The sequence below is a fragment of the Procambarus clarkii genome, chromosome 41 (assembly GCF_040958095.1).
Source record: "Procambarus clarkii isolate CNS0578487 chromosome 41, FALCON_Pclarkii_2.0, whole genome shotgun sequence".
Classification (NCBI taxonomy): Eukaryota; Metazoa; Arthropoda; class Malacostraca; order Decapoda; family Cambaridae; genus Procambarus; species Procambarus clarkii.
In genome coordinates, this window is record NC_091190.1 from 8,734,166 (window position 1) to 8,878,344 (window position 144,179).

General features: G+C 46.3%; 1 protein-coding gene across 4 annotated transcripts; it reads right to left on the reverse strand.

Moving 5' to 3' along the window:
• Positions 1–7,709: 7,709 nt before the first annotated feature.
• On the reverse strand, positions 7,710–97,506 carry LOC123761013 (uncharacterized). Of its 4 annotated transcripts, XR_011231097.1 has the most exons (9): positions 97,198–97,505; positions 79,964–80,166; positions 62,075–62,213; positions 54,933–55,057; positions 24,621–24,684; positions 20,636–20,783; positions 13,235–13,376; positions 9,843–9,981; positions 7,710–8,878 (listed from the first exon to the last, which is right to left on the reverse strand). XR_011231097.1 is itself a non-coding variant. In XM_069339326.1 (7 exons), exons 2-6 carry the CDS (start codon positions 80,141–80,143, stop codon positions 20,656–20,658), a joined length of 636 nt encoding a protein of 211 aa, XP_069195427.1. In that variant the 5' UTR covers positions 80,144–80,166; positions 97,175–97,506; the 3' UTR covers positions 7,710–8,878; positions 20,636–20,655. The 4 variants fall into 4 exon arrangements, 2 of the variants coding, with proteins under 2 accessions (XP_069195427.1, XP_069195425.1); XR_011231096.1 differs by lacking the exon at positions 13,235–13,376; XM_069339326.1 differs by lacking the exons at positions 9,843–9,981; positions 13,235–13,376 and having other exon boundaries at positions 97,175–97,506.
• Between the last annotated feature and the right edge of the window lie 46,673 nt (positions 97,507–144,179).

A 144,179-nucleotide genomic window follows, 5' to 3' on the forward strand; every position in this document is an offset into this window, starting at 1 on the left:
TGACTATTGTAATAATGGGACTAGGATGAACAATAATAGTTCAACTAGTCATATCCTACCCTGTTGTGGGTTGGCAATTAGTAAATATTATACTGTGATCACTAGTGCAATATATATTAAATAATTCTCTATTTTGGAGAAATAATATACACAATTATTGATAATAGCCTCTTAATTAGCCTCTATGAAACTTCTAATATTATCTAGAAGTATTAAATATTATTAGTGACCTCGCGAAATAAAGTCCACAAAATTCGTAGATAATCTCTCGCGAAATGTAACACCACGAAATCCGTGAACAATCTCGCGAAGACACAGTCACTAATTTGGCTGGATTCTATATTAGCGCTGTCATTTCACAGAATAACACGCCACCAAATCTCTGTGGGTGTGCATGAAACCGCTGACGAAGCTGAACTGGGCTGAGGGAGGCTCCTGAGCTCCCTCGAGGCTACGCTGCCGTCTTGACTGCTGGCCTTTGTTTAAATAACACTGCACTAGTATATTTAATGAATCCACTGGTTAACTGGTTCATCCGGTACTAAGATGACCAAATGTGGGTTCAAAGGACCGAATATTCCGGTTCCGAAGGTCCAAATAATGTGGGAACCGACCTGTGAGATTTATATTTATTTAATTTATATGAATTTATATTTACGTTAATTTATATACTTCGATAGCAATTTGTATAATGATAAGTGGACTGTATTTCTGCAATAATCTCTTAATCTCACAAATCGATCCTCTACACATTAGGGGGGGGGTTATTAAATTAATATATATATGCAGCCAATCAAACTACAGAAATAACTACATACATTAAAGAGGTTCCTTATCTTATAGTACAGCAGGTTAGTCCACCAGGTATAACTAGGGTGTAGACACCAAATTATCCTCTTTGAGGTAGCTTCCATATCACCCAGTAACTGGTGCACAAATCTTGCATCCTCGTCTTGACCTGTCAAAAGTGCGCTAGCTGTGAAGCCAGATACCTATATATGACAAGTATATCAGAGAAAACAGTACATGGAACATGAAGACCTGGCTTAATTACCTTTAGTTTGAGGCTTCCATGTGATCTAACCGGGTCACCCTATATAATGACATTAATGGCCACTAATGATAAATAATGGGTTTCGGAAAGAACACTTAACTTGATTTGTTGACAGCGTGTTGACAGATGGTACACCTTTGGTATCCATAACACTACGTCCAAGTAAAATTAACAGGAGCCGAATTTGCTCCCGTGTGAGCCTCTGGTCTCGTAAACAATGCCTGTTTCACACTCCATATTATTGACGTTACTGGCCGACATTGTCCAGAATGATAGGAGCCGAATTTGCTCCACACGTCTCGGAGGTGACACAACAATGGCTCCCTCCTTCTTCCCTGACGCCTGGCCTACTTTGTCCACATGTCAGAAAGTGATAGAAGGGTCACATTTACTCTACTTTAATATTGATAATTAAGTTAATTTATATAAGATGTTTTTATGATGGTAAAGTCCAAAGACTAATGTATTTAAGAACAATTCCCAGTAGAATAGCTGGTGAATTATAATGGTATGTGGTGATGATATCCCGTTTTCTTTAGATGGTAATTCCACTACAAGTTACGTTTTCTATGGGTAACTTGTTGGTAATACAGCTATTATCTGTATGATTATTAAATGGTGTCGGATTTTCCGACATACCAGCCTCTTATGCGGTAGTGTCAAAGGCTTTCCGACAATCCAAGAAAATGCAGTGCGCCCAGCCCTCTCTTTCTTGCTTAATCTTTGTCACCTGGTCGTACAATTCTATTAAGCCAGTCAGGCAAGATTTACCCTCCCTGAACCCATGTTGGCGATTTGTCACGAAGTCCCTTCTCTCCAGATGTGATACCAGGTTTTTTCTCACAATCTTCTCTATCACTTTGCATGGTATACAAGTCAAGGACACTGGCCTGTAGTTCAGTGCCTCTTGCCTGTCACCCTTTTTGTATATTGGGACCACATTCGCCGTCTTCCATATTTCTGGTAGGTCTCCCGTCTCCAGTGACCTACTACACACTATGGAGAGTGGCAAGCAAAGTGCCTCTGCACACTCTTTCAGTACCCATGGCGAGATCCCGTCTGGACCAACAGCCTTTCTAACATCCAGATCCAGCAGGTGTCTCTTGACCTCCTCTCTCATAATTTCGAACCCTTCCAAGGCCGCCTGGTTTACTTCCCTTTCTCCTAGCACAGTGACCTCACCGTGTTCTGTTGTGAAGACCTCCTGGAACCTCTTGTTGAGTTCTTCACACACCTCTTTGTCATTCTCTGTATACCTGTCCTCGAATGTTCTAAGTTTCACTACCTGTTCTTTCACTGTTGTTTTCCTTCAAATGTGACTGTGGAGTAGCTTTGGTTCGGTCTTGGCTTTGTTTGCTATATCATTTTCATAACTTTTCTCTGCTTCTCTTCTCACCCTGACATACTCATTCCCGGTTCTCTGGTATCTCTCTCTCTGCTTTCTGGTGTTCTGTTATTCCGGAAGTTCCTCCATGCCCTTTTGTTCAGTTTCTTTGCTTCCATACATGCCCTATTATACCATGGATTCTTCTTTTGCTTCTCGGATTTTACCTTTTGGGCCGGGATGTATCTGCCTACTGCCTCCTGACACTTTTGGGTGACATAGTCCATCATATCTTGTACAGACTTATCTCTGAGGTCTGTGTCCCAAGGTATTTCCCTTAGGAAGCTTCTCATCCCATAATTTCCCTTTCGGTATGCCAGTCTTTTGTTTTCTAGTTCTTTTTTTTGGGTGAGATAATTCCTAGCTCTACCAGGTACTCAAAGTTCAATATACTGTGATCACCCATTCCCAAGGGTGCTTCCATCTTGACTTCCCTTATATTCCATATCCAGCAGCTTAGCTCTCCATGTTTCTGGTCCTCCATGTGGGTCTCTGTTCTCCCAATCTATCTTCCCATGTGTTATGTAAATGGTGGGCTTGCTATGGGGAAACTGGTACTATTAAGGGGTAAGGGTAGTTAGAAAACAGAGTTATCAAATATGGGAGAGCTAAAAGGCCCGGCCCCCAAATAAAACTATAAGCAGTGCTGAATACTTGGCTACACACAAGGTCAGTCTAGAGGTTGATCAATGCACTCCCACACAGGAAGAAGGGATACTCTGTTCTAATTTACTTATTTATTAACCCCTTAACAACCCCCCATATACACTCACACCAATAACAATAATAATAATAACTTTACCACACTATCTTACATTAAAAGCCTTGGTCCACTTAGGCAGGATACAAGGTTTACACTGTGAACAAGCTAGGGTAAAGTACTACTGGATAAGCACTGAAGCTGGATGCAGCTTAGGGTAGTGAGACCACGTGGTACCCTAATACTAAACACAACACTTAGGGGTACCCAAAACACTGGCAAAAACTACCCCCAGGTCTCACCAATCGTTACTACCAGAGTAGGCACACTTAAAACACCGTACTTAACTTAATGGTACAGGAACTTAAGGTAAGGGAAAAAAGTAAGAGGAGAAGGGAGGAGAGTAGGGGTGCAGCCACAGAGTAGGTCTCGTCCCCACGAACGCCAGCCAGAAGAAGAACGCTTCCAGCGACCAGCTCAGGCCTCCCGCATGTGGTGGTGCCGGGAGGAGCCTAATTGATCGTGCAGCTAAGCACATTAAAAATCTTCCCCTATGCAACATGTTACTTTACAAATGATTAGAAAGTATTAGTAAACATAGTTGGTGCCTATGTTATTATTTAATAATCATCCCCCAGCTCAGTCTTTAAATGCTCTTTGAGAAACAAGACTAGTCTTACGTCTGGCAGGGAAGATACAAACAAATACACATTGACTTGCGTTTTGCTAATCTAACGTAGCTTATTTAGTTCAATTTTGACCTCTGGTTTCCACTGAGGAACCCCAGGGTCGTAACACCATGGTTGAAGTCTCCTATGAGTAGTAGTCCAGATCCATTCCTGCTAGCAACAGAAGCTGCTCAAAGGAGCCGGTCGGTCGAGCGGACAGCACGCTGGACACGTGATCCTATGGTCCCGGGTTTGATCCCGGGCACCGGCGAGAAACAATGGGCAGAGTTTCTTTCACCCTTTGTCCCTGTTACCTAGCAGTAAAATAGGTATGTAGGAGTTAGTCAGCTGTCACGGGCTGCTTCCTGGGGGTGGAGGCCTGGTCGAGGACCGGGCCGCGGGGACACTAAAGCCCGGAAATCATATCAAGATAACCTCAAGATGCTCTGTCTATTATGTTAATGGTTGCAATGTTGTTTCTATCATATTCCTGTCTGGGTCTTCTGTCATTTGGTGGTGGATTATATATGACTACGACTATAATTTTTTGCCCTCCAGTTGTTATTGTACCTGTTATGTAATCACTGAAACCTTCACATCCCTGAACAGCCATTTCCTCAAAATCCCAGCCTTTTCTTACCAGCAGGGCTACACCACCACCACCTCTTCCTTCTCTCTCTTTCCTCATAACATAATAGTCCTGTGGGAACACTGCATTTGTTATGGTTTTTGTTAGCTTTGTTTCTGTGAGAGCTATTATGTCTGGGTTTTCCTCTAGTACCCATTTTCCAAGTTCATTTGCTTTATTTGTAATTCCATCTATATTAGTGTACATTGCCTTAAGGCTCACTTTTTTAGGCCCCTTCTCAAATCTCCTCCTTGGTGAGTGTTCTGCTGTTGGGGGTTATCTGTTCCATGGGTGTGAGGATTTGTGAGGTGGATAACAGGGTTGCAGAGGATACTGGGATGAGGGGGTCAAGTGAAGAGGGAGGGTATGGGGTGAAAGGGAAGGGAGGACAGGAAGGAAAGGGGGGAAGGGAGGGGGGACTCGGTGGGAGGAGAGGAGGGGTAGAAGGGTAGGGATTGGGTGTGGGGGGAGGGAGATTTGGCTGGGTATTTGAGTGGGGGCAGAGAGGGTTTGGTGTAGGGGGGCTTTCTATGCAGAGGAGGGTGGTTTGGTTGCCCTCCCCACTGGTGTTACTGGGTAGCTGGTTGTGGGTTCCCCCCTCGCCTCTGGGGGTGATGTGTTGGGAGCTGTGATTTCCTGGTTTTCCCCTCTCGCCCTGCGCTTCTTCCTTGCTTCTGCCGCCATGGCCCTCTCCTCCCTCGTCATGTCCCTCTGGAGGAATACTTTTTTGAATTCTCCCACATGTTGCAGGTGGCTTTTCTTTGTTAGAATCATCTCCTTTGTGTTTTCGTTTGCAAACACTATCTTTAACATACAGTCTCGGTCTTTTTTGTACCAGCCTAGCCTGAAAACCTTCTCAATGCTATGCTCGGCCCCTTCCATGTCTAGAGCCTTCAGTATTTCATTCACTGCCACTTTGTCCTTATCATTCCACTCTTTCCTATTAGAGCCTTCCTGCTCTTTAATACCCACAGCTACCACTGATCTTTTCCTTTCCAGCAGCTGGCTAGTGGAGCGTGCCGCTTCCTGTGAGGTGGCTGCTTTTATGGCTACCTCCATCACTGCAGACATTACATCAGTTTTTTTTTTTTTTTTTTTTTTTTTGTTTTTTTTAGCATTTCTGCAAATGTTGCTTTTATTGCCATTCTCTTCCAAAATACTATTACCACCTACTCCCTGGGTGGTCATCCGAGTCTCAGCATCGATACTGTTCTCTTTGAGGGCTCTAATCTCCTCCTTTGTTGCTGTCAGCTCTCTCTTTTTAAGTTGCTTATTTAATTCTTCATTTCCTGCATCTCACTCTTGATGTCCTCCAGAAACTGGGCGAACATTTCCTTCATTTTATCACCTGGACTTTTCCCTGTTCCCCTGTTACCTCTGGCTGTCATGCTTGACCATGTTCCTAGTTGTGCCGTGATAGGATTTGTCAGCAGGGCAGAGCGGGGTGGGGGGGGATGGGGGGAGAGGGGGGGAGGGAGAGGGGGGAGAGGGGGGAGGGAGAGGGGGGAGGGAGAGGGGGGAGGGAGAGGGGGGAGGGAGAGGGGGGAGGGAGAGGGGGGAGGGAGAGGGGGGAGGGAGAGGGGGGGGAGGGAGAGGGGGGGAGGGGGGGGGGGGAGAGAGAGAGAGAGAGAGAGAGAGAGAGAGAGAGAGAGAGAGAGAGAGAGAGAGAGAGAGAGAGAGAGAGAGAGAGAGTGGGAGTGGGAGAGAGTGGGAGAGAGTGGGAGAGAGTGGGAGTGAGAGAGGGGGAGAGAGTGGGAGTGGGAGAGAGTGGGAGTGAGAGAGGGGGAGAGAGTGGGGAGGGGTAAGAGAGAGAGTAGGGAGTGTGTGTAAGGGGGAGGCGGGGGACTGGGGGGAGGCGGAGATGGCGACCAGGTCAGATCAGGTCAGATGGGGGGTAAGAGAGGGGGTGGAGTATAGTGAGGTCTTATCCCCTTTGGTAAAAGGTGTTAATCCTTTCTTCCCTGACTGAACGTTTGTGTGTGTGTGTTTTTGCGTGTGCCTGCGTGCATGCGTGTGTCACGAGTTCCCGTAAGTGTTAACCTCTACCTAACATGAGCCACTTTGAGATTTTAAATTTATATGATATCCTGAACAAGAATGATAATATTTTACCTCACTATGTACACCTGAGTGATTGACCAGAGAGGGGTACCTACCAGACAGCCTCCCACTCACAGAACTAGACGAGTAATGGCGATGTATGGATGACGATGGTGATCCGTCGTCGCTTCCCACTTGGTGATTCACTAAGTTCTAGTAGATTGATGATGGCGGTTCTTCTCTATCTACACAAAGCTCTGGAGTCAGTCACTGTATCGTTGTGTTACAGTTCCCTAATTTACTGTACCACCGATCACAGTCACCACCCAACAAACACAATCAGGCAGTTCCACGGCAGGTCGTCCCACGCTGGCCGTCAGGTCAGGTCACTCCACGCGGTTCTCCACACTATATATGCACCGGTGATGCCACTAGCTCCACTTTGGTTTCTTCGCACTATCGCTAATGATATGACTATGCTATGTTGCACTCTGCTAGCTACACACTGCGAAAGGCCAAATACTATGATCTAGCCTCTATACTCCTTCAATGCCCCAAGAAACTGACGAATTTCCGCGGACCTCACTAATCGTGTGTGTCTCCCACCGGAGGCGGCCTACTACTATGTGTACCATATGCGTTGAGTGCAAAGTCATGGTCTCATGGATTGCTTCTTTGAATATCACACACTTGCCAAGTACCGAGTGTGTAATACAGTATGTTGGTGTGTAGTGTGTGAAACTGTACATATTATAATTTTAGTGAATTTTCAACATGTAATATTGTGACAAACATTTATTGTGGACACATTACTGACACATGTATCACAGTTCCATGGAACATTATGAACGTTCTACTATATAGAGATTGTAAAGGACACAAATGTGCATCATATATGATCATAAAAACAAAAAAAAATGCATTGGAAATACTGTACATAGAATAAATAGTAGAAAATATAATTGTGGCAACCCGCGGTGCTTGAATGGACTGCGCGACTGCCTCTGGGAGCTTCACGCATGAGTGCACAGCAAATGATGACGTCACACGCCCCCTTCTCCACGTCCCTACATCCAAAGTAAGTGCTGTTTATTATTTTTTTTACATGTATGTGCACAGGGAAGGGAATTGATAATTTTACAAATATAAAAATTTTTGCGAACACTATTTTCGGCGCACAGGGGAAATGTCCCCATTAAAGCCGGTGCAGCACAGTGGTTAATTAGAGTATTGGGTTGAATATGATACTTCATATATTTAACAAATAACAAAACAGGTTATACCATACAAAAATCAATCTGCAAAAAATAAAGTTCTCCTTATGTTGTTTAAATAAAATCTAACAGTTTGAACTAAATGTTTGCCAGAGACTAATTCAACACAATCATCACTTGGCAACAGAGGAATCTTACACAGTAATGAATTTATGCACCATAAACATTCAGCATGTCGTATCTTGCACAGTAAAGATTTTATGCACCAACATCCAGCATGACAAGATATTTTAAATGGAAAAAATTCTATGTACCAACATCTTGCTTGACAAGATATCTTACACAGTAATTAGACTATTATTGATATTTATCAGTAGTCTTGCCTCTACACAATCCACTTCATTATTTTAATAAATGCAACTTTGCTATTATACAAGATCATTTTCAAGCAATTCCTGGGTTCAGGAGGTAACTCAATTCTCACAGGAAGGGAGAAACTACTGTAGCAGTAGTAGTGTAAGAAATACTATTGACTCACATTTTAGTATGGTTAAAAGATTTCAATTAAATTTATTTTTAACATTGAAAAAACTAATTTCAGAGTGGATTTGTAAATAAATAGTTATGTGACATTTCTTTTTTGTGACATTATGACATTTGACATAAATAAATAGTTATGTGACATTTAACCAGGAAATGTGGGGAAAACTTACACATGTCTTATACTATCATTCTACTTCTTTGCTTTTAATGACAGGAAAATGTGTGTTGTGAGATGACTAACATGTTACTAAACTTTACTATGAGACCCAGAGATGAAACATGTCCAGTTTGGTACATTTATCTATTCCTTTGATTATTTCAACATCCAAAGATTGATTCACCAAAATAATAATTTTTTTTGGGGGGTGAGGGAAGAAACAACCCACCACAAACTATTGATGGTAGCAGTTAGCATGACAGTATAAACATGAAGGTGCTGAGCATTGGTTCAATGATAACAGTGAACCAGTCACCATTGAACCAATGATAACTGGTTCACTGTTATCATTGCTTCCTTCTGCAGAACATTTCTGCTCACTTAGTAGATAAATCATCATCAAAGAGATAATCGCTTCCACCAGCACAACCTTCTAGTCAGGATACATTTATCAAGCATCAGCTCGAGACATCTGATGACTGGTGAGTCCCTAGATAAGAAAATAGCCAGTTAAAATATGAACTGTGATGGGCAAAACATTATACTAGGCAATTGTTATCATTTATATTTATACAATACAATACAGTATTCCACTACTGTATTTCCTTTAAAAAATAATTCTTTAGTTACTGTAATTTGACTACAGAAAGAACCTGAAAGATGTTTACAGCTTTTGCATAGAATGTGATGAGGAAACATTACAGAAGATAAAGGTGAAATGAGGTCAGGAACACGAGGGATTTTGAGTTTGAATATGTATTTTTTCAAGCATATATTTAGGAAGATGGGTAGCAACATTGAATTTTCCTTCATTCTCTCTGACGGTATTGTAGTCGTTGATGCCTGAAGATTCTATACATTCTTTCCTAGTGTTGTTTTCTTCTTGAAAAATGAGATAGTCATCCTAAGGATTGCGTAAGGATTGGAAATGTCATAAAAAAATGTGGACTGCAAAATCAATAAACAGCATGATAGAGGACAGCATGATGAGATGGATTAGGCATGTTGCATGACTGGATGAATGTAGACTGGTGAAGAGTATATTCAAATGCATTTCAGGGTTGCATAGGCGGGATGAGAAGATGGGTTGACATACCAACTGAGTCAGGAAGCAAGAATTTAGATGTTAGGTGAAAGCAGTTTGTAAGGAAATGAATGTACTGTACAGTATTTTTTTGTACGCTACCGTGTGCTTTCCTAAAATGAAAAACGATTCCTCATAATTGTAGTTGCAATGGTGGCTTTTACTTTTACAAAAACACATACTAGATAATACACCCTCACTGGGGCGAAGGAGTCTGGCCACTTGAAACACCACACAGACAGGCAAGCAGGTTGAGTGCAGGGAAAGCATCTTTGCGAAGCACACACTGAGTCCCATCCTCCAATTACCACTGAGGGCAGGGTGTAAGCAAATGCAGGACACAAAATTTTCATAAGTAACCCAAGCATACCTTCAGCTAAAGTGCAAGGACCCTAACATCCACAGGAGCAGGATCAAAATATAGGCAGGTCCTTCAGCATGCATAACTGCAATCTAAATTTTTCAATGGTTGTAAGTTGAGATGGCTGTTTCCTTCCCATCAACAGGCCCTGTAAGGGAAAATAAATCTCATGCACTATCCAGAAGCAAGGTGACTCAATAAGTCAGCTCATAGAAGAGGGAGTCTACAACCCTTCAGAGCAGGTATCTTTGGTCGGGTACAAGGAAAACAAGCGGACCCTCTGGACAAGACATACTAACCACATTTTAAGCAAATTGGAAAGCTAGTGCATACACTACGCCCGTGCGCGAGTGCACACACACACACACACACAATGTGTGAGTGTGTGTATGCACGCGAGTTCTCCCATATAACAGGGCTTGATGAAAAACGCGAGAAATCCCTCACACTCTTAAATTTTTATGAATTCAAAAGGTGACACCCCTAGGGTCAACACTTGCATCACAGGAGCTCCAGCATATTTCAACAATCCTAAGTATTGTAGTGCAGGTTGATGATAGTGAGTGGTGTCCCAGAGAACAAAGGTATAGTGCTTTTGAAAATAGGTGAGATAACAAGAATGTGCCAATTGAAGTGAAAAATTGGATGAGAAAAAGTTGCCCTAGTGTTTCCAGTGCAAAGAAGAACATTCAAGATGGCTGCCGGCAAGAGGAAATACAAAACAGAGCTTGATTTTGCTGAATTCAATGAAAAAAGCATTGATATAACCAGTCTACATAACAAGTTGGTAAAATTAGATAATACAGTGAACTCTCATGTAGAAATAATTAGTAAATTGAAAGAAAGTAATGACCATTTAAATAGCAAAGTTTTATGTCTTGAGGGTTTAGTGAAAGACATGTGCAAGGATAAGAATCAATTGGAAACAAATTGCAAAGCCATGGAAGAAGAAAATAAACTCTTAAAAATAGCTTTGGAAGACGTTAAAGTAAATTTAAACATAAATGACTACAATAGGTTAGGTAAGGAAATTAAACATAAGAAACAGCTTTTGTCAGCACAGATGAGGGAAGTTACACAGGGTATAGAACAGTGCAAGAAAGATATGCAACTCACCTATGCACAAGTGGCCAAGGAGAAGGAAAAATTGAAGAAGAAGTAAAGGAAGTCAAACACTGCAGCAACCAAGATAAAACAAAAATTAGGCTGGAAGTGAGAAAGGAATTGGCATCTAACCCGAAATTGGTGCAAAACACAGTTGATCGGAGTAAGTACCTGATAATTTTTGGGTGCAAAGCAAAAGAAGATAACATCTAGGTCAGAAAGAGCTGTAGAAGAAGCGAAAGTAGTAGATAAAATTGCTGGCTTCGTGGAAGGTCTTACTACCATAGAGAATGTGTGCGACTACAGGAAAATAGGCAGATATGTAAAAGGGAAAGATCGGCCTTTGAGGATCACCCTAAATGGTGCCAAACAGCTGGAAGAAGTACTTAGGAATGCTAGAAAATTACAAAGTGATGAGGATGGGAAAGTTTGGCCGTTAAGACGAGATCTTTCAAAAGAAGATAGGGAGAAGCTGAAACTGAACCTCGCCGAGGCATAACGTTTAAATGAGAGCAGGAATGAAGAAGAAATCAATTTTTTTTTCTACAAAGTGATAGGGGTAGGCAGACAAGTAAAGTGGTACATAAAGGCAAACCAACAAAATCATTAGAGAGAGGGGGAGTGAAAAATAAGAAGAGGGGGAACCAGTTCCTGAAGATTGCATACACCAACATAGATGGAGTGAAATCGAAGATACTGGAGTTAAGTGATGTAATACAGCTGCAGACACCATACATTGTTGCACTCACGGAGACAAAACTTGAAAAGGTTATTTTAAACGAGGTCATATTCCCAAGGGGGTACTCAATTTGGAGACGGGACAGAAAAATTAGGAAAGGCGGTGGCGTTGCTGTGCTGGTGAAAGAACACCTATCTTGAGGTTATCTCGAGATGATTTCGGGGCTTTTTTAGTGTCCCCGCGGCCCGGTCCTCGACCAGGCCTCCACCCCCAGGAAGCAGCCCGTGACAGCTGACTAATACCCAGGTACCTATTTTACTGCTAGGTAACAGGGGCATAGGGTCAAAGAAACTCTGCCCATTGTTTCTCGCCGGCACCTGGGATCGAACCCAGGACCACAGGATCACAAGTCCAGCGTGCTGTCTGCTCGGCCAACCGGCTCCCGGCTCCCAGTTCACCTAAAGGTGAACGAAATAATGACTGCCAATCCACAAGAAGTTGACATAATAGCACTAGAGATCTGCCATGAGGATGATAAACTAATGATCATAAATGCATACAGTCTACTGCCAAGCAGCACATGGTCAAGGGAGGAGCTAAATAGTAAACGAGAAGGTCTTATAACAATAATGAGAGAGATCATGGCGAGAGCGGATAATGACAGATCACGACTGTTGATAGTCGGTGACTTCAACTTGAAATCCAAAGACTGGGAAGCATATGAAGCTAAAACAAAAGACTTTTGGACCTGTAAATTTGTAGACCTCATCCTGGAAACATTCTTGTATCAATATGTTAAACAAGCTTGTATCAACATGTTAAACAATGAGGGAAGGGGACATTCCCTCCATGCTAGATTTTATATTTACCAGGATGGAGGAAGAAATATTTGACATTCCGTACCTTCCTCCTTTGGGTAAAAGTGACCATGTCTTTTTGGGAATAAAGTATGCAATGCATTATAATCTGGAAGAAAATAAGAAGGTTGATGCAATTGAAAAACCTGACTTTAGGGGAGGACATTATGGCAACCTTAGAGATTTTTTAGTGAGTATAATTGGACAGACTTGTTGCTAGGCAAGGAAGTAAATGAGATGTATGTCGGGTTTTGTGAAATATATGATAAAGGCACAAAAATTTTTATACCAAAACAGAGATGCAGAACTAGGAAACAGGATTGGTTCAACAGAAATTGCAAGAGGGCCAGAGACCAAAAGACACAAAAATGGAATCAATACAGGAAGAGGCCAAACCCCCAAACATACCAGCGATACAAAGATGCGAGAAACAACTACACGGCAGTGAGGAGAGAGGCAGAAAGAAATTTTGAAAAAGGGATTGCAGACAAATGTAAAACAGAACCAGGTCTATTCTATAAATTCATAAACAACAAATTGCAGGTAAAGGAAAATATTCAGAGGTTGAAAATGGGAAATAGATTCACAGAAAATGAAAAGAAAATGTGTGAAACATTAAACGAAAAGTTCCAAAGTGTGTTTGTACAAAATGAAATCTTCAGGGAACTAGACAATAAGAATTCCAGACAACAACATAGAGCACATAGAGGTGTCTAGAGACGAAGTGGAAAAAATGCTCAAGGAGCTAAATAAGAACAAACCAGTTGGTCCAGATGGAGTTTCACCATGGGTTCCGAGAGAATGTGCACCTGAGCTCAGCATTCCACTTCAACTGATTTTTCAGGCATCCCTGTTTACAGGAGTTGTAGCTGATGTGTGGAAAATGGCTAACATAGTTCCAATCTACAAAAGTGGAAGCAGGGAAGACCCCTTTAATTATAAACCTGTATCATTGACAAGTGTAATAGTCAAAATATTGGAAAAAATAATTAAAACTAAATGGGTAGAACACCTGGAGAGAAATTATATAATATCAGACAGACAGTATGGTTTTCGATCTGGATGATCCTGTGTATCGAATTTACTCAGTTTCTATGATCGAGCAACAGAGATACTACAGGAAAGAGATGGTTGGGTTGACTGCATCTATCTGGACCTAAAAAAGGCTTTCGACAGAGTTCCACATAAGAGGTTGTTCTGGAAACTGGAAAATATTGGAGGGGTGACAGGTAAGCTTCTAACATGGATGAAAAATTTTCTGACTGATAGAAAAATGAGGGCAGTGATCAGAGGCAATGTATCAGACTGGAGAAATGTCACAAGTGGAGTACCACAGGGTTCAGTTCTTGCACCAGTGATATTTATTGTCTACATAAATGATCTACCAGTTGGTATACAGAATTATATGAACATGTTTGCTGATGATGCTAAGATAATAGGAAGGATAAAAAACTTAGACGATTGTCATGCCCTTCAAGATGACCTGGACAAAGTAAGTATATGGAGCACATAAATTCCATAAGTATATGGAATTTAACACTTTGGCGTACCCCGCGCGCCACCCCTCAACTGTGCGATTTGGGTCCCAATGTTTCACGGGAGCGCGCGTTAATTCTGAAAAGTGTATACTCTCTTCAACTTTGTCACCTCAATTCTCGTCCTACAAGATTAAATTTGGAGGAGGCCTGGTCAATGACTGGGCCGCAGGGACGCTAAGCCCTGGAAGCACCTCAAGGTAAGGTGGTATCATTGTGTTCGCAATAGAATTCTCTACAGCACTAAATGCATATGAACTCCAAAAGCCGGCTAATTACCCGCAGAAAAACAGAGAAAGTGCGAACGAGTTACCCAGGAGCGTGCAAAAGCGATAAAATGTGTTCACTCTTTTCACTCTGGTCACCTCAATTTTCGTCCTAAGTCTTTCATTTTGGTATCAATGGGTTCGCAATAGAATTCTCTAGAGGAATATTAGCATATAAAATAAAAAACCTGGTCACGCTCCACCCGCCGACGAGTTGAAGACGGGCCACACGTTAACCGCGAGTGAGCGCCCAGACGCCTTCCAGCTACACTCCCAATTCCTGCCCACAAATGTTTAGTATTTAGTATTTTAGTATATTTAGTATTATAGTTTAGTATTTTTTGTGTAGTAGTTGTACATCACATAAGCATTGTAGATAGCCATTTGCACAAAATAGAAGGTCATTTTCTTCGTCCATTTGTGAGTTTTCCTTATGAAGTGATAATATTTGATCATTTGGTCAAAGTGATCAACACCTTTCATGTTTGTATTGTAGTCACAGATTGCATTCGGCTTGTTGACAGTTACCAAACAGTCCCCCAAAAATCGGATAAAAACCTGATTTTTGGCAATTATTTTAGTGGACGACGCAGCATTGCATCATCACCGAGATTACCGACAGTAAACGGATGACGCAATGCTGCGTCATGCCCGGACTAAAGTGTTAATGTTAATAAATGCCATGTTATGGAATGTGAAATAGGAGAACAGACCCCACACAACCTATATATTATGTGAGAAATCTTTAAAGAATTCTGATAAAGAAAGAGATCTAGGGGTGGTTCTAGATAGAAAACTATCACCTGAGGACCACATAAAGAACATTGTGCGAGGAGCCTATGCCACGCTTTCTAACTTCAGAATTGCTTTTAAATACATGGATGGCGATATACTCAAGAAATTGTTCACAACTTTTGTTAGGCCAAATCTAGAATATGCAGCAGTTGTGTGGTGCCCATATCTTAAGAAGCACATCAACAAACTGGAAAAGGTGCAAAGACACGCTACTAAGTGGCTCCCAGAACTGAAGACCAAGAGTTACGAGGAGAGGTTAGAGGTATTAAATATGACAAAACTAGAAGACAGAAGAAAAAAAAGAGGCGATATGATCACTACATACAAAATTGTAACAGAAATTGATAAAATCGATAGGGAAGACAAGAGGTCATAGATTTAAACTAGCTAAACACAGATGCCGAAGAAATATAAGAAAATTCACACTCGCAAACAGAGTGGTAGACGGTTGGAACAAGTTAGGAGAGAAGGTGGTGGAGGCCAAGACCGTCGGTAGTTTCAAAGCGTTATATGACAAAGAGTGCTGGGAAGACGGGACACCACAAGCATAGCTCTCATCCTGTAACTACACTTAGGTAATTAGACTTAGATAATTACAAGAACCCAACCAAGTTCGAACCTGGGAGGGAACCAGATGGGACTTCCTCCAGTTCACCAGAAATCTGAACCCGGCGAGCTGTAAAAGAACCAAATCCCTGGCGAAAAGATACGCGGACGGGCTCGGAGCCCATACCAGCCAGTCATTGAGGTAGGCCAGCACCGAACCCCTAACAGATGCAGGCGGGCCACCACGACCCGAGTAAGGCATGCAAATATGCGAGGGGCCAGATTCAAACCGAATAGAAGGCAACGAAAGCGGTAACCGAGATGCCCCACAACAAACCTGAGCCAGTCCCTGAACCCCAGATGAACCAGAACATGCCAATATGCGTCCTTGAGGTCCAGGGACACCGTCCAAGTGCCCGGCTCCAACAGAATCCGGACCTGGGACAGAATAGTCATCCGAAAGGAGGGGGGGGTAAGAGACCCAGGGATTCAGACAGGACAAGTCCAGAATGACCCTCAGATCCGCACAGACGGTAAACCCATCGAAGGGACGTCATCATTTCGACCACGCCTAAGCGCACCCACTCCGAGATGACCTGACAGAGCGCAGGAGAAGAGGCCTGCCCTGCCAGTCCTGAACCCCCCAAAGGAGGTCAGGCCCCCCAACACCATCTCCAGGTCTTCGGAAACGACCTGAAAAGGCCACAAATTGTGAGACCAGGCGTGAGTGAACAGAGCAAACCTCCCCTCCATCGCTCCATCAATGGGATGAACCGCAAAAGACCCGATGCCTCCTTAAGAGAACCTGCCCTCCGCGCAGAGCGAACACTACGCCGACCAGATGAAGATGGGTCTGAAGGCGGCACCGGCTCCGAAACTGGTACCAGCAACCTACCTGGTTGATGGGATTCTGGAAATTCTTCCACTCCCCAAGCCCGGTTCGAGGCCAGGCTTGACTTGTGAGAGCTTGGTCCACTAGCCCGGTTGGTCCGGAACGTCTTTTAGGAAAAAAGTCTAGTTTTCTTTTGAAGATGTCCACGGTTGTTCCGGCAATATTTCCGATGCTCGCTGGGAGGACGTTGAACAGCCGCGGACCTCTGATGTTTATACAGTGTTCTCTGATTGTGCCTATGGCACCTCTGCTCTTCACTGGTTCAATTCTGCATTTTCTTCCATATCGATCACTCCAGTAAGTTGTTATTTTACTGTGTAGATTTGGGGCCTGGCCCTCCAGTATTTTCCATGTGTATATTATTTGGTATCTCTCTCGTCTCCTTTCTAATGAGTACATTTGGAGAGCTGTGAGATGATCCCAATAATTTAGGTGCTTTATCGCATCTATGCGTGCTGTATATGTTCTCTGTATTCCCTCAATTTCAGCAATCTCTCCTGCTCTGAAGGGGGAAGTGAGTACTGAGCAGTGCTCGAGACGGGACAACACCAGTGACTTGAAGAGTACAATATCGTGAAGGGATCCCTGGATTTGAAAGTTCTCGTAATCCATCCTATCATTTTTCTGGCCGACGCAATATTTGCTTGGTTATGCTCCTGAAACGTTACATCGTCGGACATCATTATTCCCAAATCCTTTACATGCTGTTTACCTATTATGGGCAGATTTGATATGTGTTTTGTACCCTGTATTATGTTTCAGGTCCTCATTTTTGCTGTACCTGGAATTTATCGCTGTTAAACATCATCTTATTTTCTGCTGCCCAATCGAAAACTTTGTTGATATCTTCTTGTAATTTTTCCATGTCTTCAGCAGAGGTAATTTTCATGCTGATATTTTTGTGTCAACTGCAAAGGATGACACAAAGCTGTGACTTGTATTTTTATCTATATCTGATATGAGAATAAGGAACAGCAGTGGTGCAAGGACTGTACCTTGAGGTACAGAGCTTTTAACTGTGCTTGGACTTGATTTTATTTGATTGACTATTACTCTTTGTGTTCTGCTCGACAGGAAATTCAGTATCCAGCGTCCCACTTTACCAGTTATTCCCATTGACCTCATTTTGTGTGCAATCACTCCATGATCACATTTGTCGAGTGCCTTTGCAAAGTCTGTGTATACTACATCTGCATTTTGCTTTTCTTCTAGATCTTCTATGATTTTGTCATAGTGATTGAGTAACTGTGGCAGACAGGATCTTCCCGCTCTAAATCCATGTTGTCCTGGGTTGTGTAGCTCATTATTTTCCATAAAACTAGAAATTTGATTCCTAATCACTTTCAAAACCTTTTATTATGTGTGATGTTAGTGCAACTGGCCTATAATTTTTTGCCAAGGCTTTACTCCCCCCCCCCCCCCCCACCTTGTGCTGAACGGAACTGCAAGCCCTGGCATGACCACTTCGAGAAGGAATCCCCAGGAGCCCCAGGGGACCCCAGAGAACCAACAAGTCGGATATTGGACGGCAAGTAGATGAAGCTGCCTGCAAAAACTGCGCAACCGCAGACTCCACAAACAGCAAAGGACAAAAAGGCGATAAAATCCTAAGAGCCAGGGCCCAAGTGGATTCCATAGAGGAAGCCAGCAACACCTGCTGACACGCGAGACGCAAAGCGAAAAATAGGGAACTGCATCCCGCAGGATCGGCGCATACAGATTCAACAGCACACACAACGTACGTTCCGCTGAGACCAAGGCACCAGACTTGTGCCAAGAACCTCCACATCCTCCTGAAGCCAATCCGAAGACAGCACCAGGAGGGAAAAAAAGTGCAAGACCGAAGTCAACAGGCCACGAGTGTGCAAGTCCTTGGTGACCAGGGCAGCCAAAAGGGAAGGAACCTGCACGTGCAATTGCACAATAACACACTGAGGAGCTCAAATTCGCCCCCATGAAAACCTGGACCACCGTCAGCGCCTCGCGCCACTCGTGCGTGTGGATACGACAGAAGGTATGCCAAGCATCCAAAGAAAACAACGGGCAGTCCACAAGCCAGGACAACTCCGGAACTCCATATTGAACCCAGTAAGGAGACGAAGACCCAAACCTGAAAGTAGATGGATTCATAATAGAGGTGTAATGTGGGTCAGGCAGGAGGTAAGCTGTAATGGCCTCCCATACCTCAAAAAGTGGGATGCTGGAAGCCGAAAACGCCCCAGAAAGACGGAACCGACGGACCTGAAGGGACTTGAAACCGAACTCGGGGAGGGGCTGACACCATATATCCAACTCGTACCTGGAAGGGGGGGGTGAAAACCCCACTCCTTGTAACAATAAGCCCCGCTCGGAGGGTAGAAAAACCCAGGCGGGGTCCAACGAGGCCCCAAGGCCCCCCACACCATCCCCTCCCCGGCACCGGGAACCTCCACACCAAGACCCGGGGCCGAGTTGTCCTCAAAGGCCCCGGTTTCAAAAGAAAAAGCCGGGGCAGCTGAAAAGGCAAGAGAAGAAGCAGCCCACTGGTCAGACCCCGAAGCCATGGCCGGAGTAACCGACTCGAATACCTCCCTCGCCACCAAAGAAGAGGCATCCTCTGAGACTGCCCGAGTCTCAAAACTAACTAAACCCTGCTCCAATCCTGAAGCCATCAGATGCTTTGGACCCCCCACCCCACCAGGCACAAACAAAAACAAAAGAAAAACCCCCACAAGTGGACAACGTACCCAGGTGGAACAGAGTCGGCCGCTATGATAGGTGAAAACTAGCTGTGCAGTACCCTGTGCCCCTACCAGTGCAACCTACCTCTTACCCAAAGGTAAACAAGGGAGAAAAAAAAAAAGCACACTTAGTGCAACCAATCACCAAGCAGCAAAAGACCCAGCAGAGGTAGCCCCAAGGTACCTTGTGGAAGATAACCCCAAGCCCCAAGGTGGGGTACTTACAGGGCACTTAGGGAAGGGAACCCTAAGCACATGCAACCTGAGCACCTGTGAATTTACTCCCAGCTCACGCATCACCGTGGAGACAGCACCAAACCCAAGGCACAGCACTAAGACAACAATTCAGGAGCTGGAGTCACACGACTGACACCAAGCCACATCAGCCGAGAACTGGGGTGTGGATAGTCGGCCTGAAAAATCTGGGCCTCCCTCCCCGGCAAGGAGCATGTCACACGTGCCGTGTAACATCGTTTTCATTTGGGGAGTTCTGTCCACTCGTTTAGCTTTCAGTAGTTGTGTTAACGAGAATACGGGGGGGGGGGGGAAGGGTTGTTTTGGGCGCTTACCTGTCTGGGTCCCTGGCCTGGTCGATGGCAGACATAGAATGCTCCAAATCACATGTACATTTCTATAGGCCATTGCTCCTGGTGCAATGGAGTTAGGTTCCAAGGGGAACCTGGGCCCCCTCTCTGAGGAGAGCCTGGTTCTGGCTCGTGGTCCCCGGTAGGCCCATGAACTCCATTCACACTGACTGATGCCAAAGTCAAATAATATCCATATCAGCCTGGATAGCTCCGGGGAGCCGAAGGGGGCTCCTCCCAGAAAATATGGGAAAAATGAACCAAAAAGCAGCTCCTCCAGAAAACCTTCATATCAAAATTGGCATTATTTTACTGAAGAACATAGCATGGACAGAGCATGAAAATATTCAGGAGTGTGTAAAAATTATCAGAAAGTTTACCTAGTGGTGCCTATTTTCTTTTAATATTTTTTTTTTTTTTTTTTTGTATGAAACCCACTGCATCCCTCACCTCATTGAGTGAGCCAGATTCTGGTTCTGGCTCCTGGCAGGTAACAGATGGGCCTCAGAGGCCTGGTGTGTTGGGCTAAGTCTTGGTGGTACCAGAGATAAACTCCCGGAGCGACTGAGGATCTCCCAGAAAAGGGCATTTCGCTACATTGAATACATCATTTTTTCCAAGTCCATGGAACTGTTCACATATTTTATGACATGTTCTTCAAGGAAACTATTATACCACCCAAGAGACAGCCCTTACAAACCCAACAATAATTCCTTCAAGTACTGTAGTGCAGTACTACACTATTAATGATGTAATATATGCATGAAAAAGATGGAAGTTCAGACCAAAGTATATGAATACATTCAAACTTTATAACTTCTCACCTGGTTACAATTGTTATTGTTTACTGTGTCGTGCCTGCCGAGTTCTCATTAATGTGGAGCGAATCTTTGCTATCATCCCTGTCATCTCCAACACACATATCATAGTAGCCATCATCATTATCTCCCCAACATTCAACTTTTATTGCCTCTGTTGGAAGATAAAAGTGAAATGCATTACACCTTTGTGGTTGAAAACATTGCAAAATGAGAAATGCAAATTTTAATCAAATTTTTTTATTAAATAGGAAAAACATTTGTGATTAAAAATAGGTATCTTCAGTTAATAAAATTTTGCAAATACAGTGGAACCTCAACTTACGAATGCCCCTAATTATGAATTTTTCGGGTTACAACCCCAATTTCGTTGGAAAATTCAAACCGGGTTACGACCTTTGCCTCGACTTGTTACTTTTGTTGATACATACATGGGTCGACTGAGCGCATGGTTCTTGATGGCACAGGTGACCCAACTTCTGTTTACGAGACTACCCACTTAGCCACTGTGATGCGCCAGGTTTATTGTGACATTCCCCGTGTGCTCATAAAATCAAGTGTTCACAAATTTGTTTAATCTTTGTAAAGTAATAAATTCCCTTCCCTGAACATGTATATGTAAAAAAAACTAAAAAAATCCACTTACTTTGGCTGTGGGGACGTGGAGAAGGGGGTGTCACGGGCTGGTCGCCCGTGCGTGAAGCTCCCAGAGGCGGTCGCGTGCACCATTCAAGCACCGCGAGTTGCCACAGCTATATTTTAAATTATTTGTTCTATGTATTTCCAATGTGTGTTTTTTTTTTTTGTCGTATATGATGCGTATTTGTGTCCTTTACAATATGTATATAGTAGAACGTTCATAATGTTCCATAGAACTGTGATACATGTATCAGTAATGTGTCCACAATAAATGTATATTGTTGCAAAATTACTTGTTAAAAATTTACTAAAATTACAATATGTACAGGGTCACACACTATTTACACAGTAACACACTATATTACACACTCAGTACTTCGGAAGTGAGTAATAATCAACGAAGCAGTCCATGGTACACAATGAAACTTCGCTATTATTGCACCAGGTACAGATAGACTTTGGCTTCATCCCACATCCTCCGAAAGCCAATCCGAAGACAGCTCCAGAAGACTGAAGAAGCGCAAGACTGAGGTCAAATGACCGCAAGTCTGAAGGTCATCAGCCAAAGCAGCAGAAAGAGTGGGGACCTGAGCATACAACTGCACCAGACCTACATGATGAGGAAGCACAAGGGCGATGAGGCACTCACTGAGGAACTCGAGCGAGCCTCAAGAAGATGACCAGCGCCGAAGAGGCATCTTGCCACTCAAGCGTGCAGGTTTAACAATAGTCACACCAAGCTTCTAGAGAGAAGGGGCAGTCTGCCACCCAGGAAGACTCTGGAACCTCATAACACACCCAATACGAGGGAGAAGAACTGAACTCAAAACAAAGTCGGATCCATGACAGAGGTGTAAACTGGGTCTCGTGGGAGGTATTCCCACATCTTCACTTGTTGCCTGGCATCATATCTACACCTACACTTGCTGCCACACATTATGCCCACACCTACACTTGCTGCCTGTATGCACCAAGGGCCTCCCGAACCACCCCAGGCGAAATCCAAGAGGTAGGTAACCTCCGGAAGGACAAATCCGAGGATCCCAAGGGCACCTGAAAACAAACCTAGGGGGCAGCCGCACTTAACTCAAATTCATAAAGAGAACGAGGGTATGAAAACCTCCTCCCTTGCAGCAATATACCCTGCCCAGAAGACACAAGGGGCCCAAGCAGGGTCAAAAGGAGCCCAAGCGCTCCAAGAGGACTCCCCATTATTCCCAGCAACCCCTGACACAGGCCCTGGGGCATAGCCCTCATTGACACCCATCACCCCAGAAGAAAATGTAGAGTCCACGGGAAAAGCTTCGAAGAAGGGTGTCTGCTGGGTCGACCCAGAAGCCTCGGTGGGAAATTCGGGCTCATCCGCCTCCACACCCAAATTGGAAGGGGCAAAACCTGAAGCCACCCAAGCCTCATCCTAAGCTAAGCCCCGCCCTGACTCGGAAACCCTCAGATGGTGTAAAGCCGGAAGCAGGGGAGGGAAAGGAGCAGGGCAAACCATGCCCACCAGGGAAGGAAGCGGGGGCATGGACTGAACCAAGGTAGAAGCAACCAATGCCCCCAAATCCTGGTCCCTAAAACTCAAGTGGGGCGGCCTCGGGGCCTCCAACTGGACAACCAACCCGGGCCGTTGCAATAAGAAGAATCAAGCATGCAACACAGCTGCCACCTGATCCCTGAGATCATCAGATAAGGAATGGGCAAACCGAAGCACAAGCGGGGAACAAGTCGCACAAAATTCTTGGTTGTAGGTGTAACTAACCGACCCAACAGGCAGCATGACGGAGGCAGTATGGATGATCGTCTCCCTGAGGCAGGGGGGACGAACAATTTTCAATTTCGCACAAGATGAGATGACGACTTGGAACACACATCCATAGTAGCCCTGAGCCAACTGGGTTTTTTCAGGAGCCCATAGGGTGAGTAAGCCCTATGGGAAGCCAAGGCACTGGGACTAACTAAGCTGGTAGAACCCTGTCTGTCATCAGACAAATTGACCACCAGTAGCAGCCATGAAACTTCAGGGGCAACAGAGGAGGAGGACCAACACAACCTAGGCTTGCCTAGTAAGAAGCTAGGCAGACGTACTCCGTTAACAAAATGTGAAAATTCTGAAAAGAAAAACAAAACCCCCGAAGACACACAACAAATAAACTGGCAGCCAGAGAGAATCATTGGCCGCCATGTGTGCAAGCTGTACCGGTTGCAGTCTGCCCTCCCTAGTCAATAACACTCCCCACCTGGGGTAAGACGATGCAACAATTACAAACAGATTTTCGCTTCCTGTTTCTTCGTTCTGTGTGCTTGCAAATCACGCACTGATGTTCACCCTTGGCTTTAGTACCTGTAGGTGGTACAGTATGTAGCTTGAGAAGTGTAAGGTAGTCTTGAAAAGATTATAGGAAAAGATCAATTTGTAAGGTACGATTGAAAAGACTCGGTATTCTGAAGAGATTCAGATATTCTTGAAAAGATCGGTTTATAAGGTAGCATTGAAAAATTCCAGGTATTCTTGGAAAGATCTAGGAAAAGCTCAATGACAAAATTCTGTCCTGGAATCACTCATATCTTCACCTGTATATGGGAAAGTGGGTGCAACATCAACATCATAATCATCTAATTGTGGTTTGTGTATTACAAAATTATCACAGTCCTCCCTCGCGAATTCATCAGTGCTCCTTATATTGCCATCACCAACGCTGGCAATAAACACCACCATGGAAGCCACTAATACACTGTTCATCTATCCTACTTGTATCAGATGCATCATCAATGAACCCAGAACACAATTCATCTATTGTATCATCTATAAAAATTGGAGATGACATGAGTGGGCATGGGTGGCGCTCGGCTACTACTGGATTCGCTCGCTGTATCGTCCTCATTGGTGCTGCATCACTTTTATCAGACCCTTATGTTAGGTCCTTATTGTGCCTAGCTTCATCAATATCATGACCATTATGTTCCTCAAACAATATGGTTTGAATTTCACCAGTGATGAGTGATCTTTCAACACCGCGTCCGACAGGGGATTGGGAGTGTGCCACCCACATGGTTGCTCATTCAGAACTGATCCAGCCAGCAGCCTTAGGGAAATGTTTTTTTCAAGATGGCTGCCTCTCTTTGGTGGTCCGAGGAATCCATTTCGTACGCAACCTACCGCTCGTGCATTTTGAATAGTACGAAATCTAAATTGGTGTTTTCTCGGCCTGTGCTTTTTTGCAAAATGAATTTTCTCGGCCAGCACAATCCAGTAGGTAAACTTAGATTATGAACATAATGACTACAACAGAACATCACCTCCCCTGCAACTTAATTCCATGAAACAACACATTTAATTTATTGTATTTACCTTTTTTCACCTCTATCAATGAATCGTCTAAGCAGCTGTCTGAGTCATCGCATACGTCACCTCTCTGAAAGTTAAAAAACCAGTGTTGAATGTAATGAAATGCCATTTTCTGGGCGAGACCTGGAGGTTTCCTGGAGCTATCCGGCTGATACGGATGTATAAGCTTTGGGCATCAGTCAATGTACATGGAGTTCTAGGTCTACCGGGGGGACCATGAGCCAGAACCTGGCCCCCTCAGAGAGGTGCAAGGAGCAATGACCTATAGAGACACTTTATATATAGTTTAGAAGTATTCCATGTCTGCCATCAACTGAATCGGGCACCCAGAATGACAGGTTCCCCAAAATATCCTCCCATTCTAGTGAAGAAATGCTACTAAATACCGAACGAGAGGATAGAACTCTCCATGAAGAAAAACGATCAAACGAGCATGACGTCATCTTGTTACAAAAGTGCCGCCGTCTTCGCAACGCCCCCTCCCTGGGAGGGTGAAGGGAGAGTGCCAGACGCCCCGCCGGTCAGTCCTTAGCCTAGATGTCAAAACATGCGAAAAGAACTGCTGACCGGAGGGAGGGAGGGAGGGAGGGAGGGAGGGAGGGAGGGAGGGAGGGATGCCGGGGAGCCTCCAGGTCTCACCCAGAAAATGGGGTTTCATTACATTCAACGTTGGTTTTCTGGAGGGAGCTCCTTCGGCTTCCCGGAGCTAATTGCTCAAAAACAAGGACAAAAGAGGGACAACCCGGGAGGCGGAAACCACGGGCCCGAGACCCGAAAGCAAGACAACTGGCAACACCAAACGACCCCCGCAGACGACCTGGGAGACCCGAACCCTGGAACAAGGATGAAGGGAACCCAGGCAATGCAAAGAGCAACCAGGGCCACAGAGGCTGCGTCACGCAGGCAATGAATGAGAGCCACAACTAGACACAAGATACACCCCCGACCAAGCCAAACAGGCATCAACAATCCCAGGGATCCCTCCGGAAAATGGCTCAAGCTGCTCATGAGCTGGCCCGGAGCGAAACAACGCCCGAGACAGCCTGCAAAACAGTGCAGAAGAAACATCAAAACTGAAAGCAAGCCTGAGCGGCTCCGCCAGCGCCGCACAAGACACGGCGAAGCACGCAGGTGGGACACCAGTAACAAAGCCACCTGACCACCAAACAGATGGTGAGAGACCTGAGTCAAAAGCACCAAATGCGAAGACTTGAGAAGACCGAACTAGCCACATAACGGACTGGACCGAGCATCTGAAAGAGGTAAAGCTGTGGGAAAACCCTTGGAAAAACCCCTGGTCGCGGGCACCGAGCAAGCAGCACCTGAACTAAGGCTCAGGGAACCAGATGGAACCAGCGCTAGGTCACTTGGAATTCGAACCCGGCGAGCTGGAAAATAACCAAATCCCTGGCAAGCAGAACTGCCCCATCCGGGAGAAACCTCCCCCGGGACCGCCAAAGAATCAACAAGATCCGATACGGACAACTAGAAGAAGCTGCTTGTAGAAACTGCCCTACTGCAGACTCCGCAAACAGCTAGGACAAATGGCGAAAGAAAACAAAGAGTAAGGTCCCAGGCAAGAGCCAACGAGGAAATGAGCATCACTAGCCAACATGCAAAACGTGAAGCGAAAAATGGCGACACTGTATCCCGCAGGAACGGCGGGAACAGCTCCAGCAGAGCAGATGACACATTTGCCACTGATGTACGGAGAAGGAGAACATTAGAGGACATGTACTGCATGAAAATACAAAGATTTAGTACGTAAAATAAATAAAAAAAAAAGTCCGCAGCCATGACTGGAAACACTGGCACCTCTTGTCCTAATGACAACATACAGCAGGAGGGCAAGAGTAGGTGATACGAGAACTACCTCCACCTGCCGAGGGGTCAACAGAGCAGCCCATAAGATCATGCAAGAAGATGAAAGAACACAGATCTATAACCAAACACCGGCATTGGGCAGAATCAGGGATCCAAACACGTACAAAGAAAAGAAGCCGGAGCTGGAGGTACACAACCAAAGCCCACCGACATCAGCCAAGAACTGACAGACCCGGGTAGCCGGCAGGATGTCTGGGTCTCCCCCCTTCCCCCTCCCGGGAAGGGGGAGGGGGGTTGCGCAGACAGCAGGACTTTGATAACGAGATGACGTCATGCTCGTTTGATCATTTTTCTTCATGGCGAGTTTTATCCTCTTGTTCGGTGTTTGGTAGCATTTCTTCAAAAGAAAAGGAGGGTGTTTCAGGGTGCCTATTTTTCTGCGTGCCCGACCCGGTCGATGGCAGACAGTGTTCTTCTAAACTATATATAAAAGGTGTCTCTATAGACCATTGTTCCTCGCACCTTTCTGAGGGGGCCAGGTTCTTGCTCGTGGTTCCCGGTATGCCTAGAACTCCATGTACATTTACTGATGCCCAAACCTTATACGTATCAGCCGGATAGCTCCGGGGAGCCGAAGGGGGCTCCCCCCAGAAAAGCAGAGTTGAATGTAATAAAGGGACAATTTCTGACCAAGCCCCGGTGGCTCTCTGAAGCTACAATGCTGATAAAGTGCCAAACAACTAGTGCCATCAGTTGTGGAGTTGTTTTCGTCCTACCAGAGAACACAAGCCAGCCCCTGGTCCCCTCTGGAGAAGCAGAGTGTGCAGTGACACTATAATAAAATTGTTAGTGAATTTTAATCATGTCTGCCACCACCGGGAAAGCACCAATAAAGTCAGTGAAATAAAACAGACCACTGCTGGTTATAAGGAAAGATCAAGGCCTCAAAATTGCCAAAAAAACTCCCATCCATCAAAAAAAAAAAAAAATTAAAAAAAAAAAAACATTGAATGTAATAAAACGCCATTTTCTGAGCGAGACCCGGAGGCTCCCCGGAGCTATACCGGGCTGATGTGTATATATTAGACCGTGGCAACAGTCAATCGGAGTTCTAAGCCTACCGGGGACCAGAGCCGGAACCTGGCCCCCTCAAGAGAGGCACGAGGAGCAATGGCCTAAAGACAACCCATGTAATTGGAAGCAGTCTTTTTCCGCCTGACAGCTGGGTGGACAGCGCTTCGGATTCGTAGTCCTAAGGTTCCGGGTCCGATCCCCGATGGAGACGGAGACAAAAGGGCTAAATGTTTTTCACCCTGATGCCCCTGTTACCTAGCAGTAAATAAGTACCTGGGAGCTAGACAGCTGCTACGGGCTGCTTCCTGGGGGGTGGAGGCTTGGTCAATGACCGAGCCGCAGGGACACTAAGCCTCGAAATCATCTCAAGATAACCTCAAGATACCAGGTCAGGCACCCACAAAGGTAGGAATCTCAAAACAAACTACTGCTGGTCAAAAATTGCAAACCAAAAGCCGAACTAACAAACAGAACTCCCCAATTAAAAACAAGAAACTAACATGACGTTACCACAACCGCCGCGCATCCGTTTGCACAACCCCCCTCCCTTGGAGGGGGACGGGGGGTTCCCAGACCTCCACGCCAACAACTCTCCTCAGTTCAGAGGCTGAGTATCAAAAATGCAAAAAAAAACGCCGACCAGAGGGAGGGAGGGAGGGATGCCGGGGAGTCTCCAGGTCTCACCCAGAAAATGGCGTTTCATTACATTCAACGCTGTTTTTTGTGGAGAACCCCTTTGGCTCTCTGGAGCTACCTAACCAAAGATAAGAAGAAAAGGGACTCACCCGGGAGGCGCTCGTCACTCGCTCCTTAACTCAAAGTCGAGATAACAGGCCGCAACCTGCGACCCAAGGCTATACACGCCTGAGAAGGACTTGGAACATTAACAACAGAACGTGCAGCCAGGACCCTGTTTGACCTCCAATAGCCTCGTGCCCAAAAGATAGGCCAGGACATTACCAAAACAGCATCCCGAATGCCGAACTTATGAACGGCGTGGGCATGGGGAAAGACCGCAGGCTGGCTGAACCGAATTATCCTGCGGACAATCTGGGAGACCCGCGATCTGGAATAGGGAAGACGGGGAAACTGGGTCAACCCAAAGTGCATCCTCTGCCACAGAGGCCGTAACATGCAAATAACAGCGAAGAGCCACAGACACAAAACAGCGCTGAACCAACTAAGCATCAACAAACCAAGGACCTCTCCGGGAAGCAGCCGGCTCATTTTTCGCCAGAAAAGAAGGAGACAGCTACAAACGAAGAAAAGGCCACCAGGACTAAAAGAGCAGAAACCCCCTGTGCAGGAGGAGAGCATGAAACTCTCCGACCCGACCCCCGGAGGCCAACGCCACATAAAAAAAAAAGTCGTAGAAAACAGTCCTGAACCAAGGGGGGGGGGGCCACCCTAAACCGAGAAGGGAGCAGAGAGCACCCGGTGCAACAACCAGGACAACTCCGGCGGTGCATGAGCAGGCCGGAGATGAACAACGCCCGAGAAAGCTTGTGGAACAGATCAGATGTGACATCCACCCCAAATGCAAGCTGCAGCGGCTCCGCCAGCGCCACCCGAAACAAGGCGACAGTATCTGGCATAAGAAAACGGTCCTGAAACAACCAAGAGAGAAAGGACATAACCGACCAGAAATCGAAGACAACCTATGAAGAGACAGGTGCTGAAAACATCGCCAGGAAATTTCATATTGCCGTCGAGACGAAACTTGCAGGTGGGACACCAACTAAGCTACCTGATCACCATACAGGTGGTGATAAACACGCTTCAAAAAGACCAGACGTGAGAGGCAGAGAAGATCGAACCAGCCACGTACTGGAATGGTGCAATCTGCTAAAAGAGGTGGAGCCGCGGGAAGACCCTCGGGTTCAGACATTGAGCAAGAGGCGCCTGAAACCAGGGCTGGGCCAACCACCAAAGAGCCAACACGACCACTCATCCCTTGGAAGTCTCTCTAAGCTAATCAGGACCCAGAGCAACAACCGAACCGGTGGGAAGAGGTACAGGTAACCCCAACTCTACCAGTCCAGCCGAAAGGCATCGCCCTCGACGATCACACAGTCTGTGAAGGGCACCACATACACTGGAAGACACCTCAACCAAATCATTGTGAAAAGGTCCACCTCTAGGTGCCCATGCCCGTAAAGCAAACTGAACGAGTCTGGGTCGATTGTCTATTCCATGGATAGGGGGAATGAACAGAGACATGACATCCGCCAGTACGTCCGACACCTCCTGAAGTGACGAGCCCCAAAGAGCCAAGGTCCGCATCGAACTCCCGCGGTTCAGACAATGAACCACCGAGGAGCAGTTCAAATTGAGCTGGATCATTGCTCCACGAGCAACACGAACCCTCTGAAGCGAATGTCACCCCACCGCGAACTCCTACGCCGTGCTGTGAGCCCGACAGAAGGACAAACCCCACCGACTCTGGCCGACTGATGAGCACTGGTCACAGAACCCCAGCTGAGAGACGAGGCATCCGTGAACACATCGAGCAAGGGCTCGGGGAGGAATCAGGGCATAGAACCCCGAAAAAACCAGCGTTGAATGTAATTACACGCCATTTTCTGGGTGAGCCCCGGAGGCTCCCTGGAGCTTATCGGGCTAATGTATGTTATATTAGACCGGGACATTAGCTAAGGAGTTCAGACCTACCAGGGACCAGCGTCAGAACCTGGCCCCTTCAGAGAGGTTTTAGGGAGCAATGGCCCTGGAAAAACCCCTTGTGGTTGGGGTTTTACTTATCTGCCATCGACCGGGGTTTGCACCCAGAAAGGTAGGCATAACAAAACAAACCCCACATGATAAAAAATCTAAAATAAAAGAACAAACAGAGAGGAAGAAACTCCCTACAATCCCAAGGAAACAAGCAAACAAACAAACATCACACTTTACTGCCACGCCGATCGTCCGCGCAGCCCTTCCCGCCCCGAGAGGGGGAGGGGGGAGCCCTGGACCTACCGCGCCGGCTGCCTAGCATCAATTCGGAAGCTAAGCTTTAACCAACGCGAAAAAACCGCCGACCGGTGGGAGGGAGGGTTGCCAGGGAGCCTCCGGGGGTCACCCAGAAAATGGCGTTTCATTACATTCAACACTGGTTTTCTGTGGGGAGCCCCTGCGGCTCCCTGGAGCTTCATACCCAAAGATAAGGAAAAGAAAGGGCTGACCCGGGAGGCGACTGCCACAAACTCCGCAACGCGAAGCCGAGACAACAGGCTGCAACCTATAACCCAAGGCAACAAGAACGCACAGGAGCAGATGCGCATAAAGCATGGGCGACCAAGAACCTGTGCGACCCTCAAATCCCTGTGCCAAAAAAACCAGCGTTGAATGTAATGAAACGCCATTTTCTGGGTGAGCCCCGGAGGCTCCCTGGAGCTTATCGGGCTAATGTATGTTATGTTAGACCGGGACATTAGCTAAGGAGTTCAGACCTACCAGGGACCAGCGCCAGAACCTGGCCCCTTCAGAGAGGTTTCAGGGAGCAATGGCCCTGGAAAACCCCATATGGTTGGGGGACCCCCTCCTGAACAGCCAAAGGCGGGACCACAGCCACAGTAACACTTCTGGAGGGAAGACAATGAGGGGCCCAAGAGCCTGAAACAAGGCCCAGGTCCGAACCCGGGACGGAAACAGAAGGTAAAACCTCCAGATCACCAGGAAACCAAACCCAGCGATCTGGAAAGAACCATCCCCTGGCGAGCAGACAAGCGGACTGACTGGGAGCCCACTCCAGCCAGTCGTCGAGGTAGGCCAGACACCAAATCTCAGACGCAGACAGGGCACTAAGATCCGGTAAAGATGCAAAGAGTATACAAAGTGCCCTTCACAAAATAGGGAATGCAATAAAAACAGCAAACCTGAAGCCCCACCACCAAAGCATTGTATGACAAACATATGAAGACATTATGACATATGACAATCATTATATGACAATATGACAAATATAATCAACGCATTATATGACAAAGAGTGCTGGGAAGACGGGACACCACGAGAGTAGCTCTCATCCTGTAACTACACTTAGGTAAGTACACATAGGTAATTACCAACCGTGCTAGCCCCAGAAAAACTGGAGAGGAACGTGCCAAGAAGTGACCTGGAGGTCCAGGTCCACCATCCATGCACCCGGCCCTAACAGAATCCGAACAGGAGACAACAGTCCTCCGAGCAGGGCAGAGGATCCAGGGCGCAGACGGAAGTAGTCCAGAAGAACTGCAGACTGGAAAAGCTCATGACTGCAAAGAGCAGACGGGAAGCCCAGAAGGATGGGGCGGACCGACCACGCCCCACGCACCCACGAAGAAGAAATGACGAAGCGCAGGGAAGAAGCCCACCCCGCCAGCTCTGAACCCCCCCCCAAGGGGGAGAAGCCGTCCTCCGACGCCAGCAGAGGCCGGAAGACAACCCAAAGCGCCCACCAACAGCGGGACCAAGCGAGAGGCAACAGAGCGAGCTGCTCCCCCAGCGCCCAGTCAACAGAGAAGGGAACAGAACCCCTTCAGAAAGAAAAAGTACACTACCGAAGTCATGAGGAGAGACTACGGGAATGAAACCACACTTCGCTGGAAGAGGAAGTGAGGGGAGACCTGATCACCACATACAAGATACCCAAGGGTTGAGAAGGATAACTCAACCCAACAATCGACAGGGTTGAGAAGGACAGGCTATGTAACACAAGGGGCACACGCACTAGGGGACACAGGTGGAAACTGAGTACCCAAAAGAGCCACAGATAGAATTAAAGTTTTTTTTTTTTTTTTTTTTTTTTTTTTTTTCCCCCCCCCGAGTGTCAGAATGGGAACGGGAAGGCACTAAGAAGTAATGTGGCGACTCCTCACACAAGTAACGAGGCTGACCCCCATACAATGTCACATGTAGACATGACAGAGCCCAAGAGGCACAGGAACCGAAACACCTGTTGACGGACGGTTGAGAGGCAGGACCAAGGAGCCAGAGCTCAACCCCCACAAGCACAACTAGGTGAGGACATATATTGTAAAAGCACAAGCCGCCGACTAGTGGCAAAGAGCACTACGCCGGCCAGGCAAAGAAGGCACAAAACTGCATCAAAAGGCCCACCTCGACAGCAAAACCACAAAGTCCCAGCACAACCACAACATGTGCCAAGACCCAAAAAGCTCAGTCTGCAAGCCAGGAAGACCCCGGAACCCCAAAAGGCAGAACCGGGTCACACGAGGAAACAAAGTCCCCTGAACCCACAAAAGGGGGCCCAAGAGGAAGAAACCTCCAGAACGAAACCAAGGAACCCAAAGGAACCCAGAATCGAACCAGGGGGAGCCCAAACCACCACATTTGCAAAGAGCAGACGGGAAGCCCAGAAGGATGGGGCGGATCGACCACGCCCCACGCACCCACGAAGAGGAAATGACGAAGCGCAGGGAAGAAGCCCACCCCGCCAGCTCTGAACCCCCCCAAGGGGGAGAAGCCGTCCTCCGACGCCAGCAGAGGCCGGAAGACAACCCAAAGCGCCCACCAACAGCGGGACCAAGCGAGAGGCAACAGAGCAAGCTGCTCCCCCAGCGCCCAGTCAACAGAGAAGGGAACAGAACCCCTTCAGAAAGAAAAAGTACACTACCGAAGTCATGAGGAGAGACAACGGGAATGAAACCACACTTCGCTGGAAGATGAAGTGAGGGGAGACCTGATCACCACATTCAAGACACCCAAGGGAATCGACAGGGTTGATAAGGACAGGCTATGGAACACAAGGGGCACACGCACTAGGGGACACAGGTGGAAACTGAGTACCCAAAAGAGCCACAGATAGAATTTTTTTTTTTTTTTTTTTTTTTTTTTTTTTTTTTTTTTTTTTTTTTTTTAGTGTCAGAATGGGAACGGGAAAGCACTAGGAAGTAATGTGGCGACTCCTCACACAAGTAACGAGGCTGACCCCCATACAATGTCACATGTAGACATGACAGAGCCCAAGAGGCACAGGATCCGATACACCTGTTGATGGACGGTTGAGAGGCAGGACCAAGGAGCCAGAGCTCAACCCCCACAAGCACAACCAGGTGAGGACATATATTGTAAAAGCACAAGCCGCCGACTAGTGGCAAAGAGCACTACGCCGGCCAGGCAAAGAAGGCACAAAACTGCATCAAAAGGCCCACCTCGACAGCAAAACCACAAAGTCCCAGCACAACCACAACATGTGCCAAGACCCAAAAAGCTCAGTCTGCAAGCCAGGAAGACCCCGGAACCCCAAAAGGCAGAACCGGGTCACACAAGGAAACAAAGTCCCCTGAACCCACAAAAGAACCCCTGGCCACCCAAGAGGAAGAAACCTCCAGAACGAAACCAAGGAACCCAAAGGAACCCAGAATCGAACCAGGGGGAGCCCAAACCACCACATTTGCCGGCGGAGAACACCACTAAAAGGCAAAGCACAGACCCCAGCAGAACGCCCTGGGAAAACGGTCCCAACAGACCGAAAACCGAGGGGCAAGGTGTGGGAGCAAGCATACCAGCCAGGGGCACTGAGCCTAAACCCAGAGGCTCAGACCCAAAATCAACACCCAAACGTTCCCAGAGGAACAGGCAACGGCAAGAAAACACCAGAAAAACAAAGAAACGACAACAGGAGAACAAAAACCCTGCAAATTTTTTGAAAACTCACCAGAGACGCTCGCTCGCACACCCAGACGCATGTAAACAAACCGCAACGCCGCCCTGGTGGCCACGCCGGGAAACCGGCAGACGAAAATGGCCGCCAGCAGGGGCTGTGACTGACGCTTAATACACAAAAACACGCCAGCAAATGTGGGAAGCTAGCAGACTGGAAGGGCGAAAAACGACGCCCAACAGCAGAAAAACCCCTGAAGGGGCAAAACTGCCCCAGAACTGCTAGCAGGCAACCCCCACAGCCCCGGGAACCAACAACAGAGGCCCCGGGGCAGAGCCGTCCTCCAAGCCCTCCGCCCTTAAAGAAAAGCAAGAGCCCATGGGAAAGGCAACAAGAAAGGGCCGCTGGTAAGACCCAGAAGCCTTGGCAGGAGGCACAGGCTCAAACCTCCGTCCCCAACCCGAACGGGGCATCCCCCGAAAACCGCCCGAGTCTCTGCCGCAACTGAACCCCGCCCCGACCCCGAAACCCGCAGACGGTCCGGAGCCGGGAACATGGAGAGAAGGGGCGAGCAGCACCTAACCAAACGGGGCGGCCACGGGGCATTCGAGTGGGAAACCAACCTAGCATGTTGCAGCAACCTAACCTAGCTTGCAACACGGATGCCGCCTGTACTCTGAACAGTAATAACATCAGGAGAGTACTGGAGAACAAGCAGAGAATCACTCGCAAGACTCCGGGTCAAGGTGTCAGTGACCCAACAGGCAGCATGACGGAGGTAAAAATGGCGACTGTCACCCGGAGACAAGGGAACAGCAACCAACGATCCCGTTCAAGACGGGTTGGAACCCGGAAGACACATTCAATGGTCCCCCGAGCCCAGACAGGGGTTTCCAGGGCCCGTAGGGTAACAACTACGGGAAGCCCGGGCAAGGTGTTGCTAACCGGTTAAGAAACCCAAACATAACAAGAGGGTAGATTATAGCACTGAAAACCCCTGAGACGTGTACAAGCACGGGGGCCTAGCAGAGGGCCGCCAAACACTACCAGTGGAACTATAACCACCTTAGGCAGACTCCCACCAAGCAAGAAAATGAAAAACAAAAGAAAAACCCCGCAAAAGTACACCGTCTCCAGAGGCAACAGAAACCGGCCGCCGCTTAGGTGGCAGGCTGCGCAACACCTTGACGCCCTAACCAGCACAATACCAAACCCTACCCAGGGCCAAACAAGGGCCCCAAGCCCCAGCTGGCCCCAAGGGCGAGGCAAATGCCGAGCAGCAAGAACCTCTACGGGAATGGTTCCCGAACGCCCCAGGGAAGATAACCCTGTTACGCAAGGGCAGTACTCACAGGGCGCTTAGGGAAGTCAGCCACTAAGCACATGCAGCCCCGGCACTGATGAAGTACTCCTGGCCACCGCACACCACAACACACGGCAGTGAACGCCACACAAGGCAAACACCGCCTAGGAAACTGAGGCCAGAGAAGCGTCAATCCCGGTTGACATTAGCGAACGAACTGAAGCTTGGCAGCCGGCGCGGTAGGTCCGGGGCTCCCCCCTCCCCCTCCCGGGGTGGGGAGGGCTGCGCGGACGATCGGCGCGGCAGTAAAGTGTGATGTTTGCTTGTTTGCTTGTTTCCTTGGGATTGTAGGGAGTTTTCTACCTCTCTGTTCGGTTTTTGTTGTAGTTTCTTACCATGTGGGGTTTGTTTTGTTACGCCTACCTTTCTGGGTGCCTAACCCCGGTCGATGGCAGATAAGGAAAACCCCCAACCATATGGGGTTTTCCAGGGCCATTGCTCCCTGAAACCTCTCTGAAGGGGCCAGGTTCTGGCGCTGGTCCCTGGTAGGTCTGAACTCCTTAGCTAATGTCCCGGTCTAACATAACATACATTAGCCCGATAAGCTCCAGGGAGCCGTAGGGGCTCCCCACAGAAATAGCCCTAGACGTCACCAACACAGCAGCTAAAGCTGCAAACGTCCGAACAGCACGGGCGCACAGACAGACTGCAGGCTGGAAGACCTAAAAACTCTGCGGACGAGTCCTGAAACAGGGAACGAGGGGGAACCGGATCAACCCAAAGCGCATCCGCAGACACGGTACGCAGGTAACGGCAAAAAAGGGCAACCGGACAATACAGGACGCACCCCCGGCCGAACCAATCAAGCATCAATTACCCAAGAACCCCTCCAGAAAGCAGCCGTCTCGACCGTCGACAGAAGGACAGAGAAAGGCTGCAAATGTACAAACCCACCACCAGTACCAAAGAGCAGAAACCTGAACCGAAGAGGCTACCACAAACTGAGGAGAAGATAAGAAGGCACCCTGATCGAGGACCAGAACAATTCAGGCGACGCATGAGCAGGCCGGAGGTGAAACGAAACACGAGATAGCTTACGAAACAGGGCAGATGTGACGTTCACCCCGAACGCAAGCTGGAGCGGCTCCGCCAGCGCTGCACAAAATGAGGCGACAGTAAGAAACATCAAAAACTGTAGTCCTGAAAACCCAAGAAAGGACAAGACAACCCAATACAAAAGAGAAGACAACCTATGAAGAGCAAGAAAAAGTGTATAGAAACACCAGGAACGTCATACTGTCACCGAGACTAAGCTCGCAGGTGGGACACCATCAACAAAGCCACCTGATCGCCACAGAGATGGTGATACCCGTGTCAAAATACCGGACGCGAAGAGCTGAGGAGAAGGCCGAACCAGTCACGTACAGGACCGGTCCGACCTGCCGAAAGAGGCGGAGCCGCGGGAAAATGCCCCGAGTTCGGACACCTATCAAGTAGCGTCTGAAAATAAAGCTGGGCCGGCCACCAAGGGACCATAAGGACTACTCTCGTGGGAATGGGCTCCAACCGAGCCAGAACCCGAAACAACAATTTGGACCGGGAGAAGAGGAACAGGTACCCCTACCTCGACCAGTCCTGCCGAAAGGCATCCACCGTGAACGCCTCGCAGGCGGGTAAAGGCGCCACATAGAATGGGCGACGCCTAGACCATGACGACTCGAAGACGTCCGTGGCCAGGAGTCCATACGTCCGGCAGAGCCAACGAAATGAGTCGGCGATGACTGGCCAATCCATGAACAGAGGAATGAACCGAGACAGCTGTCCGCCAGGACGCAGGACACACGCCGGACATGAACCTCACGGTTAGCCAAACCCCGAGAATCCAGCAAACGAGCCACTCTAAGGGACCAACCCCAAAGGTCAAACACCTAAGAGAAACCCTGTGGTTCCAGCAAAGAACCACCAGAGAACAGTCAGAATGGAGCTGAATGGTAGAGCACCGAGTGACCCAAACCCTCCGAAGCACAAACCAGACAGCCACAAACTCTCGAACCGTGCTGTTAGCCCGATAGACTGACAGACCCTACCATCCCCAGCCAACCTGGCGAGCACTTGTCACAAAGCCCCAGCCGAGAGATGACCTGTCCGTGAACACGTCGAGCGAAGGCTCGGGGAGGTGTCAAGGCACGGAATCCCGAAAACCCAAAAGAGGAAGCTGGTGACGCAGCACCAACACAAGATCCCCAGAGGAACGAACCCAACGATTGCAAGAGAGGTGGAAGGGGAGTCTCCGAAGGAACCAAACAGATGCCGAAGCCAAACCCTGTGGGCAGACCAGCATGTCGAAGTTCAGACTCCCGCACAACTGCTCGAGCAACCGCCGAGCACCCCGGGACCCTGTCATGAACAGCCGAAGGCGGGATCACAGCTACAGCAACACTTCTGGAGGGAAAGACAAGGAGCGGCCCAAGAGGCCTAAACAAGACCCATGCAGGTCAGAACCCGGGACAGAAACAAATGGAATGGCCTCTGGATCACCAGGAAACCAAACCCGGCGATCAGGAAAGAACCACACCCCTGGCAAGCAGACAAGCGGACTGACTGGGAGCCCACACCAGCCAGTCGTCGAGGTAGGCCAAACACCCAATCCCAAGCAGACTCAGACAGGGCACCAAGATCCGGTAAAGATGCATAATTACACCAAGTGCCAATTACAAAATAGGGAAGGCAACAAAAGCAGTAAGCCTGAAGCCCCACCACCAACTATGCCAGTCCCAGAAAACTGGAGAGGAACATGCCAAGAATTGACCTGGAGGTCCAGGGGCCCCCATCCAGGCACCTGGCCCCAACAGAAGCCGGACAAGAGACAACAGTCCTCCGATGAGGGCATAGAATCCAGGGCGCAGACTAAAGAAGTCCAGAAAAAACGCAGATTCGACAGGCCCATGTCTGCATAGAGCAGACGGGAACCCCAGAAGGATGGGGCGGATCGACCACGTCCAATGCACCCACGAAGATGACATGACGAAGCGCAGGGGAAGAAGTCCACCCCGCCAGCCCTGAACCCCCTAAAGGGGAAAAAACTGTCCACCGCCGCCACCAGAGGCCAGAAGACAAGCAAAAGCGCCCACTAACTGCGGGACCATGCGAGAGTCAGCAGAGCAAGCTGCTTCCCCAGCGCCCCGTCAACAGAGAAGGGAACAGGGCCCCTTCCGAAAGAAAAAGTATACATACACATATACACATACATATATTATGTATATACATATACATAGACACATACACACAAGGTATGTTACACAAACGTGCGTATGCACATACACATGTGCACACACACACACACACACACACACACAATGTGTGTGTGTAATTACCTTTACTTTTGTAATTACACAGTGTACACATGTACATGCACATGTGAACACACACACATACACATGAAAAGAAAATTACAAGCCGCCGACCAGCGGGCAGAGAGCACCACGCCGGTCAGGTGAAGAAGGCACAAAACTGCATCAAAAGGCCCACCTCGACAACAAAACCCAAAACACCCAGCACGACCACAACATGTGCCAAGACCCAAAAAGATCAGTCTGCAAGCCAGGAAGACCCTGGAACCCCAGAAGGCAGAACCGGGTCATACACGAGGAAACAAAGCCCCCTGAACCAAGAAAAGGGGCCCAAGAGGAAGAAACCTCCAGAACGAAACCAAAGAACCCAAAGGAACCCGGAATCGAACCAGAGGGAGCCCAAACCACCACATTTGCCAGTGGAGATGCACCACAGAAAGGCAAAGCACAGCCCCAGACAGAACCCCCAGGGAAACGGTCAAAACAGACTGAAAACCCGAGGGACAAGGTGTGGGAGCAAGCATAACAGACAAGGACACTGAGCCCAAACCCTAGGGCCCAGACAAAAAACAGACAAAACCCGGTGTAAAATCACATTCAATCGTTCCCAGGGGAACAGGAAGCGGGCAGAAAACACCAGAAAAGCCAAGAAACGACAATAGGAGAATAAAATCCCTGAAAGGAGGTGAAAAACTCACTCAAGAAGCTCGCTCGCACACCCAGGCGCATGTAAACAAACCGCAACGCCGCCCTGGTAGCCATGCCGGGAAACCGGCAGAAGAAAATGGCCACCTGAACAGAGGGCTGTGATGGACGCAAAAGATACGAAAACACGCCAGCAAAAGTGGGAAGCAAGCAGACTGGATGGGCGAAAAACTCAGCCCAGAAGCAGAAAACCCAGACAGGGGCACACTGCCCCAGAACTGCTAGCAGGCATCCCCCACAGCCCCGGGAACCCACAACAGAGGCCCCGGGGCAGAGCCGTCCTCCAAGCCCTTCGCCCTTAAAGAAAAGCAAGAGTCCATGGGAAAGGCAGCAAGAAAGGGCAGCTGGTAAGCCCCAGAAGCCTTGGCAGGAGGAACAGGCTAGAAAACCTCCGTCCCAAACCCGAACGGGGCAGCCCCCGAAAACCACCAGAGTCTCTGCCCCAATTAAACCCCGCCCCAACCCTGAAACCCGCAGACGGTCCGGAGCCGGGAACAGGGAGGGAAAGGGGCAAACAGCACCTAACCAAAATGGAGCGGCCTCAGGGCATCCGAGTGGGAAACCAACCTAGCGTGTTGCAGCAACCTAACCTAGCTTGCAACACTGATGCCGCCTGCACTCTGAACAGTAATAACATGAGGAGAGTGCTGGAGAACAAGCAGAGTATCTCTCGCAAGACTCCGGGTCAAGGTGTCAGTGACCCAACAGGCAACATGACGGAGGTAAAAATGGCGACTGTCACCCAGAGACAAGGGCACAGCAACCAACGATCCCGTACAAGACGGGTTGGGACCCAGAAGACACATTCAATGGCCCACTGAGCCCCGACAGGGGTTTCCAGGGCCCGTAGGGGTAACAACTACGGGAAGCCCAGGCAAGGTGTTGCTAACCGGTTAAACACCCAAAAATAACAAGGGGTAGAGGACAACACTGATAACCCCTGCAACGTGTACAATCACATGGGCCTAGCAGAGGGCCACCAAACACTACCAGTGGAACTATAGCCACACTAGGCAGACCCCCACCAGGCAAATAAAAATAAAAACAAAAGAAAACCCCCACAAAAGTACACCGTCTCCAGAGGCAACAGGAACCGGTCGCCGTTTAGGTGGCAGGTCGCGCAACACCTTGATGTCTTAACCAGCACAATACCAGTCCCTTCCCAGAGCCAAACAAGGGCCACAAGCCCCAGCTGGCCCCAAGAGCGAGGCAAATGCCGAGCAGCAAGAACCTCTACGGGAATGATTCCCGAACGCCCCAGGGAAGATAACCCTGTCATGCAGGGGCAGTACTCATCACAGGGTGCTTAGGGAAGGAAGCCCCTAAGCGCATGCAGCCCCGGCACTGAGGAGGTACTCCTGGCCACCGCACAACACAACACACGGCAGTGAACGCCACAAGGCAAACACCGCCTAGGAAACTGAGGTCAGAGAAGCGTCTATCCCGGTTGACATTAGCTTACGAACTGATGCTAGGCAGCCGGCGCGGTAGGTCCGGGGCTCCCCCCTCCCCCTCTCGGAGCGGGGAGGGCTGCGCGGACAATCGGCGCGGCAGTAAAGTGTGATGTTTGTTTGTTTGCTTGTTTCCTTGGTAGGGAGTTTCTACCTCTCTGTTCGGTTTTTTGTTTTAGTTTTTTACCATGTGGGGTTTGTTTTGTTATGGCTACCTTTCTGGGTGCAAACCCCGGTCGATGGCAGATAAGGAAAACCCCAACCACAAGGGGGTTTTCCAGGGCCATTGCACCCTGAAACCTCTCTGAAGGGACCAGGTTCTGGCGCTGGTCCCTGGTAGGTCTGAACTCCTTATCTAATGTCCCATTCTAATATAACATACATTAGCCCGATAAGCTAAGGGAGCCGTAGGGGCTCCCCATAGAAAAAACCTCAGAGGAAGCCGGTGACACTGCAGCCGATGCAAGGCTCCCAGGATCCGAACACAGCAATCACGAGAGCGGCGGAAGGGACGCCCCCAAGAACCTGAACATCCGCCGAAGTCAGATCCAACCCGACGGGTAGACCAGCACAACCAAGATCAGGCTCACACACCGCCACTCAAACAACCCACGAGTGACCCGGGTGCTCTCCAAAAACAGTCATAAGCGGGACCTCAGCCATAACAATGCCGCCAGAGGGAGAGACAAGGAAGCGGTCCAAGAATCCCAGCCCAGTCAGAACCTGAGAGGGAACCAATTGGGACTTCCAGTACACCAAGAACACGAACTCGGCGAGCTGATAGAGAACCAAATCCCTGGCGAGCAGACACAAGGATTGGCTGGGAGGCCACACTAGCCAATTGTTGAGGTAACCCAGAAGCAACCGCGTCACCACGACCTGGTTAAGGCGCGTGGACATGCGAGGTGCCAGATCCAACTGGAAGGAAGGCAAAGAAAGCGGTGTCACTCCATGACGAAACCGAGCCAGTCCCTGAACATCGGATGAATTAGGACATGCTAATACGCGTCCCAGAGGTCCATAGACACCATTCAAGTGCCAAAAGCAGCCGGACCCAAGTAGTCATCTGAAAGGAAAGGCAAAAGACCCATGGGATCATACAGGGCAAGTCCAGTATGAATCGCAGATCTGCCCAGTCCTGTTTCGGAACTGAAGACAGGCAGGAAACCCACTCCAGGATGACCTGACAGAGCGCAGGGGAAGAGACCCGCCCTGCAAGCTCCAATCCCCCCAAAGAAGAAGGAAAGAAGCAATGCCACCGCAGGCCGGAGGAAAAGGACCCGAATTATCCACAAATCATGGGACCAGGCGAGAACAAACAGAGCGAGCCTCACCCCCATCACCCCGTCAACAGCGCGAACCGTGAAAGGGCCGACGACCCCTACGAGAGCCCGACTGAAACTCGGAGCAATCACTGAGCCAACGACTCCGCAGGAGGGCCAGTCTCTAATCTGGCACTACTGGCTTACGACAACTGAAGGAACCCTGAGACCTGGCGCGACCCTTCCGGGCAGGACCTCCATGCCCCCCCCCCCCCCCCCATCCCCAAAGAACCTACAAGTCCAAGATAGGCCATCAACTAGACATAGCCGCCTGCAGAAAATGCACCACCGCAGACTCTGCAAACAGCAACAGACAAAAGGGGATGAAAAAAAAGAGCCAGGGCCCAAAACGATTTAAAAAATTAGGACGAGCACCGCCTGTCAGCACGCGAGACGAGAAGCGAAGAACAGACACCGCCTCCCTCAGAAACGGCGCATACAACTTCAACAAGGCAGTCGGAGCCCGAGCTGCTTAAGCAAGCATACCGGACACTGGCCCGGAACCCAGCTCCTCCACACCCATCATGAGCCAGTTCGAAGGCAGCACCCGCATGGAAAAGAAGTGCAAGAACGAAGCCAAGTGCCCACAGGCGCCCAAATCCTTGGCCACCAGGGATGCCGAAAAGAAGGGAACCTGCATGTGAAGCCGCACCTGGCCGACATCATAAGGAAGGACGGGGGCGAATAAGCATGCTCTGAGGTGCTCCAACTCGCCCCCCAGGAAACCTGAACGACCGTAGTCAACTCTCGCCATTCAACTCAAGTGCGCAGTCCGACAGGATGATTGCCAAGCCTCCAACGAAAGAAAAGGCAGTCTATCAGCCAAGAAGACTCCGGCACCTTGCAACGCACCCATTAAGGAAAAAGAGAACCAAACTCAAAAGGCGGTGGCTTCATTATAAAGGCGTAATCCGGGTCTCGCAAGAAGTAAGCCACAAGGGCCTCCCACACCTTCCTCGGTGGAATGTGGGAAGCCAAAAACCTCCAGGAGGAGGAAACCGAAGAACCCAAGGGAACTTGGAACCGAACCCGAGAAGGAGTCGAACTCGTAACAAAATCGTACAGGGAGGGGATAGAAAAACCTCTCCCCCTGTAACAACAAGCCCAATGCCGAGGGCACCAATCACCCAAGCAGGGACAAGTGGGGCCCAGGGCCCCCCAAGACAACTCCTCCCCAGCCGCGGAATCCTCCACGTCAGGACCCAGGGCCCAGCCACCCTCCAAACCCTCTGCCTCTTGAGAAAAAGCAGAGTCCACTGGAAAAGAAGGGATAAAGGGGGCCTGCTGGCGTGACCCAAAAGCTGTGGCAGGAAGACCAGGCTCGAATGCTTCCGCTTCTGATCCGGAAGGGGCAATCCCCGAAGCCACCCGAGTCTCACTACCAGTACAATTCAATGGGGCAGTTGCGGGGCATCCAGAAAGGCAACCAACCTCGCACGTTGCTGCAACCTAAACCTCGCATGCAACGCTAAAGCTGCCTGCACCCAAATATCGGTCTCAGTGGACTGGGTGAATGGAGCACAAGCAAGGAACACCACTTGCAGGACTCCGGGTCATAGGTGTCAATGACCCTAACAGGCAGCAAGGCAGAGACAGACGGCGAGTGTCACCCTGAGACAAGGGGACAGAGCAACCATCAAACTCGCACAAGGTGAGGTGGGACTCAGAGCTCTCCTACATCGGACCACTGAGCCTCAAAGGGGGTTTCCAGGGCCTTTAGGCTGACTGCTAAGGGAAGCCCAGGTGAGGTATTGCTAACCCGGTTATCCCAGAGCTACCAAGCAAACATCTAAAAGCTGAACCCCTGCGACGTGTACAAGCACAGGAACCTCGTGGAGAGCCACCAAAATCCCACAAGTGATCCTACCGCCACATCAGGCAGACCCCCGCCAGGCAAAACAAATAAAAAACAAAAGAAAACCCCCGCAAAAGCACGTCTCCAGGTGAATAGAACCGGTGGCTATGCATATATCAGACAGCTGCACAGTATCTCACGCCCCAGCCAGCGACGAAACTACCTCCTACCCAAGGGCAAACAGGAGTAAGAACCTCTCCAGGTGAACATCCCCCCCCCCCCCCGAGCAGCGACAGAGCCACACGGAGGCAATTGCTTCTGAACTGCTCATGGCAGATAACCCTGAGGCTGCAAAGGCAGTACTTACAGGGCACCTAGGGAAGGTAGCCCTAGGTGCATGCAGCCCCAGTACTCTTGTGTTACTTCCAGCTCACACGCCATTAAAACAGAGCAACAACACCGCACTGAAGCACTGCGCAAAGAGTGGAGCCAGAGCGATCGACCGTCACCAACATGACAGCCTTTTGAACTGAGGAGAGTTGCTGGCGTGGAGGTCTGGGAACCCCCTGTCCCCCTCCCGAGGAAGGGGGGTTGCACAGACGGATGTGCGGCGGTTGTGATGACGTCACGTTTCTTTCCTTATTTTTAATTGGGGAGTTCTGTTTGCTAGTTCGACTTTCGGTTTCTAATTTTTGACCAGCAGTAATTTGTTTTGAGATTCCTACCTTTCTGGGTGACTGACCTGGACAAAGACGGCTTCCAATTACACGGGGGTGTCTTTAGGCCATTGCTACTCGTGTCTCTCTTGAGGGGGCCAGATTCTGGCTCTGGTCACCGGTAGGCTTAGAACTCCTTCAACTGACTGTTGCCACGATCTAATATATACACATCAGCCCGGTATAGCTCCGGGGAGCCGAAGGGGCTCTCCACAGAAAACCAGCATTGAATGTAATGAAACGCCATTTTCTGGGCGAGACCCAGAGGCTCCCCGGAGCCTCTGGGTCAACCAATACCATGCTGATGTGTATATATATTAGACCATGGCAACAGTCAATCGATGGAGTTCTAGGCCTAACGGGGACCAGCACCAGAACCTGGCCCCCTCAAAGAAGCACGAGAAGCAATGGCCTATAGACTCCCCCGAGTACAGTAATTGGAAGCAGTCTATGTCTGTCATCTACCAGGTCGGGCACCAAGAAAGGTAGGAATTCCAAAACAAACTACAGCTGGTTAAAAAGTGCAAACCAAAAGCCGAACTAGCACACTGAATTCCCCAATCAAAAACAAGCAAACAAGCATGACGTCACCACAGCCATCACACAGCTGTCTGTGCAACTCCCCTGGGAAGGGGGTGGTCCCAGACTTCCCGCACTGGCTACCCAACCCCAGTTCAGAGGCTGAATATCAAAAACGCGAAAAAACTGCCAACCAGAGGGAGGGAGGGAGGGATGCCGGGGAGCCTTCAGGCCTCACCCAGAAAATGGTGTTTCATTACATTTAACGCTGGTTTTCTTTGGAGAGACTTTCTTTAGAGAACCCCTTTGGCTCCCCGGAGTTACCTAACCAAAGATAAAGGAAAAGAGGGACTTACCGGGAGGCAGCAGCCACTCGCTCCTCAACTCAAAGTTGAGACTAGCTGCAACCTGCAACCCAAGGCTACACACGCCCGAGAAGGGCAAGGAACATGAATGAGGAACCGTGCAGCTAGGACCCTGTTCAACCTCCAAAAGCCAAGTGCCTGAATGTCAGCCCAGGACATATTACCAAAAACAGCAGCCAAAGCCGCGAACTTCCGAATGTCGTGGGCACAAGGATAGGCTGCAGGCTGGATGGATCGAATAATCATGCGGGCGAGCTGGGAGACCAGCGCCCTAGAACAGGGAAGAAGGGAAACTGAGTCAGGGAAGAAGAGCCGCAACTGGACAAAACATGATGCACCCCTGGCCAAACCAACTAAGCATGAACAGATGCTTTCTGGATGGACCCCTCTGGAAAGCAGCAGTCTCATTCTTCGCCAGAAAAGAAGGAGACGGCTGCAAATGAACAAACCGACCATTACGACCGAAAGAGCAGAAGCCCCCGTGCTGGAGGTGAGCAAGAAGCTCCCCAACCCAACCCACAGAGGCCAATGCCAACATGAAAAGAGCCTTAGAAAAGCATTCCTGAACCATAGGGGCCACCACAAACCAAGGAGAAGAGAAATAGGAGAGCACCCAGTCTAAAGACCAGGACAGCTCAGATGGTGCATGAGCCGGATGGCCGGAAGTGAAACAACGCCCAAGAAAGCTTGCAGAATGGAGCAGAAGCGACATCCACCCCCTAACGCAAGCAGCAGCAGCTCCATCAGTGCCGCACGATATGAAACAATAGTATTTAGCATAAGATGACGGTCCTGAAACAACCAAGTGAGAGAGGACAAAACAACTCAATCAGAAATCGAAGACAACCTACGAAGAGACAAAAAGTGCCGAAAGGACTGCCAGGAAACTTCATACTGCCACAAGACAAAACTCGCAGGTGGAACACCATCAACGAAGCCACCTGATCACCATACAAGTGGTGATTAACCTATGTCAAAATGACCAGACACGAAGAGTGGAGAAGATCGAACCAGCCACGTACCGTACTGGACCGATCTACTGAAAGAGGTGGAGCTGCGGGAAGACCCTCGGGTTTGGACACCGAGCAAGCAGTGCCTGAAACCAGGCCTGAGCCAGCCACCAAGGAACCAACAGGACTACCGTCCCCTGGTAAGTCTCAAAGCGAGCCAGGACTTGGAGCAACAACCGAACTGGAGGAAAGAGGTAACATACAACCTTGATTCAACGTACCTCGATTCAACAAATCTCCAGCTAGGTTGCACACTTTCCAGGCCAGATTTACTCACCTGTTTTGACGAACAATGGTTCATCGAAGCGGGGGATGTGCGGATTTGTTTATGCTGTTAGGACAGAGTTCACAGACTGGTGGAAAGCTTTCCCATTCTATCACAGGTTACAATTAATAATTATTTCATGTGACAAGTTGGATCACACACAAGTGGACAAGTTGGACAAGTAAACCACACAAGTGGTTTACTTGTCCAACTGGTTTACAAGTTGGACAAGTGGACCACATAGTGGACAAGTGGACCACACAAGTGGACACACGGACCACACAAGTGGACAAGTGGATCACACAAGTGGTTCACAAGCTTACGATGTTGGGACAGAGTTCACAGACTGGTGGAAAACTTTTCCATTCTATCACAGGTTACAATTAATTATTCCTTCATATGACAAGTTGTATCACACAAGTGGACCACACAAGTGGGCAAGTGGATCACACAAGTGGTCCACAAGCTTACGATGTTGGCCCAGTTCACAGAGTGGTGGAAAATTTTCCCATTCTATCACAGGTTACAATTAATAATTCCTTCATATGTCAAGTTGGATCACACAAGTGGACCACACAACAAGTGAACCAAATGAACCAAACACCAGCCAGAATGGTCCACACAACAAGTGAAGCATATTAACCAAACACCAGCCAGAGTGGTCCACACAAGTGAACAACTGTTTCCATGATTTTTGTTCACCGATTTGTGGCACATGTATCTTTGCAGATTAATTTAAAGGCTGAAGCATGAATAGCTAGCTAATGTGTTGAAATCTTTTTATACATTTTCTGTGATGAAACAAGATGAGTGAGGGTGGACAGATAAGGAAATATTGTACTGTAAATCTCACTTTATAGTGAGGTTTCACTCACTCTTGTCTGTTGTCATAGCTCAGTGACTCATGACTTTGAAAGTTTCAGATTAATAAATCATTTCTAAAACCAGTATTTTAATAGCTCTTTATTATCCTAATTAAACTAAACTAATTAAAACCAAAAATATACTGTAATATGATAGACATCTGGTATTTGAGATATTAGTCATGTTATTGGTGCAAGAACTCCAGCACGAGTGGACGGGTCTAATCCAGTGCACCCAACACCAGGCGTGTTTCGTTCGATTTCATCGCCACAGTTCTGTGATCTACGGCTTCTAAATAATAAAAATAATAAATCAGTTCTAAAAGAAGTATTTTTTATAGCTCTTATTATTGTAATAATGTTGCTAAACTAAATATATAACACAAAAATATATAATTTCATGTAAATCCAATATTTGAGAGAAATTTATGTTACTGGATCTGGCTTAAACACCAGCCTGATGTAGGGTGTATATAGACCTAGTCTGCGTTCATACAGTAGGCACCCAGTGCCGTTAGCTTTGTCTCCGAGTGATGTGTTCGTCTGCCGGTGGAAGAATAATCGTGGAATTTACCATTTTTTTTTTACTACAGCTGTATTGTTATACAACAAGATGTCTCAGGGGTTTGCTAATAGTGCCTTATTAGTGCTGAAAATGAGTCAATATTTTGCAAGAACTAGTAGCAGAAAATCAACCAGCACAGCCATACCCAGCATGAGCACAGTCATACCCAGCACAAGCACAGCCGTACCCAGCACAAGCACAGCTGTGCCCAGCACAAGCACAGCTGTGCCCAGCACTAGCACAGCCGTACCCAGCACGAGCACAGCTGTACCCAGCACCAGTACAACAGCAGCCAGCACCAGCTCAGTAGCAGCTGAAGCAAACACAGCAGCAGCAAGCACCAGTAAAGCTAATGCAAACATCTAAGAACTTCGTGTGTGGAGTGTACAGTTAGAATAAGTGTTAAATTTAAGTACATAGTGTTAGTGTTAAAAGTAAGATTGCAGTAGTCATTTTCATGTAAGTTTTCCTAAATTGTATTGTAGTACTCAACATACAGCAGAACTACTTATCAATACAGTGCTAACGGCATAATACAGTACAGTACATATTTACTGTACAGCATTTACAACTCCATGAGAATTCAAGATGGACATAACTCCAACAATAAGGTAAATAACAACTCTAGTAGTATTTTTTAGTAGAGTAATAATATATAGGTACAGTATATAATATGAAAATGCATTTTTATTGTTTACAAGACAAAAAAAAAGACACTGACGCAAACCTCTCTTGAAGATCACTTACTGCAACGAATCCAACCCTGCAACGAACCGGGGTCGGGTCGGTCCCATATAGTGCGTTGAATCGAGGTTGTACTGTATAGGTAACCCACCTCGACCAGTCCAGTCAAAAGGCATCAACCGCGATGGCCTTACAGTCGGGGAAGGACACCGCATATACCAGAAGCCGCCTCGACCAAGCCAATGCCAAGAGGTTCACATCCGGAAGCCCGAACGTCTGGCAGAGCCAACAGAACAAGTTGGCGTCGACCGTTCATTCCATGAACAAAAGAATGAAATGGGACAGGCTATCCACTAGTACACTGGACACTACCTGAACATGCACTGCCAGGAGAAGCAAACCCCGAGAACTCAGCAGATGAGTCACCCGAAGCGACCAGCCCCAAAGAGCCAAGGACCGCATCGAACACCTGCAGTTCAGACAATGAACCACACTGGAGCAGTCCAAACTCCCGCGCCATGCTGTAAGCCCAACAGAAGGATGGATCCCAATGACCCTGGCTAGCCAGGTGCGTCTGGTCTGCGTAATGATCGCTCTGCTCGTCAGCCAGCTTCTCATAAGGGGCGGAACAACCGTGGACATCTTCAAGAAAAAACTAGATAATTTTCTTCAAGGAGTGCCGAACCAACCGGGCTGTGGTGGATATGTGGGCCTGCGGGTCGCTCCAAGCAACGGCCTGGTGGACCAAACTCTCACAAGTCAAGCCTGGCCTCAGTCCGGGCTTGGGGAGTAGAAGAACTCCCAGAACCCTGTCAAGCAGGTATCAAGCAGGCGTCGGCCCTTTCGCATTGGGGTAGGGAGAAGCTCGTGCTGTTTGCTTACTCTTGGTCCCACAATCCCACGTGGGCGTTTCGGTCATCTCCTCTGGCCTGTGGTGGCGTTGGGCGGCAGCAGCTCCGCCTTCGGGGGGTTCAGGGCTAGCTGGGCAAGCTTCTTCTCCTGCGCTCCATCAGGTCATCTCAGAGTGGGTGCACCTGGGTATGATCGAAATGACCCTGTCCCTCAGGTGGGTTTCCTGCCTGTTACCAGTGTTGAAACAGGACTGTGTGGATCTGCGGTTCAGTCTGGACTTGGCCCGTCTCAACCCATGGATTCTATGCCCATCCTTTCAGATGACCACTCTGTCTCAGGTCCGGCTTCTGTTGGAGCTGGGTGCCTGGATGGTGTCCCTGGACCTCAGGGACACATATTGTCATGTTCCCATTCATCTAGGGTTCAGGGACTGGTTAGGTTTCGTGGTGGGGCGACAAAATTCCCTTTTTCGTTGCCTTCCTTTCAGCTTAAATCTGGCACCTCACGTGTTCACACACCTTACCGGGGTCGTGGTGACCCGTTTGCGTCTATTAGGGGGTTTGGGTTCTGGATTACCTTGACGACTGGCTGGTCTAGGTTCCCAGCCAGTCCACATGTCTGCTAGCTGGGGATTTGGTTCTTTCCCAGCTCGTTGGATTCGGGTTCTTGGTGAACTGGAGGAAGTCCCACTTGGTTCTGTCCCAGGTTAGGACCTGGCTGGTCTTGCTTGGGACTCAAACTGGTTCCTTGTCTCTCCCTCTCGCTGTGTTGCTGCAGCTGCAGTCCTACCTTCAGCTGATTTTGGAGGGCACCTGGGTCACGTGTCGGTTGTTCGAGCAGCTGTGCTGGAGACTGAACTGCACCGAGCTGGTCTACCCGTCGGGTTGGATCTGGTTTCGGCAGCTGTTCTGGTTCCTTTGGGGACATCCTTTCCGCCGCATTCGCGATTGCTGCGTTTGAAACCTGAGGGGGCCTTGCATCTGCTGATGTGTCGCCGGCTTTCTCTTCGGGCTTTTCAGGGTTCTGTGCCGTGGCGCTTACCCAAGCCCTCCTTGATGTGTTCACGAATGCCTCCTCTTGCCGACCAGATGACGCTAGCTCCAAAAGAAGCGCAAGCTCAGAAGCTGGCACAATGGTTTACGTCAACCTGCAGAGCCCCAAGCCCTGGCACAACCCTTCCGAGAAGCATGAGAACGGACATCTCCAGAGAACTAACAAGTCCGACATAGGAACGACAACTAGATGAAACTGTCTGCAGAAACTGAGTGACAGCAGTCTCTGCAAACAGCAAAACGGTGATGAAAACCTTAGAGCCAGGGCCTAAGTGGATTCCACAGAAAGAGCGAGCATAATGTGCTGGCACATGAGGCGAGTAGCAAAGAACAGAGACCACCTCCATGAGAATCGGCACAAACAGCTTCAACAGTGAGGCCAACGCCCTAGCCGAGGCCAGTGAACCAGACAAAGGCCCGGCACTCAACGCCTCCATATCCTCCTCAAAGCAATCCGAGATCAGCTTGAGAAGGGAAAAGAAGCGCAAGACTGTAGTCGGTCTTGCACATTGGACAAGCACGCATTAATGCGCTCAAACTCACCCCCCCCCCTCCCAGGTAAACCTGCAGAATGGTAGAAGTTTCTCGCCATTCAAGCGTGCGGGTCCAACAAAACCTATGCCACGCCTCCAACGAAAAGAATGGGCAGTCTGCCAGCTAGGAAGACTCGGGAACCTCCAACCGCAAGAAGATAGTTTTCTTCGGCAATCAAAGGGTAGACTGTTGGAACAAGCTAAGTGAGGTGGTGGTGGAGGCTATCTGTAGTTTCAAAGCGTTATATGACAAAGAGTACTGGGAAGATGGGACACCCTGTAACTCTCATCCTGCAACTACACTTAGGTAATTACCAAAGATAAGCCAGTACAACTCGGGCCAAGTGAGTAAATATGCCTGGAGCTAGACTGAGACCAAACAAGAAAACCTGAACATGGTAAGTTTGCTGCACCACCACCAACCTAACCAATCCATGAACCACAGATATATAGGGATGTTACAATACAAGATCATACAAGCATCCACCTATAGTACAAAGCAAACCAGAGACAAGGTGGTCATCTAAAACAAGGGCAAGGAATGAACCAGTTCAGCCTCAATAGGTTGTGGATGAACCAAAGATCTGGCGAGCCCCATTTCAGAAAAAAAAAGGTTGGAAGCGCACAAAAATGATGCATTCATTTCAACTAAGCCAGAAGCCACCCACTCCAAGATGACCTGACGGAGGCAATGGGAAAAATCCTGCCCAGAAAGACCTGAACCTCTGGAGTGGGTAGGAACTGACCAATTCCACTACAGACCACTCAGTCGCTCCTGGTTTGCCAGGAGCTGGCAAACCGGGCAAGCTGCCCTCCCTGTCAAGCACCCCACTGTCCTGTCATAGGGGTGAACTGTGAAAGAACCGGCATGGACCCCAAGAAATTAGTGCCTTCCGTGAAGAGCGAAAATCGCACCGACCAGACGGGAAAAGATCGGTGAAGGGATGCACTTGCGACCCGGAATCTGGTTCCACAGAAGGCCTATGTTGACCCACAACAAACGATGCCTCAACTCGACCCTACTTCCTCTGAGGATGAGAAAGAGACCCCTGAGAGCAAAGGAGTTCCGAAATAGGATGACAAGCAGCTGCTGCTCGAAGAAAGAAACCGAGACACAACTTCCTTGGGAAAGAGTAGAGGAGAAAAAGGGGAGGCAGACAAGAGCCAGGGCAACTAGGGTTGGCCCTGTCTTCCAAAGAGAGGGCCAACACAGTTTGCCAATGCACGAATCAGGCAAGGAAGACTGGGCACCGCCTCGTGGAGCACAGGAACATACAGCTTGAGGAGAGCAGCCAACAAAGCTACAGCAGAGGCCAAAACCCTTTCCAAAGAAACTCAACATCCTCACAGAGCCAGTCAGTATGTAGCTCAAGCAGAAGCTACATACTGAAGCGTTAAGCAGAAACTGCTTTACGGAAATCAAATACAAAGAGGCACAAAGTGTTTTTTTTTATCATTATTATTTTCTACCATAGACGTGGCCACACATTTACAATGCTAACCAGCATATATACATTTTCTTCTGTCCTTCATGGACAGGGTTAGAGGTGTTAAACATATAGTTCAGGAATTTATTGAACATTCAACCACAAGAGGTGATTGTATAGTGCTTTAAGAATGCTAAGCTAATCTACATACGTAAATACATAGATACACAGATTTACGCATGTCCTACATAAAGTGCTCGATGTGTCTTTAACATAGTGTCATTAATGTGCATTTACAAAGGTGAAATGTAATTCTGATCTGCTTCCACATATACTTTATACACACGCATATACATACATATACATATATGCATACATATATACACATACATTTGTCTCTTTTACTCTGACAGGGTGAGATAGCTGATAGAGAAACTAGTGTGTAATTAAGCACTTAACCACTGAAAGTGATTAAGGTGCTTTTACAAGCTCAGGTTATATAGTTACATCACATACATACACTGTATAATTGATACATTACATGGACAATCTAGGTTACAAGTCAAATATATCACAAAGTGGTGCTTGTTTGCCACAAGCACCACTGACAACAAAGGCACCTGGGCGTGGAGCTGAAAGAGACCCATGTCCCAAGACAGAACCGGAACAAACAGGAAACACCTGCAACATGGTCAACGCCTCATGCCACTCAAGTGCTCTGGTATGACAAAAGTTGTCAGGCACCAAGCAAGAACAAAGGATTGTCTGCTAGCCAAGGAAACTCTGGAACCTCATAATATATCCAAGAAGGGGAGCAAGACTCAATCTCAAAAGAAGAAGGGTCATCTTGAGAGGTTGGGTTATCTTGAGATGATTTCAGAGCTTAGCGTCCCCATGGCCCGGTCCTTGACCAGGCCTCCTTTTTGTTACATTCCCCCAGGAAGCAGCCTGTAGCAGCTGTCTAACTTTCAGGTACCTATTTACTGCTAGGTGAACAGGTGCATCAGGGTGAAAGAAACCATACCCATTTGTTTCCGCCTCCACCATGGATCAAACCCGGAACCTTAAGACTACGAATCCCAAGCACTGTCCACTCAGCTGTCAGGCCCCTTCAGGGTCCATTAAAGAGGCACAATCTGGGTATCGCAAGCATTTACTGTAAACACCGCGTCCAGTTGTCTGTAAATATGCAATGACTTTTGGGAGGCTTTTTCTGGTGGAGTGGGGAGGATTGTGATCTGCTTTTTGCACCTCAGTGAGGGATGGGGCTAGGATCTGGCTCTGGGGCCAGATTTACGAAGCGGTTATGCAAGTACTTACGAACGTGTACATCGTTCCTCAATCTTTGACAGCTTTGGTTAAATTTCTTGAATAGTTTACAAGCATGAAAACTTCCCAATCAACTGTTGTTATTGGTATAAACAGGCTCCTGGTGCTTCGGAGCTTATTAGCTGTTTAGTAATTGTAAACAAAACCATCAAAAATTGAGAATACATGTACAGGTTCGTAAGTGCTTGCTTAACTGCTTCGTGAATCTGACCCCTGGTCCTCGGTAGGCTGAATAGAACTTCCATGACTGATGTGATTTTTTAGAATGGAGCAATCTCGGTAAGATAGCTTCAGGAAGCAACTATGGAGCTCCCTCCAAAAATAAACATTAAAATTAACTCCACTAGGAGTATTTAATAAGAACCAGCACAAAATGAAGGACATTTCATATAATTAACTTAATATAATTTAGCAGCATTGGGTGACCTTCAATGTCACCAGAGGTCTTCTTCACCAGCTCAGTACTGCATTAATAGAAATAACAGCTCTAGAAAAGTAAATTTGCTATACAAGTCAAGTTAATTCACATATTTATTACTATAGAGAGGCAAGTTTGCTTTGTAAGTCGGGGTATTTCATATATTTATTATTCTAGAATGGTAATTGCCTTATACATCAAGTTAATTCACATATTACAATCAAAAAAAGGTCCTTCAATATTGAACACAAATTAGGTCTCCACACAAAGCCAGACTATTACCACTCACCACAGATCGTCCAACTCTCCTAGTTTTCGGGGATTTTCGAGTAGTGGCAGGCTTCCATTCAAAGTCCATAGCCGAGACATTTTCCAATGGAGACTTCTTTCTTCCCGGGACAGAGCGTGACATACCTTTAAGAATATAATACTGTTACAAAACACATTCTTTGTGAGAAATTATTTAAGTCATATGATGGTCCAGAGATCAGAGATGGGGGACTGGATTCCATTACAAGACTTCAATACTTTCTCAGGTACAGTACTAGTATATTACATTCATGTGATTTTACTGTGCACATTCCTTGTGATTATTTTCCTCCAAATTATAAATATTATCATTCAAAATTCTTGTCATCCTTGCAATACTGTCCTGCACATACTTCTGCCAAAAAGCCAGCATTGAATGTAATGAAAGAAATAATGAATGAAAGAATTTATAGAATCTACAGTTCACTTATTATATATTAATAGGATTGTTGTATTTATTAGAATTTAATTGTATTTAATCATAGAGATCCATAAGCCATTGGTTCTCTCATTTAGAATAGAATTCTGGTCCTTCAAGCATATTAGAATTATACATTATTTTATTAGCGTATAATCTAGAACCAGAGTTCCCCACACACCGGAGAGCAGTCCGAATGAAGCCCGATTGCAATTCCGCGAGCGACCCGAACCCTCCGGAGCGACATCAACATCGCCGCAAACTCCTGCACAGTGCTGTGAGCCAGACAGAGATTGACTCCACTGCCCCTGGGCGGCCTAGTGAGCACTGGTCACAATGCTCCAGCCGACACGTCTGTGAACACATCTAGCGAAGGCTCAGATAGGCGCCAAGGCACTGAACCCCCCAAAAAAAACGAAGAGGAAGTCGGTGACGCAGCAGCCGACGTAAGGCCCCTGGGGGTCGAACCCAGCGATCACAAGAGAGGCGGTAGGGACATCCCTGAAGGAACCAGAACAGCCGGCGAAGCCAGCTGTTCTGGTTCCGAACCGGAGGAGATCGAACCGGAGGTCTGCGCAGTCCCGTTTCGAGACCAGAAACGGGCGGGAAACCCACCTGAGGGACAAGGTCATTTCAACCACGCCCAAGCAAACCCACTACGAGATGACTTGACATAGCACAGAAGAGGCTTGCCCCGCAAGCCCTAAGCCCCGCGAGGGAGGAGGAGCCACCCAGCACCACCACAGGCCGCACGAAACGACCCGAAAAGCCCACGAATCGTGAGACGAGGCGCAAGCAAACAGAACAAGCCTATCACCCCATCAATGGGACGAACTGCTTTTAGGGCCGATGCATCTAACCAGAACCCAAGTGGCATACAGGGCGATCCCCATGCCGAACAGAAACAGAAGGAACCAAAGGCTGCGCCTGCCCTGAATCTGACACCACTGGCCTACCACGACGGAATGAACCCCCGAGCCCTGACACGACCTTTTCGAGGAAGGTCCGCCACGAGCCCCCCGGAGCACCATCAAATCCGACAGAGGCCCACAACTAACTGAAGCCGCCTGCACACACTGCACCACCGCAGACTCTGCAAACTGCAATGGACAAAAAGGTGAAGACAACCAAAGAGCCAGGGCCCAAGTGGATTCAAATGAAGAAGCAAGCACCGCCTGCCGACACACGAGGCGAGCAGCATAAAACCGCGAAACTGCATCCTGTAGGAGTGGCGAGAACAGCTTCAACAAGGCAGATGACGCCTTCACTGCTGAGGGCAGCGCACCCAAATCCAGCTGCAGCCCCAAGCGCTCCCACATCCAATTCAAGCCAATCAGAGGACAGTTCGAGGAGGGAAAAGAAACGCAGGGCCGAAGCCAGCAGGCCACGAGTACGCAAATCCTCACAACCAAGGCAGCCGAAAGGGAGGAAACCTGCACATGAAGCTGCATCACACCCACATCCCACAAAAGGGCAGGGGCAAACAAACACGCATTGAAGTGCTCAAATTAACCCCCCCCCCAATCTAATTAACCCCCCCAAAGAAAAATCTCCAGGTTCGAACACCGGGCAAGCAGTGCCTGAAACCACGGCTGGGACAGCCACCATGGGGGCCAAGAGGCCTACTCTCGCTTGGAAAGTCTCCAAGCGAGCTAGGACCTGGAACAACAGCTGAACCGGGGAAAGAGATACAAACTCCAACCTCAACCAGTCCTGCAGGAAGGCATCAATCTCGACAGCCTCACGGTCGGGGGAGGGCGCCACATGTACCGGAAGATGCCTCGACCATGCCGACGTAAAGAGGGTTGTTTGGAAGGACACATCCCACTGCCCCTAGCCGGCATGGTGAGCACTGGTCACAAAATCCCAGCCAAGAGACGACGCGTCTGAAAACACATCAAGCGAGGGCTTGGGTAGGCGCCAAGGCACTGAACCCTGAGAAAACCTGAAGAGGAAGCTGGCGATGCAGCAGCCGAGATAAGGTCCCCGGGGGTCGAACCCAGCAATGGCGAGAGGCAGAAGGGACTTTCCCGAAGGAACTAGAACAGCTGACAAAGCCAAACCCGACCCACCGAGCAGACCATCAGCGCAAAGTTCATGCTCCCGCACAGGCCTTGAGCAACCACCGGGTGATCCGGGAGCCCCCCAGAAACAAGCACATGCGGGACCGCAGCCAAAGGAGAGACTCCGGAAGGAGAGACAAGGATGCGGTCCGAGAGTTCCACACAAGACTCAGCCAGGTCCGAACCTGGGATGGAACCATATGGGACTTCCACCAGTTCATCAGGAACCCACTTGGGAAGGAAGTAAGGGCACGGACGGAACCACTGTGAAAATAACCAACGCCCCTAATCCTGGTTCTAAAACCCCAAGCAGGGCAGCTCCAGGGCTTCCAACTGGGTAACCCACCTGGCTCGTTGCAACAAAACGCCTACCATGTAACGAAGCCGCTGCCTGACCCATAGCATCCTCACAAGGAACAGGGAAACTAAATGACAAGCTGATAACAAACCCACAAGACTCAGGGTTGGAGATGTCACATAACAGGCAGCACGACAGAGACAGGACGGGCGATCGTCACCATGACGCAGTGGCAACGAACAACCTTCAGCATCGCACAAGGCGAGACAGGGCTCGGAAGATGCATCCATAGTACCCGAGCCAAATGGGGTTTTCCAGGGCCTGTAGGGTACATTAGCCCTACGGGAAGCCCAGGTACTGGGGCTAGCTAAGCCGGTAAGCCCTGTCAGTTGCAGGAAAATTGATAACCAGAAGTAGCTGTGAAACCTTGGGGCAACAGAGGAGGGCCACCAACACAACCTAGGCAGGCCGAATGGGAAGTTAGGCAGACCTCCTCTGTCAAAGCAAGTGAATATGCTAAAAACAAAACAATACAAATACCCCTGAAGCAACACACACACACAAACAACTAACCACCAGAGAGAATTGTCGGCTGCCGTGTATGCAAACTGTGCCGGCTAAAGTGCGCCCCAACCAGTAAAACCCACTCCCTACCTGGGGCAAGACAGGAGGCCCAAGACCCCCAATGTACCCCAAGGGCAAGAACAGCAAACGACGAAGCCCTCAAATGGGAGAGAAACCTGAACGTCCCAGAGAAGATAGCTCTAGAATGAAAGGGAAGTACTTACCAGGCACCTAGGAAAGGGAACCCTTGGTGCACGCAGCCCAGCGTACAAGAGAACACTTGGCCGACACCCCACACACAGCTGGCACAGCCACAAGGGTAAAATCCAGACAGGAAAGCGAGGCCAGAGGAGACGTGTAAACACCAGGCAACTCAGTCACGTACTGAGGTGATGGGCTGCCCGCTTGTCTGAGTGGGCTCCCCCTTCCCCATCGAGGGAGGGTGGGGGTGCTAACAAGCGGATGCCAATTGGACGACGCTAGTTGGTTTGCAGTTTTCCAGTAGGCATTCAGAACTCCAGGGACTGATGACACCAAACTAATATGGCATATGTCAGTTTGGATAGCATCAGGGAGCCGACGGGGCTCCATACAGAACTCCTTAGCAGAAAGGACCAAGAACCACAAAGAGATGAAAGGCATCCAAGGGCACTCCTCGGGTTTCCCCTCAACCCCGGAAGCCTGCCACAAAGGTTGAAAAGCAGAGCCAAAGTCTTTGCCTGAGACAGAAATGTGTCCTTCCAAGGAGAAAGCTTAGGGCAAGGGGGTGGTTGTGAAGGCAAGCAGACAAACTCTGGGAATACCGGAAAGCTCAACTTCCTCCACCATCAACATGGATAAGACCCCAAGACCTTGAGCCCCTGACCCCAGCTCCAAAACCCTCAGATGCTTCGGAGCTGGAACCAGGGGAAGTGGAAGGAGAAGGTTCATTCAGAAGCTGAATGAACCAAATCTGCAGGGAAAGAAAGATGAGGTGTGGATTTGGTTCAGGTGGAGGTCACCAACACCTCTAATTCTAGGTCTCTAAATACCATCAAGACCAACTCCAGGGCATCCAGTCCATCAATATGCCACGAATGCCAAATACAAGCAAATCTAGCTTACAAAGCGGCAGCTGCCAGAAATGCCCCCAACTGGGAGGTGGAATCCATCAAAGCAAGGAACCAGTCAAAGATGTTACCGACTCACCAGGCAGCATGGTAGGAGAGAAAGAATGATCATCATCCAGTAGTAAGGATGATGAACACCCCTCGAACTCACTCAGGAGAGCAGGCTTGATGGGCTGAACCATACAGATCAGGTCACACACATGCAGGAGATTCCCAGGGTCTGAAGGTTGGTAACAAAGCAAACACACCAGGCACCTGGGCCACTCGCCAAAATAACAGACACCAATCACAGCCAAAACTACAAGACTACAAACATCAACCATTATGTGCTGTATAAACAAGCACACACAAATTTTAGTGTGCCCCAACATAACCAGAATGCGAACCGGCCAAGAGCCCAAACAGAAGAATCAAGGATATTTGAATAACAAATCAAGGATATTTGATATTTGAACATCCCCAACCTAGTGGTCAGGTCTCTCAAAGACAAAATCCTAAACATACCAGAGAAGGGAATTCTGACTATGCAAGAGCAGCATTAGCCAGCACACAGGAAAGAAAACCTTGAGTGCATGAAGCTTGAAATGCCAAAATAGCCAAGTTCAAACAAGCCAGAACCAAAACAAGCATGTGAAGCATCCACTAACAAAAGTTTCCCGCAGGACAACAGAGTCCAAGAATGGTCGGCTCTTGGGGGGGGGGGAGGGGGGGTTGCCTGTGATCTGAATAACGGGAGGCACAACAAGCTGTAGCAGTAGAAAGAGCATCAGCAACAGAAGTGAGGTGGAGAGTTAACTGAGGGTTGCAACTGGGCCATCTGGTGGCAGTAATTGGTACTAATGAGTTTCAAGCTAGCTTGAGTGAATCCATTGTTTTGTGTAAATCATTTGCATTGTTGTTTGGCAGTTTTGAGGCTTAATTTTCTGTGAACCCTCCAGTTGTCTGTAAAGTTTTGCTGACTTTCTGAAGGCTTCTTCCGGTGGGGTGCCAGATTGTCACCCACTTCCTGAGCCTCTGTGAAGGGGGGGGGGCCAGGTCTGGCTCTGGTCCCCAGTAGGCTAAACAGAACTTCTGAGACTGATGTGACTCTAGTATATATCAATCTCGGCAAGATATCTTTAGGAAGCCACCAGAGGATTCCCTCCAGAAAATAAATATAGCACTTGGAAGGGATATGATGACAAAGATCTGGAATAGGATGGAGTGAAGGAAGGATACCCAACCATTTGGTCTGATGGGGACTCAACGCAATAACCAGTCCAAGAATTGCGTGCCTATGGTTAATTATTAACCCTGAATTGCATATACCTAGGATAATGCATAATATCCTAGGATATTTTAAGTACTTTGCAACAGTACATGGTGTTTCTAATCGGCATCTGAAGCCTTCGGTAAATACCTGCCATCCTGCAATGCATCCTCCGAATTGACAGTACGGTTTAATACTAAGTGTAATAAGTACAATTTGTGACTGCTTGGAAAAGTACATAATTACACTTACTTGTGCCGTTACATTTACCGCCCCATATATTCTCCTCGTTTTCTGTTAAAACACTAAGAATTTTAGGATGAAGTTTTCATGTTCGATTCTAGATACACAAGTTTTAAATATAAAGAATTTATTTTTCAGTTTTATTAAACAATAGAGATTTTATACACAATTTGAAAATATCCTGAGTTACTTTATAATTTATTGAAAGACTTTAGTTGTTTTATTAGTTTTATAAAATTATAATATCAATATAGCTATAGGTTAAGTACTAATTGTAATTAAGAAGCAATAAAATGCTTGTCCTCATACACTAAGAAGGTTAGGTTAGGTTGTAGTTTTCGATTGAGCTTTTCAGGTAAACTCAAATACAGTATTCACAATATTTTGGTGCATTTCTGGCGATTATTTGACAGTACGGTTTAATACCAAGTGTAATAAGTACAATTCCTGACTGCTAGAAATAGTACATAATTACACTTACTTGTGCCGTTACATTTACCTCCCCGTATTCGGAGGATGGGCTGCATACTGAAAAGTGACTTGATATTTTTTCTATACTTAGGGTATGGTTTTAACAATATATATATATATATATAGGATGACAAAAACTCTTATTTTGAATACTATTTTCCTGTGTACATACAGATAATCCCTGCAGTAATCCTTATTCAATGCAAGGGTTAAGGTCTCATAAGCGCTGATGTATAGTGTATACCAAGTGATCCAACAACAGATCAACACAGGTGTGGACCAATTCATACATTTGCTTACATCCACATAACGTAAGTTTGTACATTATGCCTCGGTGTACCCTCATGCCATTCTTGAGTTCACACCCGTTCTCTCTCTCAGACTGACACAAATACAAGCTTATTGTCCCAGAATCTGCAGACTCTAATAACTATATTCACATAGAGAACATTTCCCACTGACACAGTTGGACTCAAAATTTGCACAATAATGTGAAACTTCCTTTTATTCAATAATTGAACTAAAAAAAGCTGCCTTCTGTGTGTATGATGAATATACTGTATTCAAATATATAATGCAAATTTAAATTTTGTCTGTTATTAATCTACTTAGTATTATATCATTTGAATATGAACAGTGGATAATCTCAATATAAATGTTGTACAAAAATCACTTGTATTATACAATGATAAAAATGCAGTACTCACTACAAAATATTTTAGCCAGTGCACTGCCTTGCTTTTCTGTAAGACTGCTTCCTGGAAGAATACCCCTTTTTGATCTTTGGTTGCCTTCTTTATAGTAGAGGACTGCAACACGGTAACCCCCTCCTCTCAGTCTGTTACTCTGGAAAAAAAAAAAAAAAAAAATCAAGCATAGTTCTCCATGTCCTTGGATTAACCAGGTACACTCGCTACTGACTAAACCATGACGAGCTAAAAGTATCTCAACGAGAAGAGGAGCCTGTGGAAGGTGGCCCCAAGCCCCAAAGGCAGTACTTACAGGGCACCTAGGGAAGGCAGCCCTAGGCGCATGCAGCCCGAGTACTGAAGGTAACTCCTGGCTCTCGCACCCACAGAAAACAAACACCACACACGAAGCACAGTGCTGTAGCGACACTGGAGCCAGAGCACACGACCTTCGCCTATAGCATCAGCCTCAAGAACTGAGGTGTGGGTAGCCAGGGTGAAGGGTCTGGGGCTCCCCCCTTTTCCCCTCCTGGGGGGGGGGGGGGGGAGAGAGCTGCGCAGACAGCAGGGCGGGGACGTGTGACGTCACACTAGTTTGCTTGTTTTCTGTTGGAGAGTTAGTTCTATCCACTAATTCGGCTTTTGGTAGCAATTTTAACCAGAATATGGGTTTGTTTTGGTGCGCTTACATTGCTGGGTGCCTGATCCAGTCAATGGCAGACATAGAATGCTTCCAACTACACGGGGGTTTCTATAGTCCATTGCTCACCTTGCCTCTCTGAGGGGGGCCCGGTTCTGGCCGTGGTCCCCAGTAGGCCTAAGAACTCCATACACATGACTGATGCCAAAGTCTGATATTAGCATCATATTAGCATATTAGCAGTCTGATATTATTAGGGAGCCGACGGGGCTCTCCTCAGAAAAAACTGGAGCCAAAGCACACAACCGAGCCGATAGCATCAGCCTTAAGAACTGGGGTGTGGATTGCCGCACGGTAGGTCTGGTGCTGCCCCTTCCCCCTCCCGGGGAGGGAGGGACTGCACAGACAGCGGTGCGACGACAGATGACATCATACTAGTTTGCTCGTTTTTGTTTGGGGAGTTCTATCCACTCGTTCGGCTTTTGATTGCAATTTTCACCAGAATAGGGGTTTGTTTTGGGATGCCTACCTTTCTGGGTGCCTAACCCGGTTGATGGCAGACATAGAATGCTTCCAATTACACAGGGGTTTCTATAGGCCATTGCTCCCCTTGCCTCTCTAGAGGGGGCCAGGTTCTGGCTCGTGGTCTCCAGTAGGCCCATAAGAACTCCATACATATGACTGATGCCAAAGTCTGACATTAGCATATCAGCCTAGTAAGCTCCGGGGAGCCATAGGGGCTCCCCCCCAGAAAAGGGGAAGAAAATCTAAGAGCCAAGGCTCAAGACGATTCCAAAAATTTGGACGAGCACCACTTGTCAGCACGCAAGGCGAGAAGCGAAGAACAGACACTGCCTCCCTCAGAAACGGCGCACACAACTTCACCAAAGCAGCCTGCACCCAAGCTGCTGAAGCAAGCCTACCGGACCCTGGCCCGGAACCCAGCTCCTCCACACCCAGCACGAGCCAGTCCAAAGACAGCTCCAGCAGGGAAAAGAAACAAGACTGAAGCTAAGTGCCCATGGGCGCACAAATCCTCGGCCACCAGGGTTGCCAAAAGGGAGGGAACCTGCACGTGAAGCCGCACCTGGCCGACATCATAAGGAAGGACGGGGGCAAACAAGCACGCCTTGAGGTGCTCCAAATCATCCCCCAGGAAAACCTGAATGACCGTAGGCAACTCTCGCCATTCAAGTGCTTAGTCCGACAGGATGAATGCCAAGCCCTCCACGAAGAAAAAACAGTCTGCCAGCCAGGAAGACTCTGGTACCTTGTAATGCACCCAATAAGGAAAAGAGGAGCCAAACTCAAAAAGAAGAAGGCTTCAATATCGAGGCGTAATCCAGGTCTTGCAGGCGGTAAGCCGCAAGGGGCCTCCCACACCTTCCTCGGTGGGATGTGGAAAGTCAAAAACCTTCAGAAAGAGGAAACCGAGAAACCCAAGGGAACTCAGAACCGAACCTGGGGAGCAGTCGAACTCATAACAAAATCGTACAGGGAGGGGGATAGGAAAACCCCTCCCCCGGTCGGCCGAGCCAGGAGCACGCTGGACTTGTGATCCTGTGGTCCTGGGTTTGATCCCAGGCGCCGGCGAGAAACAATGGGCAGAGTTTCTTTCACCCTATGCCCCTGTTACCTAGCAGTAAATAGGTACCTTGGTGTTAGTCAGCTGTCACGGGCTGCTTCCTGGGGGTGGAGGCCTGGTCGAGGACCGGGCCGCGGGGACACTAAAAATCCTTTAAATCCTCTCAAGATGACCTCAAGATGACCTCAAGAAGATAACCCCTGTAACAACAAGCCCCGCATCAAGGGGTACCAAACACCCAAGCAGGGACCAGTGGGGCCCAGGCCCCCCCAGGTCAACTCCTCCCCAGCCCCGGTATCCTCCATGTCAAGACCCAAAGCCGAGCCGTCCTCCAAACCCTTTGCCTTTGGAGAAAAAGCAGAGTCCACCGGAAAAGCAGGGATGAAGGGGGGGCCCGCTGGCAGGCCCAAAAGCTCCAGCAGGAGGACTAGGCTCAAATGCCTCCGCCGCCAATCCGGAAGGGGCAATCCCCGAAGTTGCCCGAGTCTCACTACCAGTATAATTCAACGGGGCAGCTGTGGAGCATCCAGAAAGGCAACCAACCTCGCACGTTGCTGCAACTTAAACCATGCATGCAACGCTAAAGCTGCCTGCACCCAAATATCAGTCTCGGTGGACTGGGTGAGTTGGAGTAGACACTCGATTATCTGGGATTTGAACATCCGTAAAACGCCCTTATACGGACAAAATTGTGACCGGATAAAGTTCTCAATATCCGGCCAAAATGTCCATGGGAGCCAGATAAAAAATTGGAGAGGTTTAACTTGCGGCCGTTCAGCCTCATGGTGTAGGAGGGGGTAGGGTGGGTGGGTGGTGACTGGAGAGAGGGAGGGAGGGAGGGAGTTGGTTGGTCAGGGAGGGAGGGAGGGAGGGAGGGAGTTGGTCAGGAAGGGAGGGAGGGAGGGAATTGGTCAGGAAGGGAGGGAGGGAGGGAGTTGGTCAGGAAGGGAGGGAGGGAGTTGGTCAGGAAGGGAGGGAGGGAGGGAGTGAGTTGGTCATGGAGGAAGGAAGAACTGTTGTGTGTGTATGTGACTGCATTAAGCCTAACAAAGGGGGATGGCATTGGGGGTGTTGCAAAAATTATATTGTTTTCTTATTGCTGTGGAGATCTAGTTACGAATATTAATTAAATAACACTATAATAGTTGAATAGTACAGTATTTGGTTTGCTATTTATTCATTTAAATATTGACAATAAAATAAAATGGGATTGGTCAGAACTTAAGGTACATATGTTAAAGTCATCATACAGAGTGTCAACACCCACGTGTCGACACATGGGGCCTCGTAGCCTGGTGGATAGCGTGCAGGACTCTTAATTCTGTGGCGCGGGTTCGATTCCCGCACGAGGCAGAAACAAATGGGCAAAGTTTCTTTCACCCTAAGTGCCCCTGTTACCTAGCAGTAAATAGGTACCTGGGAGTTAGTCAGCTGTCACGGGCTGCTTCCTGGGGGGTGTGTGTGTGTGGTGTGGAAAAAAAAAAAAAAAAAAAACCAGCGTTGAATGTAATGAAACGCCATTTTCTGGGTGAGCCCCGGAGGCTCCCTGGAGCTTATCGGGCTAATGTGTGTTATGTTAGACCGGGACATTAGCTAAGGAGTTCAGACCTACCAGGGACCAGCGCCAGAACCTGGCCCCTTCAGAGAGGTTTCAGGGAGCAATGGCCCTGGAAAACCCCATATGGTTGGGGGTTTTCCTTATCTGCCATCGACCGGGGTTAGGCACCCAGAAAGGTAGGCGTAACAAAACAAACCCCACATGGTAAGAAACTACAACAAAAACCGAACAGAGAGGTAGAAAACTCCCTACAATCCCAAGGAAACAAGCAAACAAGCAAACATCACACTTTACTGCCGCGCCGATCGTCCGCGCAGCCCTCCCCACCCCGGGAGGGGGAGGGGGGAGCCCCGGACCTACCGCGCCGGCTGCCAAGCTCCAGTTCGGAAGCTAAGCTTCAACCAACGCGAAAAAACCGCCGACCGGTGGGAGGGAGGGTTTCCAGGGAGCCTCCGGGGCTCACCCAGAAAATGGCGTTTCATTACATTCAACGCTGGTTTTCTGTGGGGAGCCCCTACGGCTCCCTGGAGCTTCATACCCAAAGAGAAGGAAAAGAAAGGGCTAACCCGGGAGGCGGCCGCCACAAACTCTGCAACGCAAAGCCAAGACAACCGGTCGCAAACCTGCGACCCAAGGCAACAAGAACGCCCAAGAACAGACGCACATATGGATGGGCGGCCAAAAACCTGTGCGACCCACAATTCCCTGCGCCCGAAATGAGCCCGAGACGTCACCAACACAGCAGCAATTGCTGCAAACGTCTGAACAGCACGGGCGCAAAGACAGACCGCAGTAAGAAGGAAAACACTGCGGACGACCCGGGAGACCCGAGCCCTGAAAACAGGGAACGAAGGAACCGGATCAACCACAGCGCATCCCCCGGCACGGTACGCCAGCAACAGCAAAAAGCACAACTGGACAACACAGGACGCACCCCCCGGCCAAACCAAACAAGTACCAATACCCCAAGAACCCCTCCGGAAAGCAGCCGTCTCGACCGTCGCCAGGACAGAGAAAGGCTGCACACCAATAAAGCTACCACCAGTACCAAAGAGGAGGAAACTGAGACCGAAGGGGCTACCACAAACTGAGGGGAAGAGAAGAAGGCACCCTGAACAAGGACCAGGATGGCTCAGGCGACTCATGAGCAGGCCGGAGGGGAAACAAAACGCGAGAAGACGTAATAAACGTCATACAGTCTCCAAGACGAAGCTCGCAGGTGGGACACCGTCAACAAAGCCACCTGAACACCATAGAGATGGCGATACCTGCGTCAAAATACCAGACGCGAAGAGCCAAAGAGAAGGCCGAACCAGTCACGGACAGGACCGATTCGGCCTGCTGAAAGAGGCGAAGCCTCAGGAAAAACGCCCCGGGTACGGACACCTATCAAGCAGCGTCTGAAAAGAAGGCCGGGCCGGCCACAGTGGAACCATAAGGACTGTTCTCGTGGGAATGGGCTGCAACTGAGCCAGAACCCGAAGCAACAGCTGGACCGGGAGAAGAGGTACAGGTACCCCCCACCTCGACCAGGCCTGCCGAAAGCCTCCACCGTGAAGTCCTCGCAGGTGGGAAGGGCGCCACAAAACGGGCGACGCCTAGACCACGCCGACCCGAAGACGTCCATGGCCAGGAGTCCATAAGCCCAACAGAGCCAACAAAACGAATCGGCGACGACTGGCCAACCCACGAAGAGGAATGAACCGAGACAGCTGTCCACCAGGACGCAGGACACACCCCGGACACGAACCACATGGTTAACCAAACCCCCTGTGGTTCCGGCAAGAACCACCAGAGAACAGTCCAAACAGAGCTGAATGGTAGAGTACCTAGTGACCCAAACCCTCCGAAGCGCAAACCAGACAGCCATGAACACCTGAACCGGGCTGTGAGCCCGACGGAAAGACAGACTCCATCGACCTCGGCCGACCTGGTGAGCACTGGTCACAAAGCCCCAGCCGAGAGACGACCCGTCCGTGAACACATCGAGCGAAGGCTCGGGGAGCCGCCAAGGCACGGAACCCCGAAAACCCCAAAGAGGAAGCTGGTGACGCAGCACCAACACCAGATCCCCCAGAGGAACCCAAGGAATGCAAGAGGCGGAAGTGGAGTCTCCGTAGGAACCAACCGACGCCGGAGCCAAACCCGACTCCGCGGGCAGACAAGCACGCCGAAGTGCAAACTCCCGCACAACCGCCCAAGCAACCGCTGAGCAACCCGGGACCCCCTCCTGAACAGCCAAAGGCGGGACCACAGCCACAGTAACACTTCTGGAGGGAAGACAATGAGGGGCCCAAGAGCCTGAAACAAGGCCCAGGTCCGAACCCGGGACGGAAACAGAAGGTAAAACCTCCAGATCACCAGGAAACCAAACCCAGCGATCTGGAAAGAACCATCCCCTGGCGAGCAGACAAGCGGACTGACTGGGAGCCCACTCCAGCCAGTCATCGAGGTAGGCCAGACACCGAATCTCAGACGCAGACAGGGCACTAAGATCCGGTAAAGATGCAAAGAGTATACAAAGTGCCCTTCACAAAATAGGGAATGCAATAAAAACAGCAAACCTGAAGCCCCACCACCAAAGCATTGTATGACAAACATATGAAGACATTATGACATATGACAATCATTATATGACAATATGACAAATATAATCAACGCATTATATGACAAAGAGTGCTGGGAAGACGGGACACCACGAGAGTAGCTCTCATCCTGTAACTACACTTAGGTAAGTACACATAGGTAATTACCAACCGTGCTAGCCCCAGAAAAACTGGAGAGGAACGTGCCAAGAAGTGACCTGGAGGTCCAGGTCCACCATCCATGCACCCGGCCCTAACAGAATCCGAACAGGAGACAACAGTCCTCCGAGCAGGGCAGAGGATCCAGGGCGCAGACGGAAGTAGTCCAGAAGAACTGCAGACTGGAAAAGCTCATGACTGCAAAGAGCAGACGGGAAGCCCAGAAGGATGGGGCGGACCGACCACGCCCCACGCACCCACGAAGAAGAAATGACGAAGCGCAGGGAAGAAGCCCACCCCGCCAGCTCTGAACCCCCCCCCAAGGGGGAGAAGCCGTCCTCCGACGCCAGCAGAGGCCGGAAGACAACCCAAAGCGCCCACCAACAGCGGGACCAAGCGAGAGGCAACAGAGCGAGCTGCTCCCCCAGCGCCCAGTCAACAGAGAAGGGAACAGAACCCCTTCAGAAAGAAAAAGTACACTACCGAAGTCATGAGGAGAGACTACGGGAATGAAACCACACTTCGCTGGAAGAGGAAGTGAGGGGAGACCTGATCACCACATACAAGATACCCAAGGGTTGAGAAGGATAACTCAACCCAACAATCGACAGGGTTGAGAAGGACAGGCTATGTAACACAAGGGGCACACGCACTAGGGGACACAGGTGGAAACTGAGTACCCAAAAGAGCCACAGATAGAATTAAAGTTTTTTTTTTTTTTTTTTTTTTTTTTTTTTCCCCCCCCGAGTGTCAGAATGGGAACGGGAAGGCACTAAGAAGTAATGTGGCGACTCCTCACACAAGTAACGAGGCTGACCCCCATACAATGTCACATGTAGACATGACAGAGCCCAAGAGGCACAGGAACCGAAACACCTGTTGACGGACGGTTGAGAGGCAGGACCAAGGAGCCAGAGCTCAACCCCCACAAGCACAACTAGGTGAGGACATATATTGTAAAAGCACAAGCCGCCGACTAGTGGCAAAGAGCACTACGCCGGCCAGGCAAAGAAGGCACAAAACTGCATCAAAAGGCCCACCTCGACAGCAAAACCACAAAGTCCCAGCACAACCACAACATGTGCCAAGACCCAAAAAGCTCAGTCTGCAAGCCAGGAAGACCCCGGAACCCCAAAAGGCAGAACCGGGTCACACGAGGAAACAAAGTCCCCTGAACCCACAAAAGGGGGCCCAAGAGGAAGAAACCTCCAGAACGAAACCAAGGAACCCAAAGGAACCCAGAATCGAACCAGGGGGAGCCCAAACCACCACATTTGCCGGCGGAGAACACCACTAAAAGGCAAAGCACAGACCCCAGCAGAACGCCCTGAGAAAACGGTCCCAACAGACCGAAAACCGAGGGGCAAGGTGTGGGAGCAAGCATACCAGCCAGGGGCACTGAGCCTAAACCCAGAGGCTCAGACCCAAAATCAACACCCAAACGTTCCCAGAGGAACAGGCAACGGCAAGAAAACACCAGAAAAACAAAGAAACGACAACAGGAGAACAAAAACCCTGCAAAGTTTTTGAAAACTCACCAGAGACGCTCGCTCGCACACCCAGACGCATGTAAACAAACCGCAACGCCGCCCTGGTGGCCACGCCGGGAAACCGGCAGACGAAAATGGCCGCCAGCAGGGGCTGTGACTGACGCTTAATACACAAAAACACGCCAGCAAATGTGGGAAGCTAGCAGTCTGGAAGGGCGAAAAACGACGCCCAACAGCAGAAAAACCCCTGAAGGGGCAAAACCGCCCCAGAACTGCTAGCAGGCAACCCCCACAGCCCCGGGAACCAACAACAGAGGCCCCGGGGCAGAGCCGTCCTCCAAGCCCTCCGCCCTTAAAGAAAAGCAAGAGCCCATGGGAAAGGCAACAAGAAAGGGCCGCTGGTAAGACCCAGAAGCCTTGGCAGGAGGCACAGGCTCAAACCTCCGTCCCCAACCCGAACGGGGCATCCCCCGAAAACCGCCCGAGTCTCTGCCGCAACTGAACCCCGCCCCGACCCCGAAACCCGCAGACGGTCCGGAGCCGGGAACATGGAGAGAAAGGGGCGAGCAGCACCTAACCAAACGGGGCGGCCACGGGGCATTCGAGTGGGAAACCAACCTAGCATGTTGCAGCAACCTAACCTAGCTTGCAACACGGATGCCGCCTGTACTCTGAACAGTAATAACATCAGGAGAGTACTGGAGAACAAGCAGAGAAACACTCGCAAGACTCCGGGTCAAGGTGTCAGTGACCCAACAGGCAGCATGACGGAGGTAAAAATGGCGACTGTCACCCGGAGACAAGGGAACAGCAACCAACGATCCCGTTCAAGACGGGTTGGAACCCGGAAGACACATTCAATGGTCCCCCGAGCCCAGACAGGGGTTTCCAGGGCCCGTAGGGTAACAACTACGGGAAGCCCGGGCAAGGTGTTGCTAACCGGTTAAGAAACCCAAACAAAACAAGAGGGTAGATTATAGCACTGAAAACCCCTGAGACGTGTACAAGCACGGGGGCCTAGCAGAGGGCCGCCAAACACTACCAGTGGAACTATAACCACCTTAGGCAGACCCCCACCAGGCAAGAAAATGAAAAACAAAAGAAAAACCCCGCAAAAGTACACCGTCTCCAGAGGCAACAGAAACCGGCCGCCGCTTAGGTGGCAGGCTGCGCAACACCTTGACGCCCTAACCAGCACAATACCAATCCCTACCCAGGGCCAAACAAGGGCCCCAAGCCCCAGCTGGCCCCAAGGGCGAGGCAAATGCCGAGCAGCAAGAACCTCTACGGGAATGGTTCCCGAACGCCCCAGGGAAGATAACCCTGTAACGCAAGGGCAGTACTCACAGGGCGCTTAGGGAAGTCAGCCACTAAGCACATGCAGCCCCGGCACTGATGAAGTACTCCTGGCCACCGCACACCACAACACACGGCAGTGAACGCCACACAAGGCAAACACCGCCTAGGAAACTGAGGCCAGAGAAGCGTCAATCCCGGTTGACATTAGCGAACGAACTGGAGCTTGGCAGCCGGCGCGGTAGGTCCGGGGCTCCCCCCTCCCCCTCCCGGGGTGGGGAGGGCTGCGCGGACGATCGGCGCGGCAGTAAAGTGTGATGTTTGCTTGTTTGCTTGTTTCCTTGGGATTGTAGGGAGTTTTCTACCTCTCTGTTCGGTTTTTGTTGTAGTTTCTTACCATGTGGGGTTTGTTTTGTTACGCCTACCTTTCTGGGTGCCTAACCCCGGTCGATGGCAGATAAGGAAAACCCCCAACCATATGGGGTTTTCCAGGGCCATTGCTCCCTGAAACCTCTCTGAAGGGGCCAGGTTCTGGCGCTGGTCCCTGGTAGGTCTGAACTCCTTAGCTAATGTCCCGGTCTAACATAACACACATTAGCCCGATAAGCTCCAGGGAGCCGTAGGGGCTCCCCACAGAAAAGGTAGTAAACAGTTGATTGACAGTTGAGAGGCGGGCGGAAAGAGCAAAAAAGCTCAACCCCCGCAAAAACACAACTAGTAAACACATGTGGAGGGTAGATGGGAAGGCTGGCGTGGGGGGGGGAGGGGGGAAGGGGGGGGACCAGGCAGGAGATCACATGTGTCATCTGTCTGTTCCAGTCTCACCAACTCATCCACCTGTTCACCCACTTCCCTGCCCACCCACCTGTTTACCCACCTGCCTGCCTGCACGCACACTTACCCACCTGTTCACCCACTTCCCTGCCCACCCACCTGCCTGCCTGCACACCCACCTGCCAATCCACCCAGCCACCTGTTCATCCACCTGCCAATCCACCCAGCCACCTGTTCATCCACCTGCCTGATAGCCCACCCACCTGAATGCTCGCCCACCCACCCACCTGAATACTCGCCCACCCACCCACCTGCCTGCTCACCCCACCCACCCACCTGTTCACCTACTTCCCTGTTTACCCACCTACCTGCCAATCCACCCACCCACCTGTTTACCAACCTGCCTGCTCGCCCACCCACCTATTCACCCACCCACCAACCTATTCACCCACCTGCCTGCTCGAACCTGTTCACCCACCAAGCCCATCTGCCTGCCATCCACTCATCCAAAACCCACTTGCCTGAACCCACCTATGACTGCCTGCCTACCAACCCGCCTGCCTACCAACCCACCTGCCTGCCTAACCACTTTCCCTGCCCACCTACCAGCTAGGTTACTAACCACCCACCCAGCCCCACACTAATTAGTGTGTGACAATTCAAATCACGAGTGTGGTATAAAAATTGTTGGAAATGGTCCCTTTTGAACTCAGAGGTGAAAAAGTACTATTATCTGGAACAAGTGATTATCCGGCTGGGGATCCTTCCCATATAGTCCGGATAATCGAGTGGAGACAGTACAAGCAAAGAACACCACTTGCAGGACTCCGGGTCATAGGTGTCACTGACCCCAATAGGCAGCAGGGCAGAGGCAGACGGCGAATGTCACCCTGAGACAGGGGGACAGAGCAACCTTCAAACTCGCACAAAGCGAGGTGGGACTCAGAGGTCTCTTATATTGGACCACTGAGCCCCAATGGGGGTTTCCAGGGCCCTTAATCTGACTGCTAAGGGAAGCCCTCAAGGTAATGCTAACCGGTTATTCCAGAACTACAAAGCAAACAATCTAAAAGCTGAACCCCTGCAACATGTGCAAGCAGGGAAACCTAATGGAGAGCCACCAAAAACCTACTAGTGGTCCTACCACCACACCTGGCAGACTCCTGCCAGGCAAAACAAAACAAAAACAAAAGAAAACCCCCACAAAAGCACAACATCGCCAAGTGAACAGAACCGGTTACTATGCGTATATCAGACAGCTGCACAGTACCTCGCACCCCAGCCAGCGACGAAACTACCTCCTGCCCAAGGGAAAACAGGAGTAAGAACCTCCCCAGCTGAACCCCCAAGGACGGGCAATCACCGAGCAGCGACAGAACCACACGGAGGTAGCTGCTCCTGAATGGTTCATGGAAGATAACCCTGAAGCCACATAGGCAGTACTTACGGAGCACCTAGGGAAGGTAGCCTTAGGTGCATGCAGCCCCAGTACTCTTGTGTTACTCCTGGCTCACACACCACCAATACAGAGCAACAACACCGCACTGCACAAAGAGTGGAGCCAGAGTGATCTACCGTTCGCCATCACAACAGCCTTTAAACTGGAGAGAATTGCCGGCGTGGAGGTCTGGGACCCCCCATCCCCCCTCCCAGAGAGGAGGGGGGGGGTTGCGCAGACGGATGCGTGGGGGGTTGTGGTGACGTCATGTTTGTTTCCCGGTTTTTGATTGGGGAGTTCTGTTTGCTTTTTCGCTTTCGGTTTGCAATTTTTTGGCCAGCAGTAGTTTGTTTTGAAATTCCTACCTTTCTGGGTGCCTGATCTGGTAGATGGCAGACAAAGACTGCTTTCAGTTACACAGGGGTGTCTTGAGGCCATTGCTCCTCGTGCCTCTCTTGAGGTGGCCAGGTTCCGGCTCTGGTCCCCGGTAGGCTTAGAACTGTTGACTGTTAACTTGTTAACTGAACTTGTTAACTTAGAACGATTGACTGTTGCCACAGTCTAATATACACACATCAGTCTGATATAGATCTGGGGAGCCGAAGGGGCTCTCCACAGAAAACAGCGTTGAATGTAATGAAACTCCATTTTCTGGGTGAGCCCTGGAGGCTTGCTGGAGCTATCGGGCTATTGTGTGATATATTAGACCGGGGCATTAGTCTATGGAGTCTATGAAGCGAACAAATCTATCACGAGGGCCAAAAGAGCCAAAACCTTGGCGCTGGAGGAGAGCATGAAGCACCCCGACCCGACCCCCAGAGGCCAATGCCAACAAGAAAAGAGCCTCAGAAAACAATTCAGAACTGAAGGAGCCACAACAAACCGAGGAGAAGAAAAGAGAGCACCCAATCCAAGAACCAGGACGGCTCAAGCGGCACAAGAGCAGGCCGGGAGGTGAACCCTGCCAGAGACAGCTTGCGAAGGGGTGCAGAGGGAACACCAAAACCGAAGCAACCCAGAACAACTCCGCCAGCGCCACACGAGACAAGGCGACAATATGTGGCAAGATGACGGCCCTGAACCTCCACAAGAGAAGGACAAGACCACGCCAACAAAATGCAGCAAACCTACAAAGGGACAAAATGAAAAAGAAGGACCGCCAAAAAACCCACACCGTCGCCGAGACGAAGCACGCAGGTGGGACACCATCAACAAAGCAACCTGAACACCAACAGATGGTGAGAGACTCGAGGCAGAGTCTCGAGCACACAATACCGAGTAAGGTATGAGGAGAACAAACCAGGACATGAACAGCACGAAAACAAAAATGCACTGCCCAAAAGAGAACACAAACCCAGCCTGAAACTCACCACCTCCCGGCCCAACGAAAAGAAACTGCATGGGCAGGAGAGGCAGAACGGAAGTGACATCCACCTGCATACAGGGCAACCCAGAAACTGGAAGTGCCAAACAAGGAGAAGATAAACACTCAGGACCATAACCAAATACAGGTGTGGTGCAAAATCAGGGAATTGAACGTGGATGAAGTCCAACCTAGCATTAGTAGAGCCAAAAAGCACATACTAAAACACACAATGTATCAAATTTACTCAGTTTCTATGATCGAGCAACAGAGATATTACAGGAAAGAGATGGTTGAGTTGACTGCATCTATCTGGACCTAAAAAAGGCTTTCGACAGAGTTCCACATAAGAGCTTGTTCTGGAAACTGGAAAATATTGGAAAGGTGACAGATAAGCTTCTAGCATGGATGAAAAAATTTCCGACTGATAGAAAAATGAGGGCAGTGATCAGAGGCAATGTATCAGACTGGAGAAATGTCACAAGTGGAGTACCACAGGGTTCAGTTCTTGCACCAGTGATGTTTATTGTCTACATAAATGATCTACCCGTTAGTATACAGAATTATATGAACATGTTTGCTGATGATGCTAAGATAATAGGAAGGATAAGAAACTTGGATGATTGTCATGCCCTTCAAGATGACCTGGACAAAATAAGTATATGGAACACCACTTGGCAAATGGAATTTAATTTTAATAAATGCCATGTTATGGAATGTGGAATAGGAGAACATAGACCCCACACAACCTATATATTATGTGAGAAATCTTTAAAGAATTCTGATAAAGAAAGAGATCTAGGGGTGGTTCTAAATAGAAAACTATCACCTGAGGGCCACACAAAGAATATTGTGCGAGGAGCCTATGCCACGCTTTCTAACTTCAGAATTGCTTTTAAATACATGGATGGCGATATACTAAAGAAATTGTTCACGACTTTTGTTAGGCCAAAGCTAGAATATGCAGCTGTTGTGTGGTGCCCATATCTTAAGAAGCACATCAACAAACTGGAAAAGGTGCAAAGACATGCTACTAAGTGGCTCCCAGAATTGAAGGGCAAGAGCTACGAGGAGAGGTTAGAGGCATTATATATGCCAAAACTAGAAGACAGAAGAAAAAGAGGTGATATGATCACTACATACAAAATCGTAACAGGAATTGATAAAATCGATAGGGAAGATTTCCTGAGACCTGGAACTTTAAGAACAAGGTCATAGATTTAAACTAGCTAAACACAAATGCCGAAGAAATATAAGAAAATTCACTTTCGCAAACAGAGTGGTAGACGGTTGGAACAAGTTAGGTGAGAAGGTGGTGGAGGCCAAGACCGTCAGTAGTTTCAAAGCGTTATATGACAAAGAGTGCTGGGAAGACGGGACACCACGAGCGTAGCTCTCATCCTGTAACTACACTTGGGTAATTACACTTAGGTAATTACAATAATGTGTAGGAGAGGAGAAAAACAGAAAAATGCAAGAAAAAGACCAGAAAGACATTCCAAGCTCCAGCAGCTAGGGACAAGAGTGTAGAAGGAAGATGAGGAATGAAGACAGGCAGCAATCGGGAACAAAAGGGACATGACCTACTACACACAGAGAATCCAATGTATATGGAAGGGCTCAGCCAGGCACTGCACAACGGTCAAGGAATGAGTGTCCATGATTAGACCTCGAAAGACAGGGCCGTGCCCCACCGGCCCCGTTAACAAATAACACAGACGAACAAGGAAGGCCACAGGAAAAAGCACGTAATGGGCCTAGAAAGAAGACGAGAGAGATATCAAATAATATACACCTGGAAGATACTGGAGGGCCAAGTACCAAATCTACACAATAAAATAACGTACTGGAGTGAACGATATGGAAGAAAATGCAGAATAGAACCAGTGAAGAGCAGAGGTGCCATAGGCACAATCAGAGAACACTGTATAAACATCAGAGGTCCGCGGTTGTTCAACGTCCTCCCAGCAAGCATGAGAAATATTGCCGGAACAACCGTGGACATCATCAAGATGAAACTAGATTTATTCCTCCAAGGAGTGCCAGACCAACCGGGCTGTGGTGGGTGTGTGGGCCTGCGGGCCGCTCCAAGCAACAGCCTAGTGGACCAAACTCTCACAAGTCAAGCCTGGCCTCGGGCCGGGCTTGGGGAGTAGAAGAACTCCCAGAACCCCATCAACCAGGTAATCAACCAGGTAATCAACCAGGTAATCAACCAGGGCCAAACAAAACACCACAACTAATCCCCAACACTCATCCAAAAACCATGAACCAGCGCCTGACTGAAAGAGGTAGCCGACTGCATAAACTCACCTGCAGAGCATAGGCACTAACGTGTCACGACTCATCAGAGCCGAGAATATTCTGGGGGCACCGCTAGTGGAATAAGGCCAGAGCCGCACGTGCAGAAGAGCAAGGAAGGGTGGAATGTGGCGCCCCACACCCGTAGGTAGAGAAAAACTAGGCATCCTTCTCATATTGGTAATCCAGAACACCCCCAGTATCTACGGGGCTTGGATTGGAGAGATAAGAGGAGCGAGAGAGGCAAAGCACCCAAGAAAACAAGGACGCGGAACACCAACACCTGTGTACACCGTCCATAAATAAAAACTCCCACGGCGCATACGCAGGACACATGAGGTCCAAACCGCACAACCCACCCGGCGGGGATGGCTCCAACTATGAGAATTTAAGGAATATTAGCAGTGTCAAGACAGAACACGGAGAGAAGATATAATTACAAAAGAACAAGACTACCGAAAACCAAGAAGAAGTACGGAAGAGGACCAACGAGTCCTAGAAAGGACTGGAGGAAGTCTCATCAGAAGACGACAAACGTTGCAATAATACGGGAAGAATTGAAGACCTTCCCGAACCTTCGAGATCTGACAGAAGCAAGCACAAAATCATGAAGGCTCATAAAGGCACAGTCGCACCTGAGACCAAATGGCATGCAGAACCCCGATACGAGGGGAACATGACCTCGACATTACGGAGAAGTCCTATCCCAGAGAAGAAGGGTGAGAAAACAGAGAAGAGGACCCACCAACAGGACGGAACCGACGGACCCAAAGGGACAAGGAACCGAACCCGGAGAGGGCCCGATGCCCAACAACTCGTACGCAAAGGGGGGAAAGAAAAAAAACCCACTCCCCGTAACCGCAAGCTCCACTCAGAGGGTAGAGAGCCCTGGCGGGGTCCAACGGGATCCAATGGGAGCCAAGGGACCATAAGTCAGCCCTTCCCCAGCCCCGGGAACCTCTACAGCAGGACCCGGCAGCCGAGCCGTCCCCCCAAAGCCCCAGCCTCACAAGAAAAAGCTGAGCCAGCTGGATAAATACAGTGGTACCTCTGTTTAAGATTTTAATCCGTTCCTGGAGACAGCTCGTATTTCGAAAACTCGTATTCCGAAGCTAATTTCCCCATAAGAAATAATGGGAAATGAATTAATCCGTTCCCGACTACCCAAAAACCTCACTTCAAACTAAATTTTATACCTAATTCATCTAAATAAACCTACAAAACTATGTTCAAGTTATTACTTACCCTTGCTGATGAATGCTGTTGGTGTATGGAAGATGGTGAGGAGGAGGGAGGAAGAGGTGTTACTGTTTGGAAGGGGGAGTCCCCTTCCATTATAACATCAGGCAGTGAGGACTTCACTGGTGTGCACACACTGGCACGTTTTGCCTGCATACCACTAAGACTCGCTTGTCTTACTAAGAATCTGTCTAAAAACACTTGTTTTTCCCTACATTTTAACACTTGTCTGTAGTAAGACATCACATTGTCATTTAAAAGGTCAATGCAACGGCCTGCTACAGCTTTATCTGGGCGAGTTTTTTCAACAAAACTTTGCAGTTCTTCCCATAATTCACACATTTTTCTTAATGAAGAAGGGACATCCTCTACTAACAACTATTTTCTTAGTTTGAACCTTACCACTGGCTTTCTTGGGGCCCATGGCGAGATATATAATAACTTTTATGCTCAAATGACCAAAAATCCGACAAAAAACTATAAATCCTTGTGGCGAATTCAGGCGGGATAGTCACTGGGCGCAAGGTACTGGTAAACTGAGGCGCGATTGCCGTGCCACCACGTGCTAGTCGGCCTGTACGCGTATAACTATCTACGGGCTCACCATAGCCCGTGTTACTTGGAACTTTTTGTTCCAGGTAGCAAATCTTTAACAACAACAAACAACTGTACGCGTATCAACAAACTCGTGTTCCGAAGTAACCCTCGCCTTCAGAGGCACATTTTCCGAGCAAATCCTGCTCATATTCCGAAAAACTCGTATTCCGAGGTACCACTGTACTAAGGAATTGGGTCTTTTTTCGATCGCTGGGAACAGATTAAATTAAAAAACCAAGGTAACATTGTACAAGGAGGTTTCCTTAGGCCATTGCTCCTTGCGCCTCTCTGAGGGGGTAAGGTTTTGGCTCGTGGTCCCCAGTAGGCAGAACTCCATCGACTGAAGCCCCAGACTAATACTGTATAGCGAATATCCAATAGCTCCAAGGAGCAAAAAGGGGCTCCCCACTGAAATAATATATTATTTAATATGTTAGTCTCCATTACACTTCCACAAATATTCCTAGTAAATTATTGTATTTTTGTGTACATTACATTTTACCTGGGAAATTATACCACATATTCAATATAATGTTCAGTGTTTACTAATGAATATGGTTTGGTCCCCCATTGTCGGGGACAGTAAACCTGTTCAGTTTATCGAGGTCTCCCTAGAACAATTGCTGTATGCAATCCACAATAGTTGCCTTACTCCCAGGTACCTATTTACAGCTAGGTAAAAAGAAACCATGCCCAAACATCCCACTTCTATCATGGAAATCTTACTCGGGACCTATCAGTTGTGACTTCACTGTACTGACCACTGCTCTATACAGTACTTTTGTGGAATTAAAGTTATTATTTCTGTTAGAGTAATTATATGTAAGTACATTATGTAGGTAAATAATGATATTGTAAACAGAATAAATTATATTACAGTACATGTTTCTGAAGAGTAGCAAATGACCGGGTGAGCGTGTTGTTCTTGGCAGCTTTCTTCCCCATCACCAGCTGATGGGCCTCCTTTTTCTTGTCAACTTCCAGTTTTTCCTTAAGAAAGCTGTGTCCACAAGCACAGACATGAATTCGAACATGAACGGCAGTCATGCACTGTGGACACATCCTCTTGAATTTGCCTTTCAGATCTAAAAGAAAGCAGAACATTTGATTAAATCTGTCAAATGTTACAAATTCACTTTATAATGAATGTTAAATACTTTCTGAGCAAGCACAATACTGCAATGGCTCAAACTTGAGGCTCTTATTCCCAGTGGGGGGTTCAGAGTCACCCCCACACATGCCAGAAAAATATTAGAAAGTTTTCTTTTGTAAACAGAGTGGTAGATGGTTGGAACAAGCTAAGTGAGAAGGTAGTGGAGGCCAAAACTGTCAGTAGTTTCAAAGCGTTACATGACAAGGAGTACTGGGAAGACGGGACACAACAAGCATAGCTCTCATCATTTAACTACACTTAGGTAATTACACACACTGCTACATCAGAGGAGCTTAAGGATATTTCTAGTGCCTAAGTATTGTATTAAAGGTTGATGACTATGAGTGGTGTCCCAAGATATTTAAATGTGTGGTGAATTTGAAAAATAGGTGATATAAAACAAATGTTCCGGGGAGAGTGAAAAATCCAGAGTTGAATGTAATGAAACACCATTTGCGGTGTGATTCCTTCCCGAGTTTTGGACAAGGAACTCGGCAGTCATCCTATAGGCTCATCCAGAAAATGGGTGGTAGGAAGGGGTAGGGGGTAGCAGGCAGCCCACCATTCTAGTTCTTGAATGATGAAAACCACTGACCAGATAGAGGGAAGGTGTCAGGGAGCCTCCAGGCTCACTAAGAAAATGGCATTTCATTATATTCAACGCTGTTTTCTGTTGGGAGCCCCGTCGGCTCCCTGAAGCTAACTACCCAAAGATAAGTAAAAGGAGGGACTTACCCGAGAGGCGGCAGCACCACAGGTCTCAAGACGAGGAAGAGAGAGACAGCCACAATAGGTGCCCCAAAGCCACACACGGCCGGGAAGGAACCTGAATGTTCACATGATACCTCGCAGCCAAGACCCTGTTCAACCTCCAACCCCCACCCCACCCCCCCCCGTGCCTGAATGTCGACTCAAGACATGTTGCTAAAAACCGCAGCGAGACCAGCACACAGTACAGTGGTACCTTTGTTCACGATCGTAATCCGTTCCCAGACACATCATCATCCAAAAATTTGTCAACCAATGAATTTAGCCATAAGAAATAATGTAAACTCCACACCCCCAAAAATATTAACTTAAAAATACATTTTATACAGAATACTACTCATATTTTTCCCACAAAAAACAATCAGGTATAAATATAAACAATACATAAAATAAGTGAACATTTAACTGCACTGAAGACTCTTTGTTGGTGTATGGGAGACAGTGAGAAGGGAGGGAGGAGCGGTGTTGGTGCATAGGGAGGGTGAGGAAGAAGAGGGGGAGGGGGAGGCGAGACCGCCCCTGCTCGCGCATTCATATCTGCATCACTGGTTCCAATTTTCCTTTCAAACATTTCACTGCCTCTGTTATGTGGCAGCCAGTCAGAACCAGTCACTTACAGTCACAAGTCAGTCATGCATTTCAAGCATTCACAGTTGTTGTAGCAACCAGTTAGGCATTTACAGTCATTCAGCCATTTACAGTCAATCAGGCTTTCACAGTCAGTAAACAACCTGAGTTTAATAATCAGGCAGCAGTCTCAGGCAGTGAACCTCCGATCCACCAGTTGGTAGGAAGGAAGTATTCTGTATTAATAAGATCCAGATGTGGTTGGGAGGGTACAGCTGGGGGAGGGGGCAGTGAGGGGGTGAAGGTGGTGGGGAGGGTCCAGTGGCGGTATGGTGATAGAGGGGAGGGGGCTGTGTGGGGGGGGGGGGAAATGGAGGTAGCGGGGAGGGTCCAGTGATGGGATGGGGGTAGCAGGGAGGATGCAGTGTGGGGGATGGAGGTTCTCTCCACCATCTATCCAATCCCCCTCCTCCATCCAGTTCCCCTACCACTCATCCATCTACTTACCCCCCTCATCCATCTATCCAGTCCCCCTTCACCATCCATCCATCCATGCCATTCCCCCACCATCCATCCATCCATCCATCCAGTCCCGGCACCATCCATCCAGTCCCAGCACCATCCATCCAGTCCCCCTTCACCATACCTTGAGGTTACCTTGAGGTGCTTCCGGGACTTAGCGTCCCGGCGGCCTGGTCATCGACCTGCTTGATACCTGCTTGATGGGGTTCTGGGGGTTCTGGGAGTTCTGGGGGTTCTGGGAGTTCTGGGAGTTCTTCTACCCCCCTCCCCCCCCCCAAGCCCAGCCCAAGGCCAGGCTAGACTTGTGAGAGTTTGGTCCACCAGGCTGTTGCTTGGAGCGGCCCACAGGCCCCCATACCCATCACAGCCCGGTTGGGCCGGCACTCCTTGGAGGAAACAGTCTAGTTTTCTCTTGAAGATGTCCACGGTTGTTCCGGCAATATTTCTTATAGTCGCTGGTAGAACGTTGAACAACCACGGACCTCTGATGTTTATACAGTGTTCTCTGATTGTGCCTATGGCACCTCTGCTCTTCACTGGTTCTATTCTGCATTTTCTTCCATATCGTTCACTCCAGTACGTTGTTATTTTACTGTGTAGATTAGGGACCTGGCCCTCCAGTATTTTCCATGTGTATATTATTTGGTATCTCTCTCGTCTCCTTTCTAGAGAGTACATTTGGAGAGCTTTGAGACGATCCCAATAATTTAGGTGTTTTATCTCGTCTATGCGTGCCGTATATGTTCTCTGTATTCCCTCTATTTCGGCAATCTCTCTTGCTCTGAAGGGGGGAAGTTAGTACTGAGCAGTACTCAAGATGGGACAACACAAGTGACTTGAAGAGTACACCCATTATGATGGGATCCCTGGATTTGAAAGTTCTCGTACTCCATCCTATCATTTTTCTGGCCGACGCAATATCTGCTTGGTTATGCTCCCTAAACGTTAGAACGTCCGACATCATTATTCCAAATCCTTGACATGCTGTTTTTCTGCTATGGGCAGATTCAATTGTGTTTTGTACCCTGTATTATGTTTCAGATCCTCATTTTTGCCGTATCTGAGTACCTGAAATTTATCACTGTTAAACATCATGCTATTTTCTGCTGCCCAATCGAAAACTTTGTTGATATCTGCTTGTAGTTTTTCAACGTCTTCAGCAGAGGTAATTTTCATACTGATTTTTGTGTCATCTGCAAAGGATGACAAGAAGCTGTGACTTGTATTTTTGTCTATATCTGATATGAGAATAAGGAACAGTAGCGGTGCAAGGACTGTACCTTGAGGTACAGAGCTTTTAACTGCGCTTGGACTTTATTTTATTTGATTTACTGTTACTCTTTGTGTTCTATTCGACAGGAAATCGAGTATCCAGCATCCTACTTTACCAGTTATTCCCAGTGACCTCATTTTGTGTGCTATCACCCCATGGTCACATTTGTCGAACGCCTTTGCAAAGTCTGTGTATACAACATCTGCATTTTGCTTTTCTTCTAGAGCTTCTGTGATTTTGTCATATTGGTTGAGTAACTGACAGGCAGGATCTGCCCGCTCTAAATCCATGTTGTCCTAAATTGTGTAGCTCATTATTTTCCATAAAACTAGAAATTTGATTCCTAATCACTCTTTCAAACACATAATAAGTGTGACGTTAGTGCAACTGGTCTATAATTTTTTGCCAAGGCTTTACTACCCCCCTTGTGCAGAGGAGCTATATCTGCAGATTTAAGTGCAGCTGGTATCTCCCCTGCATCCAGGCTCTTTCTCCATATTATGCTGAGTGCTCGCGCTATTGGTACTTTACATTTCTTTATGAATATTGAATTCCATGAGTCAGGCCCAGGAGCTGAGTGCATGGGCATATTATCAATTTCTCTTTCAAAGTCTTCGAGTTCGTGTTAATATCCGTTATATTATCTGCAGCTTGAATGTCATTCATAAAGAAGCTGTCTGGGTCATCAACTTTCATGTTTATTGGTGTGCTGAACATAGCCTCATACTGGCTTCTTAGAATTTCACTAATCTCTTTGTTGTTTTTTGTGTACATACCTTCATTTGTAATTAACGGTCCAATACTGGTCGAGGTTTTTTATTTTGATTTTGCGTAAAAAATATTTTGTATTTTTCTTTATCTCTTGTATAGCTTTCTGTTCCCATTCCATTTCCTCAGACTCATATGATCGCTTCAACGTTTGTTCTATTTCTTCGATCTCCCTGTTTAGGTTTATTTTCCTTTCTTGTGATAGTCGTGTCTGCCGAAGCATTTCCGTTATTTTTTTCCTTCTCCTGTACAGTCGTCTGCGTTCTCTTTCTAGAGTGGTCATCTTTCTGACCCTCCTCACAGGCACGTGCTTGAAGCAGACCTTGTAAGCTTCAGCAGTCAGTTGAAGCTATTCCCTGTGTGGGAATTTTATCGCTTAAGACCGTCTCCCATTGAATGGTTGCAAGGTTTACATTTATTTTTTCCCAGTCGATCCTCTTATTGTTGAAATTTAATTGATTGAATACTCCTCCTCGCTTGTTGGGTCTCTTAGACCTACTACCGTTATTTATGCTAGTTCGCACTTCAATGAGCTTATAGTCCGAGTATGTAGTATTTGAGATTGTAATGTCTCTGATTAGTTCATCATTGTTTGTGAATAACAAGTCTAGTGTGTTTTCGTTCCTAGTTGGTTCTGTAATCTGTTGACTGAGCGAGAATTTGTCACAGAATCTCAAAAGTTCTCTGACCTGTGGTTGGTTATTTCCCGGGTCATTCCCTGCTATGATATTTGTGTTTGCCATTCTCCATCTTAGACTTGGTAAATTGAAATCTCCAAGAAAGATAATATCTGCAGCTGGGTTTGCTAGGTTATCAAGCATGTTCTCTATTTTGTGCATCTGCTCTGTGAATTCCTCAACCGTTGTATCTGGCGGTTTATATATTAGAATAATAATTAGGTTTAGTTTTTCTACCTTAATTCCAAGTACCTCTACCACCTCATTGGTAGACCAGGCCTCCTGGTTACTGGACAGGTCAACCAGGCTGTTGGACGCAGCTGCTCGCAGCCTGACGTATGAGTCACAGCCTGGTTGATAGGGTATCCTTTGGAGGTGTTTATCCAGTTCTCTCTTGAACACTGTGAGGGGTCGGCCAGTTATGTCCCTTATGTGTAGTGGAAGCGTGTTGAACAGTCTCAGGCCTCTGATGTTGATAGAGTTCTCTCTCCGAGTACCTGTTGCACCTCTGCTTTTCAACGAGGGTATCCTGCACATCCTGCCATGCCTTCTGGTCTCATGTGATGTTATTTCTGTGTGCAGGTTTGGGACCAGCCCCTCTACTATTTTCCACGTGTAAATTATTATGTATCTCTCCTGCCTGCACTCAAGGGAATACAGGTTTAGGCTCTTTAGTCAGTCTCAGTAGTTTGGATGTTTTACTGAGTGGATTCTAGCAGTAAAGGATCTCTGCACGCTCTCCAGGTCAGCTATTTCTCCAGCTCTGAAGGGGGCTGTCATTGTGCAGCAGTATTCCACTCTAGAGAGCACCATCCATCCCGTTCCCCCACCATCCATCCATCCAATCCCACCACCACCATCCATCCAGTCCCACCACCATCCATCTAGTCCCCCCACCATCCATCCAGTCCCCCTTCATCCATCCATCCATCCATCCATCCCATTCCCCCACCACCCATCCATCCATCCAGTTCCCCCACCATCCATCCATCTAGTTCCCCACCATCCATCCATCCAGTCCCACCACCATCCATCTAGTCCCCCCACCATGCATCCAATCCCCCTTCACCATCCATCCATCCACCCCCCTATCCATCCATCCTGTTCCCTCACCATCCATCTTAGGACCCATGGTGTGGTATATAATAAGAACTTTTATTTTGAAAAAGCAAAAAACCAGCATTGAATGTAATGAAATGCCCTTTTCTGGGGGAGTCCTGGAGGTTCCCCAGAGCTATCAAGGCTGATATGTATATCCTTAGACTTTGGCATCGGTCAGTGTGAATGGAGTTTTAGGCCTACCGGGGACCATGAATCAAAATCTAGCCCCTTCAGAGAGGCACGAGGAGCAATGCCCTATAGAAATGCACATGTGATTTGTAGCAGTCTATATCTGCCATCGACCGGGACAGGCACCCAGAAAAGTAAGTAAGCGCCCCAAAACAAACCCCTATTCTGGTTAAAATGACAAAAATAGACAAACGAGTGGACATAACTCCCCAAATGAAAACAAACAAACGAGCATGACGTCACATGAGCTGCACAGCATGTCTGTGCAGCTCCCCACTCTCTGGGAAGCGGAAGGGGGAACCAAGCATCAACAACCCCAGGGCAGAAAAACAGCTGTTCCAACCCTGCCAGAAAAGAAGAGACGGCCACAAATGAACAAACGGCCACCAGAACCCAAAGCAGCAGAAACGGTAGATAAATAAACCTGAATCAAAGGGACCACTTCAAACCGAGGATAAGAGGAGAGAAAAGAGCCCCCTGTCAGGATGGCTCCAGGATGGCTCAGGCTGCACATGAGCAGGCCGGAAGTAAACAACGCCCGAGACTGTTACGAACCCAAGTTCATCATCAGAGCACGGAGCAGTGACGTCAATGCCATCTGTGAGTCAGCTCCCGAAACCCCCACGAAACGGACGACGCCATCTAGTGGTGGCAGGAATATGCCAGCTAGACATGCTAGATTCTTGTCCTGGTAGCTCGTGAGGTAGCTAGTGCTGACCTCTGATGAGGTGGTGCTCAGAACATCAGGCCCATCTATTGAGCTAGAAGCTGTACGTTTGTTTATAAACCAGTAAGTGATGTTTCCTCGTGGTTCCCATGTAGTGTCCCAGTACTGATGACATGTCTGCTTTCACAGAGTCAATATAGAGCTGCTGTGATGCAGGAAGAGTCAGTCTACCCAAGGCAGCCAAGGTCTCTTCACCCATCTGCTTTGCAAAAGCAGTGAGCCACCGCTGGACGAGAACTGTAGAATGTTCAACTGTCTGCCTGAGGAGTGGCAGTGACGGGATTCACCGTACCCGGGGCTGGCTAGTGGAAGAGACGGCCGACTGTGGTGCCGAACGAGAAGAGTAACCAGCGAGTTACACGAGGCTCCTGCCTAGGGCTCGCAACCCTAGTATTCGCTCGTGAAGTGGCTTAACAGCATGAGGCCGATTGGTACCTGCCAGCTATAGTCTGGACTGTGGTTGTGGGCCTTCACGACGAGGCACCCAGTGGAATTGTGATTTGGCTGGCCTGTGGCCAGGGTAGACTCATCGTTGTTTCCTGGTACCTGCAGAGGGTAGTGCCGCGGAATAGGAAACCAGGCAAGACTGCACGGAGTGTGCTTCGCCAAGTGTTCAGCGTCTTCAGAGTGAGACGATGATGTACATTGTGTAGTGATATTTCCCGTTTATGACTTTTATATATCTATGGTGGTGGGAAGACTAATTATACATGGTATAAAGTGACAAACTTGTCTATTTAATGTGCCTCCCCTTTTCATTTTACTTGCATTACTGAGCACATCCCCTGAAAGCCTCTACTAACTTGGGGCCGGATACCCAAACTCTAATACCATCAGAAAAGAACCCGGTTGCATCCCATAAGGGCTGTAACAGAGACAGCTCGCAAAACCGTGCAGAAGGAACCTCAAAACTGAAAGCAATCCGTAGCGGCTCTGCCAGCGCTGCACAAGACAAGGTGACAGCATGTCGCAAGCCGACGGTCCGGACCTTCATGCGAGAAGAACAAGACCACATCAATAAAGTATAAATATGAAGAGACAAAAAGAAAAGGAAGGACTGCCAGAAAAACCCCATACCGCTGCCAAGACAAAGCTTGCAAGGACACCATCAACTAACCACCTAATCACCAAACGGATGATGAGAGACTAGTCAAAATTTCCAGACAAATTTCCCTACAAAGAGGCGGAGCTGTGGGAAAACCCCTGGGTGCGGACACCAAGCAAGCAGCGCCTGAATCCAAGACCGTCAAGAAACCAGAAGGAACGTCCACCAGGGAACCAGTAACCCAAACCTGGCGAGCTGGAAAAGAACCAACCCGGGCGAGCAGACACGCCCCATCCTGGAGGAACCCCCACTGGAACCCCTGAAGGATCAACAAGTCCGATAACGGATGACAATGAGAAGTAGCTGCTTGCAGAAACTGCCAAACTGCAAACTCTGCAAACAGCAAGGACAAAATGGCAACGAAAACCTAAGAACCAGGGCCCAGGCCGAGGCCAATGAGGAAGCGAGAACCACGTGCTGAAACGCGAGACGCAAAGCGGAAAACAGTGACACCGCATCCCACAGGAACGGCACAACCAGCTCCAGCGGGGCAGGAGGAGGCACGTGTCGCCGAGTAATGTCGAGGTGAACTAACCAGGACAGTGTACTGCACTAAAACAAAAATGTACTGTCTGGAAAAGGAACACGAAGAAAAGCCCGTAGCCAGAGCCGTAATCCTAGCTCCTGTCACAATGAAAAGGAACTGTAGGGGCAGGAGTGGATGATTGGAAATCTACATCCATTAGCAGACATTGCAACCCAGAAGCTGGTAGTGACATACAAGAAGATGAAAGAACTCAGTACTATAACTGAACACTGGGGGCTGTTCAAAGTCCGAGAAATGAACATTTACATAGTCCAACCTAGCACAAACAGTAGTATAGCCAATATTCACATACTAAGATACACAACAATGTGTAGTATAGAGATAGAAAAGACCTTAAATATACTGTAGTCCAAGCACCAGCAGCTAGGGGACAAGGGAGTATAATCAATATGAGGAACGAATAAGACCTAGGCAGCAATCGGGAACTTAGTGTACATGGATCTACTATATATACAGAGAGAGTGAGTTCAATGTATATATAAGGGTGCAACCAGGCACTGCACGACGGTCAATGAACGAGTGTCCAGAGAGCACTGAAGGAGTCGATGAAGGAGCACCCAGAGGCAAGAAAAGATCAAGGCACTGAAAGACTAAACAAAAGTTACTGAAATACAGGGCCATGCCTCACAGTGTAACAAATAACAATATACTGTACACAGACATAATAAGGTCACGTTAAGATGCACGCAAACTGGCCAAACAACATGCTACAAACAATACCTAACACTCATCCAAAAACTGAGAACCAGCACCTGGCTGACAGTGTCGCCAGACAATATAATCTCACCTGTAGAGCACAGGCACTATCATGTCACGAAACAGATTAGCAATGTAATATTCTGGGAGCATCACTAGTGGATTATGTCCAGAGTTGTGTGTGTAGGAGAAGATTAGGTGTAGTGTAGAGGTGAAGGGGCGCCCCTTCAAGCCACCCCACAGCCGTATGCAGAAAAAAGAACTAGATGTCTTCTCCATATATATAAAATCCAGAACACCACCAGTATCTAGGGGGCTATGACTGGGGAGATAGGAGGAGCGAGAGCAGTGAATTACCTGCGATAAAGGACGCGGAACACAAACACATGTTTACACCATCCATAAACAAAATCATCACCCACGGCGCATGCGCAGGACGCATGAGGTCCGAGCTGCACTACCAGTCTTTCAGGGAGGGTGCCTACAAGGTGTAAATAACGATTACTAGTAATGTCGAGACAGAGTACAGAGAGTAGATGTAATTATAAAATAATTAGATATAGTATTGAAAAAGATAAGTAGTAAGAAAGAGGACCAATAAGTCCAATAAAGAACTGGAGGTAAGCCTCACCGGAAGTCGACAGACGTTTCAATAATATTGGAACTATCGAAGATCTTCTTGAACCTTCGAGACCCTTAACCCTTTAACTGCGCCGCCTCTAAATATGACACCCCCCCCAGTGCGCAGGAAATAAATTCTCTTGAAAAAATTCTTTTGTTTTTTTAAAGTGCCAAAAACCCTTCCCTCAGTATGGGTATGTAAAAAAAAAAAATTGAACTTGTACGTACTTTGGCTGCTATGGGGTCCATAAGTTGGTGCGTGATGTCATCATTCCCCATTCGCCCGTGACGTATGCTCCCAGGGTGGGGCACGCGAGTTGCCGCGAATATATTTTTGTTCATTTTTGCGCACAGTTCCAAATACATTTTATTTGTTTTGACGTGCTAATCCTATGTATAATGAACACGTACACTATATTATGGCAGTAAAACATCCGTACTGTCCGAGGACACTGTTGCATGCATGACACTTTTGTACACATATGTTGCACACATTTACCATGTATCATGCTAATTTATGTATATATATACAATCTATTTACAAACTATACACTGTCACACACTATATACATTCACCATCAACACATTCAGAACACAGAGAGTGTGAGCTGTCACACCCAGCCAGCCCTCCCTCACTCCTCCAACATTGTATTCACCAACATTGCTCCTCCAAATCATACATTCATTCATTCCATTCATTCACACCAATGTTTCATGTTCATTTATGTATACAGTGGCACCTCGACATACGATTGCCCCTACTTACGATAATTTCGAGTTACGATGTAAATTTCATCAAAAGTGCGACTCGACATCCAATGGTGTCGTCGACTTCCGATATTTGTTGGTACACATTCAGGTCGACTGAGCACGTGGTTCCCTGTCACGCGACCGGCCTGCCTCAATTTACTACAGCTACCCACTTAGTGATAATCGTGCCTATAAGAAATTCCACTTTTGTGGTGATTTTTGCACTTTGAACATTAAAGTAATTATTATATATCATGCCATGAGTCCCAGGAAAGTCAGTGGTAAGGCTCAACATATGAAAACCCATGTAAGGATGACCATAGAGCAGAAACAAGAGTACAGAATGTCTCTTCCTCAACAATTAAGAAAATGTGTGCAGCATGGGAAGAATTGCAAACCTTTGCTGAAATGACTCACCCAAATCAAGCTGCAGTAGGTCATTGCCTTAACCTATTCAATGAGACTATGATGCATCATTACAGACAAATGTTAAAACAAAGGGAAAAAAAGTATCTTGACAAATTTGTAGAGACAAGCACTGAACCACAACCAGGTCCTAGTGGTATTCAGGCAAAATGTAGGAGAGAGTACCCCAGAGAAAACATCACTGTCGGATGTGATAATGGAAGGGAACTCCCCTTCCAAACAGTAACAACTCTCCTCCTCCCCCCCCCCCCTCTCATCACCATCTTCCATAAGCCATCAAGAGCCCTCCATAAAGGTAAGAGTCACTTTGGTACTGTATTGTAGTTAGAAAAAAACATTGTATTCAGTATAAAATGTATTTGTATGTTAATATTTTGGAGGGTGGGGAACGGATTAATTCAATTCCCTTTATTTCTTATGGGAAAAATCGCTTCGACTTATGATATTTCGACTTACGATCCGTCTCTGGGAACAGATTAGCATCGTTAGTCAAGGCCCCATTGTATTTACAACATATGTACACACTATACACTATATACTGTCACACACTATACACTATATACTGTCACACACTATATACAGTCACAATAAACACATTCAGAACACCACAAGTGTGAGCAGCCACACCCAGCCAGCCCTCCCTCACTTCTCCAACATTGTATTCGCCAACATTGCTCCTCCCATCATACAGTTATTCACACCAATGTTTTATGTTCACTTATGTATAGTTGCAACATATGTACACACTATACACTGTCACACACTATATACATTTACCATCAACACATTCAGAACATCGTGAGTGTGAGCAGCCACACCCAGACAGGTCCAAAATTACTATTGTGTCCAAATAGTACAGTGGCCACCATACACTGCATGAGAAATCACACAGCAGACGACGCTAAGATTACAACGTCACCTCCCTCACCAAAATAGCTCCACTCAATATACTCCTGTTGCTGTTATTACACTATATACACACACACACACACTCTATATACCCATGTATATGTGTGTTCCCCATAGCGAACCATGAAGCTAATATGGTAAGCAAAACAAGAGTGGCTGCCACACAGTGAGGCTACCTCAATTCTCTTCCTCCCTCCCTCACCAAAATTCCTCCTTCCACAATACTACGCACAACGCTAATTATAACCACAATCCTGGTCACTGATTTCTGTAAATGAATAATTGACCACAAGTTTATTTTGAAAAGGAACCTAAGAAGTCGTTTGAAGATTCCTATATGGACGAAATAATGCTGTGGTGCTGTGGCTAGCACTGTGAACATCGTGAACAGCACTGAATCACTGATATTTGAACATTGTACCCAGTCATTATCACACTCAGGCTCTACTATAATACTATCAAGGCTAAATAATACAGGTTATATATATATTTTGACATTATTAGGCGATGCTGTAGTCGCACACTGAACAGCAGAGCTGTGTGCTCATGCTGCGAGCGCCAGCCTTGGTTGCTCACTCACTACTGAGGCAATGTGGACCATGATTTTTTTTAAAGATGGCATCTGTTTACAAGAGCCCTGAGGAAGCTGATGTGAACCCCATGTAGCCGAGGGAGTTTTGAATGGAACGTGAAAAATAAAAACACCTGGAGGCACGTTGCGCACCCGAAGCCTGGACCTGCAAGCGCGTTGTGCAGTTAAAGGGTTGAGAGACTTCAACAGAGATGCTGTGTATTGTCTGAAGACAGAGTTTGTTATAGGTCTAATAGCAGATTTTTGCCGAGTGATGATGGGGCTTGAGGTAATTTGCAGTAGTTGAACCCTATGCACAGATACCGTATGTAAAATAGGGATAGATTAGTGCGTAGCATAAAGAGAGGAGAGCAGAGTGGACAACATAATATCTGATTTTAGAAAGTATACCGACCATTTTTGAGACTCTTTTTGGCTGTGTTTTGCATGTGAGTGTTGAAGTTAAGTCTCTTGTCTATGTATAGGCCAAGGAACTTTCCCTTATTATTATTGCTAATGTTAACATTATTTATCTGAAGTTGAATTTGATTTGATGATTTATTACCAAATATCAACTACCATTCAAGCTGTCATTGCAATCAATCTTAGCTACCTATGTGCTTTAATATACTGTACCTACAATTTTCTCTCATCTTCTTTTTTTCATTTCATGTAACTGTTATCATTTTTTGTCTATAAATTTTGCAAGTATTTACCTCCTTAAAATTTTCTTAGATTAAGGACCTGCCCGAAACGCTGCGTGTGCTAGTGCCTTTACAAGACTGTAATTACCATATTTGTATCCTCACATTCCTTATGTACATTCTTGTATATGCATAAATTAAAAAAAAATAAAATACAATCATACACACTAATGATTTGAGTGATAAACCAATGTCACTGGAAGTACCTTTAGGTTAGCTCTTCTATATCACCCTAGGATGGTATAGACACTAATTAATCACTCAAAGGTGTAATGATCATAAGTAAATTATTATATATACACAACTCAACTCGAGCTGGTAACAATTCAACAATACAATTTGGGTAAACAATACTCAAATTTGTAACAAATTAGATGGCAAATTCCTTGACATTCTCATTGACCACAAACTGAATTTCCAGGGACATATTCTAAATATATCAAAAAAAGTTTCAAAAACTGTTGGCATTCTTTCTAAGATCAGATATTATGTACCCCACCCTGCCCTGGTAACACACTATTACTCCCTCGTCTATCCATATCTCAACTATGGTATTTGTGCTTGGGGTTCTACTACCCAAAATCATTTACGTCCTCTAATTACTCAACACAAAGCTGCTATTAGGACAATATCCAACTCTGGCCCCAGACTTCACTCGGTACCCCTACTCAAATCTCTGAACATGCTAGACATTAAGTCACTGCACATTCTCTCGTGTGTATTATACATATATAAAACGCTAAACTGTAATGCCAATCCTGACCTCAAAAGCTTCATAGAAGGTTGTAACAGAACCCATGAGCACCACACCAGAAATAAATACAGTTTTGATATTCCTAGAGTACGACTTAATCAAACTAGAAATTCTCTACAAATCAAGGGACCCAGATTGTGGAATGACCTTCCCAACCATATTAAAGACTGTACCTCTCTCAACCAGTTTAAGATAAAAACGAAGCTATACCTAATAAATTCCCTGTAACCTACCTTACCCCTCTAATGTCATCCAATGTCTTTTTTTTTTTTTTTTTTAAGAGCGCTGTTTGTCGACAGAATTGTATTTGTGCTGCTTTTTCAGCTATGTTTTCATTCCATGTTTTCATTTTACTCTTTATGCTCAATTAGTATTAAGCTTTAGTCATTTAAGTTTTTTATGCCCGAAACGCTTTGCGTAATAGTGGCTTTAGGCATTGTATGTACTAGCCCTAACTATAAATCCATCACTCTTTGTAAAATATCTTTTACGTATGTACCTTACCTAAATAAACATTTTGATTTTGATTTTGATAAAATGTAGTAGGTCTTTTCTATGTTTAGTGTGAGTTTGTTGGTTGACATCCAAGAGTGGACTTTTTTTTTTAATTCATTATTGACAATATTACTGCATTTTGTGTGTTTGGGTTGGGATCAGAATAGATGAAGGTAGAATCGTCAACAAATAGTATAGGTTTAATTATATTAAGGAGACTAATTATGGCATCATTGGTACTCTTTTTGGGGAACGGAAGCCAATCTGGCAGGAACCTGATATGTCGAGTTTTACAAGGTAGGAATAGACCTGTTTGTAAATAATTTGTTCAAATATTTTTGAAGGTATAGGTAGATTTCATATTGGTCTGTAATTATTTATATCAGCTGTCTTGCCTCCTATATGAACTGGTGTTACTCCATGCTTTTTTAAGGGTATCAGGAAAAGTATGACACTAGAGATTTTTTGAATAGCAGAGCAGAAGTGCAAGAGTAGGGGCAGCACTCTTATATACCATAGATGGTATTTCACTAATGTTCCCAGCTTTGGTTTTAAGTGATTGAATTATGAATATAATGTCTGTAGGGCTGACTGGTGAAAGGAGAAGAGTTAGGATAGCTGCCGATGAGATTTGTAGAACATGTGTCTGGGTCTTTGGGATTTTTATGGGAAGGTTAGCACCAATTGATGAAAAGAAACTATTGAATTCAATTGCAATTTCTAAGTCTGTTGCAAGTGTGTAACCATCTTTGCAGAGTTTTATCTGCTTGCTATGTGATTATTGTTTAGATCCTAGGATGTTAGAGATGGCTTTCCATGTCCTTTTCATATTTCCTTCTTTAAATATACTGTATTCTCATTAGAGGAAACATTGGTTCATATTCTATTGGTATGCATTCATGAGTATCTTTTAACTTCTTTTGTAACTAGGCCAATCCCATGTTTTTTCATATTCATGTTTCTTGTTAATTGTTTAAGTATGCCACTTGTGAGCCATGGGTTGTTTAATCTTTTGGCAGTTACTTGTTCCATGAAGAGAGAACAGTGGGTGCTATTGAGGCTTAGAGTTTTTGAGAGAAAACTGTCTGCTAATGAATTTATATGCTATGTATTATTGAGTTCAGATTATTAATTATTATTAAAGATTATTAATAAGTATATTATAGCAAAATTTGAGTTCAACATAATAACTACAATATAAATTGACAGATTTTATTACACTGGTAAAGTTGCATGTCCTAAGTACTAATATTGGGGAAGTGGGTAGCACAAGATACAGCGTGAGTTTGAAGCACAAGGTAGGAAACTATGAGGATGAAATTAGGTGCGTTTTGGTTTTACTTTTGAATAAAGCATAGGTTGGACAATTGTTTATTTCATTAGGGAATGAGTTCCATAGACTGGGTCCTTTTATTTGCATGGAGTGTTTGCACAGATTTTATTCCTATCTTAATTATGGTATCTGTGCATGGGGTTCAACCACTGCAAACCACCTCAAGTCCATCATCACCCAGCAAAAATCTGCTATCAGAATAATAACAAATTCTGCTTTCAGAAACCACTCGGCCCCCTTGTTTAACTCCCTTAACAAGCTAAACATAATCTCACTCCACAAATTTTCTTGTGTCAATTACATTTACAAAACCCTGTTCTTAAACGCAAATCCTGCTCTGAAACTCTCCCTGGACAGATGTAATAGGACCCATTATCACCACACCAGAAATAAATATCTCTTTGATATCCCCAGAGTCATACTTAATCTGTGTAAACACTATGCAAATAAAGGGACCCAGTCTATGGAACTCACTCCCTAATGAATTGAAAAACTGTCCAACTTTTGCGTCATTCAAAAACAAAACTAAAAAGTACCTAATCTCATCTGCATAGTTTTTTTACCTTGTTGCTTTAAAATTGCACTGTATCTATTGCTACCCAATCTCCCAATCTTTATGTACCCAATCCAAACATCTTTACCATTGTGATCATTGCTGTCTTCTTATATGTGCTATCAATCTGCTGTATGGTGTCTGTTAATCTTGTTTAAATTACCAATCAAGTTGTCAATGTAATCAACCAGAGCTGTAATATACCAATGTGCTTTAATATACTTACTAATCTCTCTCATCTCATTTTTTTTCTTGCAATGTATCTGTAATCATTTTATTAATTCTGCTAAAATTTACCTACTTAAAATTATCTGTTAGATTAAGGACCTGCCTGAAACGCTGCGCGTACTAGTGGCTTTACAAGATTGTAAATACTGTGCTATGTATTCTCAGAAACCCAATGTACCTTCTTGTATATAAATAAATAAATAAATAAATAAATAAATAAATAAATAAATAAATAAATAAATAAATTTAGCTTGATTCTGGGGATACCAAAGAGATATTTCTGGTGTAGTGCTCATGGGTTCTATTACTTCTATCAATAAAGAGTTTCAGATCAGGATTAGCATTTAAGAACAAGGTTTTATACATGTAAATAGCACATGAGAATGTATGGAGTGAGTGTACGTTTAGCCTGTTAAGGGACTTAATAACAGAGGGGTTGTGTGTTGTCTGAAGACAGAGTTTGTTATTGTTCTGATAGCAGATTTTTGCAGAGTGATGATGGGCTTCAGGTAATTTGCATGGTTTTATTATATTCATTTATTTATTTACTTATTTATATATTCTGTACAAGTTCTTACATTCTTGTACGATTTAACCCCATGCACAGATACCTATGCGCTGGTAACTCTCCACTTCCAAAGACACCACATACTCACTTGAATAGTTACTTGTCACTCACTTGAACTGTTAGTTGACATGATCCTTGCTGTTCAGTTCTAGAGTTGAGCTCGTTAGGCGGACCGTCCTCCAATAGAGCTGTGGCTTCCGTCTTAAAGTCCTCCTCCTATTCTTTATAATGCAAAAGTTTGTGTGATTTATCCTGTCGATGCCTTCTTGTTCTTTATGCTTGATGATCGTCCTATGTTATCGTTTTTTGATAATTCGATATGTTGTGTTTTGAGGGGACGACAATCGAGGCTACCTCGATATGTAGGTCATAACGGGGACTGGTCAAGCCGTCGACTGCAGTTTCGGATAACATCTTCGTTCACTGAGAATTTTATACATTCTTACCCTTTCGTTCGTATACGCGCTGCTTTATGTTCGCTGCTGTTCTCGTCTGAATAAATAAAAATAAAATAAAATAAAATAAAATGTTTATTCAGGAAAGGTACATACATACAAGAGATTTTACATAAATTGATAGATTTGTAGATAGGGCTAGTACATACAATGCCTAAAGCCACTATTACGCAAAGCGTTTCGGGCAGGAAAAACTTTAATGACTAATACTTAATACTAAATGAGTATAAAGAATAAAATGTGTTGAGAACTTATAAAAATAAAGATAAAAAGGGGGAAACATGGCTGAAAAAGCAGCACAAATACAAATAGGTCGACAAACAGCGTTGTTTAAGAAAACAGACATGGGTTGACAATAGAGGGGTAAGGTAGGTTACAGGCAATTTATTAGGTAGTGCTTCGTTTTTATCTTAAACTGGTTGAGAGAGGTACAGTCTTTAACATGGTTGGGAAGATCATTCCACATTCTGGGTCCCTTGATTTGTAGAGCATTTCTAGTTTGATTAAGTCGTACTCTTGGAATATCAAAACTGAATTTATTTTTGGTGTGGTGCTCATGGGCTTTGTTACAACCTTCAATAAAGCTTTTGAGGTCAGGATTGGCATTACAGTTCAGCGTTTTATATATGTATAATACACATGAGAGAATGTGCAGTGACTTAATATCTAACATATTCAGAGATTTGAGTAGGGGTACCGAGTGATGTCTGGGGCCAGAGCTGGATATTGTCCTAATGGCAGCTTTGTGTTGAGTAATTAGAGGACGTAAATGATTTTGGGTAGTAGAACCCCAAGCACAAATACCATAGTTGAGATATGGATAGATGAGGGAGTAATAGAGCGTCACCAGGGCATGGCGGGGTACATAAAATCTGATCTTAGAAAGAATGCCAACAGTTTTTGAAACTTTTTTTTATATATTTAGAATGTGTCCCTGGAAATTCAGCTTGTGGTCAATGAGAATGCCAAGGAATTTGCCATCTAATTTGTTACAAATTTGGGTATTGTTAATTCTGAGATTTATTTGATTAGAGGATTTATTGCCAAACAGAATATAGAAAGTGGCACTTGATTTAGAAATACTATAGAAATATATGGCACTTGATTTATTTATTTATTTATTTTTATTTATTTATATACAACAAGGTACATTGGGTTTGTGAGAATACATAGCCTAGTATTTACAATCGTTTAAAGCCACTAGTACGCGCAGCGTTTCGAGCAGATCCTTAATCCAACATAATTTTATGTAGGTTTTTTTTTTTTTTTTTTTTTTTGCTTGTTTATGTTTTACTTGGGCGGAGTATGAGTATTTATTGCTCGTATGGTCGCTTTAGTAAGATTTTGCCATATGTGTTTAACAACTTCTTCTGCTCTGTTGAATCTAAGTTGAAATCTTAATGGGTTTGTAACTGTGCACTGTGTTAGATTTTTTTTTTTTTTTCTTTTTTTTTCTTTTTAGCAGGGATAATCCTGCGCGGGCCCTAAGCCTCTGGCTGGCCCACTAAGTGATGCTCGTTTCTGGTTTACCTGGGCGGAGGATGAGTATGTATGACCCGTATGGTCGCTTCAGTAAGATTTTGCCATATGTGTTTAACAACTTCCTCTGCTCTGTCGAATCGAAGGTGAAATCTTAACGGGTTTGTAACTGTGCACTGTGTTAGATAATGTTCCAGTGGTCTGTCGGGCATTTCTCCACAGTGTTGACATTTCCTCTCACCTTCCGGAACCCGTAAGCCTATTTCCCATGCACATGGGTATCCAAGCCTGATGTGATGTAAGTGCACTTCTGTTGCTCTACTGCTCCCTTTCATCAAACTAAGTGGTTCGTAGTTGGTTGAATTCTTGTACCAACCCGCAGATCCTGATGTTGCAACTGCTGTGTTGTGGTCACTGTACATATTTTGCATTGCTCTGTTTCTAATTACTTTCTTAATCTGTGATAGACTCTGTGGTATGTAAATGTCTACATTTCTTCTCTTAGTTGCAAGTTTTGCAGCTTCCTCTGCAATGTCATTTCCTACTATTCCCACATGACTTGGCACCCAGTTGATGAGTACCCGTCGGCCTTGTCGTTTGAGTGTTTGCATTAATGATATGACATTTGTGATCAGATGTATGTTATCACATATGTGTTCTTGTTGCAAGGTTTCAATGGCGGTTCTCGAATCTGTATGTATGATAACATGTTGTCGGTGTTGAGCAAGAGCATGTTCCAAAGCCTTTTGAATGGCTAGCATATCTGTTTGTAAAGTCGAACACCCATTTGAGAGCCTCCAACTATTTACAGAGTTTCCTGCTTTAACTGCAGCTCCGGTTTCTTGTCCCTGCTGGTCTACTGATCCATCTGTGAAGTAAGTGAAGCTGTCGGATGCCATGTTTGCTTCTATATGCATCTGTGCAATGTTACGTAGCAGATGAGGATTTGTCTGGTTCTTTTTTCCTTCAATAACCATAATCTTAAAGTCTGCTGGCGGAGATTCCCAAGGGGCTTGCATAACAAAGTCTGCATGTATTTCGTCGACACACTTCTCAGTGACTGTGTTTGTTATATCGAATGTATTTAGTTTTAGTTTAGTTCATTTATTATGCACCCCATACCCAGCTTGTGGGCGGTAGTGGAAAGGGTTACAGAGGCACATAATGGGCTCAGGGACTGAACCCCACAATTCATTAGCTAAGAAAGTTACAATCTTGATGAGCTAGTTACAAAATTCAATATAAGTCGTCACATCAACAATGGGTTCGAGATCGACCTCAAGTACAGGTTCTAAATTAAGCAACTGACATATGTGGAGAGCTAGTGTCAAAATTTATGTTTGTCCTGCACACCGGCCTCCATCCAGTGGGCAGCGGTGGATAGGTTACAATCACTTAGTTACTACCTACAGTTAGCAAACTGGGGATATTTGGCTAAAATTTCTGGTAGCAGATCATTTTGAATGAAATATTGACACATCGCTGGAACATTGGTTATAGAATTGTCTCTAAATTCACGTATCTTTTCGCACTCCATCACATAGTGACGGAGGGTGTGATGTATTGATGGTGTTTATCGCACAATGGGTCCACCTGTTGCTATTGGAGGCTCTTTTGTCCAGAGTTAGTGCTCCAGTGATTATATCTTTAAGTGAACTGAATCTAGGTCTAGTCAATATCTTGGTCAGCATGCACGCAGCAATCCCCTTTACCCTTATTTCAATCGACGTTAGCTTGGTTTCTAGTCTTAGGTTCAGTATTTTAGTCCATCTGGGAGCTCCTGTTATGATTCGCAATGCATCGTTTTGAATAACCTCAACGTTTGCCCACTGACCAGGAGAAAGAGTGAGTAAGGCAGGCGCTGCATAATCAACTAGGTAACGAACGGCATGTATGTAAAACATTCTTAACACTTTGTGTCCCGCTCCTAGACGGGGCCCTGTGATTGATCTCATTATATTTAGTCGTGATTTTGCTTTCTCCTTTAGATATTGAATTTGCTTGTTGAATGTCATTTTAAAATCTATCCACACTCCGAGATATTGATATTGTGTAACCCACTGAAGGTTAATGTCTTGAATGCGTAGGTGCCTGTCTGGAGTGTTGCCGCCTAGTCTCATTGCCTTAGACTTCTGTGCAGATATTTTTAGCCCTAAAACGCTGCATTCTGATGTTACTTTATCTAATGCACCTTGTGCTTTATTTAGAAGTGAAGGACCTGTAATGACTAATGCTATATCATCAGCATAGCTTAGCAATTTAACCCCTTTTGTAAATGTCATGGTAACAAGGTTTTCCATAAGGATGTTAAAAAGACTAGGACTGAGGACTCCTCCTCGTGGAGTCCCATTCTCATGCAAGTGGTAGTCCGACACTTGTCCTTGCAACTTTACTCTGGCATACCTGTGACTTAGGTAATCTTGAATCCATGCTAGCATTTTTCCCTTTACACCTTTTTTAACTAAGGTGTGTAAAATTGCTTGCGGGCTTGCAAGTTCGAATGCTTTTTCTAGATCAAGGAAGATCACTATAGCTGGACCTGAGTTAACTGTTCCTAGTAATGTTGCTATGCAGTTGGCAGTACCTACTCCTCTAGTGAAGCCAAATATGTGTTTATGAAGGTCTCCAGTCTTCCACAGTAGCCTATTTAAGACCATCCGTTCTGCAGTTTTACTAATGCATGATGTTAATGAAATGGGTCTGTAATTGCCAGGTTCTTTCGGCTTAGGAATCGGTATGATGTCTGCTTTCTTCCAAGAGGTTGGTAGTTTGCCTTGCTGCCAAGATGCATTGATGACGTCCAATATTCCTTGTTCTCCAGCAGGACCTGCATGTGCGATCATTGAGTATGTATTGTTATCAGCACCTGGTGCAGTGTCCTTACCACCTTTTCTGGCTCTGATTAGTTCTTGTTTACGTAGGTAAATTCTAGCAGAATTAATAAAATGATAACAGATCATATGATCATATAATTAATCATAATTAATCATATAATTCTCTAATTACAGCAGATTTAGTATTTATGTAAGAATCTACCTCGGTGTCATAGTAAAATTTTACTTATAAATACAATCTTACCCTGTTATTTTTTTAAATTTTAAATTTATTTGTAATTTGATAGTGGCTTTACGAGATTGCAAATATACTATGTATGTATTCTTGTATAATTAGCGCTTCCATTAATAGTGCTTAGCGCACTGTTTGTATTTTCTGATCATGGAGGGAAAAAAGACACCAACAGCATGGGGGGCCTAATTATTTATTAGTAGAATTCAATTTCTTTCTTAATTATGCACCCCATACCCATCCTGTGGGCGGTAGTGTAAAGGATTACAGAGGCACATAATCGGTTCAGGAACTGAACTCTCTAGTTCGTTTAGCTAAGCAAATAACAATGTTTGACGCTAGTTACAAAATTATCAATGTTGTATACACATGTACACACCCTCATACATACATGTACATATATATATATATTCAATGAAACATATATATATATATATATATATATATATATATATATATATATATATATATATATATATATATATATATATATATATATATATACGTATACACATATACATACACATACATATCTAATCACCCACACAAATACACACATCAATAATCTTTGTGTCACAAGTGACACAAAGAGGTGTCACAAGTGACATTACAAGAGGCTCACAACAGTCACTATACGAGGCACTTTACATCTATAGTGAGTCACACAGTTACTAGTCTTGCTGCACACCCACCCAACTGGGCGGCAGCTTTACAGTCATGTGCATTCATTACCTACAGTAAGCAAATTTTGGATACTTCGCTAAAATTTCGAGCAGCACATCATTATGAATGAAGTGCTTACACATTTCTTGGACACTATTGATGGTGTTATCTCTAAATTCCGCAATTTTTTCACATTCCATTATATAATGACGCAAAGTATGCGAATAGTTCTGCTGACAGAGTTTACATTTAATCAAATCTACATCAGCAGATGTTACAAACTCCCAGAGGTACTTGTAGCCGAGCCTAAGCCTAGCAGTGGTAACATCTAGATGTCTGCTAACATTATTGGATGACCCATAGACGTGCGGTTCTTCATGCATAATAAAATGATGATAGATGGAGTAACTAGTGTGACTTTCACTTTGCCTCAAGTCTCCGAAATTTAGTTGATGTTCCTGGGATATTGCTGCCCTCAGGCTGCTCAAAGGCAGTCCAAGTTGGTAATCAATTCCCTCTTTACGAGCAAAAGTCTTAGCTAGCTCATCAGTTCTATCATGCATTCGGAGACCAATATGGGAAGGAATCCACAGGAGACAAACTCTGACTACATCATTGATTATTGCACTATATCTGTGTCTAGCTTCAGAGATAAGCACGTCACAGTTATGCCTTGGGGAACTGAGGGCAGTCAAGGATGACAAGGAGTCACTTAAAATTAGCGTGTCAACTTTGGATTCATATACGCGCTCTAGTGCAAGGATTATGGCAACCAATTCTGTTTGAAGAGTGAAGGCCCAGTTACTTAGACGCGCTCCACACTCATGGGAGATGGAACCATCTCTCCCTGTCACAACAACTGCACTTCCAGCTGCACCATAGGACTGATGCAAGGATCCATCAGTGTAAATAATCTGGGAAAGGGAGCACTCTCTGACTAAAGCATCAATTTGGCTTAAGGCATTGTACTTTGCTTCTTGTCGAAGCAAGGCTTGTTCTTTAATCGGCTTCTTGGGTGGGAAAGGGGGGACAGTAATTTGGAAAGGAGTGATCTCCCATGGGGCAGGAAAGTGTTGTTGTTGTCTCTCTTGGTAGGGGTGATGAAAGTTATACATTCTGAGCACATTGGCAGTTACGGTAATCCATTTGGAGGGATGCTGACCTTCTGTTTGGCAATAAATCCTCTAATCAAATAAATCTCAAAATAAACAATACCCAAATTTGTAACAAATTAGATGGCAAATTCCTTGGCATTCTCATTGACCACAAGCTGAATTTCCAGGGACACATTCTAAATATATCAAAAAAAGTTTCAAAAACTGTGGGCATTCTTTCTAAGATCAGATATTATGTACCACGCCCTGCCCTGGTGATTCTCTATTACTCCCTTATCTATCCATATCTCAACTATGGTATTTGTGCTTGGGACTCTACTACCCAAAATCACTTACGTCCTCTAATTACTCAACACAAAGCTGCTATTAGGACAATATCCAACTCTGGACCCAGGCATCACTCGGTACCCCTACTCAAATCTCTGAATATGTTAGACATTAAGTCACTGCACATTCTCTCATGTGTATTATACATATATAAAACGCTAAACTATAATGCCAATCCTGATCTCAAAAGCTTCATAGAAGGATGTAACAGAACCCATGAGCACCACACCAGAAATAAATACAGTTTTGATATTCCTAGAGTACGACTTAATCAAACTAGAAATGCTCTACAAATCAAGGGGCCCAGAATGTGGAATGACCTTCCCAACCATGTTAAAGACTGTACCTCTCTCAACCAGTTTAAGTTAAAAACGAAGCTATACCTAATAAATTCCCTGTAACCTACCTTACCCTTCTATTGTCAACCAATGTCTGTTTCTTTAAAGAGCGCTGTTTGTCGACATAATTGTATTTGTGCTGCTTTTTCATCTATGTTTTCATTTCTTGTTTTCATTCTACTCATTATGCTCAATTAGTATTAAGCTTGTCATTTAAGTTTATCATGCCCGAAACGCTTTGCGTAATAGTGGCTTTAGGCATTGTATGTACTAGCTCTACCTATAAGTCAACCATTCTTTGTAAAAATTTATTGTATGTATGTACCTTACCTAAATAAACATTTTATTTTTATTTTATTTTATCAAGGAAGAAGGCTTGGAGGGCTTCAGTGCAGGGGTTAGGGTGCGTTAGCCTAAGCATCTTGATACCAATCAAAGCATTAATTTCAGTGATACGATCACTTACACATGAAATATTCAGTTCCTTCCTCATGTTTAGTAATTTAGTTGTACGGGGGCATCCGAGGATAATCCTCATGGCTTCGTTTTGCATCTTTTCCAGCCCTCCAAGCATTCTCTCAGGCACTTTAGCAAGCATGGGTGCAGCATAATCAATTAGAGACCTAATATATGAGAGATACATCATTTTGCCAATTCTCACATTTGCACCATAGCTTGGATGGTAGCCTGCCACAGCCTTGAGAGCACGGAGCCTCTCTCTACATTGGCGACCCAGTCTGACTACAACATTGCGGTACAGTGGAACTTCAAGACCAAGGTATTTGTATCTGGTTACATAGTCGAGCAGAGAGCCATCATGCAACTGCATTTTGCGAACGGCCCCACCCCGTCTGGGTGGGTGTCGGTTCAGGATCTTTGTTTTCTCTATTGAGATGACCAAGCCTAGTTCCTGACATGTGTGCAATACAGAGTTCAGAACATTTTGGGTGTTGGTATACCCATTGATGTGGATCAGTATATCATCCGCATAGCTAATGATGTGTTCGCTTGGGCTCCTAGTTACTGAGTTTAAAAGTGCATTGATTAACACATTGAACAGAGTAGGACTGAGGACACCTCCCTGTGGAGTGCCAAGTTCAAAATCTCTCGTTACACTCCTATGCCCTTGGAACAGTACAGATGACTTCTTGTTGGATAGATAGCCTCATATCCACCGTAAAAGCCATCCTCCAACATTCATTTTAGCAAGTTCGCTCAGAATGACGTGTGGGTTAGCAATGTCAAAGGCTGACTTAAGATCTAGGAAAGTGGTGTATGATCTATCAGTAGGCAGGGTGAGGAATGTGGTAATACAGTGATGAACACTCTTTCCATGCGTAAAGCCATATATCTGGGGAGACAACATGTTACTAATTCTGTAAAGGAGGCGGTTGAAAACCATCCTCTCAAGACACTTACAGAGACAACTAGTGAGGGAGATTGGGCGAAAAGCACTCTGCTGGTTTGGTTTAGGAATGGGAATAATAAGACTGTTGGTCCATGACTTAGGAAGCTCCCCAGTTACATAGCTCATATTATACAATTCAAGCAAGGGATTCCCCGGAACTAGCAGGAGCATACGCAGTATGCCGTAAGTAACTCCATCCTCCCCGAGTGATGTAGCTTTGCCTTTATGTAGAGCAGAGTCTAGTTCGTATTCAGTAAAAAGAATGTCACAGTCATCCTCTTGATGAAGCATGAAGTCAAGGAGCCTTGCTCTATCAGCATATTTATTATTTAATTCGTTCTGTGTGGGTAGAGGAAGACTGTCAAAGCTGGACGTGGTGGCCCAAGCATCAACAAGCTCATTTGCTCTGTGCAGAGGATTAGGGTGCGCAATCTCTGCAACATTTTTCCCTTTGATCTTGTTGATATCCTTCCATGCCCGACTTAGTGGCGTGTGAGAATTGAGACCACTGACAAAAGTTTCCCAGTCTGTCTGCCTCAGCTCCACCATACGTTCCCTGGCCTCTGCCAGAGCCGTTTGAAAGAGCTTAAGCATTTCAGCAGTGCGGGTCCTTCTATAAGCTAGTCCAATTCTTCTGGCAGTGCGTTTTAGTGCATGCAATTTAGAATCATTATAATAAGCATAAGTACTATGACCAGTGTAATTTGGGTTACGTGGCCTGGACGATGGATCAAGTGATTCTATAAACTGCTCGATAGCACCCATGAGCTCATTGTTAAAATCTTCAACTGATGAAGGCTCAGCTGAACTGTACCATTCTGACACATGAGCAACAAAATTGTCTCGTTGATCGATGGGCACAGCCAGCCTCTTCCGCTTGAACATTCCGCCGGGGAGGATAGAGCTTCCATTGTTTACAGTGGCTAATATGGCCAGATGATCAGACGCCATATCTGGTACTATTGACGAGGCACAGACGGTGTGTGGGAGACGTTGAAACCGAGACATAGATCAAGAATACCTCCGTAGATATGCGCCGGTTCAAGGTCACCCACAATCTGTGCATCATCGTGGCTACCTAATAATGACAACAGTTGGTTGCCGTTACGATTACTGAACTGCGTATTGCCAATATTTCTATGCCTAGCGTTATAATCACCTATAATGATGCTAGGCTCAGTCTGAATACAGATAGGAAGGTCAGTATAATTAAACTTATCACTAGGAGCATACAGGTTAAAAGACATTGAGGGCAGAGTTCCCCACGTAGATCCTCACACCGTGATACTGAAGCCCTTCGGTTGACTTGGCTGGGAGTGGCTGGTGAGGAAGGGACTTCTTAACATACAATTATGTTAATTAACATACAATTACACAGAATTACTCATTATTGCTATCTAAGATAATTAGACGAGCCAAAACTAAATACTACGAAGATAAATTTACCCAAATAAAGAGCAACATTAAACAAACTTGGAGAACAATTTCACAAATATTGGGATCAAAGAAGTCTTTAAATAACAAACCGACTCTCCTGTCTAATAACGATGGTCAGCTTTCAGCCTCTGATTCTGCTATTGAGTTCAATAGGTTCTTCTCTTCCATTGGTTCATCCCTTGCTAATGATATTCCATCTTCCAGTACTGATATTAAGGACTATCTTACAGGTAACTATCCACAGTCTCTGTACCTAAAGCCTATTAATTCCACTGACGTTAATGAGATAATCCTTTCCCTTAAAACCAAGTCTGGTGCCCTTGAGGAGATACCAACTTTAATCTACAAAAAAGCCTCCAGATCTTTAGCCCCTGCTATTGCTTTGCTCTTCAACAAGTCACTTGAACTCCAAACCTTTCCAGACATTCTAAAAAAAAGCGAGAGTAACGCCTGTCCACAAATGTGGTGATCTCACAGATGTTAACAACTACAGACCTATATCAATCCTGCCAAACTTGTCAAAAATTTTTGAAAAACTAATCTATAAGCAGCTTTACTCATATCTAGCTAAACTCAATATACTTAGCCCTTGCCAATATGGCTTCAGGCCCAAAAAAAGCACTAACGATGCACTTATTAGTATGCTTAACTCGATTCATACAGCTCTTGATAAAAATGAGTTCCCTGTTGGGTTATTTGTGGACCTGCGTAAAGCTTTCGATACTGTCAACCACCAAAACCTTCTTCTTAAATTACATCATTATGGTGTCAGAGGACACTCCCTACAATACCTCAAATCCTACCTTACTGACAGGCTCCAATGTGTTTCTGTGAATAATACAATTTCTCCCACCCTACCCATCCACCCTACCTACCCACAAAGCTGCTATTAGGACAATATCCAATTCTGGCCCCAGACATTACTCGGTACCCCTACTCAAATCCCTGAATATGTTAGACATTAAGTCACTGCACATTCTCTCATGTGTATTATACATATATAAAACGCTAAACTGTAATGCCAATCCTGATCTCAAAAGCTTCATAGAAGGTTGTAACAGAACCCATGAGCACCACACCAGAAATAAATACAGTTTTGATATTCCTAGAGTACGACTTAATCAAACCAGAAATGCTCTACAAATCAAGGGGCCCAGAATGTGGAATGACCTTCCCAACCATGTTAAAGACAGTACCTCTCTCAACCAGTTTAAGTTAAAAACGAAGCTATACCTAATAAATTCCCTGTAACCTACCTTACCCCTCTATTGTCAACCCATGTATGTTTTTTGTTTTTTTTTTGTTTTTCAAATCAACGCTGTTTTAATGTAATTTTCTGTAATAATTTGTAATTGTATTTGTGCTGTTTTTTCAACAATGTTCCCCCCTCTTTTACCTCTATTTTTATTTGTACTCAACGCATTTTTTTCTTTTTACCCATTAGTTTTAAGCTTTAGTCAGTAGTGTTTTTTCCTGCCCGAAACGCTTTGCGTAATAGTGGCTTTAGGCATTGTATGTACTAGCTCTATCTATAAAGCCAACAAACTTTGTAAAATCTCTTTATGTATGTACCTTTGCCTAAATAAAAATTATTATTATTATTATTATCAACATTGGTGTTCCCCAGGGCAGCATACTTGGCCCTCTCCTCTTTGTCATCTACATTAATGACCTTCCAAATGCCTCCCAACACCTCAAACCAATTCTATTTGCTGACGACACAACCTTCATTTACTCCAGTCCTGATCCCCTTGCTCTAAATGCCACAGTAAATACTGAGCTAAATAAAGTCCATCTGTGGCTAACTGCCAACAAACTCACCCTTAACATTGACAAAACTTTCTATATTCTGTTTGGCAATAAATCCTCTAATCAAATAAATCTCAAAATAAACAATACCCAAATTTGTAACAAATTAGATGGCAAATTCCTTGGCATTCTCATTGACCACAAGCTGAATTTCCAGGGAAACATTCTAAACATATCAAAAAAAGTTTCAAAAACTGTGGGCATTCTTTCTAAGATCAGATATTATGTACCACGCCCTGCCCTGGTGACTCTCTATTACTCCCTTATCTATCCATATCTCAACTACGGTATTTGTGCTTGGGGCTCTACTACCCAAAATCACTTACGTCCTCTAATTACTCAACACAAAGCTGCTATTAGGACAATATCCAATTCTGGCCCCAGACATCACTCGGTACCCCTACTCAAATCTCTGAATATGTTAGACATTAAGTCACTGCACATTCTCTCATGTGTATTATACATATATAAAACGCTAAACTATAATGCCAATCCTGATCTCAAAAGCTTCATAGAAGGTTGTAACAGAACCCATGAGCACCACACCAGAAATAAATACAGTTTTGATATTCCTAGAGTACGACTTAATCAAACCAGAAATGCTCTACAAATCAAGGGGCCCAGAATGTGGAATGACCTTCCCAACCATGTTAAAGACTGTACCTCTCTCAACCAGTTTAAGTTAAAAACGAAGCTATACCTAATAAATTCCCTGTAACCTACCTTACCCCTCTGTTGTCAACCCATGTATGTTTTTTTTTTTTTTTTCAAATCAACGCTGTTTGAATGTAATTTTCTGTAATAATTTGTAATTGTATTTGTGCTGCTTTTTCAACAATGTTCCCCCCTCTTTTACCTCTATATTTTATTTGTACTCAACACATTTTATTCTTTTTACCCTTTAGTTTTAAGCTTTAGTCATTAGTGTTTTTTCCTGCCCGGAACGCTTTGCTTAATAGTGGCTTTAGGCATTGTATGTACTAGCTCTATCTATAAAGCCAACAAACTTTGTAAAATCTCTTTATGTATGTACCTTTACCTAAATAAAAATTATTATTATTATTATTTATACATCAATGGGCTCGGTCGTCACTTTGTGGTGGAGATCAGGAAGTCTTTTCCTGAGTGATGCTATGTTCCAACTGAGGATACGAAGCACCGTTGTATTGGGGGAGTTTGTGGAGGGATTCATAATTTATATTTAAGTATTAGTCCCCAAAAGCTTTTATGTGTGTTTGTGTAATTTACTGTCCCTTTGCTCTGCTTTGAATCACTCCTGGTATTCCTATAAGTTCTGTGATGCAGCTGGCTGCAAGACAATACAGCTGCAATACACTGTCTCTCGTTTCTTTTTCAATGACACTGTTACTTATGAACTCTCTGACATTTGTTTTTAAGGATTTGGGGAACACTGTTTTTAATAGGTCGTCAATTTCCGCGGGTTCTAGTTGCGATATATTAAGCACACTAGCTAGACGGGTGGTGGTATTTATGTCACCAGGTGTGTGAGCCTCGCCCACTACACTGCTCTCAGTCCTGGCTGGTGACTGTGGGTTACTGTCCAGGTCATTATACTCACCATGTTCTTCACGGTGACAGCGACAGCGCTGCTCTATTTCTTTCAGCTTCTGTTCATACGTCTGTTTAACTGCTAACATATCTGCTTCGTGCTGACGGCGAATCTCTTCTAAGTCAAGTTCCCGAGTATGCTGTAACTCCGAATCTATATGTTGTAGCGCAGGCTGCCACTCCACAGATCATTTAAATGGCCACTGCCTTTAGGACGAAAGGCAGTGGAGTTTCTGATGGGGAAGGAAGAGACAATTGCGCACCGCGTTCCGCAAGGCGCGGTGCGGACAGTCTGGGTGGCATAAATAGCGCGGGAAGTGAGGTCTCGCCCTCCTTACGGGCTATTCATGCCCGTGCCACCTCTTGGGTGGCTTAATCTTTATCAATCATCGTCTCGCCCTCACTCCATTCCCGACATGGTCCGCGATTCATGAAGCGCCACGAACAGCGCCGCGCCTCATCGACACGTGGGCCAGTACTCTATACTGCATCTCCAGTCTGCTTTACTGTGTACACGGGATTTTCAAGCAATGGACCCCATCCCCGCTACTATGATCCCAGATCTGACGCTCCCTGATCCTTTGGGGGCCTTCGACATCCCAGGCTGGTAAGGCAGGAGCCCTCTGCCCTACTCAGCAAAGCTTAAGGTAAGAGAGTTTTCTGTTCAAGTTAGTCAGGACCGTCCCCAGTGCTGGCGTGTGAGTAGCGCCGTCCCTCGCGGTCCGTTCGTGCCGCCTTAGCTAGTTCCCTAGGGCCTTCCGCCTATTTGCCTGCCTGGGGTTGCAGGTGCGCCCTCCAGGTCGGGACTGGTGCGCTGGTTGCTGTTGCCATATATAACGCCCGGGCCGTCGTGTGTTCTGCGCCGAGCCTGTGCGGGCTGCGCCAGGTAGCGCTTCCTCCCAGACGTGCACTAGGGGCACCGGTCTGTCGTGTTCCCTAGGCGTGCCCCTAGGGGCCCTGGTTCGTGCCGCGCCTGGCCGTGCGTGTTTGGCCAGGCTCCCTTTAAGAGGCCTGGCGTCGCCCTCTGCGGCGATGCCACGTGGCCAGGTTTCGGTGGTCCTGTGCCCCTGGGGCCCACGCCCGGTAGGCGGCGCCCTCGTGGCCTGGAGCTCGGTGGAGCACTCGTCCCAGGTGTGCCTTTCGCTTCCTTCCTGCCTCCCAGGCGTCTTTCCTGGAGCCCAGTATGCTGTGTCCCCTAGGCTTGCCCCTAGGGGCCAGGTTTCGTGCCGCGTTGGACGTGCGTGCACGGCCAGGCTCCCTACTGTGGACTGGCGTCGCCCTCTACGGCGACGCCACGTGGCTGGTTTCAACTAGTGGTCCTGTGCCCTAGGGCCCGGCCCTAGGGGCCCATGCCCGGTAGGCGGCGCCCACGAGGCTTGGAGCTCGGTGGAGCACTCGCCCCAGGTGTGCCCTTTGCTTCCTTCCTCCCCTCCCAGGCGTCTTTCCTGGAACACGGTATGATGCGTCCCCTAGGCTTGTCCCTAGGGGCCAGGGTTCGTGACGCGCTCAGTCGTGCGTGCCCGGCTGGGTTCCCCGCGAGCGACCTGGCGTCACCCTTGGTGGCGACGCCTCCTGGCCGGGTTATTTAGTTGTCTTTGTCCCTAGGGCCCGACCCTAGGGGCCCTTGCCAAGGTCGGCATCACACACGTGGCATGGCGCTCCGTGGAGCGCTTGCCTTGGGTTGTGTTCCGCTTCCTTCCTGTCCCTCTCCCTCTCGCCCACGGGCAGGAGATGCCCTTGTGGCGGCGGTGCCCCGGTGGGTAGGCCTAAAGTTTTCTTGCTAAAGGCTGCCTTTGCGTCAGCCGGTGTCGCCCGGCTTGTTCGTCCCAGATGTTTGTCTGGCTGGTGGAGCCCAGCTTGTTCGTCCCAGACGTTTGTCTGGCTGGTGTAGCCCAGCTTGTTCGTCCCAGAAGTTTGTCTGGCTGGTGTAGCCCAGCTTGTTCGTCCCAGAAGTTTGTCTGGCTGGTGTAGCCCAGCTTGTTCGTCCCAGACGTTTGTCTGGCTGGTGTAGCCCAGCTTGTTCGTCCCAGAAGTTCGTCTGGCTGGTGTAGCCCAGCTTGTTCGTCCCAGACGTTTATCTGGCTGGTGTAGCCCAGCTTGTTCGTCCCAGACGTTTGCCTGGCCGGTGTAGCCCAGCTTGTTCGTCCTAGACGTTTGTCTGGCTGGTGTAGCCCTGTAACAAGAGAGCAGTACATAGTACATGAACATCATAACAGCATGAACAGGCCACGTGGAGGATGAACAACCCACAGGCGCCAGTCAGGCGACGGCAGACAATGTAAAAGTTACACCTCTGTATAAGTTAGCCATAGAGTCAGGTCAACGGTCATCGAATCACAAAGAGGTCAGAATTGATGCCGTCATGGTAATCTTCAGGGATTAACCCCTAAACAACAAATGCAAAACCCTCATGTTCAGCTGAGGAGCAGTAGATCAGGAGAGTCAGTTGAGTGGGCACAGCCCAGTAGGGAGGTGTGTGTGGACTCTGGGAAAGAACATCATCTCCAGGGAAACTGTGGAACAACATACGAGTAAGTACGGCTCTCTTGTACTAAAGCACCTCATTCAGTACCCTTGGCCTCTAGTAGGGAATATAGTTAGGGAGTGTCTTATTTAATTATTTCAAATAAAGTCAGATATTAAGTGTTATTAAATGTGTATTAATGGTTCCTTGCTTTAGTGATATTGGGCCTACCGTCCCCTTTGCCCTAGTGACCTAGTGCTCTTAATTATTCAGTACTCCTCCCCCCGTTCGTCTTCCGTGTTGAGGTATTAGTGTTGGTGTGTCCCGCCTTATTCTTGTGTACACTATAGTTCCCAAGTGGTCAGGATTATTCGAGTGTCAGGCCAGGATCCTTGTACCGTTCAATTGTCCCCTACACCTGTCCTGGTTTGGTTACTCCATCTGCAAGACCTACGACTCTCACTCCGGTCCCCTGTCCGGTAACTCAGGGTGGTGGCAGCGTCACTCGGTAACTCATACGATAGGTTGTGACTACGATTATCTCTATCTTTCTGTCTCACTCTCCCTCACTAGTGTCTCACTCTCCCTCGCCCTCACTCGCTCTCGTTCTCCCTCCCTTGCTCTCGTTCTCGCTCTCCTCTCTCTCTCCTCTCGCTCTGCCTCCCTCTTCCTCTCTCTCTCCTTCCTCTGTGTACTGGTTTACGTCTTCGTATGACGGCCCGAGTGTTAACATCTTATATGATCGGTATAGCATCTGTTATTACCATAGAAAGAGCGGAGATTGCACGGTTAGCTCAGTGGTAGTAGCGGAGTGCGCGGTCGAGATAGATACAAGGCGAGGTATTATTACATTCAGGGTCATTACAATGGTGGCAGCGGTGGTGAACATTGTTTTACAGTGTTCAGTCTCACGCGTCTTGTGCCGTTCGGTGTAGCTATTAAGTAGTTTTAAGCGGTGTTTCTGTTCAAATTATCGCGATTGACTGATTTACTCCAATTGAACGCGATAATCTGAGGTGTACTGGTATTGTACAGCATGCTAGTGTGGACTAGTGTGTCAGTTGACTCACGTCTAGGGACGCCTGGCGTTTGAAGTCTGGTCACAGGAGTGGCAAAAGTTTTGAGTTGTTGACCGGCGAAGAAGCTAGGAAAACACTCTGGGTCACGTGATGTGGCTGTAGGTTTAAGGAGTAAGAGTAACTATTAGTTAAGCTCATACGAGCAGTAATTACAGTTTCCCGATAGGAAGTACAAATAGTTTCTATCAGGGAATTATTGTTAATGAATAGTGCGTGGGAAATTGTGTATTGGTATCGCGTAGGAGAAGTTGTCTCAACGCGGTGAAAGTAATATCGATTATTATCTGTCATAAGAGCAGGCAGATTGAAAAGTAATTACGTTTTTGTTTTGTTTTAGAAGTGACATTGAAATTACCACCCTTGTTAAGTAAAGGGGCTAGTTATAACGACGTTGTGAGTTTTTGTCTTGTTCTCAGTGAATCATTGTTAGTTCCAAAGATTTTTTTTTTTTTTTCAACATTTTTGGGTCAGCGCTAGTCCGGTGAACTAGTCGTTCAGACGTAGTTTATTGGCATCATGAGTTCAGATAGGGCTTTAAGGAGTCAGGGAGGGCTTAGCCAACAGAACCTTCTAGCAATACAGCCGAGACAGGCTGTCCAAGTGGATAGCACGGTTCAAGAGTCAGGTGACGAGCCACAAGGTGCAAGTGATGGGGTCACATCAGGTCACATGCTGGGTAGCCGTCCTTTGTCCACCCCTGATACTCTGCAGCCTAATGACATCACCCCTCCCCCACTTCCTCCCAGACCGACCTCCCAACCCAACACCCCAGGGGCGCGGCGGCCTGCACCTTCCCCACATACCCCTCCCCAACCACCCCCCCTCCCACCTTACCCATCCTCAGAAATTAGGAAGCGCCTCTCTGAACCCCTATATGTGAACCTTACGGCAGGGCGCTTACATACGCCTACCCAGGGGTCCACCCAAGGGTCCGGTCAGGTGACTGTCCCCACCAATACCACCCCACCTCTCCCCCCTCGCAACCCCAACCTTGGTCAGACGACCAAACCCTCTTCTACCATCTCATGCCTTGCCCAGAACCAACCCCTAGAATCCCCTACCTCACACCACCACCCCACCCAACCCTCCCCCCCACCTGACCATCACTATAACTCTACCTTACACCAACCCTTCCCTCCCCATTACCAACCCTTCCCTAACCATTGCCAACATCTACACTCCATGCCCCCTGCGTCTCATGGTATGCGTCAGCCCCCATTGTCATCATTCTCATTGCCTAGACCAGTGTTACCCAAACTAATTTGCAAAGAATTACCAACAAATATAGTGGAACGTAACCGGAAAATAGACGACTGGCTAGGGCAAGTAGGTTCATGTTTGTCAGCTGCCCAGGATGACTGGGTAAAAATTAATTTAGCAGCAGGAGCGTGTATAGACCCTAATGGTTCAATAATGCAGGACCAAGAGTTTCAATATTTGCAAACATGGCCAGAGTTTGTGTTAGCAATTAAGAGACGATATAAAGAGAAAATAACAGAGGAAACAGCTAATAGGTATTTAGCTAGTTTAAAACGAGGCTCAAACGAAACTCTCAAAGACTTTGGAACTGGCATATTGCGTAGAGTGCGTGACTTGAGGCATGAATTAGGATACGATGACCTGAGAATTAGTCAGAAGGCTAAACAACTGTTGTGTATGTCAATCCCCGGGACACTTGGAGCTCACGTTTCGGCTGCAAGTGTAACGATGGATTACTATAGTTTAATAGAGTACGCTACGGACTTACAAAACATTCAGGGGCAGTGTAAGGATACAACTGAAACTAGACAATCCTCTTATGTCCAAGCGGTAGATACGAACAATTCGCATCGTGTTAAGGAGAGTGTAGGTAACTCTTCTAGCAACCAGAGGGGAGGGCACCATAGAGCAGGTCCGCCTCCTCACTGGTACTACACCTATGACCCCAGGTGTTGGAGTTGTGGCGGACGAGGCCACAAACGAGATGACTGCCCCAATAGTAATGAGGAAATATGAGATAAGGCCCCCAAGGAGGAAGGGCGGCCCACTTTTGAAGTGAGGGTGTGCGGGAAGAGGTTGACTGCATTCCTGGACACTGGTAGTCAGGTAACCATCATTAAGATGGACTCATTTAGGACCTTCAGTCAGGTGCGCCTTAAGGAAGGGGGTGCACAATTAACAGCTGTCAATGGTCACCACTTTGACGTTCTGGGAAAATGTATTTTAACTTTTAACATTGAAAAAGATAAACCTTGTATCCATGAGTGTACTGTGGTGGATAATGTAACATTCCCTGGTGATATATTGTTAGGTATGGATTTTTTGAGACGATTTACATATTCTTTGACATCGGAGAAGGGAGCAAGACACAGTAGGCTACAGTTGGGATCTGTGTCTTTCCCAGTAAAGTTAACTGATCACCCTCCCATAATTGCTTCAATTCAACGAGCACCTAAATATGTAAACCTTCCTAAACAATTGTTCAAGTCTCTTCAAGACCCTGACAAGAAAACATGTAGACTACATGCTGTACACAGACAAGTATGTCCACCACGGTCATTTAAGTTTATTAAAGTCGCCGTAGGAAGAAACATTCAACCCGGAAGTACCCTTCAGGTAGCTGGCAGAATTGATAAGTTGATGATACCATATACTCTGGTATCTGTACATGACAAAGGTGCGATAATACCAGTGGTCAACCTCTCTCACAAACCTTATCGCTTTAGGGTAGGCGATAGTCTGACACAAGGAATTGTGGTAAATTTAAAAGAAATAATAGAGTCAGATACCACACAAACATCGACTGTAACAGCGCAATGTAGCGCATTGAACGTAAGAGACGAGGAGTCACACAGTAAGATCGGTAAAGAAACCCCGTTATCTCCTCAAGATAAGGAAATGGTGGACAAATTAATAACTGCTCTAGATTTGACTCATATGTCACCTGCTGAACGTAAACAGGTACGGGAAGTCCTCCATAAATTTCCTAGGTTATTTGCGACCGAGGATGAGGAAATAGGCTACCTGCCTCAAGTCGAACACACCATTCCAACAGGTGATAATCCTCCGGCCCAAACACGTCAATGGAGACTCCCAGAGCAGGCGAAACAACTTATTAGAGATGAGTGTAGAAAGATGATGAGACAGGGCGTTATAGAAGAGAGCACGTCACCGTGGCTTTCCCCAGTAGTGCTAGTACGTAAACCTGATGGTAGTTACAGGTTCTGTGTAGATTACCGTAAAGTGAACGAAGTGACAACAGCGGACGCTTATCCTCTGCCTCTCATTCAGGAAATCATAGACCAGTTTGGCACAGCTAAGTACTTCTCGACACTTGACGCAAAGTCAGCGTATTGGGCCATACCAGTTGCAAAGCAAGACAGAGAAAAAACAGCATTTTCGGATGGTGTGCGGACTTACCATTTCAAGCGTATGCCATTTGGATTAAAAACAGCTCCTTCATCTTTTCAGAGGGCGATAAATTATATTCTAAGCCCTGTTCTTGGTAGGCACTCATTGGCGTACCTTGATGATGTTGTAGTGTACTCTAGAACTTTTGACGAACACCTCCATGATTTGACAGAGACCTTGTCGCTGTTGAACAAGGCGGGGTTCAAATTGAACGCCCAAAAGTGTACCCTGGCGGCTCAGAAATTCAAGTTTCTGGGTTTTCAGGTAAGCACAGATGGAATACGCCCTGACCCGGACTCTTGTCGCGCTATTGCTGAAATGCCAACACCAAAGACAGCAAAGGACGTGAGAAGATTTCTGGGTGCAGCTGGGTATTTCCGTCGACACATAGAAGGTTTTGCGAGAACGTCAGCTTCACTGACGAATCTCACTAAGAAAAATGTTAAGTTTGTATGGACCCGAGAGCATGAGGAGGCTTTTGAGAAGTTAAAATTACAATTGAGTACTACTCCAGTTTTAGCAATTCCTAACTTTGAGAAAGATTGGGAAGTCCACACTGATGCTAGCGGTATTGCCATAGGTGGCTGTTTAATACAGCGTGACTCGGAGAACAACCCGCACCCGGTAGCTTACTTTAGTAGGAAAGTGAAAGGACCGGAAGTAAGGTACTCAGCCACTGACAAGGAAGCTTTAGCTGTAGTAGAGAGTGTAAGGTATTTTGAGCCTTATTTGTTTCAGCGTCACTTCATAATTTATACTGATCATCGAGCATTGACCCACATTTTTAAGAAAAAGACACGTTGCCCGAGAATGACAAGGTGGGGTCACGAACTGTCAGCACACTCGTTTCAGATATTGTATAAGCCTGGTCCATCTCATGTTGTTCCTGATGCGCTAAGTAGGAACATTGCCACCGTCAATATGAATGTAAACATTGAAACGATTGCGAGCGATAAAATGAGAGAACTTCAGATGAAGGAACAGCGATGGAAGGAAATTATTGAACATCTGGAAGGAGGGAAATATCCTGCGAGAAAACAAAGTACCTCTTTAAATGACTTTGCACTCAAAGAAGGAGTGTTGTACCATGTAAATGCCCAGAAAGACAGGGCGTTGTTTCAGCTAGTTATCCCTGACGCATTAAAGCCTTCGGCACTAAAACTTGCGCATGCGTCAAAGATTGCAGGTCACCCGGGAGTGTACAAAACTTACACAAAGGCCAAGTCATTATTTTATTTCCCAGGGTTATTATCACATGTAATTAAGTACGTCAGGTCATGTGGGAACTGTCAACGACGCAAAGGTACTCCTAAAGTACAAGCCCCACTCCAGGAATTCTCAGAGATAACAGAACCCTTGGATCGGGTGGGGGCTGATTTAATTGATTTACATAGTAGCAATTCAGGCAACAGATATGCGCTAGTTCTAGTGGACCATCTGTCCAGGTATACCACTCTAGTAGCCCTTCCCAGGAAAGACCCCCAAACAGTGGCAGATGCATTTTTAGCTAGGTTTGTTACTGTGTTCGGTCCGCCTAAAGTTCTAGTATCTGACAGGGGACAGGAGTTTATTGGTAGTTTATTTCAGGAAGTATGTAAACTCTTAGAGACAACAACAGCGCTAACAACAGCATACCATCCCCAGACGAACGGCATGGTGGAACGAACTAATAGGACGGTGAAGGATATGCTTGCCATTTTAGCAGAGAATGACCCGGCCACTTGGGATGAACAGTTGCCCTTTGTTCAGTTTGCACTAAACACCGCAGTGCACCAGTCAATAAATACTCAACCACTCTTGCTGTTTACTGGACACTCGTGTAATTTTGCGTCAGGTCTGCTTAACAGACATACTATTAGTTATGGAGAGGATTATCCTTCAGAAATCCTCACCAAGATGAAGAATGCATGGAGGATAGCAGCTGAAGCATCAAAGAAAGCAAGGACACGGTATGCCCATTATTATGATAAGCAGGTACAACCATTAAGAGTGAAAGAGGGAAGCCTAGTAATGCGGTTGAATGAGGCAGCGCCCGCCAATCAGAGTAGGAAGTTAGCAGCTAGATGGCGAGGCCCTTATAGAGTTATTAAGAAACTAGGCCCAGTAAATTTCATAATTAAGGGTATATTTGAAGACCAGGTTGAAAGAACCATCCATATAAATAAATTGAAACTTTATGTAGCAAGGGAAGAACTGGAATTACCTTCAGTAATTCCAGTCCCTGAGAGAGTGGAGGGAATGGTTATTCCTGATGCTCAATCGGAGGAGGATGATGACATCCTATCATCCTTACTTAGTAGCCAAGTTAGGCCTGGTCACCCTATGGTCACCAGATCTCGCGCGCACATGAGCGCACAGTAACTGAGTTCAGCTGTCATCGGAGTTATAGGTAGAGGCAAAGAATTGTACTGTAGGTGCTTAGTCAAGAGTGACGTACCTTTACCTACCCTGGAGGAGTTATCTTTCTCAAAACCTCCAGGGCAGATCCAGGTCTCCACCAGACATGAGTTATGAATGTTTCTTTTCCCAGGTCTGCTCACATTGCCACACTGTCGGCCATATCCCATCTCTACAACTGAGGCCAGAGTAGCATGTCACCGCTATTGTCTGGCGGGAACCAGGTTTAGTTCCCGAGGGACAGGACGGGTCACACTACATCACCCCCTCCATCCCTCACCCCCCCACCCTTATTAGTGGTACCTGCCATGGTGGGGGCGGCTACAAGTCAAGGTCACAGCCAACACCTCATCACTTAATGAGGTTATGGAACTGCCAACACTAGCTGTCATCTGGAGGACTGATTCAACATATCAGACGAGACATTAATGAGGTCACCTGCCTTGCTATACAGAACACCGGTGACCGGAAATGAACAGCCAAGAACAACGGAGTGGATTGGGCAACGGTTGCGGGATTACACAAGGTCTTGCCCACTCCTGAGGTTTCTGATGCGCCGAGCAACAAGATGTGAAACTTGGTGGCTACGTAAGAACAGCACGTTCCCTCTAGAGTGTGCATGATACGCCAACGCGGATGCACGATTTGCATCTTGGGCCTACAATCATGTGCATGATGGGATAACGAAGTAAGTCGTAAAGGCCTAGTACGACGTAGCAGAAGAAACACCTGTAAGCGGATGGAACCCAAGAGCTGGAGCCGGGACCCGAGGGTTCTGCCGCCACGCCCACCCCGCCTCAACGAACTGGAGCTGTTCACTCATCAAGCAAGACCTCGTCTGGTGTCAACGTCTCAGTACTCCCAGGAAGGCAACATGTATGCGGCAGGCAGAACATCGCCAGCAGACGTTCAGCAGGCGACAACATCTTACAAGAGGATGGAACCCAGGTACGCCAGAGTTCCCCCTGTGACCGGACAGCAAGTCAATCATCGCTGTCAACACCGACGTCATCGCCTCGTCGACGACCCGGAAGTAGGGACCAGCAGCGCGGATGTACTGCAGATTGTGGACTAGATCAGTGGAAGACTCTAGTCAGGAGGGGAGTGGATCTCTTCTCACAACAACTGAGGCCAGCTGAAGAACATCGTTGGTGAAGAACACGACGCATCGTTGCAGAACTACAGCAAGAATACAGCAATGGGCGAGTCAACAACATCGGGACAACGGACTCGTCGGGAATAAAGACTTTGTTAATTTGTATATACAATATATATGTAATTTTTTTAAGTTCAGAAAACTTGGAGTTCACCGTTACAGAGAAAATAAGTTATGAACGAAAATTTTTGTGTAGACTCTGGTGAACTGGGGAACCAGCGGAAAGATGGTTCCAATATAAATTTAATTGGTCATCATAAATTGTGTTATTTTTTTTCAAATGTTGATTGGTCATCTGAGAGGATTGATGGGCTGCCATGCAGGTATGGTCAGCCTGGATTTTGAGTTACCATGGTAACTGTTATTGTTGAGAGTCTTTATAAATATTTCTCGACTGTGAAATGTATATATTTAGATAGGGTAGCTATTTTTTTTCGAGGCATGTGCTAGTTCCTTTATGGTCTGGGATAAGAAAAGCCATGTTCGAGTTCCTCGCCCACGGTTTTTCTTAAACCGGGACATTGGGGGATATGTAACAAGAGAGCAGTACATAGTACATGAACATCATAACAGCATGAACAGGCCACGTGGAGGATGAACAACCCACAGGCGCCAGTCAGGCGACGGCAGACAATGTAAAAGTTACACCTCTGTATAAGTTAGCCATAGAGTCAGGTCAACGGTCATCGAATCACAAAGAGGTCAGAATTGATGCCGTCATGGTAATCTTCAGGGATTAACCCCTAAACAACAAATGCAAAACCCTCATGTTCAGCTGAGGAGCAGTAGATCAGGAGAGTCAGTTGAGTGGGCACAGCCCAGTAGGGAGGTGTGTGTGGACTCTGGGAAAGAACATCATCTCCAGGGAAACTGTGGAACAACATACGAGTAAGTACGGCTCTCTTGTACTAAAGCACCTCATTCAGTACCCTTGGCCTCTAGTAGGGAATATAGTTAGGGAGTGTCTTATTTAATTATTTCAAATAAAGTCAGATATTAAGTGTTATTAAATGTGTATTAATGGTTCCTTGCTTTAGTGATATTGGGCCTACCGTCCCCTTTGCCCTAGTGACCTAGTGCTCTTAATTATTCAGTACTCCTCCCCCCGTTCGTCTTCCGTGTTGAGGTATTAGTGTTGGTGTGTCCCGCCTTATTCTTGTGTACACTATAGTTCCCAAGTGGTCAGGATTATTCGAGTGTCAGGCCAGGATCCTTGTACCGTTCAATTGTCCCCTACACCTGTCCTGGTTTGGTTACTCCATCTGCAAGACCTACGACTCTCACTCCGGTCCCCTGTCCGGTAACTCAGGGTGGTGGCAGCGTCACTCGGTAACTCATACGATAGGTTGTGACTACGATTATCTCTATCTTTCTGTCTCACTCTCCCTCACTAGTGTCTCACTCTCCCTCGCCCTCACTCGCTCTCGTTCTCCCTCCCTTGCTCTCGTTCTCGCTCTCCTCTCTCTCTCCTCTCGCTCTGCCTCCCTCTTCCTCTCTCTCTCCTTCCTCTGTGTACTGGTTTACGTCTTCGTACGACGGCCCGAGTGTTAACATCTTATATGATCGGTATAGCATCTGGTATTACCATAGAAAGAGCGGAGATTGCACGGTTAGCTCAGTGGTAGTAGCGGAGTGCGCGGTCGAGATAGATACAAGGCGAGGTATTATTACATTCAGGGTCATTACAGCCCAGCTTGTTCGTCCCAGAAGTTTGTCTGGCTGGTGTAGCCCAGCTTGTTCGTCCCTGACGTTTGTCTGGCTGGTGTAGCCCAGCTTGTTCGTCCCAGACGTTTGTCTGGCTGGTGTAGCCCAGCTTGTTCGTCCCAGACGTTTGTCTGGCCGGTGTAGCCCGGCTTGTTCGTCCCAGACGTTTGTCTGGCTGGTGTAGCCCAGCTTGTTCGTCCCAGAAGTTTGTCTGGCTGGTGTAGCCCAGCTTGTTCGTCCCTGACGTTTGTCTGGCTGGTGTAGCCCAGCTTGTTCGTCCCAGACGTTTGTCTGGCTGGTGTAGCCCAGCTTGTTCGTCCCAGACGTTTGTCTGGCCGGTGTAGCCCAGCTTGTTCGTCCTAGACGTTTGTCTGGCTGGTGTAGCCCAGCTTGTTCGTCCCAGAAGTTTGTCTGGCTGGTGTAGCCCAGCTTGTTCGTCCCTGACGTTTGTCTGGCTGGTGTAACCCAGGTTGTTCGTCCCTGACGTTTGTTTGGCTGGTGTAGCCCAGCTTGTTCGTCCCAGACGTTTGTCTGGCTGGTGTAACCCAGCTTGTTCGTCCCAGACGTTTGTCTGGCCGGTGTAGCCCGGCTTGTTCGTACCCAGTCGTTTGGGCTGGCTGGTGTAGCCCGGCTTGTTCGCCCCCAGATGTTTGCTTGCCCGGTGTCGCACGTTAAGGTCGCCCCAGCCGTTTGGTCTGACCGGCGTAGCCCGGCCTGTTTGTACCCAGACGTTTCGTCCGTCTGGTGTAGCCGCCTGCTGTTTCCGCACATACATGTCCCCTCCAGTACTCACTGTTCTGTTCTACTCCTCCAGGGTAGGCGCATGCCGTAGAGCGGTCTGTCCGCTTGGGTGGGCTATGCTATGTTATTGTTACGAACCCGGATCCAGCGTCCGATCCCGGAGCAGTCACGATCGCGCCATCTGTGGGTCAGCTCCCGAAACCCCCCGCCAAACGACGACGACACTGTGGTGTTTGTGTGTTACTGAGGAAGTCTTGGTTGTAGGGTTGATGTAAAGTCATGACTTGGTTACTGACTTTAATACTTAATATGATTACATGACTAGTAGCTACCAAGCTTGGCGGGCGTCCTGTACTTGTTTACCTTCTCTCTCCCTCTGGCGTCTAGCCGCCGCACATAGAAAACGGATGGTACCATTTTCTGTGAACATGACATCCCTCCTTTTCTTTAAAAAGAATGAATACAGGATGTCTACCATGCTTGTAGCACAAAGCAAAGTTATTGACACAAAGTAAGTTATTATCATATCAAGAGATACTGCATACATTTAACATTAATTAAGCACACAAAGAATTTAAACAACTTAATCTTTTCCACAAAGGATTTCAATGTTAAAAATATATATGCAATGTTAAACAAACATGAAAGAAACTGTAATACAAAGTTACAAAATATTGAATGAGATATCTGCATTATTCAAACAATATTAAATTTAGTTTAGCACAATAAGTAAATACTTTTCATTACATAGGAACACAATTAATCATCAAATCGTGTAGGGCGTTTAACATGACGTTTAGGACGAGAGTCCTTAAATGCAATAACATCCCTTGATGAATTGTTTGTCGGGTTATAACTATTTTTTTCTTTTTCTTTTGCACGACTTTGCACTTCATCATTTTCTACACTAGTTGGAATCACTTTGAAATAAGCCATATTACGTGTTATACTATGATCTCTATTACTAGCTGTTACCATAGTTCCTTTTACACTAATCACTTTATATGGTTTTGTATCATACGGCATATCTAACTTTCCCTCTTTTTTCTTTTTAACGAGAACAGTGTCTCCAACCTTTATGAACTGTTCCTTTGCACGTTGATCATGAACAATTTTCATTTTGCCCTTGGCTAGTGCATCCTTCTGAGCGAGACGTTTATCCGTTACCTCGGCTGGCATGACGGGTAGTGCGATTCTCATAGGACGTCCAAATAAAAGTTCGCCAGGCGACTTGCCCAGTGTTCCATGTGGTGTTGCACGGTAGTTCCTGAGAAAAGCATACATAGCTTGCTTCCAGGATCGTCCTTCGGCATGAGCACAGCGTACCGCTTTCATGAGAGGTTGCATGAATCTCTCAACTTCTCCATTTGCTTGAGGATGTAGTGGCATCACACGGCGGTGTTTGAATCCAATATGGTCAGAAAAGTTGACGAAGTCTTGTCCATTGAATGGCGGTCCATTGTCTGTCTTGACAACTTCAGGAATGCCAAAGTTTGAAAAGATCTTGTCGAGTTTCGGGATGACGGCCTTTGCAGATGTGGAATTGATGATTTCTACTTCTGGATAACGTGAGTGGTCATCAATGACTACCATCAAGTACTCTCCAGTCGGTAGTGGTCCGCAGAAGTCCATCGATACTTCCGTCCATGGTGCAGCAGGTAGTGGTGAAGGTTGTAGAGGTGTTGGTCTTGAAGTATCCACTGCAGCTTGGCAAGGGACACAGGCATCATGCATATCCTTTGCTTGACGATCAATGCCAGGAAACCACACCTTTTCTCGTAGCAGCTGTTTCGTCCTAACAAGACCTTGGTGTCCTTGATGTGCAAGCTTCAGAGCACGTTGCTGGAGAACAGCTGGAATCACGATACGAGTACCTCGCAGCACAGTGTCGCGTTGTTGCGTAACACTTAATTCTGTCTGGATGCGTTCAAGTGCTTTGAATGCATCTTGGTCAACTCCTGAGGGTGGGATGCGTGGAAACTTTTTCTTAGTCAATGCATCCACTGTTGCTTGCAGAGTTGGGTCCTCCAGGGTTGCAGTACGGATTTCATCAAGAGTGAGAGCCTTAGGGACTGCATCACAGGTTACAGAGTGTACATATTCCTCGGCAACTTGCTGATGCTTGGTGATGGTGAAACTGTTGGCAGGATGTCGACTGATGTAATCAGCGGGATTGCCTGCACCCGGCTTGTATTTCACCGTAAAGTTGTATGGTTGCAGACGAAGAGCCCATCTCTCAATGCGAGCTGGTGGTTTGGACTTTGGATTATTGAAGATGGTCTCCAACGGTTTGTGGTCAGTGACTATCGTGGTGAAGGGTGCACCAAGCAGATACACATTGAAGTGTTCACAGCCCCATACAAGAGCAAGAGCTTCCTTCTCTGTCTGACTGTATCGTTGCTCAACATCTGTGAGAGAACGGCTGGCGTAGGCAATTACTACTCGGGAATCTGGTTGACCAGGTTTGTGTTGGGCTAAAACAGCACCTAAACCAACAGGACTAGCATCCACTGTTAACTCAGTGTCCATTGATGGATCAAAGTATGCAGCAGTCGCATTCTCTACTAGTGCATCTTTCACAGCATCAAATGCATTTTGCTCGATATCGCTCCAGTACCATGATGCGTTTTTCTTCAGGAGCTCACGTAGAGGCTTCGTAATGGTAGCAAAATCTGGAATGAAGCGAGAACAGTAGTTTGCCATTCCCAGAAAACTATGTACTTCAGTGGACGTTGAAGGAGGTGCAGCGTTCTTGATATCTGCAACTTTCTTAGGATCTGGAGACAGACCTTTGTCACTAAGTACATGTCCAAAGAATTCAATTTTATGTTGATTGAACTCACACTTTGCTCGGCTTAACGTCAAATTCTTTTCTCGTAAGCGTTGCAATGTTGCACGAAGAGCTTTGTCGTGTTCAGCTTGGGTACGGCCATAAACAATGATGTCATCAGACATGTTGTCAGCATTAGGTATGTCTTGCAATACCTGGCTGATGATGTGCTGGAATACCTCGGCAGCACTGTTAATACCAAAACTCAGGCGCTTGTACCTATACAGACCTCGATGTGTCGTAAACGTTGTGATGAATCGACTCTCCTCATCAAGTTCAAGCTGATGATAGCCCTTGTTTAAATCTAACTTGCTGAATACAGTTGCACCATTCAAGCGGTAGATCATATCATCTACAGTCGGTGTAGGATGGCGTTCACGCATTATTGCCTTGTTGGGAACACGCATGTCCACACAAATGCGTATCTCATCTGGATTCTTCGGCTTTGGTGGAGTGACAATTGGGCTTACCCATGGTGTTGGGCCTGTTACTGGTTCAATGATATCTAGTTCTATCAGCCTATCCAGTTCGGCATCGACTTTCTTGCGAGTATGGAATGGTTGTCGGCGATGTGGTTGGGCAACTGGAATTACATCTGGGTTGATATGCAGATGTACTTTGCTATCAGTATAACAACCTATGGATTTAAATCGATCAGAAAATTCAGCAACAATAGCATCAACATTGTTTGCAGATTCCACTGCTACAGCATTAGAAAGCTGAAGTAGCCCCAATTTGGTTGAAGTCTTGTAACTGAGTAAAGACTCCTTTGCATTCCTAACAACATGGAATGTAGTAATGAGCATTGCATTCTTTGACTTAATCTCTGCAGTGAAAGTTCCAATCACTGGCAAGGCTACCTTTGAAGCATAGGCAGTGGCTTTGCCATTATAGTTCTCAAGCTTTGGGAACTGTTTTTTAATTTTTTCATAGTGGCACTCAGCAATGGTGTCAATGTTTGATCCAGTGTCAATGAGAACCTTGAGACAAATACCAGCAATGTATACACATGTCTCTGGGTTGTTTGGAAGATCATTCCATTCTGTGATTGCTTGTACTCCATAAGTATAATCACATTCACTGTCATCTGAGACTGGTTGTAATGAAATGTTGTCTTGTACATTGTTAACATTCTTGATTTGAGGTGCAATATTGTGTTTACCACCTCGACCCCTATGACCTGATCCTCGTACAGTGCTTTTATTCATTGACTGTGGTTTCTTTAGTGCGGAACGACACATAGCACCAAAATGACCTAGTTTTCCACACTCATAGCACTTCTTACCTTGAGCAGGACAAACATTATCTTGGTGTGGGTAGTCTCCTCCACAATTGTAACATTTATTGTTGACACCCTCTGATGTGGGTCGTTGTGACTGCTTGAGCCTTGTTCCTTGACCCCAGTTGTGACGTGGTTCTCGGCTAAATTTACTGTTAGGTTTGGCATGTCTTCTTTGATTACGATGTCCTCCCTGAACTTTACATACCTCATCACTGTTAGTAACAGTGGCAGAACCGTTATTGGCACTGCACTCCATGACACGAGCATCACGTGCAGCATCTTCCATTCGACGAGCAATATCCAGTATCTTGGTAAGAGAACTTTCATCATCAACAAGTTCTAGAGCTCTTCGACGGAGACGTGTAGATGTGCATGTTTCAATTATTTGCTGTTTGATTTCTTTGTCAACATCAGCAAACTCACAATGGGCTGCTAAACCCTGCAGACGTGTGTGGTATTGATCCACAGTTTCATTAGAGAGTTGTTTTGCTCTCCTGAAATGCATAATTTCCATTGCAGTATTTTGCCTTGGTTTGAAATGCTGTGTTAGTTTGGCTTTGGCAGTGTCATAATCTTTGGCACCACCAGTGTCTTTCAGTGTGTCAAAGATGTCACAAACTCTATCACCTGCATAATGAAGTAGAAAGGCACGCTTTCTTTCAGCACTTTTGATGTCAGAAACTATCAACAAATTTTCAAACCTTTTAAGCCATTTGACCCACCTCTGTGACAGGTTTGTCTGGTCACAGTCAGGGTCAAATGCAGGAAACTGAGGTATATTTGCCATTTTTACTGAATAAATGTAACTTATCACTTAAATGTTCCTCAGAATATTAAACACTTACTGCACTGTATATGTTAGTCAAGAATTCACTGTAATTACTTTAATTTTGCAAAGCACACAAGCATTTTAATGCAAAAGTTCACAACAGTGCACAATATAGCAGCAACTGACTTCTTACCTAGCCCTTGTGTACATGTGTTGTTCCTACTCACAGCAGCAGCACAGCAGTTGGCACAGCAGTTGGTACAGCAGTTGGTACAGCAGTCAGTTCAGTGTGATGAATTTTGTAGCACGAAGCGTCGTTTCGTAACCAAAACATCAGGTTTTGTACACATCAAAGCGTCGTTTCGTACACAACGTCGGCAGATTCCTCAGTACACAGTTTCTTCAGCACAGCTTGGGTAGCACACAGCTTGGGTAGCACACAGCATTAGTTAGCACACAGCATCGTTTAGCACACAGCATTGGTTAGCACACAGCATCGGTTAGCATACAGCATCGGGTATGGCGCTCACAGCTTCTCTTCCTCCTCCAGGCAGCATGCTTCTCCCTTGTGTTTGAAACTGAACAAATACCTGCGTTCACAGTTCATCCTCGTCGCCAATGTGGTGTTTGTGTGTTACTGAGGAAGTCTTGGTTGTAGGGTTGATGTAAAGTCATGACTTGGTTACTGACTTTAATACTTAATATGATTACATGACTAGTAGCTACCAAGCTTGGCGGGCGTCCTGTACTTGTTTACCTTCTCTCTCCCTCTGGCGTCTAGCCGCCGCACATAGAAAACGGATGGTACCATTTTCTGTGAACATGACATCGCTCCTTTTCTTTAAAAAGAATGAATACAGGATGTCTACCATGCTTGTAGCACAAAGCAAAGTTATTGACACAAAGTAAGTTATTATCATATCAAGAGATACTGCATACATTTAACATTAATTAAGCACACAAAGAATTTAAACAACTTAATCTTTTCCACAAAGGATTTCAATGTTAAAAATATATATGCAATGTTAAACAAACATGAAAGAAACTGTAATACAAAGTTACAAAATATTGAATGAGATATCTGCATTATTCAAACAATATTAAATTTAGTTTAGCACAATAAGTAAATACTTTTCATTACATAGGAACACAATTAATCATCAAATCGTGTAGGGCGTTTAACATGACGTTTAGGACGAGAGTCCTTAAATGCAATAACATCCCTTGATGAATTGTTTGTCGGGTTATAACTATTTTTTTCTTTTTCTTTTGCACGACTTTGCACTTCATCATTTTCTACACTAGTTGGAATCACTTTGAAATAAGCCATATTACGTGTTATACTATGATCTCTATTACTAGCTGTTACCATAGTTCCTTTTACACTAATCACTTTATATGGTTTTGTATCATACGGCATATCTAACTTTCCCTCTTTTTTCTTTTTAACGAGAACAGTGTCTCCAACCTTTATGAACTGTTCCTTTGCACGTTGATCATGAGCAATTTTCATTTTGCCCTTGGCTAGTGCATCCTTCTGAGCGAGACGTTTATCCGTTACCTCGGCTGGCATGACGGGTAGTGCGATTCTCATAGGACGTCCAAATAAAAGTTCGCCAGGCGACTTGCCCAGTGTTCCATGTGGTGTTGCACGGTAGTTCCTGAGAAAAGCATACATAGCTTGCTTCCAGGATCGTCCTTCGGCATGAGCACAGCGTACCGCTTTCATGAGAGGTTGCATGAATCTCTCAACTTCTCCATTTGCTTGAGGATGTAGTGGCATCACACGGCGGTGTTTGAATCCAATATGGTCAGAAAAGTTGACGAAGTCTTATCCATTGAATGGCGGTCCATTGTCTGTCTTGACAACTTCAGGAATGCCAAAGTTTGAAAAGATCTTGTCGAGTTTCGGGATGACGGCCTTTGCAGATGTGGAATTGATGATTTCTACTTCTGGATAACGTGAGTGGTCATCAATGACTACCATCAAGTACTCTCCAGTCGGTAGTGGTCCGCAGAAGTCCATCGATACTTCCGTCCATGGTGCAGCAGGTAGTGGTGAAGGTTGTAGAGGTGTTGGTCTTGAAGTATCCACTGCAGCTTGGCAAGGGACACAGGCATCATGCATATCCTTTGCTTGACGATCAATGCCAGGAAACCACACCTTTTCTCGTAGCAGCTGTTTCGTCCTAACAAGACCTTGGTGTCCTTGATGTGCAAGCTTCAGAGCACGTTGCTGGAGAACAGCTGGAATCACGATACGAGTACCTCGCAGCACAGTGTCGCGTTGTTGCGTAACACTTAATTCTGTCTGGATGCGTTCAAGTGCTTTGAATGCATCTTGGTCAACTCCTGAGGGTGGGATGCGTGGAAACTTTTTCTTAGTCAATGCATCCACTGTTGCTTGCAGAGTTGGGTCCTCCAGGGTTGCAGTACGGATTTCATCAAGAGTGAGAGCCTTAGGGACTGCATCACAGGTTACAGAGTGTACATATTCCTCGGCAACTTGCTGATGCTTGGTGATGGTGAAACTGTTGGCAGGATGTCGACTGATGTAATCAGCGGGATTGCCTGCACCCGGCTTGTATTTCACCGTAAAGTTGTATGGTTGCAGACGAAGAGCCCATCTCTCAATGCGAGCTGGTGGTTTGGACTTTGGATTATTGAAGATGGTCTCCAACGGTTTGTGGTCAGTGACTATCGTGGTGAAGGGTGCACCAAGCAGATACACATTGAAGTGTTCACAGCCCCATACAAGAGCAAGAGCTTCCTTCTCTGTCTGACTGTATCGTTGCTCAACATCTGTGAGAGAACGGCTGGCGTAGGCAATTACTACTCGGGAATCTGGTTGACCAGGTTTGTGTTGGGCTAAAACAGCACCTAAACCAACAGGACTAGCATCCACTGTTAACTCAGTGTCCATTGATGGATCAAAGTATGCAGCAGTCGCATTCTCTACTAGTGCATCTTTCACAGCATCAAATGCATTTTGCTCGATATCGCTCCAGTACCATGATGCGTTTTTCTTCAGGAGCTCACGTAGAGGCTTCGTAATGGTAGCAAAATCTGGAATGAAGCGAGAACAGTAGTTTGCCATTCCCAGAAAACTATGTACTTCAGTGGACGTTGAAGGAGGTGCAGCGTTCTTGATATCTGCAACTTTCTTAGGATCTGGAGACAGACCTTTGTCACTAAGTACATGTCCAAAGAATTCAATTTTATGTTGATTGAACTCACACTTTGCTCGGCTTAACGTCAAATTCTTTTCTCGTAAGCGTTGCAATGTTGCACGAAGAGCTTTGTCGTGTTCAGCTTGGGTACGGCCATAAACAATGATGTCATCAGACATGTTGTCAGCATTAGGTATGTCTTGCAATACCTGGCTGATGATGTGCTGGAATACCTCGGCAGCACTGTTAATACCAAAACTCAGGCGCTTGTACCTATACAGACCTCGATGTGTCGTAAACGTTGTGATGAATCGACTCTCCTCATCAAGTTCAAGCTGATGATAGCCCTTGTTTAAATCTAACTTGCTGAATACAGTTGCACCATTCAAGCGGTAGATCATATCATCTACAGTCGGTGTAGGATGGCGTTCACGCATTATTGCCTTGTTGGGAACACGCATGTCCACACAAATGCGTATCTCATCTGGATTCTTCGGCTTTGGTGGAGTGACAATTGGGCTTACCCATGGTGTTGGGCCTGTTACTGGTTCAATGATATCTAGTTCTATCAGCCTATCCAGTTCGGCATCGACTTTCTTGCGAGTATGGAATGGTTGTCGGCGATGTGGTTGGGCAACTGGAATTACATCTGGGTTGATATGCAGATGTACTTTGCTATCAGTATAACAACCTATGGATTTAAATCGATCAGAAAATTCAGCAACAATAGCATCAACATTGTTTGCAGATTCCACTGCTACAGCATTAGAAAGCTGAAGTAGCCCCAATTTGGTTGAAGTCTTGTAACTGAGTAAAGACTCCTTTGCATTCCTAACAACATGGAATGTAGTAATGAGCATTGCATTCTTTGACTTAATCTCTGCAGTGAAAGTTCCAATCACTGGCAAGGCTACCTTTGAAGCATAGGCAGTGGCTTTGCCATTATAGTTCTCAAGCTTTGGGAACTGTTTTTTAATTTTTTCATAGTGGCACTCAGCAATGGTGTCAATGTTTGATCCAGTGTCAATGAGAACCTTGAGACAAATACCAGCAATGTATACACATGTCTCTGGGTTGTTTGGAAGATCATTCCATTCTGTGATTGCTTGTACTCCATAAGTATAATCACATTCACTGTCATCTGAGACTGGTTGTAATGAAATGTTGTCTTGTACATTGTTAACATTCTTGATTTGAGGTGCAATATTGTGTTTACCACCTCGACCCCTATGACCTGATCCTCGTACAGTGCTTTTATTCATTGACTGTGGTTTCTTTAGTGCGGAACGACACATAGCACCAAAATGACCTAGTTTTCCACACTCATAGCACTTCTTACCTTGAGCAGGACAAACATTATCTTGGTGTGGGTAGTCTCCTCCACAATTGTAACATTTATTGTTGACACCCTCTGATGTGGGTCGTTGTGACTGCTTGAGCCTTGTTCCTTGACCCCAGTTGTGACGTGGTTCTCGGCTAAATTTACTGTTAGGTTTGGCATGTCTTCTTTGATTACGATGTCCTCCCTGAACTTTACATACCTCATCACTGTTAGTAACAGTGGCAGAACCGTTATTGGCACTGCACTCCATGACACGAGCATCACGTGCAGCATCTTCCATTCGACGAGCAATATCCAGTATCTTGGTAAGAGAACTTTCATCATCAACAAGTTCTAGAGCTCTTCGACGGAGACGTGTAGATGTGCATGTTTCAATTATTTGCTGTTTGATTTCTTTGTCAACATCAGCAAACTCACAATGGGCTGCTAAACCCTGCAGACGTGTGTGGTATTGATCCACAGTTTCATTAGAGAGTTGTTTTGCTCTCCTGAAATGCATAATTTCCATTGCAGTATTTTGCCTTGGTTTGAAATGCTGTGTTAGTTTGGCTTTGGCAGTGTCATAATCTTTGGCACCACCAGTGTCTTTCAGTGTGTCAAAGATGTCACAAACTCTATCACCTGCATAATGAAGTAGAAAGGCACGCTTTCTTTCAGCACTTTTGATGTCAGAAACTATCAACAAATTTTCAAACCTTTTAAGCCATTTGACCCACCTCTGTGACAGGTTTGTCTGGTCACAGTCAGGATCAAATGCAGGAAACTGAGGTATATTTGCCATTTTTACTGAATAAATGTAACTTATCACTTAAATGTTCCTCAGAATATTAAACACTTACTGCACTGTATATGTTAGTCAAGAATTCACTGTAATTACTTTAATTTTGCAAAGCACACAAGCATTTTAATGCAAAAGTTCACAACAGTGCACAATATAGCAGCAACTGACTTCTTACCTAGCCCTTGTGTACATGTGTTGTTCCTACTCACAGCAGCAGCACAGCAGTTGGCACAGCAGTTGGTACAGCAGTTGGTACAGCAGTCAGTTCAGTGTGATGAATTTTGTAGCACGAAGCGTCGTTTCGTAACCAAAACATCAGGTTTTGTACACATCAAAGCGTCGTTTCGTACACAACGTCGGCAGATTCCTCAGTACACAGTTTCTTCAGCACAGCTTGGGTAGCACACAGTTTGGGTAGCACACAGCATTAGTTAGCACACAGCATCGTTTAGCACACAGCATTGGTTAGCACACAGCATCGGTTAGCATACAGCATCGGGTATGGCGCTCACAGCTTCTCTTCCTCCTCCAGGCAGCATGCTTCTCCCTTGTGTTTGAAACTGAACAAATACCTGCGTTCACAGTTCATCCTCGTCGCCAATGTGGTGTTTGTGTGTTACTGAGGAAGTCTTGGTTGTAGGGTTGATGTAAAGTCATGACTTGGTTACTGACTTTAATACTTAATATGATTACATGACTAGTAGCTACCAAGCTTGGCGGGCGTCCTGTACTTGTTTACCTTCTCTCTCCCTCTGGCGTCTAGCCGCCGCACATAGAAAACGGATGGTACCATTTTCTGTGAACATGACAGACACCTGGTGAGGATGCCGTGTATCAGCTACGAGGGCCAGTTTCCAGTACCGTTCAGCACTCTACACCGCCGCCACTGACCTCTGGTGAGGTGGTGCTCCGACGACAGCGCCATCTAAGGAGTGGATACGTCAGGTGTTTGTGCCCGAGCCCGTAAGTGAGGTGTTTTAGTGTCCCAGTTGACGTGTCTGCTTACAGAGCCGACCTGGGACTGCTGTGATGGAAGTGGAGTCAGTCTACCCGAGGCAGCCAGTCTCCATACCTTGAACGTTGCTGCAGCTGTTGTGAAGTCGTCCCCCCGGAAGAACACTGTGGTGTGTTAGCCTGCCAGTGGAGTGGCAGTAAAAGGATTTACCCGGGACCGACTGTTGGAGACGATCATCCACTGGGGTACTGAAGACAGGAGAGTGACTTGTGTTGTCACACGAGGCTCCTGTCTAGGGCGTTCCCCTTTTATCGTTCGTGGAGTGGCCGTACCAGCCTTGTTGGCTCAGAACCTGCCAGCAGACCAGCTGGACGTGTGGTTGACGGCCTCCACGGCGGTGCCCCCAGTGGACCCGTGTTTTGGCTGACCTGTGGCCCGGGTAGGCTCGGCATTCTCAGAGGACACGTCTTGAGGCCACGAAGAAAGCACCGCGGACTCAGCACCTAGCTTCTTGATCCAGAGTCTTCAGCAGAAGACTAATTTGTGAATAATCCCCTTGTCTAGTGTTAATACCCCTCCCCCTTGTGCACTCATTAATTTTATATATTTAAACGGTGATGGTAATAATTATAATATTAAGTTCTTAACTTTCTTTCCCTACTCCCTTTAAGTTACTTGCGTCACGGATCTCATCCCTTGATAGCCACTACTGGCTTGGGAACGGATACATTATATCTTCCTCTAACATCAGAGTAAGGACCCCGTTGCGTCCCGAGAGGGCCGTAACAGTTATATATCATTTATTTAAGTTTTTCTAAATTAATTTATTACATTGTTCAGCTTTCAGTTATGCCTTATATTTGCTTACTAATCCTGTTGCAGCGTTAAAGCAGTGGGATGGGATTGTTTGGGATGGAGCGTTAAAGTTTTTCTAAATTAATTTATTACATTGTTCAGCTTTCAGTTATGCCTTGTATTTGCTTACTAATCCTGTTGCAGCGTTAAAGCAGTGGGATGGGATTGGGTTTGGGAGATTGTTGTGGGATACTCAAATAATTTTGTTTTCACTTTTGAGAATATTATTGTTTTAATCTAGCCAAACTATTCCATGAATAGTACTGTATTAATATAACCAATCTATCCCATGAACATTACAGTTTTAATCTATCCAAACTATACCATGCATATATTACTGTTTAGCCTAACCATCCTATACTTTGTATAATCCTGCTTTAATCTACCCAAACTATCCATGATTATCACTGCTTACTCTTTTATTTGTTTAGCTTAAATACAAGTATATTATAATACGGTCTTAATCTATTTGCTCTAAATGCCACAGTAAATACTGAGCTAGAGAAAGTCCATCTTTGGCTAACTGCCAACAAACTCACCCTTAACATTGACAAAACGTTTTATATTCTGTTTGGCAATAAATCCTCTAATCAAATAAATCTCAAAATAAACAATACCCAAATTTGTAACAAATTTGATGGCAAATTCCTTGGCGTTCTCATCGACCACAAGCTGAATTTCCAGGGACACATTCTAAATATATCAAAAAAAGTTTCAAAAACTGTTGGCATTCTTTCTAAGATCAGATATTATGTACCCCGCCCTGCTCTGGTGACTCTATTACTCCCTCATCTATCCATATCTCAACTATGGTATTTGTGCTTGGGGTTCTACTACCCAAAATCATTTACGTCCTCTAATTACTCAACACAAAGCTGCTACTAGGACAATATCCAACTCTTGCCCCAGACATCACTCGGTACCCCTACTCAAATCTCTGAATATGTTAGATATTAAGTCATTGCACATTCTCTCATGTGTATTATACATATATAAAACGCTGAACTGTAATGCCAATCCTGACCTCAAAAGATTCATTGAAGGTTGAAACAGAACCCAAGAGCACCACACCAGAAATAAATAGTTTTGATATTCCTAGAGTACGACTTAATCAAACTAGAAATGCTCTTCAAATCAAGGGACCCAGAATGTGGAATGATCTTCCCAACCATGTTAAAGACAGTACCTCTCTCAACCAGTTTAAGATAAAAACGAAGCACTACCTAATAAATTCCCTGTAACCTACCTTACCCCTCTGTTGTCAACCCATGTATGTTTTTTTTTTTTTTTAAACAACGCTGTTTGAATGTAATTTTCTGTAATAATTTGTAATTGTATTTGTGCTGCTTTTTCAGCCATGTTCCCCCCTCTTTTACCTCTATTTTTATTTGTTCTCAACACATTTTATTCTTTTTACCCATTAGTATTAAGCTTTAGTCAATAATGTTTTTCCTGCCCGAAACGCTTTGCGTAATAGTGGCTTTAGGCATTGTATGTACTAGCTCTATCTATTAATCCAACAAACTTTGTAAAATCTCTTTATGTATGTACCTTACCTAAATAAACATTTATTTATTTATTTACTTGTTCAGTTTCAGTTTGTCTTGTATTTACTCCGCTATTTATTCTGTTTTCTAGCATTGCTTAAGCCTCATGCCTTTCTTGCTGTTTTTTGGCCTCGCTATTTTATTTATTTTCTGATCAGGGGGAAAAAGACACAGGCAGTTTTGGGGGCTTAATTTATTAGTAAATTAAATTCTGCAGAACATGTAAATAATATAAGTAGGAATTAACAAATATAACATGTCCATGTCTGAGTACTAATATTTAACTTAAAATGTACCGCTTAGCCTAGTGACATGGCAAACACCGGTATTTACCGGTATTTACTTAATAATACTGTTGCAGTGTCCATTTCTAGTGGGATACTCAAATAATTTTGCTTTTCACTTTTGAGATTAATATTGTTTTAATTCTTCCAAACTATACCACGAATAATACTGTCTTTATATAAACAAACTATACCATGACTAATACGGTCTTAATATAACCAAACTACACCATGAATAATACTGTTTAATCTATCCATGAAATGTTACTATCACTTTTATTACGATAGCATTGGCTATCTGTCCGGTATTCTCACTCACTATGGTCACTTAAATTAACTTTGCCTTTGCTTTTGTCTACTTGTGTATGTGACGGTTGCTGGTGCGGCAGCTGGGTCTCCCTGCCTGCTTTTTTCCCGTTAGTCCTACCGATGCTTACGTTTCCATCTTTCCGCAGTGGCGAGAAGCCGGATCACGCAGCAACTGCAACACGGAGGAGGGCTCGGGCGGTGTCGACGCGAGGACAACAGCGCAGTGGTGTGAGGACGCAGCCGGCCAGGGCCAGGACGAAACCCGCCGTTTCGCCTCCACCTCCTCGGGGGCCTCCTCGGGCGGCTCGGATACGGACGGCGACCACACTTCCCAGAGGCCCCCTGCCGGCAAAGCGGCGGGTGGCACAGCGTCGCAGCCTCCACCCCTTTCGGCCGACGATTGGACGACGCTACAGGTGCTCATCGAGCAAGCTCGGGGGGCCCTCTCATGTCACAAGCCTTCTGGGCATGGGGACCACCGAGGCCGACCCTGCCGCGGCTGCCACAGCCGCCCTGCCCCCCTTCACCGACCATCGCCCACGGGCCAGGGTCAGGGGGCATAAGTCGAGGCGACGCGCGAGCTCCTCCAGTCTGTCCTCCTTCCTTCCCAGTTCGGTAGCCATAGTTGCTCTGCCACCCTGAGGTTTTCCCTCGCAGCCAGCGGGCACTCGCCCTTCGTGGGGGGGGGGGGTTTCCGGCCTGCTGGCCTGCGGGGTGGGGGTGCAGCGCCCGTCCAAAAGTGTTCCGCTGTCCGCAGCTACTACTTTGACTTTACAGCCATTCTACTAGTAAGCCCTACCTTAAGTCAGGAAATTCTTTCTCCTTATTCCTTGGCGGCTCGGCCTCTGGCCTGGGGTTATTTTCTTCTCCAAATTCATATCAGGCTTTCCCAGTCTCTATGTAATTTTCTGCCGCCTGATTATTTTCCAGCTAGGGTTTACCATTATGTTATGTTTATTTATTTTTATTTTATTTATGCATATACAAGAATGTACATAAGGAATGTGAGGATACAAATATGGTAATTACAGTCTTGTAAAGCCACTAGCACGCGCAGCGTTTCGGGCAGGTCCTTAATCTAAGAAAATTTTAAGGAGGTAAATACTTGCAAAAATTATAGACAAAAAAAATGATAACAGATTACATGAAATGAAAAAAAAAGACGAGAGAAAATTGTAGGTACAGTATATTAAAGCACATAGGTAGCTAAGATTGATTGCAATGACAGCTTGAATGGTAGTTGACAAAAAAAATTGGTAGGCACAATACAGCAGAAACAATATAAGATTGATTGCAATGACAGCTTGAATGGCAGTTGACAAAAATTGGTAGTCACAATACAGCATATGGCTAGCACATAAAAGAAGACAGCAATGAACACAATGATAAGGTTGTTTGATATTACATAAAAATTAGGAGATTGGGTAACACTAGGTACAGAGCAAATTTAAAGCTCAGTGTAGGAAACTAAGAAGATGAAGTTAGGTACTTTTTGGTTTTGCTTTTAAATAAGGCAAAAGTTTTACAGTTTTTCAATTCACTAGGGAGTGAGTTCCATAGACTAGGTCCCTTAATTTGCATAGAGTGTTTATACAGATTAAGTTTGACCCTGGGGATATCAAAGAGATATTTATTTCTGGTGTGGTGATAATGGGTCCTATTACATCTGTCCAGGGAGAGTTTCAGAGCATGGTTTGCATTTAAGAACAGGGTTTTGTAAATGTAGTTGACACAAGAGAATGTGTGGAGGGAGTTAATATTTAGCAAGTTTAGGGATTTAAACAAGGGAGCTGAGTGTTGTCTGAAAGCAGAGTTAGTTATTATTCTGATAGCAGATTTTTGCTGTGTGATGATGGGCTTAAGGTGGTTTGTAGTGGTAGACCCCCATGCACAGATACCATAATTAAGATAGGGGTAGATTAGTGCATAATATAGTGAGAGGAGAGCAGAGTTAGGAACATAATATCTGATTTTGGAGAGTATACCAACTGTCTTAGAGACTTTCTTAGTTATGTGTTGAATGTGGGTGCTGAAGTTAAGTCTCTTGTCTAGGAATAGGCCAAGAAACTTGCCATCATTTTTATTACTGATGTTAATGTTGTCTATCTGTAGCTGAATTGCATTTGATGATTTGCTTCCAAATAAGATGTAGTAAGTCTTTTCGATGTTTAATGTTAGTTTGTTCGTTGACATCCATAAGTGGACTTTTTTTAATTCATTATTCACAACATTATTTAGTGTATGTGGGTTGAGGTTTGAATAGATAAGAGTAGTATCGTCAGCAAACAATATAGGTTTGAGAATATTAGAGACATTAGGCAGATCGTTTATATATATAAGAAATAGAAGAGGTCCTAAGATGCTGCCCTGTGGCACTCCAACGGTAATTGGTAGAGTGGAAGAAGTTGTATCATTGATGGTTACATATTGGTGTCTGTCACTAAGATAGGATCGGATGTAGTCAAGGGCAAGGCCTCGGATTCCATAATGCTGGAGTTTAAGTAAGAGGTAATTGTGATTAACAGTATCAAAGGCTTTTCTTAGGTCAATGAAGAGTCCAATCGGAAACTCATTTTTGTCAAGGGCTGAGTAGATAACGTCAAGGAGACTAATGATTGCATCGTTGGTGCTCTTTTGGGACCGGAAGCCAAACTGGCAGGGGCTGAGTATGTCGAATTTTACGAGGTAGGAATAGAGCTGTTTGTAAATAACTTTTTCAAATATTTTTGATAGAATGGGTAGATTTGATATTGGTCTATAATTGTTTATGTCCGCCGGATTGCCTCCTTTATGGACTGGCGTTACTCTTGCTTTTTTGAGGATATCAGGGAAGGTGTGACCCTATAGATTTGTTGAACAGTAGTGCTATGGGTGGGGCAAGGGCATGGGAGGCTCTCTTGTACACAATGGACGGAATTTCACTGGTGTTCCCTGCCTTGGTTTTTAGAGAGTGTATGATGGACACAACATCTGCCGGGCTGATTGGTGAAAGGAGAAGAGAGTTTGGATAGCTGCCTGAGAGATATGTGTTAATATGTGTCTGAGTCTGTGGGATTTTACTGGCAAGATTAGCACCAACCGATGAAAAGAAACTATTAAATTCATTTGTCATTGCTAAATCAGTTGACGGTATATCCCCATCCTTGTAGAGTTTTATTTGGTTATGTGAGTGTTGTTTAGTTCTATAGGATACTAGAGATAGTTTTCCAAGTGCTTTTCATGTTGCCTTTTGCTTCATTGAATCTATTCACATAATATGCAAGTTTAGCCTTTCTTATGATACTGGTAAGCATTGATGAGTACCTTTTAGCTACTTCCTTTGAAACTAGGCCAATTCTAACTTTCTTTTCATATTCATGTTTCTTCACTTATCTTCATGTTGTTCACTTATGGTGTCCTGACTGTTATACTTAGAGTTAGATTTGTTACATTCGCCTCACTGCTAATTCTTCTTCTTCTTCTTGTTGATAGTAGGTGCAGTTTGCATGAAGGGTTTGTCCTCCCGATGACTGCACCAGTACTGATGTTGTTGGACGCGTTTATGTTGAAGATGATCGGAGCTACCAAGGTGCTTGTTGCGTTGTGCTGTAGATAGAGGAACGGTGATTAAAACAGAGGTGTGTGTTAGAGGGAGACTTGCCGCACCGTAGGGCGGTGTGTTGTGTTTATGGCGTCAGCTGATCCTTGGTGTTGTGACGAGGTAGTTGTTTTCTGTGTTTAGCTGTTGGTGGCGCCAGGTATAAATGTGGCGCGGGTCAGATGTGACCCAATTTGTTGGTCGATTGGAGATATTTGGCCAGTGCTTTGACTATTTGGTATTTTTCTTGTGACGAGTGGTCACCGCCTCCTAATATATGCTCGATGGTGAAGGGTATTTTAAGTGCGATAAAGACTTGTTTGAAATTTACTCTGGCACTATAATGTCGGAAGCAGTGCAGGAGATAGTGTTCGACTGTTTCAGGCACCTGACAGTGAGTACAGAGTTCGTTGATGTCTGTTCTGTACTTAGAGCTGTGTGCTGCTAGTTTGGTGTGTCCCAGCCTTAATCTGGTCATCGTTACATCAATTTCTCTGCTTTTATATCGGACATGTTTCCAAGTTTCCCATTTCTTTTTAATGGACCCATAGTGCAAAGGTGAGCATAACGTTTTCCAGTTTGTTGCAAAATCCTGGGAGATGGTATCTTTGAAGGCTCCTTTACGTGCAACATGGGGAATTGGATGACGGGTGAGGTGAGGCGTGTCGTGCATCGCTTTGGCTAGTTGGTCTACAAGTTCATTATGGAGAATACCACAATGTGCTGGGACCCATTGGATAGAGGTGTCATAACCGTTCAATTGATGTTTGTGAAGAAGTTGAAGGCATAGGTAGACAATCTCCTTGCATGTTTTCGAAGAGTACGAAATTGCTTGAATCGCGCTCTTGGAGTCACTACAGATTGTATATATCCCAACTGGTAATGTTGTGATGATTTGGAGAGCTTGATACAAGGCATATAATTCCGCTGTGAAAATAGATAGTTGGTTTGGTAACCGCCATCCCTGCTTGAGATGGTATTCCGGTATCCATACAGCGCAAGTGACCGAGGGTACGTTGTTCATGAAGATGCGAGACCCATCTGTGTAAATCTCTGTGGTATTTGGGTAACAATTTTTCATTGTTGAGACAAAGACTGAGGCTATGGCTGAGTTTGGTGCAGATTTTGGAATGTTGTCTTCGAGTTGTATTGCTGTAATAGGAGTTGTATAAAGCCAAGGTGGAATGGGGGGACAGGAAGTTGGGTTTCACAGTTTTGAAGTAGGGAGAGGTCTATATTGAGGTTATTTGTAGCCCGTGTGAGGAAAGGTTGCGAGTGAATGGTTGGGGAGCGGGGGTTATATGGGTTAACTGTTGGGTTAATTTTTGATCTGTATGGGTGTGTCTGGTGAGCAGTGGTGCAGAGTGACAGATAGTTGGCACACATAATGTCTCGTCTGGTGGTTAGGCTTGTGAGGCCTGTTTCCCCGTAAAGTCCGAGGATTGGAGTTGAACGCATTGCGCCACATATAAGTCGCATGGCATTATTTTGTATGACCTCGAGGCTCTGTAGGTTAGTGGGCGCCGCCGACGCATATGCTTGGCAACAATAGTCTAGTTGGCTGCGAATGTAGGTTGTATAGAAACGGAGCAAGATTTTATGGTGTGCTCCCCAGGTGGTGCCAGTGAGGGCTTTAAGTATGGCGAGTCGGGGTTGTGTCGTCTGTTTAAGGTGTTGAATGTGTGCTTTCCAGGTAAGTAAGGGGGAGTCTAAGCGCATGCCAAGATATTTATGTTCTCGTACGTGTTGGATGGGAGTGTTGTGTATTGTGAGGGTGGGTAGATGAAGTAGTCTTTTTTTAGTGAAAATCTGATAGCAGGTTTTGGTAGTACTGACTTGAAGGCCCCATTGTTGTGTCCAATCTATGAGGTGGTCCAGTGCTGTTTGCATTGTAGAGACTGTATTTGGTAGGGCATTGTCTGAATAATACAATGTTAAGTCGTCGGCGTACGCCGAGAGGTGAACAGGATGGGTGTTAGGCAAATCTGCTACGAATGCGGCAAATAGGGTTGGGCTTAGTATGGAGCCTTGTGGAACACCTGTTTGTATTGGGATGCCATCGGAAAACTCGCCTTGTATAAAGACTTTGGAGGTCCTGTTTGTGAGATAGGACTGTAACCATAAAAGTAATCTTCCCTGTACGCCTAAACGTGCAAGCTTTGCGAGGAGGCAAGTATGAGGAATGCTATCAAAAGCTCCTTTGAGGTCTAGGTAGACAACAAGACAATATTTACTGCTTCTGAGAGAGGTGCGGATTTCATGTTCAAGGCAGAGTATTTGATCTAGCGTGGAGCCTTGCGGTCGAAATCCAGCTTGGAGTGACGGTATAATATTGTTATACTCTAGGTACCATTGGAGGCGAGTATGTACTAGCCTTTCCATGACTTTACTGAGGCATGATAGTAGGGAGATAGGTCTGTATGACGCAGGTTGGGATGGGTCTTTTCCTGGTTTAAGGAACGGAAGAATAATACTGGTCTGCCATTGTGAAGGAATATTTCCGCGAGTCCAGCATAGATTGTAATAGTTTAGAAGAGTGCTGTGTGCAGTCGGTGGAAGATATTTGATGAGTTCATATGGAATTCCATCCTCTCCAGGTGCCTTGCCAAGAGGTAGGCGGTTTAAGGCCAATCGTAGCTCGCTTAAGGTGTACATGTTGTCGACGCCGAGCATGGGCAGCGGTATGGCACGGTCAATTTCTTGTCTGAGGGAGAGTTCTTGGGCATGAAGGAAGGGTGTTGAGAGGGTAACTTTAAGGCATTCAGCGAGAACATTTGCACGCTCCTGAGGTGTTT

Excerpts from the sequence above, each read along its gene's own strand:
- LOC123761013 (XM_069339324.1), bottom strand. Across the intron at positions 62,214-79,963 it reads TTGCTACTCTTCAGAAACAT|AGTAACAGACTGAGAGGAGG; the intron begins GTACTGTAATAT and ends TTTTTTTTCCAG. Across the intron at positions 55,058-62,074 it reads ACTGGCTAAAATATTTTGTA|GTATGTCACGCTCTGTCCCG; the intron begins GTGAGTACTGCA and ends ATATTCTTAAAG.